The sequence below is a fragment of the Mastigoproctus giganteus genome, chromosome 7, assembly GCF_048544385.1.
Source record: "Mastigoproctus giganteus isolate SK-2022 chromosome 7, ASM4854438v1, whole genome shotgun sequence".
NCBI lineage: Eukaryota > Metazoa > Arthropoda > Arachnida > Uropygi > Thelyphonidae > Mastigoproctus > Mastigoproctus giganteus.
In genome coordinates, this window is record NC_143581.1 from 66090566 (window position 1) to 66234744 (window position 144179).

The 144179-nt window shown below is 37.1% G+C and overlaps 2 protein-coding genes across 5 annotated transcripts in view; one reads left to right on the plus strand and one right to left on the minus strand.

The window, feature by feature from the left end:
- The window catches only part of LOC150082969 (nudC domain-containing protein 3-like), a 97178-nt gene extending 96166 nt beyond the window's left edge, over window positions 1-1012 (plus strand). For all 3 annotated transcript variants that reach the window (XM_090376943.1, XM_090376944.1, XM_090376945.1), the window contains exon 8: window positions 786-1012. In XM_090376943.1, coding sequence (XP_090233069.1) covers window positions 786-908 — 123 coding nt within the window. In that variant the 3' untranslated portion in view covers window positions 909-1012. The remainder of the gene's footprint in view (window positions 1-785) is intronic.
- A 5443-nt stretch (window positions 1013-6455) lies between these two features.
- LOC150082970 (uncharacterized) lies at window positions 6456-98536 on the minus strand. Of its 2 annotated transcripts, XM_090376946.1 has the most exons (6): window positions 97904-98536; window positions 62806-63001; window positions 41346-41419; window positions 25472-25586; window positions 9556-9608; window positions 6456-7156 (listed from the first exon to the last, which is right to left on the minus strand). In XM_090376946.1, the coding sequence occupies exons 1-6, from the start codon at window positions 98124-98126 to the stop codon at window positions 7026-7028; spliced, it is 792 nt and encodes a 263-aa protein (XP_090233072.1). In that variant the 5' UTR covers window positions 98127-98536; the 3' UTR covers window positions 6456-7025. The 2 variants fall into 2 exon arrangements, with proteins under 2 accessions (XP_090233072.1, XP_090233073.1); XM_090376947.1 differs by lacking the exon at window positions 9556-9608 and having other exon boundaries at window positions 6997-7156.
- Between the last annotated feature and the right edge of the window lie 45643 nt (window positions 98537-144179).

Below are 144179 nucleotides of genomic sequence, written 5' to 3' on the forward strand. Positions count from 1 at the left end.
GGCCCGTGTGCAATTTGAGTTTAAGCCCATTGGCTTAAGCTATATTACTGCGTGGTAGTTCACATTAAACAATTCTTTACAACTTTTTGTCGGCATGTCATCATTAGAAACCACCTGTTAACTGATGGAGAAAACAGGTATTCATAGTAGTCTTATCTTTTAACGAAATGATCAGTTAACCTTTTGGCGAGGCCATCTCTTTGAAAGTAGTACAATATCAGGACAGCCCATTACAAAGGCAGGTTTTTTTTGTTTTGTGAAAATTTAAGACAATTGCTTTATCTGTGCAGTTTAAATCTTTCAAGCAGCTTATAAAGAAAGAAATGTTACTCTTTTTTGGGTGGATTCTAAACAATACGAGTGCCAGATTGCTGTCTTAACATTTCTAGATTTTCAGATGTTGATTTTACAGTGTTTGCTGTAGCTCTAATAATTCCACTTATCTGACAGAAAAATATTGGGCTTTTACACTGGTTCCCATGTCTTATCACATTCCACTTAAGTGGGATTCTTTGGGTCAGATTTTATAAGTTGATCATGTAGCAATAGACATAACCAAGAGTTGTGAATGTCAGTTCAGCTTAACTGCTATATAATAGAACGTAAAGCCTTCCTTCTCAAACCATTTATATTTTCCATTGTGATAGTTAATAATTAATATATTTCCTATATCGCAGTAGTGATGTGGGAAATAATAAGACTAAATTTACTGTTTACCCAGTGAATAAGTTAAAAAAAAAAAAAAAAAAAAAAAAAAAGTAAAAGATGAATTTCTTGTTTTATAGAAAATTCATAATATACTGAAAGAAGCATGGAATAAAGAAGGATCACCTTTCAAAGGCCAAGAATTTGATCCTAGCATTGTTAATATTGCTAATCCAGGAGATTTTCCATCATCTCTAAAATGATTTCTGTTTTATAAGGCTGATATAACTGAAGTAGCCTGAATAAACTTAAATATGACTCACTGTAAATTTTATACATAAAATTATACATCGATTTTTACTGTAAATGCCCTCCTTAAATAAAAATAAATTTTTTAGCTGTTTCGTTTAAAAAATACATCTTGTTAGATAATTCTTTTGTAAAGATTTAATAAAATCTCTTAATTATGTATCCAGATATTAGGCCCCTCTTGCTTGAATTTTATATGCTTCATCCTCATGTGTATACAAACTAGAATGTTATTTGTAATACAGTTGATCCAATTGGCACAGTAAAATTTGAGACCTACCAGAATGCAGTTTAACCCTTTGCAATCCATTATCAATTATCCTGTCTCTTCTTCCCTATGCATTCCTGCTTCAAGAAACCAAAAATATTGCTGCTTGAAAGCTGACGTTCACAGCTAAGTGCTGATAATTTTGTGGGACCAGTAATTTGCAGATGTTTTGCCAGTGTTTTGCTTTCTTCAGAAATGAGGCATATGTAAGTGGTTGCATGCTGTAGTCGCCATACCATTTCTAACAAAAAAATGGACTCTATTTAGTATTTAAAATATCATTATTTGTCTAAAAATAATGGCTAATATTGTTTAGGGCCCACAAATTTTTAAACGTATCCCTGTGTGCATTTAAAACTACACAGCAAAACAATTGGTAAAAATATCTGAAAATATGCAAGTTTGGATTTTGGAATCTTTGATATACCAGACCAAATTCACAATTTGTAGCATCATTTACTTTCATCACTGCTACTAGAAACATTATTTGGATCTAAAATAATATCATTATCACTATCCAGAAAAAGTAATCAAATTCTAAATCAGGAAGCCCTCTTACAAAATGTACATGCCTTTCTAAATAATTCACTTCTTAAAAAAAAACAAAAAAAAAACTGACTTTCTGTTGACAGTATGATTTGTAAAAGAATAAGAGACGTTTATCTCAGTATGATACATAGAGCACTTCCATATGATCCTCTCCAGAAATTAAACTGAAAACAATTAAAAAATCGAAAATCTTACAGTAAGAAATAATTAAAAATTAAGTAAAAATTTAATTTAACGAAAAAATTGCAAAATGATTTTCCTTCCTAATTGAATGAAAAAATTGCAAAACGATTTTTCTTCTTTTAATGAAAAAATTGCAAAAAGATTTTCCTTCCTCCTTTTTTCATTAAATTAATTTACTTAATTTTTAATTGCATTAAATTGATTTTTAATTGTGTTCATTTGATTTTTAATTATTTCTTACTGTGATGTAGGATTTTCGATATTTTAATTGTTTTCATTTTACTATCAAAGTTGACAGTATAAATAGCAGTAAGTACTGATTTAGTTTTTCCGATAATTTTTATAAAGGTATCAATAGATGTTAATACAAAAAGTATGCTAGTAGAGCTGGTAAACAGATATGAATGTTGTTGGGCCTCTGCAAACAGACTGCAAGTGGAATTTTATATCACAGTTGGCACTTGATAAATAGAAACTTTACGTTCTTTCTGTTCCTTGCAATGTAAGGAACTTTTGTAATTCTTGGTAATCAAATTTCAAAAGCTTTTTGTTATTTATTTTAATATCATCTGTGCTTCTATTCCATATAGGAGGGTACATCAGATATAACACTTAATCTTGTTTGGTATTTTTCATGTGTATAGTAATAAGTTTTGATCCTTCTCTTGGTTTCTTGTCTTCTGTCAAGGTAATCTAAAATTTTTCATATTCCTAATTCCTAAAATTGTGAATAAACTAATAAAGGTACAAAAATAAAAATAAGCAAAGCAAAAAAGATTTTTGGCCTAATCAAGTTTGCTTATTCACTAGAGGAGCTTTATTCCATATCAAGGAGGTGAGTACCCAGTTTTTAAAGTGTCTCAGACTGAATTTTTGTGTTTGCATTTCACACACAATTTTTTCTCAGCCTTCAGTGAGAATTTTGTAAGAAACAAGTACAGGAACTCTCCAACTTACGAAAGAGTTGCATTCCACGGAATGCCATGTAAGTCAGATTTTACGTAAGTCGGAATTTCCCCCATGATTGTGCAGCACTCGCTGAATTGATTGAATCAAAAAAATGTTCGATGAACATGTAAATGGAATTATTTATTGTATTTAGTCAATTTTTTTATCTCATGTCCAGGAAAAATTACAAAAGCGTGCAATTAAAAAAAATTTAAAAATTATAAAATTACAAAAAAAGAGAGGAGACAGGCATAACCGTCAGTAAGTTTTACCTTTCGAGCATTGTTGCCAGAATCGACATCTTCAGCTGATAAGTATGCCACTATGGAGGTTGAGGGCTGTGGAGATTTAGGAGTTGACCACTCAAGAGTCCTTATGAAAGAACATATTAATGGACGACTGGAAGGTGGCTTTTTCTTTTCATCATAGATTTCTTTGTAGCAAGCAAGCATATCATTCACCCCCTCTGTTAACTTTTAAGAATCATTTGCTGTCCGGATCCATCTCAAACCTCTCCATTGCTGATGCAATTTCACAAAATGCCATTACCATCTCTCTGGTGATGAAGCGTCTCAGCTCCTCATTTAGTTCAGCTGGAGCTTCGTCAGCATTTCCTTCTTTCTCTTCATATGATTAGTCTTTTTCAAATCCTTCAAAGCCTTTTACGTGCTATGGGCATATATTTATTCCATGCATAATTTAAACAACTTTTAGTAATTTCCCAGGCCTTATTAAAAGATGGCATGGTAAGTATTGTAAGATTTCCAAAAGTCTCTTAACATAAAATTTTTCTCATCGTAAACTGCAGACAATATCTGAGCAAATGTGTGTAAATAGTATGCTTTTAAATTTGAAATAACACCCTGATCCATAGGTTGGATGAGTGAAGTAGTGTTTTGTGGTAGAAACGTGATTCTCATATTTGAATTGAAATCATCTATCTAGATGCTTAGGATGTCCAGGAGCATTATCTAATAGAAGCAAAATCTTGAAAGGAATGTCATTGTCTTTACAATATTTTTCAATCTCAGGAATGAAGCAGCATTTAAACCAATCCTCAAATAGAGATATTGTTATCCATGCTCTCTGGTTCGATCAATTTGGAAATACACTGGTTGGGTGGCTTTATTGATGCCCTTAAATGCACAAGGATTTCCTGCTTCATTAGCCCCAAGCAAGAGTGTGGCCCTATCTTTTGACACCTTGAAACCTGGCGTTGTATTTTCCTCTTTGGCAATGTATGTTCGAGCCAACATTTTTTTCCAATTTTTGACAAGCACTCTTGTCAACATTAAAATTTTGCTGCATTGAAAAACTGCCTTTGTCAATTTTTTCCAACACATCACAAAATTTCTCTGCAGCTACAGAATCGGCACTGGCAACTTCACCGCATACTTTAATGTTGTGGAAACCAGTGCGATGCTTGAACCTATTAAACCACCTGTTGCTTGCTACAAACTTGAGTTGGGGTTTACCGTACTTATCCTTAATATCTTTATAAATACTTGTTGCTTTTGTTTGAATGGTCATTAGACTCGGGGGCACTTGCTTCTGAATCTGGTTTTCCATTATTAACAGCTGTTCCACCTTCAATATAGCACCTGAACGCTGTTTTGTGATCACTGTTGATCATTAGTGCGTTGATGACATGTTCTTTTATATGCACACTGTCCTTTAAAATAGCATTCATTGTTGAAACAGCGAGACCTAATTCCCTTGCAATAGATGACAAACTTTGTCTTGCTTCGTACTTCTTAATCATTTTCATCTTCATTTCTAAATCAATTTTGTTTTATTTCCTAGCACTGTGAGCACTTGCACTTTCCTTTGGTCCCTTTCCCTTCATTGTAATACATAAATAAGAATGAAGAGAAGTTTCTGAAAAATTGTTTTTTATATGATTGAATATTTCAGTGAAGGGAACACATTTCATCATAATAGCGTAAATACCCACACAAAATGCAGTTATCGGTATTATCAAAAATACAATAAGATCGAGTTTACTACCTGTTTATAATTAGATGCACTAAGAGAAAAGCCCAATAAACCGGAAAGTGCAATTTTTATTTATTTTTTTTTTTGTGGTCTTGACCTCCAGAAACATGCTTTAGAAAAATACCACAAAGGTTTTCAAAATTAATTCTTATAACGGAAACATATGATAACGATGAAAGGGTAGTGCAATTTCAATTATAAATATGACCTCTTAGAGAGATAAACAGCTTGGTAATATAGTGAAATTTTCAGCTTCCAAGGACTTGGAACAAATTACAAAAAAAAAAAAAAAAACACACACACAAAATGTGTTATTAGGTTCACATTACGATATTTTAACGATACCTCCATTTATCCTATGGGATGCAAAATATGTTTCCATGATTTTTTTTTAAGTTTGCACTGGCCGGTAAAAACTTACGTAAAGTCGAATTTCTGTAAGTCGGGGAGTTCCTGTATTAAGAATTATTTATCACCCTTCAGTGAAAACTATAATGCTGCATTTATGTAAGGAAATAGTGTTTAATTTTTTGGCATGTTTGCACACGCTTAGTGCCTATTGTCTTTGCCACATCTGAATGTAAAAACCTAAATTCCAGTGGATGGTCCTCGCAAGTAACACATTCGTTATAATCACAATATTCCAATGCCAGATGGAAAATACCAGAGTTCAAATACCATCAATGACAAGAAATTTTACACACTTGTTTTTCTTCTTCTTGCTCCTAGCAACTTGAGACCATTATTTACTCCTGTATGTGATATGACAACAGCCTTACTGGGGTTTATCACATTAGGTGTGACTAGACAAGTACCTTGTCATAGTATCTCTCTGTCTGATCACTCCAAATTTCCATAGGAAGGAAGAAACATTGGTTCCCAGGTGTGTGTGTGTGTGTGTGTGTGTGTGTGTTTAACAACTCTCTGGTAAGTCTCTTAGCTTTATTTATATTGGCACAGTATTCACATTATCGTTCCAAAGTTGTAAATAAAACTTTCCTTGTTAATCCTTTATATTCGCTCCCTACCTGTATTACTTCCAAAATACCAAAAACTTGAATTCATACTATTTGTCTGAAATATATTTATTTTTATTATACATTATATTATAAGACTCATTTTACATGTCTACATGCATTGTGCAAATTGCCAGGGTGAGTCCAGTAACTCCTTTGCTTCTGTTTAAACGTTTTAACAATACAATGCAAAGTAAAACGAAGAAGAAACAAACAATATGCATATAAACTGTACACATGTGCACTATATCTGTCTTTCCACTGAGAGAGAGGTGGGGGAGGCAGACAAAACTGAACACATTAATCCTCCCAACATTACTGCCATATATGAGCACATGCAAACATTATTATTTGCAGGTAACACAACAGATCAGTGTGACTACTTATATGTTGTATTACCTCCAACATATCTACTTCCCTAAATTCTAATAAGATACCATTTTGTGTTTACACATAATGTGGGTAAACACAAAAACCCGTATATGTGAAAATTTTAAGAATTATTTTCAAAATCTACAAACAGCTGATATATTAGTGGAGGTACAAATCATGTTGGTCAGTGTCATTTTTAACTGAAAAAGTACAGCCATAAAAGATTTACTGTTTTTTGGGTGCAAAATGTGACTTGCCTTTCTATAGAGCTTTGGTTTCAGATTCGTTTTTGCTTGCTTTGCCAAGTTTTGGAAGGCAGTTAGGAAATAATTTTTATTAGATTACAAGATTGCTGTTACTAAAGATATTTGTTGAAATATATAGTGCCAGAATAAAATAAATCACACAACCACTCATGGGTTTTTATTTATTTTTTGTACCTCAAAATTTTGTAAACTAAATAAGCAGTGGTGATACTCTAAGATTAGATTTTCGAGATGTAAATAGTTATTAAATACAGTTTATTAACAGAACTAATGAAATTATTTACACATTCTAATGGTATTTACAAATGATCATGATCAACTAACACAGTCCAATATCATGATCGCTAATGCAGCACATTTTTTTTGAGTTGCTTGGCCTGCAAGTAACTCCCTTGAGATGTTATTTTAATAAAATTAGTTCAAATTCATGGTGGGAATAGGACTTTTTTTAATTCATGATGACAGTTTCATTAATCAGAGTATGGTACACATTTCTGATAAACTTTGTAACTTGCCCCTTATTTTTCCACCTTTACTTCTGATAATTGTTTCTTCAAGTAACCGTATCTTGGATTTTCCTGCTTTTATTACAGCTGTGTCCCATTCTGCAACAAAGATAAGTAATATGTGAAATTCTTTATTCATATAATACAATGCTGAATTGCCTCATTCAAATTAGAATCTTGGTAAATCATCACGCTGCTTATTTCATCTCTCTCTCTCTCTCTCTCTTTCTCTTTTCCCAAGTTCAGACTGCCCTTTCATTGTTTTACACAGTATAATTGTCTACACAATACTTGGAGGTCCTGCTAGTGATGAATTACCGAAATTATATTGTATTAATTAGCACAAGTGCAGACAGAATAATATAAACACTTGGATAAGAGGGCCCTATGATGTGTAGGAATATAAAAGACCTCCATCTCACTGCCATGAGCTATGCAATTACCCAGACTGATTATAATCACCATGTTGCAGTATTTCTGCCTATCTGGAAACGTTACAACTCACCAAGCCACTACTAAAACTCCTTCCCTTTATACTTACTCTGTTATTTAAGATGATTGATGAAGGTTAACAAATTAACCAAAAGCTTTTATATGTATCTAATTTAATATATGTATGTTTCACAATTAATATTAAACTTGTCATTATTTATTGTCTCTATTTTGCTCTGTGTCTGCAATAATCCACAATAGTAATCTGTTATTTAAATTAATGACCCCTGGTTCTGGAATCATAATTTCACCCTCTCTTCTCAGAGCCTCACCAAGTGCATTTGGGTCTCCTCTCTATATGTGGGATACAGAGCTTGGTAACTAACTCTGTAGTCTGGTATTATGGAGGGCCAGTCTCCATACCTGGACACATTATTCCAAGTGTGGTCTTGAAATTGCCTTAAATGCCCTCCATAATACCAGTCTTTATGGTTGGAGGATGGTTAAAGTGGATGTTCAGGACTGACAAGTGTCAGTTGGTTTTCTAAGAACTGAAGTACAAAGCCAGTTATTGGAAATGTTAATGTCAACATTCAAGAAGGGAAAGGTTCATTACTGTCTGTTTCAGTTACAATTTTCATGTGGCCATGAAACATTTTAGGATCATCCTATCGCTCTGGTTCCATACATAAAAAATGTAGACAAATCCAGCTATATTTAGATTAGAGGATAAGTTTTCACTGAATTCAAATTTTGCCATGTCTACTAGAATGGAGGGGGATTCCTTAAGCTTCAACTTGTATCCTATCATATTTAGATTTTATTTTTTTGCTGGAATTATTTATTTCATCATATTGAATGTGTAGTATGAGGAGCTAGTTTCTGATAAAATACCTTCATGAAAGTATAGTTCATACTAATAAGGTAATTTACTTTTGGGGATTAAGTGTTCTAAACCATTTAACTAAGGAACTTCTGTTCCTTATATAAGAAAAATTGCTTTGAAAACATTCCCAATCCTAGTACACTAAGCTGAAAACATGGTTGAAGCCAGGCCTTTGCTTTCATCACCCAAATCACTTTAATCATATGATATACATGAAACCCTGCAGATATACATGCAGTTCAGCTTCTGTAACCACTAGAAGATTTCAAAATGTGCTTCCTTTTTTTTTTTTTTTTTTGCACCAGTCACGTAAAGCTGAGGCTACCTAACTTATCGAGCTATTGTTTTTGCTTATTTATATCATGATTTATAATTTTAAAAAATCCTTTAGTAACATTGACAAAATTTGAGAACACAACAAAAAACAATTCACTGTTACATTTCTTTTGTGCCCATGATAAATCAGGATGTCCTGTTGTCTCTTATTTACCATTTGCTCTTAACTGTTGACATATTTGGGACATCACACTCATTGTTGAAATCTTGATAAGTTGTGACATGAGAAGATAAAATATTCTGGATTGAGGTGTTTTGTGACCAACAAAAAAAAGCCATTCAAAAATGTTACACTTGGATCAGCCCATCTTAAAGAGAGAAAATCCTACAAACTATCAAACAAACACCCACATCTTGAAACCATTTTTAGGAAAGCAAAGGTAATGGGGGAGGGTATCAGTGCTGAGCAGTATAAAAGTGCTATATTGCTCAGTACTGATCCTTTCTCCTATCCAAATGTGAAAAATAAATAAATAAAATAAAATGAAAGTATATAGAATATCACACTCATGCTGTTAAATGAGAGTCAAATGTATCAGGAGAGCAGTCTGTAACTCACCTAAGGAATAGCCTCACTCTGAAGAGGCTTCTACCAGCTGTGCTCTATTAGGGAAGAGCACTATACAGGCCTACAGTGGATTCTCATTTAACAGCATTTAATAGATTTTTAACAGAACATAACACTTGTGTTTTTGAGTGACTGCTATTTTCTTTTGGAAAGTGATTTAAAATGTGTGTAGCCTTGCACTTTTTGCTTATCCAGACTGTCAATTCTGGACATTCAGGTTGTCAAACTGTTTCTTTGTTACAAACTTCTACATACCCATTAAAGAAAAACACTTACCTTGCAAGTGATGATAATATTTAAAATTTAGCTCTCTGTCCTCTTCTTGTTCCCTAACAAAGTTCAAATAATAGCATTAATGATGTAAATATTAAAATTAAAAGATTCGTAAAGATTTTTCCTTGTCGTCCCTTATATTTGGCAGCCAGCAAATTGCTTTTTAAGTAAGGGCAATTACCTAACTCACAGCAGAAAAAAACATTTGTGTTTGCACAATTCTTAAGCAGTTAGCATTGCCAAAAGAGTAACATATTATTTATTTAGAAGTAGAGATTGCTCTCACAGCGTATTTCAAGATTTAGTATTAATAGTGGCCAATGCTACAAGAAAGCAAGTTGACCCTTTTGGCATCAGCAAAAAAAAAAAAGCACTACCCACCTCATCTGTTTCCTCTTTAATAATTTTCTTTGTGATTCCTGAAATTTATTCCAACAATCAATTATTCTCTGGCTGAAAGCAAATTTTCCTGCATAAATCCTGCAACCATCCTTATTCAGTTTATGTTCGCTTATGTGTGTCTGAGAAAGGGTACAGATGCCATCATCGATTTAAAGCCTTAAAAACTTCAATCAAATTTCATTGCAGGTGGCTGGTTTGCAAGAACTGCAATTTGCAGAAGTGAAATCTTTCATGATAGGAATACCTTTTTTGTATCCTCGACTAAACTTTTTCTTCTTTACACCCATTCCAATAGTTTCACATCCTTCTTAAAATCTGGCTGCCAGACCTGTATGTAGTACTCAAGATGTGGCCTAACCATTGCTTTATACAATGGGATAATCACCTCCTTGTCCCAGCTGGCAAAATTTCTGTATATCATTGAAGGAACCTCATGAACAGCAGCCTGTCTAGAACTTCATGTACCGCTCAGAGAAATTCATGTCATTCAGTGTTCTATTATCGGATGAGAAACAGATTATCATAGCAGTGTCTCTCCTCTTTTAAATAAATGGCAGATTACCCTTGTAAGGATATCCACCAAGGTCATTTTTGTGATCACATGAAGTTCATTCCTATGAGATATCAAAATTAAAAGAAGGGTACAAATACAAATGTGCTGTGCTGTATGCTTAATGACCAAACACAGGAGAAGATCAGGAAGATCTTTTACTTTCAATAACACTGGTTAAAAAGTTTTGGTAACATAAAAGGCAACTAATTTTTTTAATTAATTCTGTTAGTTAATTTCAAAATTTTACTAAAATTTTCGTAAAAATTTTTACTAAAATCTGAAATTTACATTTCGCATATTTGAAAATGGGGAGAATGCAATAACTGATTTTCATAACATAAAAAACTAAGCATAATTTATTGAATATAAGCAAAATAGAGGATAAGACATAATTATGATTGTCAGTTATGAGAATCCAGTATTTCTTGCCAGTTGTCAGTTTTGCACATTTGACACTAGTTGTATATTTGATGAGCTTTGCATTTGCAGAGAAACAACATTTCATGCAGTGTTTACATGAAAATCTCACCATCAGTCTATTACAAGAATGCCAAAATTGATTGCTATCTCTACTTTAGTTATTAGTAGTGGAAAATGATGCAAAGGACATGATCATTGATGCTGCACACTGGATAATAATCATGGGCATCCTTCAGCTCTCTACTCAGTGTGGGGGGAGGATTGAAATCTCTACAAAAAAACGATCCACTCTTAAGAATATTCTCCTTAACCATCTAGCATGCACAGGGCTTAAGAAAATCAACACTATCCAACAGAACTCAAAATCATTTGCACTTTCTGTTTGTCTCCATGGTATGCACCTTTCAAGACAAGCCTGAAGTAACTTTTAAGTCTGACCATGAACCCATCTGCTGTATCATACAGCCACTTGCACCACCCAGGAAAATATGCAAATCATGAGTCCCAAGTTTTTCAACATATCAAAATGTACATATGCTGCACCTGTTATTCCCTGATCAGTTCTAGAGAGTTGCCATCTCCTATTGTTTATTAACCTACTAACTAGATGGCTCAACACAGTTTTATCCATACATCATATAATTGGATAAAAGAGTGGTGGACACCATAAACTAGATAAGAGCAATAAACTAAAACAGAAGCCACACTGTATATGGAAACAGTTCCCATGACTTATGAATTACATCCTCTAGAGCAAGAGAAGAAATGCAACTGCCAGAAATACCACAGGAGGAAAGACTCCTTACAAGGAGACTTCACGTAAAGTCCCCAAAAACCTGTACCCCAACCTCTGCATGAATCATCACAAGATTTGATAAGGATGATAACCAACAATCACAACTCTTCCTGCTTCCAAGTCCAATTAAATCTGACCTCCTATCCACTGTACATATTACCAAGCAGCAACTGATCAAAACCATCAACTCCATCCCTCAGTTCATTACTAGATGCCTCAGTTCTTACCATCATTAATTGTCCTTTCCACCTCAGTGAAATAATTATGGAATTAAACCATTAGCAAAAGAATCCCAACCAACATTATTTAGTCATTTCAGGCCCATCTCAAATTCCTACAACCTTTGAAAAGCATAGAGAAAATGCTCCTTCCACACCGTACTAAACATTTTACCTGATGCACCTCCAAGAATTCTTTATGATGTCCCTGCACAATCCACCATTACAAACCTATTAGCAACAACTTTCAACAACCATGCAGAAGTCACAATAATGTATATCAACTTGGAAGTTGTATTTGGCTCTCAGTTTATCGGTCCCACTTCATCTGTTAGCTGAACGCTTTCAGATAAGGGGGAAAGTGCTACATTTTCTCCCTGCACTGCTTAAAGAATGAACAATAAAGTGGCATGATGGTCACCACCAATATTCAGAAAAGCTCACTGCACGTGTTCCCACCATACACCTTGTCAACAATCCTGACCTAATTAGTTATGCCAATGATCTGAAAACACTGACACAAGTTTCAGCCTCTGACAACTCAGCACAAATCAGAGTATATAATCAGCAGTCTCTAACTACAGTAAACTCTTTAAAATTTAGCACCCTCTCAATCTCGAGGGTGCCAGATTTTAAAATTTTGCTGTTTTCAGAAAGGTATACTTAGTGGTTGAGCAGTTTTAGAGGAGCACGTTTCAATATATATTAAGCACAAACAACAAATTATTTACATCTGGTGCCTCCGTAGCCAGGTGGGAAGGAGCAGTAGTGCGTAACACACGCTTTTTGATTAGACCGGGGTTCAAGCCCGTCACCACCGCATATCCAGGAGCAATATGGCCTTAGTTGCTAATGCTCCTAAAAAAAAAAAAAAAAAAAAAAACCAAATTATTTACATCTATAAAAATTTATCAAGACTATCCTGTATTCATCTGCTTTAAACTGCACAGATAATGCAGTGGTCTTAGTTCGTAACAGAACAAACTTTCCTTTGTAATGAATTGTTCAACAAATAGCTTTTTCTTTGAAAACTCAGAATTTGTATGTCACACGACAGCTCATTGAACAACTTCTTTACAACTGTTTTGTCTGCATTTTTGCTAGAGACCACCTGCTATCTGATGAGAGACCAGTTACAGATTATTATTGCGGTCTCAATTGCAATGATAACTTGTAACAATTGCGAGCCATCTGTTTGAAAGTAGTGCAATACCAGGGCAAATTGTTACAAATGCAAGTTTGTTCTGTGAAATTAAGACCATTCAGTTGGCTGCAAAAATAGATTAAAGGACAATATAATCCTGCAAGCATCTTATAAAGTGAGAAATGTCAACCTTTTTTTGCAGATTTTCTTAAATACAAATGTGATTGTTAATAGGTCAGATTTCTTTCTTAATACATCCACTCCCTGACTTGCATTCCTTGGAACTCTACGTAAGTCGGAATTTCCTTCAAGGCTTATGCAGCACTTGCAACTATGTGCATGCACCGAATTTGATTGAAGCAGAAAAGAAATGTTTGATGAACATGTAAATAGAATTATTTATTCACAATAATTTCAAAAGTGTACAATTACAAAAATTTTACTTTAACGTGGAAACCTACGCGATGCTTAAATCTATTAGGCCACCTGTTGCTTGCCCCGAACTTGGTTTGGAGTTCACCGTACTTATCTTTAATAACTTCATAAATACTTTTTGCTTGAATGGCCATTGGACTCGGGGGCACTTGCTTCTGAATCTGATTTTCCATCCATATTATTAATAGCTTTTCCATCTTCGATATAGCAACTGAACGCTGTTTTGTGATCACTTGATCTTAAAAATGTTGATCCTTTAACATGATCTTTTATACATGTACTGTCCTTTAAAATAGCATTCACTGTTGAAGCAGCACGACTTAATTCCTGTGCGATAGATCACAACCTTTGTCCTGCTTCTTCTAATGATTTTCATCTTCATTTCTAAATCAATTTTGTTTCGTTTCCTAGCACTGCCACCACTTGCACTTTCCATTGGTCGCTTTCCCTTCATTTTAATAAGTAAATAGGAATGAAGAGAAGATTCTGAAATTTTATGTTTTTTATATGATTGAAGATTTCAGTGAAGAGAAAATACATTTCACCATAATAACGTTAAAACCCACACAATTCCAATTATCGGTGTTATAGTGAATGCAGTAAGATAGAGTTTACTATCTGTTAATAATAGATTGCACTAACAGAAAATTTACATATAGGCAAATTTATTTAAGTCGGGGAGTGCCCATATTTCAGTATTGCGAAATTATGATGCTTATTATGCACTGTACCACCCAAAAGAGACTGTTCTGGATTGTATCATTAAATTCTTGCTTAGGAAAGATCTATTCTGCATAAATAAAATACATATATGAAAAAAAGACAGCAGTCTGAATTATACAGGGTGCAAGTAGTGGAGCACATATTACTGAGGTTTTCTTTTAAAATGGTGTCAAATTTTAAAGTATTCCTGATCCTAAAGTGCTGGATTTTAGAGTTTACTTTAGGTCAAGTCAATCATTTACCTACGACTCCTGTATACTGGTTCTTAAAATGGGCTAAGTACAAACACCAGCTCTCTTCTCAACTTCAAACCATATGATTGGCAATCAACCTCACCATACCCTGTCTATCTGTCTTCATCCAGAAACACCAAGTTCTAATTATAGTGAAGCTTCTCATAGGCCTCATTTCTGATCCATCAACCCTGGGACTCTTGTGACTGGAGAATCTCACTTGTCTTCTGCAGAGCTATCCTGACACTCCTTGCATTAAGTAACTGCCTTAATCTCACTGATAGGTTTGTAGCTTGCAAAATGCTTCACGATGTCCAAATTTTGCAATTACTTTGCCAAAAACAAAGCATGTAGAAATAAATTCTGGATCAGATCTACTCTCCTCCAATTCTTCACTGCGTGAGTATTAATCAACAGTCTCGCAAAGCCAAACAATTACCCATCATCCAGGAAACAAAGTTGGTGAGCCCCATGGTTCCACTGGTGCTCTTCAGGTAGTGCCTATAATCAGGAACATGACGCCATTCTATTGTTTAAATTGTTAGCAGTTCAACTGTGTGTTAGTTCTTCTTTCTATAATAATTGTGTAGTATACTAGTGTATAGCAAAATTAATGTAAATTATATTAATGTTAGAAATTTGCTTAAAATAAAATCTCTAGGTCACAATTGTAGTAATCTGATGTTATTTTTGTATATATTTCCTTGATGTTGCAATAAAGATTCTCTTTTTTGCAACATCTCAATAAAGATGTTGCAATAAAGATTCTAAATTTGTGTGTCATCACACACAAATTTAGATGACACACATCCACTGACTCCATTATTTTACCTGGAGCAGAATGGCAACTTTTGATTACCCTTTGTAAATAGGAAAGACAATTTCACATCTATTATCTGTAGGGACCTCCACTGAATCCAAGGATGCTCTCATGATTATTGCCAATACCTCTTTTTCTGCTTCTTTTAATCAAAACGAAAGTTAGGCAACATATCATGCTATGTAAACCTTGCTGAATGGATAAAAGGAGAGAAAAGCATTCCATTATCTGTTCTCGTGATATGGCATGGACCAACCAGGCATAATGAGATTATTTCTGTTGTAAAAAAAATTAGGTTTTTTTCAGGAGCAGCAAAATAAAATAGAATGTTCAAACACTAATTCTGAAATGAAGCCAGTCCAACATAGAAAAAGTGTTTCCATTCAACTGTGCAAACATAATTTTGATCTCGGGAAACGGATGTTTTTTGAAAAATTTTGCTGCTTTTTTTTTACTTAATGTATTAAATTGTGTTCAATAAATATTTTAATAGTCCTAGTCACATTCATTAGCTAATTTTGAAATTTAGCTAGAGACTTTGTAAGTTAAAACTTAATATCTAGAGCTTTTGTAATGGTGATTTGGCAAGAACACTACTAGTTTTATATCGCATACCTAGTAAAGTAGTGCATAGTAGTGGAACTGTAGGGTTTTAATCACGTAGGTTGGCATAATTTTTTTTGCTTCAGCTAAGAAATTTTATTTCTAGTGTATTAACTAGAAGTAAAATTGCACTGCTTCTATCGGAACATGTGGCAGCTTGGTTATAATGTAACACATATTATTGCATTTAGGTATCTATTGGTTTAGGGTAGTATTCTCAAATTAAACTGAATTGAAATAATTCCTCAGACTACGGCAGAAAAGCAAAGGATACAAAGTAGCGGAGTGCTGGGAGGGAAATCGAAGAGGGCAGTTTTGTTACGAATAATGGCCTTATGAAATGTGCTCCTTGTGTGATGTTTACGGACTGTCAGGAACCAGACATGATAGAGCTGGGGGGTTATCTTTGTGTGTGTGTGTGGGTGCACAAAGTGTGAAGAAATTAGGTGCAAACTCAACATCCTAGTGGGCATTTGTGAGAAACTGAAGAACAGTGGATGCTCTCAAAGGAATTACAATGGGGCTATCAAGCTCTCAGATGCTCAACTTAACACTAGACCTTATACACTTGTTTATCAGGCAACAGAGCAGCAATCTCTAAGGCAGAATGCTTTGGTCCCACAGGAGGTAGTTATTGTTAGTGACTACTGTCAGGGAAACAAAATTATATATATTTTTTAAAAAGGATGGGTGGAATAGGACTTGAGTGTCTGCCAGAAATAAAAGTATATGATTCTATACAGCAGATATCTTTCAAGGGCACAAAAGGTGATTGCTGTATACACTGGCATTAATATTAAGAGTAGATCTCAGGACTTAACAAGTACAGAGAAATGTTGGGAAAAAGTCACAAAGGATTAAATTTTGAAAGTGTCTGCAATTCTGCCCAAACACAATAGGAGGGAGTACATGTTGAGAGTCTTGTTAAGCAATACTGGCCTGGAGAGACTGTGCAAGAATCATGGGATATAATTTTCTCAGTAATGGTCTCTGCTTGTTAACAGGAGAGGCTATTTTTATAGGAATGGGATACACTTAAATAGAAGGGGGTGCAAGAATATTTGCCGATGCTCTCAAGGCAGTTTGGGAAACTGATAGCTTGGAGGGGATACACAGATTAATAGATTAACTATAGTCACAGGCAGAAGTGAAAGTGATTCTTGCACTGCTTTTATCAGAATATGCGGCAGCTTGGAAAGCAAGGTGTTGGGGATTTCGAGCCCTGCTCTGAGTCATCACAAATAAGTGAATATGTGAACTATGTTAGGGTAACTAAGAATAAGAACAGGTGCATGTTCTTTTGCTTGTACACTAATACTAGGAGCATAGTAAATAAATTTGGTGGATTTGAACTACTGATTAAGTAATTCCAATATCCATTGTAAGGATATTGGAGACATGGCTCAGATGTAGGGGATGCAGAATTTGAAGATGGGGAGTACAATGTGAACGTACGGTATAGTGTAGCTTGTCAAGCAGCACCAAGTGCCACCCCCAACTCCACAGAGTACAAACTCTGTAAAGGCCAGAGATAGTGGAAATTTTAGTGGGCTGCATTAGTGTTGTGTTGTGTTGTTGTTCCTCAAGCCATTTGCCAGTGGGAAGGAGCTGGGGGGATATGCTTTTAGTTAAGAAGCATATTAAATTAAATATGCACCGGTCAACATGGGTGGTCAGTTTGGTGAGACATAAGCATGGGCAAAACAAACATGAGAATAGGAGAATTATAGGATTAATGACTGTGATGAGTATGAAAAACAGCTATACAGAGTGGGTCAGCAAATCAAAATGTCTTTTATCATGCATAATTTTAACTTTCCAGATACTGACTGGAATTTGTGGGTTGGTCACACATTCTAGCAAGACTTTTGTGGATTTTTTGGATAACTGTTTGATACAGCAGCATGTTAGAGAGGCAACAAGAGGAAGCAATACTCTTGATCTGGTTATCAGCAGTAATTCTTCATGCATTAAGAATCTGTAGGTAAAAGACCCACTGTGTGGCTGTGATTACAGTGGGGGTTTACTTAAAGACATAACTACTAACAAGTGTAAAGGAAAGGGCTTGTGCTTTTACAATGGTTGCTGCCAGCAGGGCAAACACTAGTGTTTGTGGTGCCTGAGGCAAAATCTTGTAATACTGCCTATTTCATATCATATATCTTAACATGCATATATATATGCTGAGTGATGCAGCACCTGTTATTTTAGATGGTGCCTGTGGAAAATGATACTTTCCATGATTTAAAAGAAAGGGAAAGAAAAAAAGAATTCTGCAAAAGAGTATATACAAAATAACAGGGAATGGGCAATACCTCAATGTTTTGGCTGTTTTTCAAGGAAATTAAGAAGCCAAAAAGCAAATCATATCAGAATTATCAGATGCTATCCAGAAGGCTTTTTAGGAACAATACCGAAACAAACCAATATACAATCTTAGTATACCTTCTGAAGTACTTGATGAGCTCTTTTTCTAAGTACAGTACACTAATAACCAATCAAAAAGCTTACACCAACCAGCTCCTAGTTGTGGAAGAACACATCGAATTAGCTTTGAATAATGAATATGAAGATTACTGCCCGGGCCCACATTTTGTCACTGTATTCACTCTGGAAAAACAAAAAGTAATATAGCCTACTGCTTAACGAACTTCTTCAATCTCTCACTTTGGAAAGGAATGTACCCAAAATCACTTGAAGCAAATTAATATTACACCCTCCTTCAAAAAAGGATTAAAAGAATCAGTTTAATATTATAGATCCATCTCACTACAAAGCATCACCAAGATTTCTGATACCATAACAGATTGGCCTATTCATGGCTAAAGAGTGCATGGTTTCTTTGAGGGTAGGTCAGTAATAACCAGTCTAGTTCAATATTGGCAAATTGTGTCAGAAGTCTTTATAAATGACATTGCAAGTTGCACAGCCATGCTATGAGTCCACATGGCACTTTTTACTGACATCACCAAACTGTACACTTCCATCTTATATTCTACAGATCTACTTCAGCATTCTATATACAAGCTACACCAATGAGCAGTTCCAAATGGATATTTATTAATCCAGCCAATACATTTCTTACCCAAACTAAACCATCAATACTGGAGATTGTCTATCAATTTACTTCCAGTTCAAAAGTGTGATCGTGTTAAACAACCCTGGAATAAATCAATGGTCACTTTGACAGGCTTCATTAACAGAAACACATATTTAAGGGGTGCTTCCGTAGGCAGGAGCGGCAGTGTGTAGCACACGCTTCTTGATTAGACCAGGGTTCGAGCCTGTGACCACCGCATATCCCTGGAGCAATATGGCCTTAGTTGCTAATGCTCCTAAAAACCAAACAACAAATTTAAGGATTACAGACATTCAATACTACTATCAAAGTTTGCAGTCATTTCCACTAAAATGGAGATCAATGATATGGAATCCACACATAGAAAACCCATCACAACAGAATAGAACCAGTTTAAAGAAATTTTATAAGGTACAGTGCTTCCAAAAATCCACTATATAAATCTCAAACTGCCTGTTCTAGAAAAATTCATTCAGATCTTAAATTTCTAACAAAAAACCCTCTTATCTGATTGACTCCTTTAGTCTGGTTTCTTTTTTAAACCTCAGTAAATCTTATATATTGTTTAGCTTAACTTATTTATTGTTATTACCATTAGTATTTACTGTTATTGTACAAGCATGTTATGTATGACATTTACAATAATAAAAAAAAAAAGATTTTATTTACTTTTACATATTTTTTCTAATTGCATTCTGCAGTAGGTAATAACAGTGGATTCTGGTTATTTGGGCCACCGGTTAATTGGGGCAGCCATTTATTTGGGGCAAATCTTAAAAAACAGAAACCAATTGAGAAAATAGCCAGGGCTTACTTCGCTTAATTGGGACAAAATGCCGTTTAATCGGGGCAGGAGAGTGCAGCACTGGAGATTACCCTACGATTGTCTCCGACGGTACCACGTGGTTCAGTCAAAATTCTGGAGGTCACAACCATAAAACAATTAGCAGTCACCTCTTTATTGGGCTTTTCTGTTAGTGAAATCTATTATAAACAGTCAGTAAACTCGATCTTACTGAATTTGCAATAATACCGACAGCTGGAATTCTGTGGGTTATTATGGTGAAATGTGTTTACACTTCCATGAAATCTTCAATCATATAAAAAAATTAATTTTCAGATCTTCTCTTCATTCCTATTTTTAAAGCTTTGTAACTCGTTACTCCGTTTTCACTTGCGCATATTGTGTTACTTGCAATTTGTGTGTGCCATGTTCTTTGTTATTGATTGCTTATCTTTTTACTGTCGTAAATTTTAACCCCCACTCAAAAATGTCAGTGAACAGAAATGTCAACTAGTTCGTATGTACATATTAATTATTCCGATTATCATGTATATTCTTCCAATTTTCACGTATCATTTAATTTTTTAATTGGTAAGTTAATAAAGGGTAAATTTGTGCTTAATATATCTTTGCTTTTATAGCCTGTGGATAATATTCCTCCTATTTTCGCTAATTAGAATCGCCGTTTAATAGAATTAAAATTCAATTCGTAAAAGTGATCACAATGACCGGTGCTTACTATAAATCGTATAGTGAACGGTACTTTACAATGGCGAGTTCCTCGTAACGTGATTTGATTGTACAGTGAACTAACTGTAAAGGGGGGGGGGGTTTCATTGTATTTTTAACTATTTACATGAAACTTCAGATAATTGGGGCAGCCGCTTAATCGGGCCAAAATACACCAATTTTTCCCGATGTGTCCCAAATAACCGGAATGGACTGTATTTGCTTTGTTTTCTCCTCAGCTGTCTGTTTTGCTTTAAAAAAATGTTCTGGCTATTGGAAAAGTAATATCATTAAATCAAATAAAATATAAAAATGTCGAATATAAGAGATGCAGACATGCACTTTTTCTTAAATCTGATAATCACAGCCTACTAGTGCCAAAAGGTTGCTGGCTCTTGATTTGTACAATTGCAGATAGTGTATGACCTCAATAGTATTTGCTATGCTTGTTATGAAGGTTATTCAAAATAAAGAAAATAATGAAATTGCTATATTTTCCAGACCATAAGAAGCATAACCCCGCTCCCCCATAGAAAATGTTGCCCAAAGTTGTCCTGCCTTATCTGAAAGTACAGCCAGGCCTCGCATAATGAGAGTTCGATTAACGCATTTTTCAGTTACCGCTATTTGAAAAAATTATACCACTTTTCACTTTACACGATGCAAATTTCCAGTTAACGCGATTTTTTTTTTTTTTTTTTTTTAATGGAGATAATGGTAAAAGAACTAGATGAAATCTTTCGTATCACAGAGAACCTCAAACAAAAGGTTTGAGGTTCTCTGCGTTATTTATTTCGCCAGGGCCCAGAGAAGATTGTTGTCGGCTATTGGAAATTGATTGATGAAAAGAGAAAGTCAACACTGTTCAAATATTTTCATAACAGTCATTTCTTCATTGTGTATTTTATGTCAGAGGTTCCCAAATTTTCTCAGTTCACGGCACCCTTAGTGTCTCAGTAATTTTTTCACGGCGCACCTAGACCAAAAGAAATATCTAATGGTTCCATTTATTAAGTAGTTAGGTCCAAACAACTTAATAAGAAATGTTGAAACTTGAACTACCTCGAGCTAATAGTTTGCGCGGCATCCGACAGATGTCGAGTATCGCTGTTTTTCCCTCGAAAATTTTAAATATTCTGCGGTGCACAGTTTTGAAACCGCTGTTTTATGCAATAAACATTTAATTACATAATTATTTTCATTATCTTTTACATTGTATACAGTTAAAAAGTTATTTAAAAAGGTATTTTTAAAATTATGGACATTCCAGAAGGTCAAGGACCAATTATAATTTTTCCTATTGATTATTATATTTGATTAACGCGTTTCCGTTTTGCACGATGTGTTTGCGGGACGAATTAATCGCATTAATCGAGGCCAGCCTGTATAGTGCATAGATATCTTTATGACTATAGTCATTATGGTCAAAATGTCCAGGTGATCATAAAAAAAACCAAAAAATAACCCAACATTTATTGTGTATCAATAAATGCTGATACACAATAATTCAAAAGCTCATTAAAAAATCATACATAAGAGGCAACAAAAAGGATGGTAGCTGATGGAATTAAACATGGAGTTAGCTTTAATTCCAGGCCTTAGCACACTTCAGATGTGGATACCTCAATTACCAAACCTTTTAAAGTATTTATATGTGAGAACTGGACTAAAGGGATGGGGGCACCAAATCGAGATTTGATACCATCAGGGTGAATGAAATTACTACTGTATTTGTCGGCTTATAAGATGCTGCAGTGTGGAAGATGCACCCTAATTTTGGAAGGTAAATTTAAGAAAAAAAAAAAACTTTTGAAAAAAATTTGTTAATACAATGGAAATTTTAAATTCAATAAAAGCCAATAAAGAAAGGTATAGGATTATTACTCTACTCCAGATTCATTACTAACTTGATCATCATTATCCTCAACATCATCATCCTCTTCAGTGCCATCCATTGCATTACTTATACATTTTTTAAAGGACTTGACCACAATTTTGGTCTTAACATCATACTATGACTTCAGCACCCATTCACACATTTGTGCTATTGATGGGCCTTTCATCCTTCCTGTAAGTGTTGCATCATGGCTCCCCCCTGTCGTCCATTTATTCCATTTCCCCCACATGTTATTGTTGAATGACTTATTGATGCTGACATCTAACGGCTGTAACTAGGAAGTTAAGCCACCTGGAATTACCGCCAATTCTGTGTTCATTTTTGGCCAGTTTGATGTTTTCAGTCTTATGTGCTCTAAACTGATCCTATATTAGTAGTGTATTTTTATGCAGTAGTCCACCAGGACCAAACTTTTACAAACCAATCCTTGATTGGTTTGTAAAAGTTTTTCTTTTAAAAATGAACATAGATGGAAGTTTGGTCCCATCAGCACAACAAGTTAAAACTGCAGTGTAGTGAGTCTTTTCATGTCCAGTGGTTTTAATAGTTTTAGATTTATGCCCTCTCAGATTTACGGTTTTATTGGATGGCACATCAAAAGTTAGCAGAATTTCATCCATATTCCCAATTTGGCTAGTTCGTAGTTGCTTCATTTTCTAGCATTAAGGACAAATTTATGGAAATCTAAGATTTATGCACAAGAACTATTCTAGTTCTTGTGCATAAACTTAATCCATTTCGTTTCATGAAGCAATAACACCAAGATTCAGTTCCTTTAAAGTTGTGTATCCCAATATCAGCTGCTTATTTCCATGCTTCTACTATTATCATTTTAGTACTCATTGCAATACCCACGTTTCTAAGTTCCATTATCCAACTACACAAGTTGTCCAAATTTGGCCATTTAGGTGGAATTTTACAAAGGTTTTGCTTTGTTTTATCAGTTTCTTGTAATAAAACTTCCTGCTTCCTCCATTGACGAATCATCTTCTCAGTAGGTGATGGTCCAAAATTTCTTTCTGCTGCTCTGTTCCCATGTTCTTTGGCATATTGTACTACTTAAATCCAGTAGTATAATTTTGCCTTCTTGATGCGCCTGCCATTGATTAGGGCTTAAATGTATAACTGGAATTCATTTGTTACTCCAACAACAGCCTCGTAATTACTAAAAAGAGTACTAAAGTACTAAATTACTAAATAGTGGTTGACTATCTGTTAACTGCTATACGTTAACTCTCGGTTTTGCACTCTGTTTTGTGCTGTATTGCCACTTTTGGATTCTAAGTCGCAGGGCAATTTTTTAAGGTATTTATAAAGGAAAAAAGTGCATCTTATAAGCTGACAAATACAGTAACTATTTCTCAGTATGCAAATGCCAAAATAGTAATGGAAATTAGTGAAACACAAAACAGTTGTCACGTCTTTTAAGAAATGCGGAATCACTTTTGTTCTCAGTGGTCCCGAAGATGATGCCCTCTTTGAAGAAAGAGGAAGTACAAACCATAACATCTGTAATGACGAGTGTGACAATGTGTTACACAGTAAGAAAACTTTATTTTATATTGCATTTTGTTTAGTAAGCACTTGTGAATTTCTGTTCCAAATATATGCAAAAAAATATTTTTTCCCAAAATTTGCCTTCTAAAACATGGGTGTGCTTTATGAACTGGTGCATTTTATCATATGGAAAATATTGTATATCCTAAAAACTAATAACAAAATGAAATCTGATTCCACTAGTTAAAATATACACTCAGTGATCACTGAATTATGACCACCCCCTCCATAATGGCCTATGCTGCATAGTTTACAGTTTTTTAAAAAAACTCACAATCCTAGGTCAGTGGTAATTTGCATCTGGTTGTGCAAGTCAAAGTGATAAAAGTAGCAGTTATGGGATGTAGTAAAGATATCACAGCGTTTTTAAAGGGCATGACTGTGGGAGCTTGTGTGTTGGGTGCCTCCATATCGGAAACTGCACATCTCTTGTTGGTTGTTCACAGCCCACTGTGGCTCAAGCATACAAAGAATAGTGTTGAGGGTCAAAAAAACCTCCCGCCGACAGAACTGTAGACGTTCGTGGTAGACGAAGGGTGCAGCACTTTGTAAGGCTCAACAACAGGTCACTGTGCCACAGTGGACATCGCAATACAATATGGGGAACAAGAACAATATCCCAAATGATGATGTACTGCACACTCAGATATATGGGGTTCCACAGTGGGTGACGAAAGAGACCTCATCACTTTCAACAACAAATGCTGTGGCATCAACATGCTGTTTGGACGCTGGAGGATTGGAAATGAGTGTGCTGGTCAAATGAGTCCGAATACCTGGTGCAGAACACGGACAGATGCCTTTGTGTGTGTGTGTGTGTGTGTGTGTGTGTGTGTGTGTGTGTGTGTGTGTGTGTGTGTGTGTGTGTGTGTGTGTGTGTGTGTGTGTGTGTGTGGCACAAGCAACACAAATCCATGGATGCAGGGTGCCTATTATTCAGGCAGGTGGTGGTGGGTGCTTAATATGGGACATGTTTTGCTGGCAAGAACTAGAATCCCTAATGCATATGAACCAGTTTTTCACTGGTGAGGTCTACCAGTAGCTCTTAGGCAACCATGTGCACTCTGCCAGGTTGTATTTTTTCTCAGACAGAAATGGTCTTCTAAGATAATAATGAGCCATGTCATTGTGCATCAGCGGTTCAAGGACCAGTGAAGATTTTGATTGGCCTCCAAATTTGCCTGAACTCAATTCAACTTGAACACCTGTGGGATGTTTTGAAATGAGAAATATGGATACAAAACCATCATCTATTCTGACACTGGAAAGCCTTGCAAGCAGCGTGGCTGCAGATCCCTACAAATGTCTTCAGACACCTAGTGGAGTTAGTGCCTAGGCAAACAGTGGCTGTTATCTGTGCAAATGGTAGCCCAACACATTGTGTTGGGCTACCATTTGTAAGTGGTTATAATTCAGTGATCACTGAGTATATGAATAAACTTCAGCCTCAAAAATTAAGGAATTATAAAGCCCAAAAATAATATGTTTTACTTATGATCAGGACCCGTGTATATTGTGCCAATTACCTGAGCTTCTCGTAATGTAGATCTTCAAGCATACAACTTCTTTTGAGCACAATATTCATTATCTGTTCAACAAGATACCGTTCCTTTTCTGCATGATCGGGCATTTGGTCTTCCTCTGCAAATTAGTGATGAATCTTTCAGATTATCAAGTCAAGTCTTATATATAAAAAGAAAGGAAACACTAAGGAAGTTCTTCAGTTAATATGAAAAATAAGTGCATGTAATTCCTTAAAAACAGATATACAATAAAATATCATGCCTTATAAAAGTGATATTTGCTATTGTCTGAAAACATGGAAAACACCACGGAAGGCCCATGGTGTCCTATCGATGATCTATCGAACTTTTGCAAGTAGAGATAGGGACGTGATAATCCCATTATATAAGGCTTATGTTAGACCACACTTGGAATACTGTGTTCAAGTATGGAGACCGCACCTGAAGAAAGACATCGAGCTTCTTGAAAGGGTGCAAAGACGGGTAACTCGCCTGGTGAGATCGGCAAAAGGGCATCCTTATGAAGAAAGACTTCGAATATGTGGGTTGCAGAGTTTGGAAACTAGACACCTTAGAGGAGATTTGATTGAGGTGTTTAAGGCTCTGAGAGGCATCAGTAAAATGAATGAGGACGAAATTTTCAAGATTATAAATGATGCTAGCACTAGGGGACATAAATTCAAGTGCAGGAAGTTTTATTTTAGCCAGCGAGTTATAAATTACTGGAATAAGTTGCCTTCATGGGCGGTAGAGGCCGACAGTTTGGGGAAATTCAAAGGTCATCTGGATAGTACTTTCGGGTAAGGGAAGCGCATAGGATGATAGGTTTAATTTCCTTTTTTTTTTTTTTTTTTTATTAATTATTATTTATTTATTTATTTTTATCATTAATGTTCGGATTTTTTTTTTTTTTTTTTTGGCTGGTGCAGCATAAGCCGTAGGCTTTCTTGCACCATGTGGCCATTACTAATACTAACATATTTCTAGATCTGATTTTACTAGTGCATGTGTGATCACAGGATAATAAATAAATAAAACAAACTTGAATTTTAGTACCATAGCTGTGCTAACAAATGAGAAAGAAGGGGAAAAATGTTAGTAATATTGAATTCATCAGGTTTTAATTTTCCATGTGAAGGAAAATCATATAAAAGAATTAATGAAAAGGGCTGTTCATAATACTGATAAAGGTACATCAGGCTTAATGCCTAAGTTTGCAAATGATATACAGGTCAGCAAGTGGTTAATAACAATAATTAGGGTATGCTACTGGAACTAGATCTGGGAAAATTAGGCAGATGGTGTAAGTAGTGGCAATTGAAGTTGAAAAATAGCAGTAATCCCAGATTAACACACGAACTGCATAGTATCACACTGAAGGTAGAAGGGAAATGCCGTGGGGTAATTGTACAGTCAGACATTAAGTTCTCTGGGCAATGCAAACAAGCTGCTAGAACAGTTTGCAGGGGTTTGTCAATAATATTAAGAAATTTTGCCAGCTGGGATAAGAGGTAATTATGCTGCTGTCAGGCCACATCATGAATAATGCAAGCAGGTATGGAAGCTTCATTTTAAGAAGGATAGCTGCAGGACAGATGTACAGAAGCAAACTTTTGCACATTTGTCCTACAGCCATCCTTGCTAAAAATAACCATCCCTCATCACTAGAGTTCACAATACCGGTCAAAATCTTAATACAGGAACTCCCCGACTTAAGCAAATTCGTCTTTACATAAGTTTTTGCCAGCCGGTGCAAACTTTAAAACATCGTGGAAACATATTTTGCATCCCGTAGGAATAAATAGAGGTATCGTAAAAATATAATGTAAACCCAGTAATACATTGTTTTTTTTTAGTAATTCGTTCCACAACCTTGGAAGTTGAAATTTTTGCTATATAACTAAGCTATTTATTTCTCCAAAAGGTCATTTTTATAATGAAATTGCGTTACACTTTCATCATTATCATATGTTCCATTATAAGAATCAATTTTGAACACCTTTGTGATATTTTTCTAAAACACATTTCTGGAGGTCACTACCATAAAACAATTTGCACTATCTGGTTTATTGGGCTTTTCTGTTAGTGCAATCTATTATAAACGGGTAGTAAACTCGATCTTATTGTATTTGCAATAATTACTAGAATTGTCTGGGTTTTTACATTATTGTGTTCCTCCTTCACTGAAATCTTCAATCATATAAAAAACAAATTTTCAGAATCTTCTCTTCATTCCTATTTACTTATTACAATGATGAAGGGAAAGTGACCAACAGAAAGTGCAAGTGCTGGCAGTGCTAGGAAACGATTCGAAACAAAATTGATTTAGAAATGAAGATGATTAATTAAGAAGTACAAAGCAGGACAGAGTTTGTCATCTATTGCATGGAATTAGGTCTCGCTGCTTCAACAGTGAATACTATTTTAAAGGACAGTGCACATATAAAAGAACATGTTCAAGGATCAACGTATTTCACACCGGGGCCAGTCCACCCCAACAGTGATCACAAAACAGCGTTCAGGTGCTGTATCGAAGATGGAAAAGCTATTAATAATATGGATGGAAAATCATATTCAGAAGTGAGTGCCCGAGTGCAATGGCCATTCAAGCAAAAGCAAGAAGTATTTATGAAGATATTAAGGATAAGTACAGCAAACCCCAAGCCAAGTTTGTGGCAAGCAACAGGTGGTTTAATAGGTTCAAGCATCGTGCTGGTTTCCAAAACATTAAAGTATGTGGTGAAGATGCCAGTGCCTATTCTGCAGCACAGAAATTTAGTGATATGTTGGAAAAAATCCCTTTTAAATTTCCACAGCCCTCAACTTCCACAGCAGTGTGTTTATCTGCTGGAGAGTTAATTCTGGCAATGATGCTTGAAAGGTAAAACTTGCTGATGTTATGCCTGTCTCCTCTCTTTTTGTAATTTTTCCTGTGCATGAGATAAAAAAAATTAAATAATTCTATTTACATGAATTTGCCAAATGTTTCTTTTTTGCTTCTGTCAAATGCTCATAGCAGTGCTCATAGTTGTGAGTGCAGAATTCCAACATATGTAGCATTCCACAGAATTCAAACCTTATGTAATTTGGGGAGTTCCTGTACTGGTATTTCAGCATTTTTAATTTATGATACCAGTATTCCAAAAGAAAAAAAAAAAAAAAAAAAAAAAAACCCATATTTCTCAATAAATTTTGATGACAATTAGGTGCAATAAAGTAAGAAACAAAAACCAAGTAATTACTTGAATTAATGTTTTAAATCAAACTTTTATTACAATAATAAATATTCTAACAAAAAATTATTAAACATACAATTAATCTAAACCCAAAAAAATATACATAGTGAAACTGCAAATTTGGTTATCTAAGCATCCATCCACGCTAGCTGTCTGAATAAAGTGAGCTCTTAAGAAACATAAGCAATCAATGTTATTGTTTAAACTGGATCTAATTTTGATACAATTAGCAGCAAAAAATGTCCTTTCGGATTCTGTGCTGGTTGGTGCTATTGTACTGAGATAATCATAGACAAGTTGCAGTTTATCCCCCCCCATTCCCTCATCTTCAAAAAATGTTATTTTCTTTTTGACTTTTTATGGCACTATATCCGTATTAATGAAAGAAAGGGATTGGTGTTTAAGATTGGTGAGGAAACCAAATCTAAGATGTGGGGTTATTTATTCATATTTATTTCCCTGTACCTTAGTATTGCAATCAGTGACCATTGTTATGATTTTCATACAGCAGCTCCCTCAAGCGCTAAGGCCCACAAGCTACCTGACTGCGTTAAAAAAAAAAATCAGAATTTGCAGGAGCTGAGGGATTTTGTCTCATGAGCAATGACACAAATATAAAACTACTTATAAGTATATACATAATTGGTATTCACTTACATCTAATCTATTCATTTTTCTCATTTAATCTGTTAATACATTATATCATTTCCATAAAATTTCTCTCAATTAACAAAATAACTCTCTCTCTCTCTCTCTCTTTCTCTCTCTCTCTCTCTCTCTCTCTCTCTCTCTCTCTCTCTCTCTACCTACAGCTGCAAACACTAAACTAATTTAATCTTAATCACTTCTTCATAATTCTCTTAATTAGCAATATCAGTTCTCTTCACAACAGCAATCCATAAGCTGACTTAATACTAATAGTTCCATATCTCTCTCTTAATTTAGCAATATCAATTTTTGTTACAACTTCAACCAATAAACCAACTCAATACTAAACATTTTTGTAAATTTCTTGTAATGTCAACTTCATCCTTACTTTAAAATAATTACAGTTTTATCTAAGCACCCTTTTCAACATAACACAGTTCAGAGGACTTACTTTCCTTCTCTTTCATGGTGGGATTCCTTCCACAGAGTGTAGTGAAGTATTTCTTCTTAGTTGAATTCTGCCGTATAGCTCTTCCAGTACTGTCTTATTTTGGGATTTCGGGAACAGTTCTCTGTTAATACTGAAAGAAATTACCACAGCAGTAGTAATTACCAGGGCACTATCTGGCTGGCTTGTTACTCAGCTTCCGGATTAAATTCTAGCACAGGAACATGCCCGGCAGAACTCTTCACTATATAACGGGACACTCCCAGAACTACCACTGCAAGTCTACAACCCCAACCCACTCTTTTGGCGTGAGAACCTTATTTATTTCCTTTACGTATCTCTGCCTATCTAATTTAAACCTGACCCAATCACGGTGTTATTCTTTAAACTCACACTCTTCTTCCTTTGGTGGGAAAAGCAGAATGTTTTTTGTTGAGAGAATCGTTGTGTGGGAAAAACATTCTGTTTTTTCCCACAAGACGAAACTCTTTCATCTTTTACCTCTATATCACCTGCTGACAATACATGATTTGAACTGCTCCATACCTGATGCCCTTTCCCAAAATGCACTAAGTGTCACATCCTCAAGTAGCAGTGTAATAGAGGGATTAAACTATTGTTCAGAAGATTTTAATATTAGCTCTTCCTCACCATCGTTCACCATATTCCTTAATTGCACTACCAGGCCTACTGCCACTGATGGAAATATTTCCGTAATGATGTTTTCATTATTCCTTAAGTGCTTTACTTCCACACATACTATACTTACTAAGAGAAATATATTTGTAAATTTTGTCTTAGTTTCATGACATTTTCAGGTTTCTGTTATATTTGTATTGTGTATAACAATCCCTCTGTTACACATTCTGTAATATTAATGATTTATTGTTGTCAATTTTATAACCTTTATGGGAATAAATCATAAACAATTATTTTTTAAATTAGTACCGAAAAACCAGTATTTTTTGTATCAATGCCGGTATTTCAAATCCTGAAAAAAAAGTGACCAGTATTCGGGATCGCAGAAATCTTGGTATTGTAAGCCCTACTCATCACCTGTCTATCTTCTTTTAATAAATTTGTCTAATTCTTCCTTAAATTTTTTCAAGCACATACTTCGAAATGCCAGATGAAAGGTAGTCGATTGTTGGAACAACTTTTCATCTGGCATTTGGAAGTGGGTATTTTGAATAAATTTAAAGAATTAGACAAATTTATTGAGAGGAGATAGACAGGTGATGAGGAATGTTTTTTTTTTTTTGTTTTTTTTTTTGCAGATGTTACATAAGCTTTCTTCTTTGCATCATTTGCCAATACTAGCTGGATTCAGATCTTGGCTCTAGCTACAAATATAATCCCTACCTAAAGAATTGCCAGAAAGGGTAATACTGGTCCTTGGGAGGATTTTAAGAATAAACTTCAATTTCATAACCCTAAAGTCCTGCTAACCCCACAGACACAATACCATAAATTTGGAGCAGTGTTTGGTATTAGGCATAGTATTTGGCATACAATGCAGAAAAGTCAGACTTTTTTTGTTGCAATAGCAACATGGGTGGGGTTAGAAGTAGAACGTAGATGTTCCTTCTAACATAAGGTACCAGTAAAGATACCTTTGCATTTCTAGCTATTAGTCAACTATCCACAGAAGCAACTAACAACTAAAATGATTAAGACTACCAGCCAAAAGAAAACTTCTTGCAGTCTTATACCTCATCGACCTTAATTTGTATTTATGGCACCTATTTCTAAGCTTCAACATTCATTTGTAAATGGCTTCCTCATTCATTTTACTATTTCCTTACAGACTTCAGTCAGGTTAGTTCCCTTTCAAGGTAGCTAGTTACTAATCTCACTGCACATCCATGACCCATTTTCAAGAAGCTGTTCTTGTAGATGTGTCCTCCATATCTAGACAGTTTCACAGCTCTTATAGAGTAGAATTCTGCAAATATTTAAAAAATTAACAGGACACCCTACACCCTCCCTGCACATTGCAGTTACTTCATGTCTGCCAAAATTGTAATTATATTCCTCCTCCTCCTGTACTGTTTTAATTCAGCTCCTCCTAGTGTACAAGTTACTTTGAGGACTGTCATACCCAAAGAGCAAATTCTTAAATTTCAATGCAAAAAAACAAGCTGCCACTCTCCCAATATTCACATTATATATCTGAAAAATTTTAGCATTAGTATTAAGCCAGACAGTGCAAAGAGGTCACAAGCTTTTACTGCATCAGCCAAAAAATAAAAATAATTATAATAATAAAGCACATAAATATAGTAAAAAAGAAAATAAACAACCTGTGTTTCCCTATTCATATAGGTAACTGGCTGACTCTTTTCCTGAGTAAAAGAAAACTTACTACAATCCAGTCTAAACCCTTTTCTTGTAATTTATTTCTGTCTCTGTCCCTCATTTCTGAAATTGTTAATAACAGAGCAAATTTTACCATCCCTTCTCAGTGCCTTATAAACCTCAACAGGGCCCCTCTGAAGTGCCTAGTTGGCAAACTTTGTAGTCCACATATTTAGTCTTTCTTCATAGGTGCCCTTTTTCAGATCTCTCCAAGTAGACTACTTTTAATGTTACCCCAATCTGAAGAGTAATCGTTAATCATAACTCTGCCTTGCCATGCAGACCCTCCAGTTCACCATAGAATCTTACCCATAATCCCAACATGTTTTGGCTTATACAATAAATTCTCATGAGGGACTAAGTCAAATGCTTTAGCCTCCGTAGCCATGGTCAGGAGCGGGAGTGCAGTAGCATACATTCTTTGAGTAGACAGGGGTTCAAGCCCCTAACTAAATACGGTTGATCTGCCAACCTGCACCGGACCAGTGTGGCAGATTATGGTCCATTTCCTGCAACATGAATCGCTGAGGAAGCTTCCATACTGCAGTGGATTGATAATGACTGCAGTTTACCTTTATTTGCTAAAATTCAGATAAACACAATTTCCTACATGCAGCTGATGAATGTGCCAAAATAGCTAACTAAGTTAGCTAAACACGACTTTCCCTTCCCATGTCTGTGCATCCTTTAGACTTCTACATTTATCTAAATGACCCTACTGCACTCTTGATCATTGACTTCTGATTTTCCCTGAAGTCAGCCTAATAGTCTTCACTCTTAATAGAACTTCACTCTTAATGACCCCAATCCAACTCCAATGAGGCTCTCATAATTAAATTTTATGATTCAGGCTCAAAAGTTTTATTCGATATCACTAATTTCATACAACTCATTATTACAAGCACAGCTGCTTTTCACTTTTTTTTTTTTGTCTATAAGGATTGATGTGCGAAATACCTGTTCAATTCATCAGCAACATTGGTTAGGTTATCTAAGGCTTCTCCATCCATTAGCTGGGGGGGGGGGGGAAGTGAAGGGGCTATTTTCCTACAAATCACAGCCTAACTAAATAGTAATAGTAATAATAGTATAGCAATAATATTCACCATATAGTGCAAGGAAGCCACAGGATTTTTAAACACTGGCAAAAAAAAAATAATAATAAAAAAATAACCAAGTAGATAAAACAAATTATATGATTCCCTCCTCACACAGGTAAGTATCCAGTAGACCTTTGAATTTATTCAAACTGTCACCCTTAACAACCTGCAAGGGTGACTTGTGCCAGGTATCAATGACTCACTGGCCAAAAGAAAACTTCCTACAATCTAATTTAAACCTCAAGCCTTGTAATTTGAATTTATGATCCCCTAGTTCTAGAATTGTTTTTAGTAATTTCCGCCCAGACCTTATTAATGTTTAAGATTCCATGGTAAATATTGTAAAATTTCCAAAAGTCTCAATGTAAAATTTTTCTCATTGTGTACTGCAGACAATGTCTGAGCAAATGTTGTGTATAAATAGTATGCTTTTAAATTCGAACTTACACTCTGATCCATAGGTTGGATGAGTGAAGTCGTGTTTGGCGGTAGAAATATGACTCACGTTCAAATTGAAATCATCTAATTGCGTAGGATGTCCAGGGGCATTATCTAATTGAAGCAAAATCTTGAAAAGAACCTTGTTGTCTTTACAATATTTTTCAACCTTGGGAATGAAGCAGCATTTAAACCGATCCTCAAAGAGAGATATTGTTATCCATGCTCTCTGGTTCAATCAATTTGGAAATGCACGGGTTGGGTAGCTTTATTGATGCCCTTAAATGCACGAGGATTTCCAGAATGGTACACAAGCAGTGGTATTAATCTGTAATCTCCCACTGCATTAGCCCCAAGCAAGAGCTTGGCCCTATCTTTTAAAGCCTTGAAACCTGGCATTATCTTTTCATCTTTGGCAATGTATGGTCTATCTGGCATTTTTTTTCAAATACAGAGCAGTCTCATTAACGTTAAAAATTTGCTGCATTGAATAGCCGCCTTCATGAATAATTTTTTCCAACACATCACAAAATTTCTCTGCAGTTGCAGAATCGGCACTAGTGACTTCACTGGATACTTTAACATTGTGGAAACCAGTGCGATGCTTGAACCTATTAAACCACCTGTTGCTTGCCATGAACTTGGGTTGGGGTTTGCTGTACTTATCCTTAATATCTTTATAAACACTTGTTTCTTTTGCTTGAATAGTCATTAGACTCAGGGGCACTTGCTTCTGAATTTGATTTTCCATCCATATTATTAGCAGCTGTTCGATCTTTGATATAGCACCTGAATGCTGTTTTGTGATCACTGTTGATCTTTAGGGCACTCATTCTTTGACATATTCTTTTATATGCGTAATGTCCTTTAAAATAGTATTCACTGTCGAAGCAGCGAGACCCAATTCCCTTGCAATAGATGACAAACTTCGTCCTGCTTCGTACTTCTTAATCATTTTCATCTTCATTTCTAAATCAAATTTGATTCGTTTCCTAGCACTGTGAGCACTTACACTTTCCTTTGGTCCCTTTCCTTTCATCATTGTAATAAGTAAACAGGAATGAAGAGAAGTTTCTGAAAATTTGTTTTTTATATGATTGAAGATTTCAGTGAAGTGAACACATTTCACCATAATACTGTAACGTAAAAACCCACAGAATTCAAGTTATCGGGATTATTGCAAATGCAATAAGATAGTGTACTACCCATTTATAATAGATTGCGCTAACAGAAAAGTCCAATAAACCAGAAACGTGCTTTAGAAAAATATCACAAAGGTGTTCAAAATTGATTCTTATAATGGGAACATATGATAATGATGAAAGGGTAGTGCAATTTCCATTATAAATATGACCTTTTAGAGAGATAAATAATTAGTAATATAGAAAATTTTCAACTTCCAAGACTTGGAACGATTTACAAACAAACAAAAAAAAAAAAAAAAAAACGTTTCCATATTTTTTTTTCAGTTTGCACCGGCCAACAAAAACTAAAGTAAAGCCGAATTTCCATAAGTCAGGGAGTTCCTGTACTGGGAAAAAGATGCAAGTTAGGAATGAATTTGAAAGCATCTGCAATTGTTAACATGAGGATCTGTTTTCACAGGGATTGGATACACTTAAATAGAAGGTGTGCAAGAATATTTGCTAATGCTATCAAGGCATTGATAAGTGGGTTCAAAAACTGTTGGCTGGGGGTGGGGATTTACAGACTAACAGATTAATGGAGGCAGAGGCAAAAGTAATTCTTGCATTACTTCTATTGGAATGAGCAATGCAGCAGGCTGCCACGGCAGGTCATGGGGTTTTGTCAATGATATATAGGAATTTTGCTAGCAGGGAAAAGGAGGTGATTATCCCTCTGTATACGGCAATGGTCAGGCCATGCCTTCAGTACTGCGTCTAGGTCTGGAGGCCTCATTTTAGGAAGGATGTAGATTTGCTTGAGCGTGTACAGAGAAGGGCAACAAGATTGGTGAGGGGAATGAAGGGATCCTCTTACCAAGAGAGGCTTAAGTTCTGCGAATTGCAGTGGCTGGAGACTAGGAACCTGCGCAGTGATCTGATTGAGGTGTATAAGGCCTTTGAATGGGTTGAGCACGCTGAATTCTGATGGGATTCTTCCACTTGTTCAGATTACGAACCTAAGGGGACATAAATTCAAATTGAGGAAAGACAGATGTAGAATAGATGTGCGGATATTTGCCTTTAGCCGGCGGGTGGTTAATTGCTGCAACGAACTTCCATCTGTCACGGAAGTTGATAGGTTAAATAAATCTTAGAAGGAACTGGACAAACATTTAGAGGGAATTGTGTAAATTTTATTTTATTATTATTATTTTTTATTTTTATTTTTTTGGCTGATGCTGCATAAGTTCATACACTTGCTTTCTTGCATCACATGCCACTACTACTACTACTACATGCAGCAGCCTGGAAAGCAAGAAGTCAGGGATTTAACAGCCCTACTCTGTGTCATCATGGAACAAGTAAATACATGGACTGTGTTAGGGTAACTAAGAGTAGTGGTAGCAAATGATGCAAGAAAGCAAGCTTGTATACCATCAGCCAAAAAAAAAAAAAAAAAAAAACCCTACATACTTCACACATCCACACTTTCCAAGAATTTGTGTAGTTCTTCCTTCAAATTATTCAATCCATCAACTTCCACAACAGAGAGAAGTCTGTTCCAACAATCCTGCAACCAACCTTCCTGAACTTAAATTTATGCTCCCTCATGTGTGTGTAATCTCAGCAGTAAGGAGAATGCCATTCATGTTCAGCTTACCCAACCATTCAAGGCCTTAAACACCTCAAACAGATCACCCCACAGGTGCCTAGTCTCCAGATGCTGCAATTTGCAGAACTGAAGCCTTTCTAAGTAACAGCATCCTTTTGTTCCCTTCAGCATTCTAGTTGCCCTTTTCTGCACCTATTACAGCAGGTCTACATCCTTCCTAAAGTAAGGCCTCCAGACCTGTATACAATACTCAAGATGCAGCCTAACCATGGCTTTGTACAAAGGGATAATGCCCTCCTTATCTCTGCTAGCAAAGTTTTTGTATATCATTGACAAAACCCCATGAGCTGTCCTGGCAGGATGTCTACATTGTTCAGAGAACTTCATGTCTGACTGCACAATTATCCCCAGGTCTTTCATTCTATACTATTCTGAATGTAGTATCACACAGTTGATAAGTTACTCTGGGGTTGCTGCTACCTATGCGCAGTACTTTGCATTTTCAATGCTAAACTTCAACAGCCATTTCCAACCCATTGAGGCAGTTTTCCTAGATTTTGTTGCAGTAGTTCCCCCGATTACTTTTGTTAACTACCTTGCCAACCAATGTATCCTCTGCAAAGTTAGATATTAAGCCTGATATACCTTTGTCAGTATCATTAATAAATATTAAAAACAACAATGGGCCCAGCACTGAACCCTGGGACCCTCCACTAATAACAGTCCACAAAAGAACAGTGCCCATTGATAACCAGTCTGTCTTCTTCCACTTAACTATCCCTTTATCTATAGCAGTAACTTGCCCTTAATGCCACATTGCTCCAGTTTACATAGCTGTCTTTTATGTGCAACAGTATCAAAAGTCTTCCTAAAATCCAAGTACATGATATCAAAATTATTTTTTGCATCCAGTTCCTTAGTCTCTGCATCATACTAACCTATCAGATTGGTAGATAACACTGCCCCTTAAGAAATCCATGCTGTGACTGCAGTATAATTGCATTCCTGTTCAGATGGTCCTGCATGACCTTTTTAACCTGTTACCCCATATTACTTATATTAATGGTAGAAGGAAGGGATTGAATCACATTGGACCACTTGATGTCAGTGGGTTCACTGTTGATGACCCTTTATTTTAGATATTTTGCATCTACAATCACACACATGAGGAATTCTTTAAGTGAGGGGATGCCAGAAGTTTATCAAACTCTAATGGAGAGCTAAACGATTTTGTGATAACTGAAAGGAAAGGGGAAGAGAAATTGTTGCTAAACATAAGAAAAGGCACCTGGGGTGGATGGACTCTTTCTACTTATATTAAGGAAGGTAGCAAAGGAGGTAAGCAAACCCTTGGCCATAATTATGAGAACATTCTTTGATTCAGGGGAGGCCCTATGGACTGGAGATGTGAAAATGTATATCCAGTTCATAAAGGGGATCAAAAGGTGATATGAGTAATTAGAGACCTGTCGGCTTAACATCTGTTCCAGTGAAAATAATGAAGTCACTGGTTAAAGAAGTAATGCAGAACCATCTGTACAGGAATGCAGTTATACCAAGGGGCAGTCTTGTCTGGTCAATCTGATAGGTTACTATGATGCAGTGACAATGGAACTGGATGCAAAAAATAATTTTGATATCATCTACTTGGATTTCAGGAAAGCTTTTGATACTATTACACATAAGACTGCTGTATAAACTGGAGCAATATCACATTAAGGGCAAGTTACTGCTATGGATAAACGGATCGTTAAGTGGTGGTTATCAGTGGAGCTCCCCAGGATTCAGTGCTGGGCACATTGTTGTTTTCAATATTTATTAATGATACTGATGAAAAATATATCAGGCTTAATTTCAAAGTCTGCAGATAATACAAAGGTTGGCAGTGTGGTTAACAACAGTAATGTTGCAACTGCAACAACAGCAAAAATTAGGTTCATGGGCTGAGAAATTGGCTGATGCTATGTAAGCTTGCTTTCTTGCATCATATGCCTCTACTAATGCTAAATCGTAGTTGATGTTTAACATTGTCAAATGCAAGGTACTGCATATGGGTAGCAGTAATCTCAGAGTAACTTATGAACAGTGTTGAATCCAGGAGGTGGGGTGAGTTTCACCCTGAGTGGAATAAAATTCTTTCCCCCCTGGAAAAAAATAGTAATAATTTTTATTTTAATATTCATTCAAAGACAGACTGAAATTGTCTTCTTACTGCACTCTTCAGCGGCCATATTAGTTTTCCCAATGTTATAATAATAAAACAAAAATTCAATAAATTTATGTCAAATAAACACAACACCAAAAATCACATCAACTAAGTGTAGTACTTGTTAAGTGGTTGGTACATGGCAAAAATAAAATTCAAAAGACAAATTTTTCATAATAATTAAATGGGTAATACTTCTGGCTGTGCAAATTGTAACTAAAAAGCCACTATTTCAAGTGTCAGCATTTTTGTTTTGTGGTTTTCAGGTTTCCTTTATTTTCACACAAACCATCTCTTGATAGTATTTGACACAAACAGTCTACTTGTGACTAATTCTTTGTTTGTATATCACAAACAAGACAGATTGGATCTTGCTATTGTAATTAGAAAGTGTCCCACAGCTTTTGGGAAAAGGGCTAAACAATGTCTGGGCAGAAAGGGGAGTCTACTGCAGCCACTATTTCAATCGTCAGCAGTTTTGAAAGATCTACTTGTGGCTAATTCTTCCTTTGTATACCGCAAACATGACAGTTTGGTCGCAGCCTATAAACAATGTATTTTATAATCTTTTTATTATATATGCATCTGCACTGTAATATTGCAAGGTTGCATGAAGATAAGGTTAGAGGTCCTGAATAAGTTATTGGAAAAATTAACAAATTAAGTGATTGATATATATATATATATATATACAAAGAAGAATAAGATTATTATACTACTAGCATATTTGATTATAATTTGTATGATTTTTTTGTGAATTTTAATCAGTGATTTTCATATTATTAAACTGTGAGTATTGTCAGTAATGTGGTTTTTGTGAAAATTGACTATTAGTATTAAATAATAAATATTTTTCCTTTTGTTTCCCATTTTGTTTTCTCATATTCCCTTACTATAACATTCATAAATATACAGATTTATTTGTAACATATACATATGTTGTAAATAATAAAAAATATACATATACAGTCCATTCCGGTTATTTGGGACATATCAGGACTAGTGCATTTTGACCCAATTAAGCGGCTGCCCCAATTATCCGAAGTTTCACTTAAATAGCTAAAAATACAATGTACCCCCCCCTTTTTTTACAATTGGTTCACTGTACAATCAAATCACGTTACGACGAACTCAACATTGTACAGTACCAATCACTATACGATGTGCAGTAAGTGCTGGTCATTGTGATCACGTTTGTGAATTGAATTTTAATTCTATTAAACAGCGATTCTAATTAGCAAAAATAGGAGGAATATTATCCACAGGCTATAAAAGAAAAGATATATTAAGCACAAATTTACCCTTTATTACCTTACCGATTAAAAAATTAAATGATACGTGAAAATCAGAAGAATATACGTGATAATCGGAATAATTAATACGTACTATAATATGTACATACGAACTAGTTGACATTTCTGTTCACTGACGTGGCAATTTGTAAAATTTAAAACAGTAAAAAGATAAGCAATCAATAAAGAACATGGCACACACAAATTGCAAATGAGAATGGAGTAACGAGTTACAAAGCTTTAAAAATAGGAATGAAGCGAAGATCTGAAAATTAAATTTTTTTATATGATTGAAGGTTTCATGGAAGTGTAAACACATTTCACCATAATAACCCAGAGAATTCAAGCTGTCGGTATTATCACAAATTCAGTAAGATAGAGTTTACTGTCCGTTTCACTAACAGAAAAGCCCAATAAACAAGTGACTGCTAATTGTTTTTATTGTTTTATGGTTGTGACCTCCAGAATTTCAACTGAACCACGTGGTACCGTCGGAGACGATCGTAGGGTAATCTCCAGTGCTGCGGTCTCCTGCCTCTATTAAACGGCATGCTGTCCCAATTAAGCGAAGTAAACCCTGGCTATTTTCTTGATTGGTTTCTGTTTTTTAAGATTTGCCCCAAATAAACGGCTACCCCGATTAACCGGTGGCCCAAATAACCGGAATCCACTGTATATTACATGTACACCTGAAATTTACATTCTCCCCCCCCCCCCAGTGCAACCACTCTGGATTCAACACTGCTTATGAACTGTGTGGAACTACACTCAGTAGTCGAAAATGACTTTGGGGGTAATTGTGCAGATGTGCTACTAGGACAGCTTGTGTGGTTTTGTCAGTGATATACAGAAACTTTTCTAGCAGGGATAAGGAAGTGATTATCTCTTTGTACAAGGCCATGGTGTTAGGCCACATCTAGAGTATTATGTACAGGTCTGCAGGCCACACTTTAAGGAAGCATGTAGATCTGCTGGAATGAGTGCAGAGAAGGGCAACCAAATTGGTGAAGGGAACAAAAGGGTGCTGTTACGTAGAAAGGATTCAGTTCTGAAAATTGCGGCATCGGGAGACTGGGCACTTTTGGGTTTATCTGATTGGGGTGTTTAAGGCCTTGAATGGATTGAGTAAACTGAATGTGAATGGCATTTCTTGCTGAGACTACACACGAGGGACATAAATTTAAGTTGAGGAAGGATGGTTGCAGGACTGATGGGCTTCCATTTGCTGTTGTGGAAGTGGATGGTTTGAATAATTTCAGGGAAGAACTAGACAAATTCTTGGGGGGGTTAGGGTGTGTGTGTGTGTGTGAGTGATGCTATGTAAGTTTGCCTTCTTGCATCACTTGCCACTACTATGGCATCAGAACTGAATTATTTAAAAAATAAATAAAATGAAGTAAAAACACACTTACCTGGAATTTGTGAAAGATGATCAACCTCGTTTCTTAATCTCACACATTCTTCTTGAAGTAAAGCCTCTTCGAGCCTGTTTAGAGGGGGGAAAAGCCAAGGTTTTTCTTATGCCTGTCTAAACTTACTTTTATTCAAATGTTCATTTATTACCAGTATATTTTAGAATATCTAAAAAGTACAGTTTTAGAACATCCAAAGACTGACATATTTAAGAATCCACCCACCCCTCACAAAACAAAATTTGTTTCTACAAGCAGCACATCTGAATGATGAACTGGTTTTCCTAATATGATTACATTTAAGTTAAATATAATATAACTTAAACATTTTCATCTGACAACTTGCTTTTCCACTTCCAGCAGAAAATGGAAAAGTAAGCGGCAGGCAATGATGCCATATGTAACTAGCATAGCGGCAGTCACTGATGCCAATTCGTAACTACTTAAGTAGTTGGCTATGTACAGAAATTATGCTATTGCACTAACTTGTACGTAAGTTAACTTCTTTTGTAACCTGAGGCTCTAGCCCTAAATTACCTTATACCACAGGCATCTCTCATATTGTGGAGTTATACTTCGCAACTGGGTTGTCATCATTGCAACGCCGGGGTACCTGCCCACCAACCGATGAGGTGCCAATAAGCTCCGAAACGGTGCCGTATGGGTGGTGGTATCCATCGAGAATAAGTAACAATAATCTTCTCCTATGGTGAAGCGTTACTTATCCGAGGTAGTGCAATATCATGGTAACTCATGATGGTATTCACAATATGAGATACTTAAATCAGTAGTTTTCAACATTTTTTTTTTAATAACGGCACCCTAAGTAATTTGTAACCCCTACTCAATTTGCTGCCTGTTAGAACCGATTCTCTCTCTCTCTCTCTCTCTCTCTTTCTCTCTCTCTCTCTCTCTCTCTGTATATATATATATATATAGACAAATGTTTATATTCAGTGTATATGGAAGGGATGTTGACCTGTCAATTGTAATTACCATGGAAAAATTGAGGCCTGTAAGGTGAAGGAGATAACCTGAAATAAATTGATTAACATAAAAATAGAAATAATAATGAAGATAACAATGTTACCTAAAGTAGTGGGTCCTAGAGCTTTAACTACTTCTTCATAGAGTCGGCAGCCAAAACCATAGGAGCCACCACAATAAGCAGGGTCTCTGTTTCTGTTATGATGTATACGTGCGAAATGTATAAATCACAGCTGACCCAACAGAGACCAAAAAGAAAAGGGTAAAATTTAAAAAAAAAAAAAAAAAATTACTTCAACTTACTGTGTGTTTGGAATGGAATCTGTGAAATAGTTGCCTGTGGTGTTTACAAAGTAACATTGGAGAACCAAGGATAAAGCCGATAGATCACTGTCCAGAATGTTTATATAAGTTGAAGCAACCACGTGTGAGGGGGAGGAAGTGGAGTCATCAAAGTGAAATGTGCCATGTTATGGGGAAGTAGGTAAATAAAAAAATGAGGCAAAGTGCCAGCAGAGGGAGATTATTAATAACTGATAAAGTAGTGTAGAAAGACACTAAACTTTGTATTAGAATTAAAAAAGGGAGCGATAGCAGAGGAATAGCATCTCGATATTGCTTTCGGCCAGCCTAATTGCACACAAGAAATAAAATGTACTAATTGAGGAAAGCAGAAAGCAATTTGAAGAAGAGTAAAATAGTTGTGCTCAGGTTATCCGGGGTTGCTGAACCCGTACCATAGTTGGGCCCTGGACAGATGTCTGAACAAATGCCTCATATGTTTAAGTCGGTATTGTCATTGGTATTGTAAAAAAAAAAAATGGGACATAACAGAACAATACCCCCATGTATTGCCAATCCGTGAGCACAAGCTTTCTACACCGTGAGACACGACAGAGGCTAGGGGGTATATGACTATACATTATGTACAAGCCTGAAAGTAATATGTAATCAAACAGTGAATATGTTGTTTATATCAAAGTTGCAGTTTATAAGTTTTTTGAATTTTATAATAATTACAGCTTTTTTGAAATAATGATAGAGGAATGCTGTAGGGAAATTATTGCACTGCAATTTATCATGGAGTGTTTAATGTTGTAAGCAAAGAGACTATCGCTACTGCATATTGTCGCAATTCTGATGCATTGAGAGAGTAATTAAGGAACTTTTTTACTCTTTTCTTTTTGGTCTCTGTCGGGTCGGCTGTGATTTATACATTTCGCATATATACATCTTAACAGAAACAGAGACCCCCGCTTATTGTGGTGGCTCCTACGGTTTTGGCTACCGACCCTATGAAGAAGAAGTTAAAGCTCTAGGACCCACTACTTTAGGTAACATTGTTATCTTCATTATTATTTCTATTTTTATGTTAATCAATTTATTTCAGGTTATCTCCTTCACCTTACAGTCCTCCTCAATTTTTCCATGATAATTACAACTGACAGGTCAACATCCCTCCCATATACACTGAATATAAACATTTGCCTATATTTCATTATGGCTGCCAGGTTTCTCTACTGTAACTAGTAGTACCCGGATCCATAACACAGTTTAATAATTTTGATTTAATACTTCGTTTGCTTACTTTGTCATTCAGTAACTTAATTATTTTTATCAATATTTTTTAGATATATATATATATATATATATTGAAAGTTCATTCAATGCCTTCATTAATGCATTCACTTTCAAAGTAGTGGAAATACTCACATATATATATATATTATTAAAAAAAATGTGTTATATGGTAGTTATTATAATAATATAACTATAAACAAAATCACAATTCATAATACAAATTAAAAATAATAATAATAAGTGTAAGTAACTTAAACCCAAATTACGTGGCACCCCTGGAATGCTGCGACACCCTGGTTGAAAACCACTGACTTAAAATGATGCCAATTCGTAGCTAATTAAGTAGTTGGCTAACATACAGAAATACTAACTTGTACATAACTATGTTTTAATTCCGCAAAATGCAGGGTTTTATATTTGGAAATAAAAAGTACAAAATAACTTACACACTTTGAGGGGTTGAATTAAAAATGGTAGAGGAAGGAAGAATGGAGATTATGATGAAGGCAGACATGAAGTTCTCTGTGCAGTGCAGACAAGTGAGGTGGCAACGAGAAGGAGAAGCCCAAAGTGTCCTCAACGATTTATGGAACAGCTGGAAATATATACAGTGGATTCCAATTATTTGGGCCACCGGTTAATCGGGGCAGCCGTTTATTTGGGACAAATCTTAAAAAACAGAAACCAATAGAGAAAATAGCCAGGGTTTACTTCGCTTAATTGGGACAAAATGCCGTTTAATCGGGGCAGGAGACCGCAGTACTGGAGTACAGTACAGGACCGCATTACCCTACAATTGACTCTGACGGTACCACGTGGTTCGGTCGAAATTATGGAGGTCACAACCATAAAACAATTAGCAGTCACCTGTTTATTGGGCTTTTCTGTTAGTGAAATCTATCATAAACGGACAGTAAACTCGATCTTACTGAATTTGCGATAATACCGACAGCTGGAATTCTCTGGGTTATTATGGTAAAATGTGTTTATACTTCCATGAAATCTTCAATCATATAAAAAAATCAATTTTCAGATCTTCTCTTCATTCCTATTTTTAAAGCTTTATAACTCGTTACTCGGTTCTTACTTGTGCGTATTGTGTTACTTGCAATTTGTGTGTGCCGTGTTCTTTGTTATTGATTGCTTATCTTTTTACTGTTTTAAATTTTAACCCCCCACCCACAAATGTCAGTGAACAGAAATGTCAACTAGTTCGTATGTACACATTGCAGTACGTATTAATTATTCCGATTATAACGTATATTCTTCCGATTTTCACGTATCATTTAATTTTTTAATTGGTAAGGTAATAAAGGGTAAATCTGTGTTTAATATATCTTTGCTTTTATAGCCTGTGGATAATATTCCTTCTATTTTCACTAATTAGAATCGCTGTTTAATAGAATTAAAATTCAATTCACAAACGTGATCACAATGACCGGCACTTACTGCACATTGTATAATGAACGGTACTTTACTATGGTGAGTTCGTCGTGATTTTATTGTACAGTGAACTAATTGTAAGGGGGGGGGTACATTGTATTTTTTAACTATTTACGTGAAACTTCGGATAATTGGGGCAGCCGCTTAATAGGGCCAAAATGCACTAGTCCCGATGTGTCCCAAATAATCGGAATGGACTGTATTATATATTTACAGCTGCACGATTTATGAAAAATATGGTAAAAGATTTTTGAACAAACTGTATGATTACTACTTATCCCAGCATATATGAGAGTACACAAGGGGCTTTAATATCCTAGATCTGGTTCTCACTAAGGAACCAAGTGTATTAAAAACTTTATAGTGACTATAATATCAGAAAAAGGACTGTAATTAAAGAAACGTGCTGTGGTGAAAGGCTGTATGGTGTTAGGTAAAAATATGCTATGGGACATGTTCAAGGGATTTATCCTTAAAGCAACAAATGTATTCATACCAGTGGTCACATTTCATAAATGTAAGATGCCAAAATGGATGACAGGTAAGGATAAGAGTTCTATTCAGAAAAAGAAGCAAGCATGGGCAATTGGACAATCACATGATTCTTATTTGTATGAGCATTATAAAAGGATATTTAACCAAAAAACAAGTGAAATTGATTGGTAGAAAGCACTAGTAAAGAGAGCTAAGAATGGGGATAAGTTCTCGTATGTGAATACAAAAAAAAAGAGTTTACTCCAATAGGTCTTTTAATTAGATTGCAGTTGAAGGTCCATAGAAAGTCCAACAGAAATGGCAGGTGAGTTTAAGAGACACTTCTCAATGATAATTACAGTCGAAAGGAAGTTAAAGTATTAAAATAAGTGATATAAAGATTTCTTACAAGCATTTGTTAGAAAATGCTACTAAGATTAAAGTAGGGCAGATCTCCAGATGAAGATGGTATATACGCAGTGGCCCAATTGGAAAACAAGAACGATGTTGTGAGAAGAGTACTGGTGCTATCATCTACTAGAAGCAAACATGAAATGAAAGAAAGATTGTTCCTTGAGAGAGCTGAACTGCGCATTTCTCCTGTGTCGTGGAGGAACAATAGAACAAACACGCTGATGTTTGTGTTTGACTGGGCAAAAGTGCCACAGAAACATTTCAAATGATGAAGCAAGTGTATGGAGAGAGAGAACTGTCTTTCTCATACATGAGTGTTCAAGAGACAAACATTTTGCCCGTGGAAGAGATTCACCGGAAAATGACAAACATCCGAGCCCAGAAAAAAATGATTCGAATGCCAGAGTTGATTGCAAAGGTGCAGGAAATCATTACCAATGACTGATGAGCAACATTATGAATGATTTCAGAAGATATGTGCTTTAATAAGGAAATCATTCGACAAATAATAACCCAGGATTTGAAGACAACTAAGGTCTGTGCGTGGTTTGTTCCACATTCATTAACAGACAGTTGACAACAGGCACAAGCGGAACACTGCAGAGAACTCATTGAGGCTCTGAAACCAAACTCAACTTCCTAAATTCAATCTTTATGGGTGACGAGTTGTGGTGTTCTCAATAGAACCCTGCAACAAAATGCAGAGTGGAAATCGGCAAACTCTCCCAAAGCCAAAAAGTACATCAAGAAAGGTCAAAAAATCAAAACAATGCTCATCACTTTCTATGATAGCAAGGGAAATGCATACAAACAGTTTGTGCACAGTTGCCAAACTCTTACTGCTGCCTACTATCAGGATTGTTTGACACATTTGTTGAAGTGAATCTGTCATGTGTGGAGCAGATGGCAGTTTGTTCCTCTTGCACAACAAGGCACCAAGCCACAAGGCTCTCATTGTTTTGGAGTTTTTGGCTAGCAAAAAAGTCTGCATACTGTCATTTTCACCATATTCACCAGACTTAGCACCGTGCGACTTCTTTTTGTTCTCAAAGCTCAAGGTACCACTGAAAGGCTGTTATTTTCATGACATCGACACCATTCAAAGAGCTGTGACAAGAACATTGAACAATATACCAGCCTTCCACCAGTCATTCTAGTTGTTTTGTGTTTGTTGCATGCAGTGTGTGTGAATGTGGGAAGAAGTTACTATGAATAAACCAAGGTTAGCTTACTTGTACATGGAATCACTATTTTTTCTAGCATTAATCTCATTTTTCCCATTATCACACTGTGTATTCAGCTGTAATTAAAAGGATGCATGTGAGTGGATCAAACAGTTGGAAATGTTAATGAGGGAACCCCTAAACTCTCGGAAGATTCCTTGGACCTAGAAATTCTAATGTTTTCCCAATCCACAAAGGTGGCAGCAAATTAGGGGGTAGATAACTATAGGACAGTGAGTTTGACTTCTATGGCAGGAAGACTGGAATCTATGGTGAAGGATATTATTCAGGACCATCTCAACAAGAATGATAGTCTAAATAAATCCCAGTATGGGTTTGTTATTGGGAAGTCATGGTTGACCATTCTGGTAAATTACTATAATATAGTCCTTAAGCATTTGGATGTAAGTAACAATTTTGACATTATATGTCTAGGCTTTAGTAAAGTTTTTGATGCTGCCCTTGTGCAAGGCTGCTATATAAACTGGAAGAAGTTGGAGTTACTGCTAAGATCCTACTGTGGATTTCAAGCTGGCTAAAAGATAGGAAGCAGAAGGTTGTCATAAATGGTCTGGTCTTTGGGGAGGACCAGCATAATAAATTAGGAGGGGAACAACACTATCAGTGTTGGGTCCCCTCCTATTTCTACTTTTGGATAAATGATATTGACAAGGGTATCCAAGGTAAGCTGTCAAAAAAGTTACTAATAATTTGAAGGTGGTTAACAATTGAGCCAGACCATGTTGCTTCAAAAAGACTTGGATCAATTGCATATATGGTCTGAAAAATGTCAACTGAAATTTAATTCTTCTAAATTTTGTAAGGCTATGCATTTGGGCAACATCCTGGAATTGTGTATTACTAGGTGGCAGATGACTCTCATCAGCCATTGAGATACCACCACTTTACTTATTGGAGGCTTGAAGTGGTGGAAAACATTTTAGTCTCCAGAGCTAAGTTCCGGGCAACCCTTCCCCATCTCTTCCATCATGCAGCATGACTGATGACTTTTGAGGTTATGATGGACATCATGACGAGATCCAATTTTCCTTACATTTTGAGGGGTACAGCTCTAAAATGGTGTTCGCAGGCCGGCCGCTAGTTAGTACACCGGACCGAACCTATTGTTAACTCTCTAGGAAGCTTCCGGATCAGCTAGTGTATAATCTTGCTACCTCTACTCTGCCAGATAGTGACTGCAGGGAGTCTGAGTAGTTTGTATGCGGGGGGCATTATCGAGGCCACTTTATGTCAAGCAACTGGGTATATTCTTACCATGCGTAAGCCATATCCAAAAATTTCATTACTTCATACAGCATGTCCACCCCCACTTGAGGACGAGAGTTGCCGGTGCGGACGTGCCTTTCTGCCGCTCTTGGAACAGAGAAGTTTTTTCTGATTTATTTTCTGCTTTATTAGTTTAAATTGACATATTAACTTATTTTCTAGAGTAGTTTTATATTCCTAGTTACGGTACTTAAGTTTAAAGTAACTTAGATAGAGATTTTGTAGGTATTACTTAGTATCGGAAAGGGTATCAAATCCACGTGTTTACCGTTCGTAAATAGCCGCCATTGTTACGGGAAAATTAATCAGTAAAATCTATTAATCTTGTCGAACTTCATTGGCAATTAAATTGTACTTTTAACTATACATATAACCACTTGGGTTACGTAACATAAATAATTAGTAAAAATAAATAATTAATACATAACTTGATACGGAAGTTATATAAAGGGATTCCGTAGATAACACTCGTTACTGAAACATAAATATTTCGTAGATAACTCGTTACTGAAACATAAATATTTGTAGATTTCGTAGATAACACTCGTTACTGAAACAAATATTTCGTAGATAACACTCGTTACTGAAACATAAATATAGCGTTATAACTGTGTTGACATACAAGTTTAGGATTTAATTTTATACTGAAATTGAAATTTTATTGAAAGTAAATCGAAATCATGACTCAAACCAGAGCAGCAAAGCAAAAGGCTCATGCTAATGGGAGTGCTGTGGCTCAGGGGAGAACTGAGAGGGGCAGTTGCCCTCTGAATCACAGCCTTTTAAGATGCACTATTTGCTTGATGTTTGCGGAGCAGTCAGGTATGGGACATGATACTGCCATGGGGGATGTCTTTGTATGTGTGCGATGCAAGGAGTGTAAGGAAATCAGGCGACAACTCAGCGTTGTTATGGGCCTATACGAGAGCTTGAAGGACAGGGTGGATGCCCTCGAAGGATTACAAGTGAGGGGCCCATCAAGCTCTCACCTGCCCACACCAATGCCAGAGCTTGCACTTGGTCATCGCGCAACACAGCGGCAACCCCCAAGGCAGAATGCGCTGGTCCCAAAGGAACTAGTAGTTGTTGGTGACTCTATTGTCAGGGAAACGGGAAACATGCTTTGTAAAAAGGATAGGTGGAACAGGACCAGGTATGTCTGCCAGGGGCAAAGATTGATGACGTTGTAGAGCGGATATCATCTTTTAAGGGCCAAAAGGTGATATAGTTGTACACGTTGGAACTAATGATATTAAGAGTAGGAGACCGGCGGAATTACTTAACAAGTACAGGTCACTGATGAAAAAAAGCCATGAATTAGGGTTGAATTTGAAAGTGTCTGCAATTCTGCCCAGACACGATAGGAGGGAGTATATGATGAGAGCCCTGTCAAGATTGTGCAGGGCTCAAGGGGTAGAATTTTTTTCAGCCTGGTCTGTACTTGTTAACAGGAGAGACTGCTTCTACAGGGATGGGATACACTTAAATAGAAAGGGTGCAAGAATGTTTGCTGATGCTATCGAGGCAGTGTTAGGTGGGCCGGAAAACTGCTAGATTGGGGGGATACAAGGACTAATAGATTAACAGTAGCCACTGGCAGAGATGAAAGTGATTCTTGCACTGCTTCTATTGGAATGAGCAGCAGCCTGGAAAATAAGATGCAGGATATTACAGAGACTGCTGGGAATCATGGGGGTACAAGTAAACACGTGGGTTGTGTTAGGGTGGCTAAGAGGAAGAGCAGGTGCATGTATACTTGCGTGTACACCAATGCTAGGAGTTTAGTAAATAAATTTGATGAATTTGAGTTATTGCTCAAAACATCAAAGGCAGATATTGTTGGGATTTCAGAGACATGGTGTCACATAGATATAAGGAATGCAGAACTGGAATTTGGGGAGTACAATGTCTACAGAAAGTATAAACAGGATAGGAAGGGAGGAGGGGTTATGCTATTAGTTAAGAAACACATAAAATCCAAGGAAGTGAAGCCAGTCGACATCGCTGGACAGTGCAGTGTCGAGTCAGTTTGATGTGAAATAAGCATTGGGAGATCAAAATTGAGAGTAGGAGTGTGCTATAGGCCTAATGAATCTGATGAGTATGATATGAAACTGTACAGAGAAATAGAGTGGGGCAGTAAATCAGAGAGTCTTATAATGGGGGATTTTAATTTCCCAGATATTGACTGGAATTTGGGGGCTGGTCACTCACACACTAGCAAGGCTTTTGTGGATTTATTGGATGATTGTTTTCTACATCAGCATGTTTGGGAGGCAACTACAGGGAGTAATACTCTTGATTTGATTATCAGTAGTGATTCTTCATGCATTTAAGAATCTGCAGATAAATGAACCACTAGGTGGCAGTGATCACAGTGTTCTGAAGTGGGAGTTACTCAAAGAGGTAACTACCATTGGGGGTAAAGGGAAGGGGTATTGCTTTCGTAAAGGTGACTACGATGGACTGAGACAGTATTTAAATTCTATACAGTGGGATCAACTGATGATGTTACCAACAGCAAATTCAAAATGGGAAGCATTCAAAGAACTTATCTTGCAAGCTACTACGCTTTACATACCAACTAAGAAATATTGTTCAAGGTTTAGGCCTAAATAGATGTCAGATGAACTAATGAGGCATATGGCAGAGAAGAAAAATGCATGGGATACATACAAATTAACACGTGACACAGACGCCTATGATAGATACAAGTTGATCTGTAACCAAGTTACAAAGGAGGTTAGGCAGGCGATGGCAGATTACGAGAGATCCTTGGCAAGGGATGCAAAGAAAAACAGCAAAGAGTTCTTTACTTATGTAAACTCTAGAAGGAAGGGGATGAATCAGATTGGTCCACTTGATATCGATGGGTCAACTGTTGATGACCCTGCTCACGTAGCTAACAAACTAAATGAATATTTTGCATCGACATTCACACATGAGGAGTTATTCAGCGAGGGGAATGCCAGAGGTGTATTCAACTCTAGCAGTAAGCTAGAGAATCTTGTAATAATTGAGAGTAAAGTGGAGGAGAAATTGTTGAAGATAAACACAAGAAAGGCACCTGGGGTGGATGGGATCTATCCAGTTATATTAAAGGAGGCAGCAAAGGAAGTAAGCAAACCCTTAGCCATAATTATGAGAGCTTCCTTGGACTCAGGGGAGGTACACATGGACTGGAGATGTGCAAATGTGACCCCAATTCACAAGAGAGGATCAAAGGCTGACACAAGTAATTATAGACCTGTGAGTTTAACTTCTGTTTCCAGAAAATTAATGGAGGCACTGGTTAAAGAAGCACTGCACGATCATCTAGACAAGACTTCAGTTATAGCTCAGATACAGCATGGTTTTGTTAAGGGGAAGTCTTGCCTGACCAATTTGATTGGATACTATGATGCAGTCACAAAAGAACTGGATGCAGGGAATAACTTTGATATTATATACTTGGATCTTAGAAAGGCTTTTGATACTGTTGCAAATGGAAGACTGCTGCACAAATTGGAGCAGTGTGGCATTGGAGGCAAATTGCTGCTATGGATAAAGGGGTGGTTGAGGGGGAGAAGACAGAGAGTGGTAATCAATGGACACTGCTCATCGTGGACTAACGTTATTAGTGGAGTCCCTCAGGGTTCAGTATTGGGTCCTTTATTGTTCTCTGTATTTATAAATGATATTGATGATGGTATATCAAGCTTAATGTCCAAGTTTGCAGACGATACGAAGGTTGGCAGGGTTGTCAAGGACACTACTGACACTATGCTGCTGCAACAGGATCTGGAAAGGTTGAGCAGATGGGCTGAGAGGTGAGAGGTGGCAAACGAAGTTTAACATTGACAAATGTAAAGTACTACATATGGGGAACAGCAACCCCAGAGCAACGTATCAACTCTGTGGTACTACACTGACAGTGGTAGAGAATGAAAGGGACCTGTGGGGTGGTTGTGCAGGCAGATATGAAGTTCTCTGTACAGTGCAGACGGGCTGCAAGAGTAGCTCATGGTGTATTGTCAATGATATATAGGAATTTTTCTAGCAGGGATAAGGAGGTGAGTATTCCCTTGGAAAAGGCAATGGTCAGGCCACACCTAGAGTACTGTATACAGGCCTGGAGGCCTCATTTCAAGAAGGATGTAGAGCTGCTGGAACGAGTACAGAGAAGAGCAACAAGATTAGTGAATGGAACAAAGGGGTGCTCTTACGAAGAAAGGCTTAAGTTTTGCGAATTACAGTGTCTGGAGACTAGGCACCAGCGAGGTGATCTGATAGAGGTGTACAAAGCCTTGAATGGTTTGAGCATGCTCAATGCTGATGGGATTCTTCCTCTTGCCCAGAATAATCACCTGAGAGGGCATAAGTTCAAATTGAGGAAAGACAGATGTAGGATAGTTGTGCGGAAATTTGCCTTTAGCCAGCGGGTGGTTGGTAGGTGGAACAGACTTCCATCACTTGTCGTGGAAGTTGATAGCCTAAATAAGTTTAAGGCTCAGCTGGACAGGTATTTCGAACGAACAGAGGAGTGAAGTGGAAGTGGTTATTTTTTATTTATTTTTTTACTTTATTTTTTTTTGGCTGATGCTGCATAAGCTTGCTTTCTTGCATCAAATGCCTCTACTAATGCTAATACACCATGAATTGTCAAACTAATAGAGAGTAAGCTTATCAGCGAAAATATCTAAACCTACCAAACACTTCCTAGTTCACTTCACAAATATACGTGGTCTCAGTTCTAATCTCGACGATGTCCATTTACACCTGCAGTCTGCCAAACAAACCCCATGTACTTCTTCTCACAGAATCTCAGTTATCGGTTGATTATTCACTGTATGATTCCTTTTGCCTCAAAGGTGGTACTTATGCATATGTCTGTTAAGATATTCCCGGTCAGAGACTTAGTAATTTGGAATCTCCTCTTTTCGATCTTCTCTGCTTTAAAATCTCTCTACCTCATTCTGTCAAATTCATCCATTGTCTCTACAGTTATCCCAACTCCACTAATTACTTTGAGCTCTTTGACTTCCTCTTTTTGCAACTTGACTTTCTCCAGTCCAATTTTCCTTCATGATTCTAATGTTCACAACTCCAGCTGGTTTCCATTTTCTAGTCACACCGACCCAGATGGACGAGATGCTGAGGCTTTTGCAATTACTAATCAAATTGCACAGATTGTTCATTTACCTACAAGAATACTGGACAATCCTAACCATACAGCCAACACACTTTCTCACGAACAACCCCTCTGAGTACACAGTCGAAAGAGTGGTCCTTTAGTCACCTCAGATAACAACTTGGTGATTGTCTCTTCTCCAATGGAGCCTTTATCTCATGGCTATTCCCAACCTTGTGTTGTTTGGCATTACAAGAATGCAAAATGGGATCACCTGCGAGATTTCTTTTCCTTAGTCTGATTACTGTTTCAAAACTCCTGATGTCAATTTGCTCAGATTGTGTCAGTGAAATTATTCTTGTAGGAATGGAATCCCTTATTCCATACTCCACTTTAAAATCTCATCCTTTATTTAACCTTGGTTTTCCAATAAATGTGCTAGCTAAGGCTGTTCAAGAGAAGAATGTTGCATATCGTAATTGGCTTGTTTCCAATTCTTCAGTTTCATTTTCTGCCTACACCAAAGCTCGCAACAACTGTAAAGCATTTATTAATCAGTCCTAACTTGATTTTGAATGGGCTAAGAGTAGAAAACTTGCTTCTTGCCCTATTGGTAGCCGAGCATTCTGGTCTCTTGCCAGATTGTTAGGGTCCCATCCGAGGTTATTTAGTCCAGTCAGTTTGGATGTGCATTTGTGATTTTATTTTGGTCCTTCTGATATGAAGTCGGATCCCTGCGGGTTTGATTTGTTCTGGTGGTCCTTAGTGGTGTCAAACTGTTTTTCAGATTACAGGCAGCTTTGATGGGTACTTGCATTCTCTTCATTGAAGGCCTCTTCACTGAAAAGGCCCTGAGCAAATTTTGTTAGCGCTTTGTAGCTGTCTTCTTCCAGGATGACGTGTTCCTGGTTTTGCAGTGTGAATCGAATTTCAGTGATGAGCCAGCAGCGTAGATCTTTCCTGAAGCTTTCGGAGACTGCTGTCTTCGAAACAGTGTTTAAGAAGGAGACAGCAGTCTCCAAAAGCTTCAGGTTTTATCACTTTTAATCCAGTTTATTTTAGATAATTTTATTGCTTCGGTATATTTTTAACGTTTTATCGTAGTTTATTTTATCGTAATTTATTGTAATATTTTAGTCTTCCGATAGTGTATCACATTATTTTATTATATTTATAGTAAAAATTTTTTATTCCTTGGCTGGTGTTTTTCTTTAATTATTGCAGTATACACTACGTATTTCTGGCCCTTTTACAGTGGTAGTGTTCTTCACAGAGATACGAGGCAGAGATGAACTGACATTCTAGGTGCCGCACATTACAAAAACATGTCACAAAAATAACATAAGTCAACTCGCCAACCCAATAGAAATCCAGTGGACTTGATATTTTAACAGAAATATTCAAAATACGCCACTAAATTTTAACATTTTGAAAAGCACTGAAAAAACGTGCGTCTGGCCAGTACTTGGTCAGCGAAACTGCTCACTACTAGGGGGTGCGGGACGAAAAGTTGAGTGTAACGATATCATTCGATAGTTGAGGGAATAAAGATTCGTCAGTGACCTTCAGATAGCATGCCGCACCACACGCGTGGCAGTGGGGGATCCGCCGTGCTTCGGAAACTTTCCCCCAGTATAACTTGACACTCGGTCGTGGTACAATGCTCGTTTTAGTGTCAATCAACAGCTCTCGTCAATATCTATCGGTTTAATGTGAAATAATTAAATTTAAATACAATGTTGGTGAAGACAGTGTGGATTGAAGTTGAAAAATTTTAGAAATTTCACAATGTCCGCCTATACTCGCCGGAAAGCAAGCCAGAAATATGTCGAATACATATAACGGAAAAGAGCAACTTGTTAGCTTTCCAATAATACCCCAATATCTGGGTCGGAACGAATAAGGAAATATCAGGAGCAAAAAAAAACATGGAAGCGGCGCAGCACGTGGCTGACAGCAGCGCACAAACCCATGGATGTAAATGACGTAAGTGACTATGCCACAGCTTCGGAAGTTGGATTGGACGAGATGGATGTGGATTTCGGAAGATCGGTGACAATGGAAGACCATCGGAGGTCAGCGAGTGAGCGTTTCGAGAGCACGTTTGTGAACAATCCATTTGGTCATAAATGCGATGTGTGTGACAGACTATGGTTTCTGCAAAGTCAAGACCTGAAGCCAGTGAAGTCAAAACGCATGCTACTGCTCCATAACACGTTCCCAGGCGAAGTAGTTCCAGATTTCAAGTTGTGCAGTGCTTGAAGAAAATCACTAAACAGCAATAAGATTCCAAACTTGTTGTGATCGAACAGTTTCAAGAATTTCACCAAAGCCCAGCGGACTGCCACCGTTAGACCCGATCAGTGCACTGCTGATTTCACCACGTCGATAACACTTGTATTGATCTGACTTTCGCCAGAAACTTGGATGTATCTTGTCTACCATTTGTATCTTATTTCTCTTATCACAGACCTATGATAAATAAAACTGTAATCGATTATTAAACTTGTTTTCATTTATTTACACTTCCCAACACATATATAATCCGCTGTCGTAGTGTGTTCCAGTAAAATTCCTCCGGCCATACTCCAACACAGTCATGCCCGATTTTTCTTATGAAAACCCAAACACGAGAGATATTATAACCTATAGTACTTAGTACTGTGCTTGAGTTGGAGATTGAGAAGACGAAAGAAGATATTTGTTGACATTATACTTGAACTTTTGTAGACTGTAATTTCCAGGAAATACATATGAAGGAAGGTTGTTCCAGAAAATGGCAGTTGAATGAATAAACGAGGAAGATGAAAGTTGGTTCTGTGAGTTTGAAGTTGGACAGAAAATGGATGTTGGCTTGTTTTGAAAGAGAGAGGGAATTATAAAAGCCAATTCAGAAGAACAGTGCCTGTGGAAGTATCTGTAGAAAAGGCATGCAGCAGAAACAGAATGTCTACGAGACAGTGAGTGGAGACACTCTGTTAGAGAGAAGTCATTAATTAACCTAACTGCCCTCTTCTGAATGGAATCTAGAAGCCTGATAGGTTTTAGAGGCACCGCCCAAGATGTGGGAACAATATTCCATGGTAGGGCAGATTTGCGATTGGTACAGAGTGAACTGCTGTTCGGAAGAAAAGTAACGCTGAGAGCGAAAGAGAAAACCAAGTTTTTTAGATGCAGAGGAAGCAATATTTGTAATGTGCTTGTGCCGAGAGAGATTAGAAGTCAGGGTAATCCCCAAAAAAGATATCATTTTGCTTAGAAATTGGAGTGTCACCAAACATAAGCATAGAAGCAGAAGAATCCTTTTTGTGGGATATAAGACAAGACTAAGTTTTAGAAGAATTGAAATCAACTAAGTTGCATTTGCCCCAATGGAAAATTACCTGGAGATCGGCATTTACGGAATTGGTAGCGGATATTCGAGAAGTTGAAGTTGATTGAGCAGGGCAAGGTTTCTCATAATGGAAAGTGGAATGCAACTTGCAATCATCGGCAAAACTATGGATGGGATTTCCAGTCAATAGAAGAAGGTCATTATTATACAAGAGGAAAAGAGTGGGGACACCAGCATTAGTGGAAAAGTTAGAAGACAGAGAGCCATCTACCATCACCCTCAGTGAGCGATCAGAGATAAAACTGGATAACCAATAGCAAAAAACAGTTGGCAAACCATACGATGGAAGCTTGTTTAGGAGACCTTTATACCAAACACGATCGGCATAAAGTACCTAGTTTCTTAAACTACCTAGAAACACAGTTTCTAGGTAGTTTAAGAGTTGGCGGTTAATTGATTTCACCATTACTTCAGAAAAAGTAGAAGTAATTGCAATGGGATGATAATTTGGTGGGAGGGATTTGTCACCCTTTTTAGGAACTGGCTGGATTTGAGCAAATTTCCAAGCGAAAGGAAAAACACCTTTGGAATAAGAAAGTGAAAAAAGGCGGCAACAAACAGGAGTAAGTTCAAGAGCACAGGTTTTCAGAACAAGTGGAGAAATACCATCATGGAGCTTTCCTAGCATCAAGATTCATCAAAATCCTTGTTACATCCTTTTAACGGAAGACCACAGGAGGTATTCATTGGAGCGTGTTGGGAATGGTGAGAAGTGTTTTACCAAGATCATTGATACAGGAGTTGGAAGGAAAAGGGGATGCTAGCAGGTCAGATTTATCCATGGCTGAAGTGACAACAGAAACACCTGGTTTTGACAGAGGTGGGAACAGAGAAGGGCAAAAGTTGCGGCCAACAGCTTTGGCAAGAGACCAGAATGCTTGGCTACAATTAGAGCAAGAAGCAAGTTTTCTACTGTTAGCATCGTGAATCTAGTTTGGACTGATTAATAACTGCTTTACAATTGTTGCGAGCTTTGGTGTAGGCAGAAAATGAATCTGAAGATTTGGAAACAAGCCAATTACGATATGCAACGTTCTTCTCTTGAACAACCTTAGCACATTTATTGGAAAACCAAGGTTTAGATAAAGGACGAGATTTTATAGTGGAGTGTGGAATAAAGGATTCCATTCCTACGAGAATAATTTCACTACACAATCTGAGCAAACGTTGACATCAGAAGTTTTGAAACAGTAATCCGACCAAGGAAAAGAAAAGAAATCTTGCAGTTCATCCCATTTTGCATTCTTGTAATGCCAAACAATACGAGGTTGGGAATAGTCATGAGATAAAGGCTCCATTGGAGAAGAGACAATCACCAAGTTGTGAACCAAGGTGCCTAAAGGACCTCTCACTTCGACTGTGTACTTAGAAGGGTTGTTTGTGAGAAAAGGATCAAGCGTGTTGGCTGCAGGGTTAGGACTGTCCGGTATTCTTGTAGGTAAATGTAGTGGTAGATGACTTTCATCGACCGGTGAAATACCACCACTTTGCTTATTGGAGGCTTGAAGTGGTGAAACCCATGTTTAGTCTCTAGAGCAAAGTTTCCGGTATCCCCCTCCCCCCATATTTCTCCTTCAACCCATGCACGGTACTAAGTACTATAGGTTTTGATACCTTTCGTGTTTGGGGTTTTCATAAAAAAAAAAAAAAAAAAAATGAACAATCTGTGCAAGGTCATTAGTAATTGCAAAAGCCTCAGCATCTCGACCAGCTAGGTAGGTGTGACTAGAAAACGGAAAATTACCTCACTGTTAGGAAAGTTGGACTGGAGAAGGTCAAGTTGCAAAGAGAGGAAGTCAAAGAGCTCCAAGTGATTAGTGGAGTTGGGAGAATGGTAGAGACAACAGATGAATTTGACACAATGAGGTAGAGAGATTTTAAACCAGTGAAGATCGCAACAAGAAGATTCCAAATTACCAAGTCTCTGACAGGGAATATCTTAATGGACATATGCACAAGTACCACCTTTCAGGCGAAGGGAATCATACAGCGAATAATTTGGGCAACTGAGATGAGCAGTGTTCGAAGCAACCGATAACTGAGATTCTGTCTGAAAAAGTACATGGGGGTTTGGCAGACTGCAAGTGGAAATGGTTGAGATTAGAATTGAGACCACATATATTTGTGAAATGAATAGGAAGTGTTTGGGAGGTTTAGATCTTTTCGTAAATAAGCTTACTCTATTAGTTTGACAATTCATGGTGTATTCAATAGTAAGAAAAAGTGGATGGGACATGCTGTATGAAGTAATGAAATTTTTGGATATGGTGTACACATGGTAAGAATATACCCAGATCCTTGACATAATGTGGCCTCGACAATGCCCCCCCCCCTGCATACACATTACTCGGACTCCCTCCAGTCACTATCTGGCAGTGTAGAGGTAGCTGATCAGGAAGCCTCCTAAAGAGTTACCAATAGGTTCGGTCTGGTGTAGTAACTAGCGGCCGCCCTGGAATACCGTTTTAGAGCTGTACCCTCGAAATGTAAGGAAGATTGGATCTTGCCATGATGTTCATCATAACCTCAAAAGTCATCAGTCATACTGCATGATGGAAGAGATGGGGAAGGGTCGATCAGTACTTAGCTCTGTAGACTAAACATGGGTTCTACCACTTGAAGCCTCCAATAAGCAAAGTGGTGGTATTTCACCGGTTGAGGAGAGTCATTTACCACCTAGTATTGCCTGGTAACACAGAGGGGTGGCATTCCTCCATGTGGTGTGGGTGTCACACCTCGATCCATGCACAGTGGGTGACCACCTGGGTGGTCACCCACAGTGTGCATGTGCATGGAGGTTATACCCAGGGTTACTAACAATCCCACCATCGTGAAGGTGCAAGCAAAGGATTTGACTGTCACAGACTGTCCGGACTTCGCCAAAATTGGGTCCACTTGACTTGAATGTCACCCAAATATCAGTTCCATCAGTGTTTTGGACTTCCAGGTTGCAAGTACAGCTTGTCTGGAATATTTGAGAGAATGTCTGTGACAACCTCAAGGACCCATTTGGTGCTGGGCCCATTGCTGTTTTTCAATGTTTGTTAATGATATTGATAAAGGCATATCAAGCTTAATGTCAAGGTTTGCAGATGTTGTCAGGTCGGTTAATGTACTCAGAGAATTCCATTGTATCAACTAAAAAAATTAGGCAGATAGACTAAGAAATGGCAACCGAAGTTAAATATTGACAAATGCATGATGCTGCATAATAGATAGTCCCAGGAATCCCATATCAACTGTGTGGTACCACTCAGGTTAGTGGAAAATGAAAAAGACCTGGGGCAAGTCTTTATGCAGTCAGATATGATGTTCTCTGAGCAATGCAAATGGGCTTCTAGGCCAGCTCATGGGGTTTTGTCAGTGATATTCAGAAATTTTGCCAGCTGAGATAAGGAGGTGATTATTCTGTTGTATAAGGTGATGGTTAGACTACATTTGATTACTGTATACAGGTCTGGAAAACTCATTTTAGAAAGTATGTGAATCTGTTGGAGTGAGTGCAGAGGAAAGCAGCAAGTTTAGTGAACGGAGAAGAAAAAGGTACTCTTAGCAAGAAAGGCTTCAGTTCTGCAAACTGCAGCATCTGAAAACTAGGCACCTGCAAGGAAATTGATTGAGGTGTTTAAGGCTTTGAATAGATTAAGTTCAATATTAATGGCAACCATACTCTTCCTGAGATAAAAGACATTAAGGGGACATACACACAATAAGGGAACTTGAGGAAGGATGGTTGCAGGATAGGTGTGAAATTTGCTTTCATCCAAAGGGTAGTTTATTGTTGGAAAAAACATTCATCTGGTATTGTGGAAGTGGCTGGTTTGAATAAACTTAAGGATGAATTAGACAAACTATTGGTGGGGATAGAAGGGTTTTCTTTTTTTTTTTTTTTTTATTATTGGCTGATGCTTCCTTGTATCATTTCCCCATTACTAATACTAACTTATAGTAATTTAGACATTAAACTTGATATGCCTTCTTCAAGGGCCCAGTATTGAACCCTGATGTTCTCCACTAATAACATTAGTCCATGAAAAGCAGTGGCCATTAATTACATAGGGATGGTTGAGTTGTCTCCTACAACTCAACCATCCCTTTATCCATAGCAGTAATTGTCTCTAATTCCACACTGCTATAATTTGTACAGCAATCATTCATGTACAACTGTATCAAAGCTTTACGGAATCAAAGTAAGAAATGTCAAAATTAATTTTTGTATCTGATTGCTTGGAAACTACCTCATAGTGGATTTATAAAAGGGAAATTATATTTGGCCAGATTGTCCAAATAAGATCTCCCTTTAATAAATTTAAGCTGTGATTACCATATAACTGCATTACTGTCAGGATGATACTGCATTACTTCTTTAACCACTGACTCCATTATTTTCCCTGGCACAGAAGTCAAGCTTACAAATCTTCATTACTCACTCTTTCTTTTGATCCCCCTTAGGTAATAGGAGACATAAGCACATCTCCAATTTGTAGGAACATCCCCAAATTCATGGATGCTCTAATAGTTGTGGCTAAGGGTTTGCTTATCCAAGCCTACACTGAGGTATTTTTGCACTTGTGTGCAAAATAAATTTTGGTGCTGCTTTCTTTTTTGTGAAATTTGAAACTAACCAATTTAAAATGTTCCAAACTCCTGAGTAATTAAATAAATGCTTAACTAAGTGAACACACATTACATTACAATTTAAATTATTCATTTTTAAAACAAACAGTTATTACATAAAAATGTACTTGAATATACAGGGTGTGTGAAAGTGTGCCAGGACCCATCTTGCTCAATATTAGGCTATTTGTTGTCTAGACCATTTTTGTAATGGAATCACAACATTGGTTCTGTGATGTTTGCTCTTCAGTATGTGCATTTAGCTATGAATGACGGGCTATGAGTGTGGGTGGGCCACATCTCATACTACAGCCATTATAATTGTTTATATTTTTGTTTCAAATAAAATCAGTGGAAATTTGATTTTAAGATGATTTTTTTTTTTTTTTTTTTGTAGTTCTGTCAAGACAGAGGGCCATGCACATCCTCTCTGTATGCACCATACTTGCAGTATTCAAATTCTTCATTCCCTATATCAGAGTGGCACCATGTTTCAATTTTTTTCTGTAATGTCTGCATTTAATGTCTTAACCAATACTTAATCAAATTTATTTATTTTTTATTTATACAGTACTCTACATGTATTTTTGATTTCTGTATTGGATACCAATATTTCACTGAAAAAAAAAAAATCTCCTTTCTGACTGCCCCTGCCCACTACTGTTTGCCCCTCCTCTGACTAGAGCTTTAGGAACTTATCTTACCCTTAATCTGGACCTGTTTGCTCTGTAAGGCCTGTCATTTTCATTGATGTAATTTGTGTTATTCTGAAATATTGTTTGTCTTCACATAAACAGTATTACAGAGACAGAGAATGTAAGCCCCTCTTGATAAGGGTTTGCAGGGCGTACCAGAGTCGGGCATAGGAATCAAGAACAGCTACTTTGTATACATTGAATCAAAACTAATAAACTGAAACTTATTACTTACATATATAGTAGTTCGCTTTGACGTCGCAAAATTCTATTCTTCTGGAACTGCAATTCTAGTAATTCCTTTTGCACATATCTGACACACAGACGGAGTCTGGGAGGGAGAGTCTGAGGAGCAGCAGCTCCAGGAAATAAAGCTTGTTTCACATGTTCAATATGTTCCACATAGCGAAGATTTTCATCACTCTCATGAACTACATAAAAAATGGACAAGTTAGCAGGCTGCAAGAAGCAATAAAGTAATCTTAATTTTAGGAGATAAATCCTTGTAAGGAGAAACTACTGGAAAATCAAGAGATCTGCTAGTAAAATTTTCATGAAGTATCATTTCTAACTTTAAAAATTTATAAGGAGAACATATGAAATATGCAAATCAGATTGTGACAAGCAAACAAAAAAAAAAAAAAAAAAAAAAAAAATGTTTATGTACCATATTTGCTAGACAGTAAAATGCACTCAGCCTTAAGATGAGCTCAGATTTTAACGGAAGAATTTTGGAAAAATTATTTTATTGCGTATCTCTGAAATACAAATTTACGACTAAAGGTTTTTTTTTTTTTAAAAGAGGGCCAAAATGTCTTTCAGCTAACCTATTTTCATTTTCTTTGGCATAATTTTCAACCAACAGTTTGAAGTCAACAGTGTATGAAAACCTCTTCTGCCTTTTACCTATTTAAACCAGACTACAAATTCTTAATAAATTAAAACAACCATGCACAAAACACAGAAACATAAACTACTCTCATTCCCCCCACTGGTGACTCATTGATTTAAAGAATCTGTGACCATATCACAGATAAGGTCAATAAAATTAGCGTATTAGTATTAGCAAATAATGCAATAAAGCAAGCTTATACAGCATCAGCCAAAAAAAAAAAAAAAATAGGTTCAACTATCTATGAGTTATCGACCAAGTTAAAAAAACAGGTCGTTGAGTATAACAACTAGCAAGTCCAGCAAGGTGACCAAAGCAGTGTCTAACTTCCGTGTATAGATAAGTAGGTAAACATGGAGGTGATCACCACTGCATTGTTGACAGACAAAGAGAAACCGAAGGCTAAAACAGAGGAGCTTGATTTGAGGGCCGCATTATTTGATGATCTGGTAAGGGAAAAGGAAACCTTTTCCTCTTTTACAGTCAGAGAATAAAAATTCTTATGCTGACAAAGTGAGAATGTATAGTGATTCAGTTGTTAATGATGTGGATCAGACAAAATGAGACTTGAGACCTTCAAGCTGTGGTGCTGGCGCAGGATAGAAAAAATTAAATGGACTAAAAAAGTGTCAAATGTGGAAGTATTAAGACATGTCTAAGAACAAAGGAAAATTCTAGGTAGAATAAGATCAACTGGACTCAAATGGGTGGGCTACATGATTAGCATTAGCATTAGTAGAGGCATTTGATGCAAGAAAGCAAGCTTATGCAGCATCAGCCAAAAAAAAAAATAAATACATAAAAAATTTTAAAAAAATTAAAAAAAAAAGAATCCACTTCCACTTTACCCCTCTGTTTGTTCAAAATACCTGTCCAGCTGAGCCTCAAACTTATTTAGGCTATCAACTTCCAAGACAAGGGATAGAAGTCTGTTCCACCAACCAACCACCCGCTGGCTAAAGGCAAATTTCCGCACGTCTATCCTACATCTGTCTTTCCTCAATTTGAATTTATGCCCTCTCAGGTGATTATTCTGAGCGAGAGGAAGAATCCCATCAGCATTGAGCATGCTCAAACCATTCAAAGCTTTATACACCTCTATCAGATCACCTCGCTGGTGCCTAGTCTCCAGACACTGTAATTTGCAAAACTTAAGCCTTTCTTCGTACGAGCACCCCTTTGTTCCATTCACTAATCTTGTTGCCCTTCTCTGTACTCGTTCCAGCAGCTCTACATCCTTCTTGAAATGAGGCCTCCAGACCTGTATACAGTACTCTAGGTGTGGCCTGACCATTGCCTTTTCCAAGGGAATAATCACCTCCTTATCCCTGCTAGAAAAATTCCTATATATCATTGACAATACACCATGAGCTACTCTTGCAGCCCGTCTGCACTGCTCAGAGAACTTCATATCTGCCTGCACAACCACCCCCAGGTCCCTTTCATTCTCTACCACTGTCAGTGTAGTACCACAGAGTTGATACGTTGCTCTGGGGTTGCTGTTTCCATGTGTAGTACTTTACATTTGTCAATGTTAAACTTCATTTGCCACTTCTCAGCCCATCTGCTCAACCTTTCCAGATCCTGTTGCAGCAGCATAATGTCAGTAGTGTCCTTGACAACCCTGCCTACCTTTGTATCGTCTGCAAACTTTGACATTAAGCTTGATATACAGAGAGAGAGAGAGAGATAATCTTTAATGCCCTTCACGGCCAAAAAGCCAGGGGTTTACATTTTTACAGAATCCCGAAACGTCCGGGAAAATAGAACAATTAATTTACAAAAACAGGTAATTTTACAAAAGAAAACATATTTTTATACAAAGGAGAGAACTCCTTACGAGAGTTAGGTCTGATTGAGCTGGCTTAACATCGAGATAAGAGCACCAGCTCAATCAGACGGGAACAGATGCAAGGTACACATATCATTGCTGATTAGTCCTAGTAGACGTAATTTTTTTCCTGTAAGTCCGGTCAACAGCGAATTTGTTCAGGTCGGCGTCAAGTGCCTGGGTTTGCTTGAACATCTGCTGAGGGAGGAACCTGTCCGAGAGATGGAGTCTCGCTGAATGTGAGTAGAGCTCGGGATTGGCCCTAAGGGCAGCAGGGGGAATCCTCCAGCCACAGGTATCCCAGAATGAAGGTGTTGCGATTATGCCTGTTATCATCTTGACTGTTGCTAGGAGGCGTTGGTCGTCGATTAAGGTGGGAAGCCGTGGAATCCCGAGAGAGTTGGCAAGCTGCGTGGTATGAATCAGAGCTGGAAGGTTGTGCTTCCTGTTGGCCCACTTTAGGAGCCAGAATTCTGTGGCAAAGAGTGGTTTCTTTATTGATGGTGCCGCTGACGCCCAAATTTCAGCAGCATAGAGTAAAGGTGGATACCATCATCAATATCATTTATGAATACAGAAAACAATAATGGACCCAACACTGAGCCCTGAGGGACTCCACTAATAACATTAGTCCACGACGAGCAGTGTCCATTGATTACCACTCTCTGTCTTCTCCCCCTCAGCCACCCCTTTATCCACAGCAGCAATTTGCCTCCAATGTCACACTGCTCCAATTTGTGCACAGTCTTCCATGTGCAACAGTGTCAAAAGCCTTTTCTAAGATCCAAGTATATAATATCAAAGTTACTCCCTGCATCCAGTTCCTTTGTGACTGCAGCATAGTATCCAATCAAATTGGTCAGGCAAGACTTCCCCTTAACAAAACCATGCTGTGTCCGAGCTATAACTGAAGTCTTGTCTAAATGATCCTGCAGTGCTTCTTTAACTAGTGCCTCCATTAATTTTCCTGGAACAGAAGTTAAACTCACAGGTCTATAATTACTTGTGTCAGCCTTTGATCCTCCTTTGTGAATTGGGGTCACATTTGCACATCTACAGTCTGTGGGTACCTCCCCTGAGTCCAAGGAAGCTCTCATAATTATGGCTAAGGGTTTGCTTACTTCCTCTGCTGTCTCCTTTAATATAACTGGATAGATCCCATCCACCCCAGGTGCCTTTCTTGTGTTTATCTTCAACAATTTCTCCTCCACTTTACTCTCAGTTATTACAAGATTCTCTAGCTTACTGCTAGAGTTGAATACACCTCTGGCTTTCCCCTCGCTAAATAACTCCTCATGTGTGAATGTTGATGCAAAATATTCATTTAGTTTGTTAGCTACCTGAGCAGGATCATCAACACTTGACCCATCGATATCAAGTGGTCCAATCTGATTCATTCCCTTCCTTCTAGAGTTTACATAAGTAAAGAACTCTTTGCTGTTTTTCTTTGCATCCCTTGCCAAAGATTTCTCGTAATCTGCCTTCTCCTGCCTAACCTCCTTTGTAACTTGGTTACAGATCAACTTGTATCTATCATAGGCTTCTGTGTCATGTGTTAATTTGTATGTATCCCATGCATGTTTCTTCTCTGCCATATGCCTCATCAGTTCATCTGACATCCATTTAGGCCTAAACCTTGAACAATATTTCTTGGTTGGTATGTAAAGCCTAGTAGCTTCCAAGATAAGTTCTTTGAATGCTTCCCATTTTGCATTTGCTGTTGGTAACATCATCAGTTGGTCCCACTGTATAGAATTTAAATACTGTCTCAGTCCATCGTAGTCGCCTTTACGAAAGCAATAACCCTTCCCTTTACCCCTAATGGTAGTTACCTCTTTGAGTAAATCCCACTTCAGCACACTGTGATCACTGTCACCTAGTGGTTCATTTATCTGCAGATTCTTAATGCATGAAGAATCACTGCTGATAATCAAATCAAGAGTATTCCTCCCTCTAGTTGCCTCCTGAACATGCTGATGTAGAAAACAATCATCCAATAAATCCACAAAAGCCTTGCTAGAGTGTGAGTGACCAACCCCCAAATTCCAGTCAATATCTGGGAAATTAAAATCTCCCATTATAAGACTCTCTGATTTACTGGCCCACTCTATTTCCCTGTACAGTTTCTTATTATTCTCATCAGATTCATTAGGCCTATAGCACACTCCTACTCTCAATTTTGATCTCCCAATGCTTATGTCACACCAAACTGACTCGACACTGCTTCCAATAGAAGCAGTGCAAGAATCTCTTTCACCTCTGCCAGTGGCTACTGTTAATCTATTCGTCTTTGTCTCCCCCCAAGCTAGCAGTTTTCCGAACCACCTAACACTGCCTCGATAGCATGACAGTGGACATCACTGTCCAGCGATGTCCACTGGCTTCACTTCCTTGGATTTTATGTATTTCTTAACTAATAGCATAACCCCTCCTCCCTTCCTATCCAGTCTATCCTTTCTGTAGACGTTGTACTCCCCAAATTCCAGTTCTGCATTCCTTATATCTGTGTGACACCACATCTCTGATATCCCAACAATATCTGCCTTTGATGTTTTGAGCAATACCTCAAATTCATTTACTAAACTCCTAGCATTGGTGTACCCGCAAGTATACATGCACCTATTTCTATTCTTAGCTACCCTAACACAACCCATGTGTTTACTTGTACCGCAATGACTCCCAGCAGTCTCTGAAATATCCTGCATCTTGTTTTTCAGGCGTCTGCTCATTCCAATAGAAGCAGTGCAAGAATCTCTTTCACCTCTGCCAGTGGCTACTGTTAATCTATTCGTCTTTGTCTCCCCCTCAAGCTAGCAGTTTTCCGAACCACCTAACACTGCCTCGATAGCATGAGCAAATATTCTTGCACCCTTTCTATTTAAGTGTATCCCATCCCTGTAGAAGTAATCTCTCCTGTTAACAAGTACAGTCCAGGCTGAAAAAAATTCTACCCCTTGAGCCTTGCACAATCTTTCCAGGGCCAAATTGATCGACAAGGCTCTCATCATATACTCCCTCCTATCGTGTCTGGGCAGAATTGCAGACACTTTCAAATTCAGCCCAGTGATTCGACATGGTGGTTTGCTTCTGGATGCCATGGAGGGAAGACCAAAAAATACCTTCATCAGGACATTGCTGGATGAAGCTGGACTTCAAAATTTTGAGGAACTAAAACAAATGGCACAGGAGAGACAAAGGTGAAGACAGCTCATCAGAGGAACAGACCAATCACAAGACTGAATTACCGATGATGATTAATCACAGAGAAAGAAAGGGTAATCTTTATGTGGTACCCCGTCCTATAGATCTTTGCTACAAGCAGTGATAGACAAGTGTAACTCCCACTTATTGCCCTGACAGTCTGCTAATTACCAGTGGCAAAGATGCAAAGAATGTTGCCAAGATGGAATACTGGTTACTCTGACATGCTGCTAATTACCAGTGGTTTGCATTAGAGTGAATGCTGTCTTTCCACCGACTAAAACTGGCAGATTTGCATAAGAGTACAGAAACACGAGGTACCATATTCTAGATGCCAAGAATGTCGCAAAGATCCATTGAACACTGGCTGCTTATTATTGGTGGTTTGTGTTATAGTGATTGATGTCTTGGTGCTGGTTTAAAATCAGGAACAGAGTCCCCCCCCCCGCATAGTTTTAAAATCGGTTAATAAATTAAAATTAGCACCAAAGGGGGTCTAAAAAAAAAAACTGTTTTCCTGATTTTAAACCAGTACCAAGAAAGGGAACCATTTCCAAATTTTAAACCAGCACTTTGGGGGACCAAAGGGGGAAAAAAAATGGTAAATTATGCATCCCGCAGTGCTGGTTAAAATCTGAAAAGTTTTCCACCCCCTTGGGGTTGGTTTAAAAACAGAAAACAAGTTTCAACCCCCCCATCCCCCCCGTCACTGGTTTTAAATCGTTTTCCAGTTTAAAAACAGCGCTTAGGGCTCTTCCCAATTTAACACTGGTAGCAAGATGGCACTGAATCTAATGCAAACCACCATTAATTAGCATGCTGTCAGTGCAACCAGTATGCCATGGATCTTGACAATATTCTTTGCATCTTTAAAAAAATGGGACCTGTGTTTCCATATACTCTAATGCAAACCTGCCGGCTTTAGTGGGTGGAAAGACTGCATTTACTCAAACGAAAACCACGTAATTAGTAGAATGTCTGAGCAACCAGAATCTTATGGATCTTAGCAACATCCTTGGCATCTGTAGAATATGGTAACCTGTGATTCAGTATACGCTGTAATGCAAACCTGTTGGTGGGAGGAGCTACACTCACAATCAAAGTATTAGGCCACATCTCCGCACAAATCTACGGAGGGGATAACATCTTGTAAACCTTAAGTGAAAGAAAAAATATTTTTTTTAATCATTTAAATTATGAAAAATCGAAAGTGCCTGAAATGTAACACACTGCTTACATTACCTAGCTTGTTCCACTTATCCACACCATTTCATTTAAAATACAAAAGCAAATGTAAATATATAACCTTTTACACTACAGTTGCCCTTAGCACATGAAGCGAAATACAATATGGGTTAATCTTTACAAAATGGTAACCACTACGTGGATCTTGGCGGAGGCATGGCCTAATATTACAGGTGTTATAACTTCTCCCACAGATTTGCATCAGATTGATGCCTGCTGGACCATAGGCATAATTAAGAGTGAATATGCAAATTAGTCCTAATTAACAGTGCAAAATTAATTCTTGAAAATTACCGGTGCTAATGGCATCTTTCTTAGTACTTTTGTTTTCAGTCTATAAAATTATGAAAATTGGTGTGTGGTGTTAATTTATGCAAATTAGTTAGTTAGTGCCAATCATTGGCCATCAATCTACATTGTGGTTACCACATTCTAAACATGCAAAGAATGTTGCAAAGATCCATGGGATACTGGCTTCAACAGGTTGCATAGAGAATACAAAAACAGTGGTTACCACAATCTAAAGATGCCACTAAGATATGCTGGATACTGCTTGCTCTGACTGGCTACAAAGTAGCAGTGGTTTGCATTAGAGCAAATTCCATCTGTCAATTTACTAAAGCTGGCAGGTTGCTGTAACTGTATACAGAAACATGGGTTACCACATTCTAAATACGAGAAGAAAGACTGCCTATAGCCGGCAGATAATGCTAAAAAACAAAACAGAATGAATAGACTTACCCATTGCCACCAGCCTGCAGACTTAATCACTTTCTGTTGGTTGGTAAAGAGTAATGACCCCTCACAAAAATTCAGTGGTTATGTCTTGCTTTTGATTGCACTCCATGAACCATATTACTGAAACACTGGTAACCACATTCTAAAGATATAAAGAATGGCTGACTAAAGCTAGCAAGCTATGCTAAAAAATGGAATCGATACATGTTGGGTAATAGTGGCATAGTGTTTGGTTTGTGGGCACCTCCGGTGGTTTCCCACAGCTGCACCATATACTCTGTGCAGTAAAACAGTACACTATGAAAGCCAGAAGTGTCAGTAGTGTGTTGGGTTGTGTTGTCATCTGACAACACAACATGGAGCCCCTGATGGGACTCCACGTTGCCCACCACTAATCTCTGGGAGGTAGCCAGGTAGTCCCAAAATCTCTGGCTGGTCTCTGCCAGGGTCACCTGAGCCTCCTGACAGAGGCCACAAACAAAAAAAAAAAAAAAAGAGAAAGAGAGTAGGAAAGTGAGGATACAGTTGAGGGGAGATAGGATGATGAGTAAGTGGTATTACCACTTTCAAAAATTCTTTGTTGATGTCCTTACATTCTTTGTGACTCAGTCTACTCATTGGCTGGCTTAGTCCTCTTACATTAAAATAGGAAGAGGCTATTTACAACCTCTTCCCATTTTAATGTGTTTGTTTGGCTCCTGATTAATGCTCACTTGCTTTTGAATGGGTTTGACTGGCTACCAATTCCTGCTCTTTTCAATGCTGATCTATTGTTTGACTCAGGAAATGCAAAGTGGTCAGTTGCATTTTTGTTACAGTGAAAGAAGCATGCCATGAACCTTCAGGAGAGATTGACTGCAAGATTTTTGTCTTTGTGATGGAATGGTGTATGAGTTTGGGTTTAATATCTTCCTAGCACAAGTGCCCTGAGTGTGGAAATATGATGTGATTGACTGAGCAAAAGAATATTAGATGGCTATGAATGAAGCTTAAAATGAGAGATCTGAATCCTCATGTGAAAAGGTCTACTGCGAAAGGAGTCTTGACTCTCAGAAAGCAAGTTAGGAATGACTACAGTGCTTCTTCTGGCCTATTAATGGATTCAGAAGATGCAGTGCAAATTTGTGTTGCATGAATTGGGTGTCAGTCCCAAGAGCGTGACTGACTAGAACCTTTGTCGAGAGGTGTGTGAGAGAAAGTTGTATGCTTGGTGGTGTGGTAGAGATTGATGAGAGCAAGTTTGGTAAAAGGAAGTATAATAGGGATAAGCGAGAGAATGGGAAATGGGTGTTTGGTGGTTTTGAGTGTGGTCTGCATGGCGTTTTTTTCAAGATCATTGAAAACAGAAGTAAAGAAGTCCTAGAATTAAGACTTTGTCCAGCACTACTACATCATCAGACTGCTGAAAGTCTTATGACTTTGTAGGGGATGAAGTTTTTTGGTATATCACTTGAACCATTCGCTTCATTTCAGCGATTGTGAAACAGGCGAGAACACCAACAGCATAGATGGTTCATGGAGTGCTATGAAAATACAAGTGCTGCGCTAGCCTGCACAACGGCACTTTGACTCTTATCTTGATGAATCTGTCTGGCGGAGAAGTCATAAACAGTGCCAAATTCCATAACCATGGAATTTCTGAAAGGGATCATTACTGTTTACCAAGAAAAAAGGAAATGATTAAGCCTGCAGGCCTGTGGCATCAGGCAAGTGTATTCATTCTATTTTTTAACATTACCTGCTGGCTATAAGCAGTCTTTCTTCTCATCTTTAGAATGATGTTACTTTAGAATGTTATTTTGCAGCCAGTCAAAACATGCAGTATCCCACTGACCTTAGTGGCATCTTTAGATTGTGGTAACCATTGTTTCTGTATATGCTATGCAGCCCATAAGTATACTGTAACGGTAACCTGCCGACTTTAGTTAGTCAACAGACTGCATTTGCTCTAACGCAAACCAGTTAATTTAAAGTTGGTGAGAGCAAGCAGTATCCCATGGATCTTAGCAGCATCTTTAGATTGTGGTAACCAGTGTTTCTGTATGCTTTATGCAGCCCTTTGGAGCAACTAGTATCCCATGGATCTTTGCAACATTCTTTGAATGTAGACTGATAGCTAACACAAACTACCGGTAGTTTGCATTAATTCATTTGCATAATTTTACAGGCTGAAAGTGGAAACCACTAAGAAAGACATTAGAACAAGTAATTGGCAAGAATTAATTTTGCACCATTAATTAGGAATACCTTATATATTGTCTTAATTAAGCCTGTTGTCCAGCAGGCTCACTAAGGTGCAAACCTGTGGGAGGAACTACAACTATGGTATCAGGCCATGCCTGCCCAAAATCCATGGAGTGGTTACCATATTGTAAAGAGTAACCATAATACATTATACAAGCTTGCTTCTTTGCACCATTTTTTAATGTATTAAAACTTGAAAGAATCTGTCCCATTCTCTAAAAATATTGGTGAAATGTATAAACAGCGTATGTGTCACTCCTGCGGCTTTCACCTATAAGGTAAAATCACATACAAAATGTAGTTGAAAAAGCCAACGTGGGAAGCATCTTATACAATGGATGATGTATCTAGATGTAGAGAAGTATTAACGCATTAAGATTAATGAATTAGTGATTAAAGTAACCGAGTAACTGAAAGGTTAAGAAATGTTTCTTTCAGACATGACCTAAATTAACTGTAGGCCAATTAATTTAAGGAAATTAATTGTGTACAGTTCGTTAGGTTAATCTTACTATTGATTATATGTACTGTACATATATACTGGTGAATGATAAAGAAGTAATCACATAAATTGCAATCGCTATAAATTTTTTACAAAATAAGAACTAGAATAATTGCAGTTATATACTGGATTTTTCTTATACACACCAATATTATATTGATACGAGAAATTGCGGAGCCAACTATTTAGATATATGTATTTATTTAGAAAACGAGAGACAAATATACTGCAGCTCACCTGGCCACCTTTCTATCTTGACCGATGTTTCGAGAAAGGTGAAGGGAATGAAACAAACGGGCAAAAAAAATGTCACTAAACATAAGATTGTAGCATAAATCTCTAAGCCTTTTATAAAATATTAATAATTTGGCATTCCATCCGGAGCTTTAATTAATGCTTTGTACTTGTCTGGCACTGGGTGTAACAGATTGATGTAACTGTTGTTTGGTTTGTGTACCACACACGAGTTGATGGTATTTCGTAGTGTTATCTTGTTTGATGTCTTCTAACCAATAGCCTACCTGCAGTTTTCTGGATTTGAGTCCAGGCTATTTCCTGATCGTGATAAGTATCAAATATGGGGATCTTTATGAAATACTTCACATAAAGAATAAAACATTACAGTATTTGGTACAGATTAATTTCCAGGATGAATCTTCCCCCTTGCCATATCTCCTGTGATGTGGCAAGTCGTGCTGGAATATATAGTTGTCTGTTTCCCCTGAAATTGGCCTCTGATAATAACCACAAGTCATTTACGAGGTACTTTCTTCATGCCTGTTATGCACCCCTAAACTATCTGGCTCAATGGAAACTTCACCATTGATCCAATGCAGTCAGGGTAACATGTTTCACTGGCTTTGCGTCGGACATAGTCAGGGGAAGACTAGCCATAAGACTTACTGGGAAACCCCAGCGGGATGGAGACTGGTGTAATTTTCAATACAGGCAACCCCTGTATAACACGGTTTTGCTCTAACATGATTGATAAATTGCGGAAATCCTCACACAGCACAGTACTTATATAACACGGTTAGAAAATCTCAGCAAACCTCGCATAACAGAGTATTTTTGAACTTATGTTAGAGGTAATTTTTCAACATTTCTACTCTTTTTGAATCCCTGCTAGTCAAAAAAAATTATTGAGAAATCCCTGTATTTTATTTTGTTGGGAAATCCCTGTGTTATGTTCTGTGCTATTGAACTTGTGGAAAAATCTAGATTTCAAAGTTTTATTACTATTGGATAGCAAGCCAGGCCATCCAAAAGATATAAGTCATCCAAACGTTAAAGTTGTTTCTAACACCACAGTTGTACTAGGTTAATACAGCTTCTTTTGTTCAGCCATTATATCCACCTTTAAAACTCATTACATCACAAAATCGTTACAATGGATTTTGGAAAATATTGATTTTGAATCTATTGAAGTAATGGAGGCATGGAAACATTTCTCAATTGTGGACTGTTTCAGAATCATAGCTTCATTGCTCAAAGAAGTAAAACCATCAACGTCAAATGCATGTGGAAAAATGTATGGCCAGAGTCAGCTCAATCAGGAAATATGGTTGAACTGGCAGAAAACGGAATTGGTGCGATAGTAGAACTTACTACATCGGTAGGAGGGGAAAGTTTTGATGATATGACTACTGAAGCCCTCGTGGGTAGTACATTTGGTAGAGTTGCCCTCCTTTCCGCACTGGGTGGAAAAGATCTGAGTTCGAATCCAGTCGATGCTGGTGGGGGGGGGGAGATTTTGTGTCTTTTTCATAACGTGGCTGGGTTAGTCAGGCTCAGGTGAGGGTAGCATGGTTCTTTCATGCGGAAACTCGGGTTTTTCATCCAGCAAAACAGAAAATCGACCTCAGGACAACATGCAATTTATAGACGTAAGCAGAGCAATATGGCCTTAGTCACTGATGCTCCTAAAAGAAATTTAAAAAAAGATATTACTGAAGACATTCAAGAATTACTGGTAGAAAAAAAGGCTGGCAAAGTGGATTTGGTGGAAATAGCATTGGAGGCAAATCAAATCAATTCAGAGGATGATAGCACAGATGAAAGTTCTAAACTTCCAAATTTTACACTAAAAAGCATACGGGAAGGCATAAAGTTACCCGAGCAATTAGAATCTTGAGTGAAAGAAGCCAAAAGTTCAAAAAGGGGGCTTCAAAAATGATTAGTTCCATACGATGAAGTTCACAAAGATTTATCAAGCAAAAGCTAACAAAAATTAGTAAACCAGTTTACTGATTTTTTAAAGAGAGCAGAAGATACACAAAATCTAGAATGGCGTCTTTTTGTTAACGAAATGGCGTATTTTTGTTAGCTCTTGGAACGTAACCCCCCCCCCCTTTTGTACTTTTTCTTAGTCCCGTATAACACGGTTTCACAGAATACGACATTTTAGAGGAACCTAACTACCGTGTTATACGAGGGTTACCTGTATTACACTCTGACCGTCGATACATTCTATTTGTTTTCCCCGGTAAGAATTTTTGGCCCAGTCCGCCTCTGAACGTAGTAGTTCCCATCCGATCCATGAATGACGAATTTAGACTCCTTAGAAGTCACACATTTTCCCTGCTGAATTGGGCAATCAGCATTTTACCTCTTGGATTTGGTCACTTGGGCTCCTGATGAACTTTTCCGTTCTTCGGGCGCACACGTTAGTAATGACACGTGCATACTGTTGATTACTAAAAATAAAGTATTTTATTAACAGTTGTTCATTTTGTAAAATTTTCCATTTCGGTCCTTGAATATATCGGAGTAAGGTGATATTTTCCTAAGTTACAGAGTAATTAGTAGTGTTGTGTTATACACGTGGCCATCACCCAATGAAAAGAGAAAACTTATTAATATTTAACAGCCCTCTCGTTATTTCTAATTTCCGAACGAAAACCCTGAAAATATTTGTAGTAAATCTGAAATACTGTTTGTCTCGCGTTCTTATTAGATGTTGTTTATTTATTGATTTAATTCATTTTTTTTTTTCGTATATGACTTTCATATTGATAAATCTGATATCAACAAGAACCCAAACAAATGATGACCGAATTCTTTATCAGATAACATGCCAGAGTTAGTTCATGTTTACTCAAAGTGTCATCTTATAACGTATGATTTAATGTGGCTTAAACCTATTTTAACATAATCCTTGAATGTTTCCAAAATTTCGATTCTATATAAGCATGTGTCACCAACTAAAATATAGTTGCAAGTGAACCAGCCTTCAAAAGTTTAAAAAAATTCTAACTCTGATAGAATGTTATTTTAAAATAATAACACTAAACAAGTAACAAATAAGATCATTGGATAAGGTGATCTTATTTACTGATACTGAATAATGAGAGAAATCATATGAAAATCAAAATGATACATTCTTATTAACTGTACATCAGTTTTACTTGTTCATAATCTCTGTCTTACGTGTAATATTGATTCCGAGGTTGTCATGAAATTTTCGCCCTCTGTTTGGCATTTAAATTTGCACAAGTTTACATTAGTGACAATGAACTTATATTGTGATTTAAATGCTGCTTTTAAGAGTGATCCAAGTCGTGGAATTTGAACTGGACCTTTCAGCTCTGAGTACAATAACCAAATAAGAGATGATGCGTGATAGATGTAAGCAACCAAGTAGCGTATTTGTCATATGAACGAGTTTTATTTTTGAGCATCATGTAGTAGTCATTGATAAAAGCAGTGGAATGGAATGATGTCATGACGCAGTTATCTGTAAATGTAAGCTGAAGCTGCGTTATTACTTGTAGTATCATGATATCACTTAATTAATAATCGAAGAGTTCTGAAAAATGATGGCAGAAATATAGCAGATATTCAAGTTCAACTAAATGCAGTCTCTGGATCAAATTGATAGTGGTGTGGCTGCACTTGGGCCTGCCCAAATGCAGTCGCGCTTGCCCAAATTAGACGATGAACTGTAATTCAAGGATAAGTGTGCACAAGGAAAAATACCGTTTCATTACGAATAGCTGTAAAAGAAATGTTTCATTCTTTTTACATTTTGAAAATATTTGATAATGCTTTAATTATTAAAACAAACATGTACGAAGTATAACACATAGAACATTACATTGTATGGATTGTAAAGTAAAAATAACTTATTAAATGACAGTGCCACCTTTAGAAATACAGACCTAATAATTGAACACTATATACAGTATAGTATATAGTATAGTAAATATAAATTTTCATGAAAATCCGCCCACTGGAGTCGAATTGTTACATGTGGAATGATACGTAAAAATAACGGATGCATACCCAGTATATATACATATATATATATATATATATATATATATATATATACACACACACTGTACACACAAACGCACTTAAAAACCTAATTAATAGAACGAATTAGAGAAAGCCTTGTTTGGAACATTGAAAGTAAAGAATACAAGGTAATAAGCACCAAAATATTTTCCAAGAAATTGGCAATAACTTCACATTCACATTAAAGTAAAGTGAAGACAAATGGAACAATACGAGGTGAAGTCAATAAATACTGTATTTTCCCTGATCTAGAAGTGCTTCAGTTAGGTATTTGAAACTTGGCTGATCTCGTCTGAAGAACACTAGAAGAAAATCAAGGGCAAAAGAAAGCAAAACGAAAAATGGTTACTCACAAGAGCCTAACGTTTGCTTTGAAGCTTGAGGACGGCGCAACAACAAATACTAAAACAAATGGAAGAATTTTATTCAAATCTTTAAAAAGGACAACAACTGGATCCAACACCAAATGATGCGGAAGCTGCACCAGAAATCTTTATAGGAGTAAAAGATGCTATAAAATGGAAAAATGGCATCGCAACAGGACCGATAAAGCCACTATTCAAATGTTGCAAGCTGGAGCCCAACCGGAGCTCTGGTAGAGCTCTAGCCAGACTATTTTCAAAATGCCTTTTACTTAACAAAGTACCTGCACAGCATGGAAAAATGCAGAAGCCATTCTACTGCACAAAAAGGTGACAAGGCAGACCAATAAGTCTATTACTAGTTGTTTACAAGGTTTTCACAAAGATACTTTCAAGAAGAATAAGCACAATCCTTGATGCGACACAACCCAAAGAACAAGGTTTCAGAAGCGGCTTCAGTGCAATGGATCATCTAAACAGTGTGGCAAGTTACAGAGCAGCACAATGAATACAGCTTTCCATTATGTACAGGCTTCGTCGACTATAAAAAAAAAACATTCGACTCAATCACAAAACAAGCAATAATCAACTAAGGTGCAGACAGAGCTTACGTTAATATTTGATTGATATTCATATCAATATGTTAATACGGGTTGACAAATGATAAAGCTGAGAACAACATAGAAAAACTCGTCCGACGAGGAGACAATCTCCCCCAAAACTATTTTCTACCTGTTTAGAAGACATTTTTCGCAAACTAAAATTGGTATAATAAAGGACTCAAGATAAATGGAGATTACCTGAATCACTTAGGATTTGCAGATGATATCGTTCTCTTTGCCAATAATGCGAAAAATTTGCAACACAGCACTGAAGAACAGCAGCATTAACGCAAGAAGTTCGGTTTAAGATGAATAAGACGTACTTCTAAAACTGGTTGACCTCGTTTTAGAAGTACGCCGATTACATCTGGATTAAACCGAGGACGGAGGACGACTTTCTAACCAAGAAACCACAAGTTATGTTCAGCAAATTTACCAGACCAAAGAAAATCATGGCCGATGGACAAGAACTAGAAGAAGTGGAAAAGTATGTTTACCTTAGTCAAGAAATTAACAGATGAAAACATCATGATGGAAATCGTAAACGTGCCTCCCCCCCCAGCTTTTTTTATGTATTAGTATCCGATCTGACTTCATAAAGTGATAACATTATCCGTGATCACAGTAAGCAGCGTGTACTGAATTTTATTTCATATAGCACTTTTTTTTCATATAATAATGGCAAATTCGGAGACGTGTTTCTTTCAATTTTAACTCGTTTTACAGCCATACAATCCATTAAATCGAATCGAGGTTTCGCTGTAATTTATTCTTCAACAATACAGCAGCCAAATAAAGGCTCTCCATGAAAGCTAATTTCTTACACAAAATATAACTATGAACGCGCGATCCTAAGTTCCTATTGCATTTTTCCTGTCAAAATCATTAACTCCATCTCCTCTGCTCGTTACAACAGACTGCTGAATTAAAAACCAGACAGCCAGAGAAGTAGGCATCTGACAATGGACAAAGTCTTGGATCTGTCTTGAAGTTAAGGTTCTTTTCACTAAAATGCAGCTGCCATATAAACGGGTAAGGGGAGCATTTGTAGGAACTAGGATTCAAGCCCACTCACAGATTATCTGCAACAGGCTCACTACTAATGAAACCAATAAAGACACAAAACTTAGCCCTTGTGGGATAGGTCTTGCAAAAGATATCGCTGAAATAAATACCTCGCCTGATCTAAGATGAAGTAGAATACAACGCCCCCTCCTCCACTACCCTTACCTAATTCTATCTCAAACAGGCCATAAGATCTCACCAAATAAGGCTTCTGCGGAGCGAAACGGGAGTAATATAACTCAAGAATCTGAGTATATAAATTCATAATATTTGTAACAATTAAAGAATAGTTTCTCTGAAAACATTTAAATATCAACATTTCGCGTGCCACCCTGTAATAATAAAAATGTACATATAGCAATGCCTAAAAGATACCGGGGTCTATCTCGCTTGTTTTTAGGTTTGGACATTTAGATTTTACGATTTCTAATCTGCTTGGGGAAAGTTGTTCCTTGTCCTGGTTTAGTCTAAAAACGTCATCGGTGCACATCTCAAACGAACGTAAACCGATTTTTATTTGAATCAAAACCACTAGTATGTTATGCTCACTCTAGCTTTGTAAAACAACCTGCTGTCAAGGGCAGTTTGTGTCGAGTGTATCCTCCCGCTACAAGAGTAATGTTTTTATTTTATTTTATATACGGTTTAAGTTGCTGATGCGATTTAAACCACATCGCTCCATATTAAGTTATTTTATTTATTTTTAGCCAAGTGAAAAACTGGTTGACCTCGTTTTAGAAGTACGCCGATTACATCTGGATTAAACCGAGAACGGAGGACGACTTTCTAACTGATGGGGAAAAAAACAAACAAACAAACAAAAAAAACAGTTCAATAGAAAAAATTTAATTTAAAGGATATATTTAGTCCAGACTTAACATAAAATGCAAAAATTAACCCAAACGTCCAGATCGAATGAAAAATAGTGTCATGTTAGGGCCACCGGTGGGATAGCCACACCTCCAGTACTTGGGATGGCAAGTTATCGTCGTTTAAACTATTAATATTAGGGTCACCCAGAGAGTCACTTCAACTACCCATGTGTATTGTGTCCGTAAATTATGCGTGTTCTCATGTCGATTTGCCTGCTTTCCTAAACGAAAACCCCCAGTTTTTCCGGGGGAACCTTGATATCTACGCCTGAAACCGACTAACTTAGCTACGGAGTGAAAAAAGCTCATAAAAGTTCCTCGCGTCATCGACAGGATTCGAACCCGGGCCTTTTCCACCCAGTGGGGGAGGGAAGACGGTGACGTTACCACTGTGCCACCCGCCATCGTCGTTTAGATGATTCTTTGAGATGGCACGTTGACTTAATGCGTCAAGCAGTGTCGTCTCGGCACTATGGAAGCAGTTCAAAACCATTAAAAAAAATAAGTTGGAATCCTGGCAAAATTTCGTAAAAACTGCTGGTAATGAGGGTTTGATTTTACAAAATCTGCAGAAACAAAATAAATCCAGGAGATATCTTTAATACAATTATATCAAATACTGCAGACTAAATTGGAACAATACTGTCAATAAAATACTAGACAGACTCTTCCCGCAGGATGATCCAACTCTCCCTGTGCAGGCTGAAATCAGAAATTTAAATGATCATATTTCATCCCCACTTCAATGGTTTTTTTTTTTTTTTTTTTGGTAGTTGTTGGCGCATCGGCTTCTGTGGCCATAATGCACCTCCCAAGGTTTTTGCAGTACTTTGATCCAAGCCCGAGGCGGGATTCGAACCCGCGACCTTTGGGTTGCTAGGCAGGCACTTTACCCGCCCGGCTAGCCCGGTCGGCACTTCAATGTTGCCTTTCTCATTGGAAGAATTAAAATTGCAGTTAATTCAATGAAAAAAGGTCAAATGTCCTGGACTAGATCTTCTGGAATTAACATTTCTATGGACTATGACAAAATCACACGTTTTTCCTCTTTAATAAATGCTTAGAATTTAGTACCTTTCCTGTTATCTGGAAGTCAGCTTTGCTGAAAATTTTACCAAAACCAGGAAAACCTCAGCATGATCCAAAATCGTACAGGCCAATTGCCTTGTTTTCAAGCTTAGGGAAACTACTTGAACACTTAATCAGCCTCAGAATTAATTCTCTGCTTGCGGAGGCCAATTTACATTCATCCCTTCAATATGGCTTTACACTAGGCCGTGGCTGTGAAGGATGCACTGTTTCAAATGAAAAAGCTCATAGATGAATCCACATTTAAATATATTCTAATTTTATTTATAGACTTCGAAGGTGCTTTCGATACACTATGGTGGGAGAGTTCTTACAATTGCAAATTGCCCTCAGTTATAACTTCTCATAAAGGACTATTTTAGTAATCGCTCTGTCTTGATACAAACTAAACATCAATCTGTATCCAGGCATATTACTCGATGCTCTCCCGAGGGGTCTATTCTAGGCATATTACTCGATGCTCTCCCCAGGGGTCTATTCTTGGGCCTCTAGTACGGAACTTAGTCCTAAATGATTGGCTCCTCAATGATGACTGACAAAAAAAAAAAAAAAAAAAAGTACAATAGCTTACGCCGATGACTTATCCATTCTTGTCCACGGAAATTCCAGATGGGAACCTAGAAACTTCTGCAAACAATATTCTCTCCAGACTATCTGACTGGGTCACTCAAAACAAGCTAACAATTTCAGTGACAAAAACAAAAATGATGATCTTTAAGGGAAGACTAAATTATGCTCCAGTGATAAAATATCAAGGAAATTCGCTTCCTTTAGTGTCTACATACAAACATCTTGGTGTTCTCTTAGATGACCATTTAGCCTTCCCTTCACACTTAACAGCATCTCTCTAAAAAGATTAACTTTACATCAATGCTCTTCAGAAACGAATGGAGACTAAAATACAATACTCTCTGTATCTTGTATCATAATGTCTTTATCCCAATTTCTATCATATCCCTCCAGTATATGGTTTCAAAGGGCCAGCCTTCTTACTCTTAAATCCCAACTGGAAACTATACAAAGGTGTTTTCTCTTGGCATTGCTATGAACATGCCGTGCAGTCTCCACATCGGCGCTACACGCTATCGCAGGCACTTTACCTGCTGACCATGTTATTTATAAAGGTCTCTGCTATTATTAGGAAAGGGATACTTATTACCTTCCTAAATATTACTGTCGATCCAACTGCTGACCCAAAGAAAGAAAAAGAGAAATGCTGGAATCTTCTCACAAACTGTTAGCAATCCGGCTGGTTCTTGTCTACTAAAGGTATTGTTACTAAGTCGTTTATAGCTGACATTTCATTTATCTGTTCCAACATTGTATAGAAATGGTTGTTCCCCAGTCTCTGCACATCATACTTAATAACAGGTCATGGATCATTGAATGCGAAGCTCCTACAGTTTAATCTTACCTCTACAGATTCTTGCTTATGCGGTGGCACCGAGACTGGCAACACGTGATTTTTTCTGCCCAATCTACTAAGACCTTCGGCAACAAATCTCAACTACATCTCGTCATTTTACTTCTGGAAATGAACACGATTTAACTACAAATAAGAAACTTTTGAAATCTTCAAAGAATTTGCAAAAGAAATCCTTAACAGATGGTGGCAGCTAACCGGCTTATTGTCAGGATATCAGCCCTGTAACTCAATTTCGATTTCTTTATCTGGTTACTTGGCTCGAACAGAACTTATTGCAATTTTTTTTTTTTTTTTTTTTTTTTTGTCTTGTGCTCTCTCTCCTTTTTCTTCTTCTGCTGACTTGTCTCCTGGATAAAACGGAATGTGTGTGTGTGCGCGCGCGCGCTGATGGCGGCATGGAGTTCTTTGAATGATTCCAAACTCACTTTGGACATTCAGTGCGTGACTGTCGATGTTAGCCACGGTACATGAGCAGTTGTGGCCTACTTCCCCGTGGTGTAGACGAACACTGGGCAGGCTTTCCAGGTGATAGCCTTCCCGGTGACAAAATGGCCAGAAACAACTAAACAACACACTGCACAAACGTACCACTACACACAGTTATGGTCTTTTACAGAATTCTATATCCATCACAGGGTACCAAGGCAGAGTTGAACTGACATTCAGGTGCCGTCCTACATAAGATACTATACAGGGTGTTTCAGTTAAACGTTTCAGAACTTCTAAGAGGGGTAGGATACATCCTGACAACTCGAAATCATATAGCAATGTGGGGTCGGAAATGCTTTCCTGAAGCGGTGTTGTACACAGAAGCACCATAAAGAAAAGAGACCGTAAGTGAGAAATCGTTTTAATAATACATGAAAAGAAGCAAAAGGTACATGGATTAAAGTAAGTGTTCGAAGTTTCTTCCACGGGCTACAATGCACGCCTCACATCTCCGACGCATGGACATCCGAACATTCTGGAATACTCCAGGCGAATTTCGAATTTTTTCGGCAGCTACTGCGATTCTTGCAACCAGCTCCTCAGCATTGTCAACAGGGGTGTCATAAACTAGCGATTTCATATGACCCCAGAAATAAAAATCAAGACATGATAGGTCGGGTGACCGAGCAGGCCAACGCACGGGACCACCACGTCCGATCCACTGTTGACCAAATGTGACATCCAGGTAGTTATGAACATCTCCGCTATAATGGGCAGGGGCTCCATCGTGTTGGAACCACATTGTCTGTTGCGTCGATGCAGAAATCTGTTCATCTCTCAAAAGTTGTGGCAATACTTGCTGCAGAAAGATCAAGTAGATAGGTCCGGTTAGACGACACGGTAACAGGTAAGGTCCGATGAGGTGATCTCCCATAATACCGGCCCATACATTGACCGAAAATCGAATGTGCTGCACGACGTCGTATTGCATGCGGGTTCTCGAACGCCCAGATATGGTCGTTATGCGTGTTGAAAATTCCTTCCCTTGTGAAGGATGCCTCATCGGAAAACAACACTTCAGCAGGAAAAAGGGGATTTGTAGCACAAATCCCCTTTTGCTTCTTTTCATGTATTATTAAAACGATTTCTCACTTACGGTCTCTTTTCTTTATGGTGCTTCTGTGCACAACACCGCTTCAGGAAAGCATTTCCGACCCCACATTGCTATAAGATTTCGAGTTGTCAGGATGTACCCTACCCCTCTTAGAAGTTCTGAAACGTTTAACTGAAACACCCTGTATATGTCTATGGAAGCAGCTTCAGGAGACAGGAACCATTGCAAGAAGAGCTGGCCAAAGTCGCCCGAGGGCTACTCCAATCAGAACAGACAGCTATCTGGCTCTAAGCAAGACAGAACTCTACGAGATTTCCTGTCATCAACTGTCTCTTGAAGTTGCTGTAGCCACAGATTAAAGAAAAATATTTCCATCCGGACTGTGTTAAAATGGCTCAATTCAAGTGAGGAAGGGCTCAATTCAAGTGAGACTATGCACGGAAGCCAGTGGTTTGTATACCATGAACCCCACTACTAGAGTTTGGGCTGCTTTGGTGGTGGCAGATCCCAGGATTACGGTCACTAGGATTGATAGCCTCTGCACTACTCATTCTGTTTGAGTATTTGAACGGTCCATTTGGACAGATTTACTTGGTTTCCATGTACGCAGTGTAACCACTTTTTCTTACCTTTTAGAATAGAACCTTTTCTTAACTATATTGAAAACCTCTTAATCAAACTGTCTGGCAAAAGTGCTTATTATGATGGATGCTAACGCTTCGTGCACTTTTTGGAATAGTCCGGTGACGGATCCAAATGGAGAACTATTGGAAGAATTACTTAGAACTAACAATCTAACGTTGTGGAACTCTCATGGTCATCCACCCACTTTTGTTTCATCACAGGGCCAGTCGTTTATCGATATTACAATTTCAAACTCAACGTTTGGGCAATGTGTTAATAACTCGATGGTCCACACTTCGTGGGCTTCCAGTGACCATGATGCCATAACTTTTGACATTGCTACCAATTATGACTCGCGTTCCTTGAGATGTTCTTTTGATTTCCGTCTTTATAAAAGACTGGAATACTTTTGACAAAAGGAGGCAGACTGTAATACTTGTGACACTAAATTACGTGAATACACTTCTCCAGACGACATTGTAAATATAGGGCGATTAACTGCCAGTGCGCAGGAGGTGGAAGTACAAAAACTTATAAGCAAAGTTTGTGATGCTTCATTACAAAAGAAAAATCGTAAGGAAAATTGTTCCCTGGTGGACCCACATCTCTCAGAAAAAATGTAAAGACAGCTCGCAGAAATTATCAACGTGCTAAAAGAGGTAACTGATCTCGGGTAGAGATTGAACGTCTCGAGGAACTGTATAAAACGGCAAGGAGAGCATACTTTAATAGTACCTACAGGGAAAAGCGTTCAGCTTGGGACAAAGTTTAAAGATGACCCCTGGGGTTTACCCTATAAATTGGTCTGTGAGAAAATACATCCAGGCGAAACTTTTTCGTCTATTGTAACTCCGGATAATGTCGGATAGTGATCCGATTCTATCAATGCTCTGCTTGATGGAATTGTTCATCAAGATGTTACAGTCCCTGAAAGTAATGAAAGACTATAATGAGACATGAACATTTAACCTATGTTGGCAACAGTTCTGAGGATCCTTTCTCACAAACTGAAATTGAGAATGCAATAAACACAATGATAGATGGAAAATGTCCCGGAGTTGACCTACCTGAAGTTGCGGTGTTGAAAAGGGTTTGGAAGGTCTGTCCTAACCTCATAATAAATTTACTACTTGTTTTAATGAGGGGGTGTTTCCAAAACCTTGGAAACTAGCAAATCTGAAACTGCTATTAAAGAATTCTGGCAAGCCGCTAAATGTACCTACTTCATATAGGCCTATCGCCTTTCTGCCGATTCTCGGTAAGGTTATGGAGAAATAAATTGTAATAAGGTTTCAAAATTATTTTTTAGCTAAGGAATTAAATGCAAAAACGCAATTTGGTTTTACAAAAGGAATGTCCACAATAGATGCAATTAAAAAGATCATGGATTCAGTTTCTCCTTCACAGTCTAAATATTTCCTCGGCCTCTTCGTGGACTTCAAAGGGGCCTTTGACACTGTTTGGTGGCAAAGTGTCCTGGCGAGGTTCCGGGAGGCCGGGGTCTCCGTTCCTATTTACCGGCTTGTTTCAAGTTACTTGTGACAGATTTGTTTCTGTTACTTCAGGTTATTGTTCTGTGACCAGACCTATCACCGGGGGCTGCCCTCAGGGATCCGTTCTCGGCCCTGTTTGCTGGAACGTGGTCCTTGATGGGCTCTGTGTGGACCGGGATAAAGTTCTAAAAATTGCTTACGCCGATGAGCTTATGTTAATTTTTGGAGAATCAAGGCCGGAATTAGAAAACAGAGCTAATGATATTGGATTACTTAAATTATTGGTGTTTAACACGTAAATTAAAATTTTCAATCCCTAAAACTAATTAAATGTGTTAAAAAGCTACTTAAATTTATATCGACCCCCCCCAAATATTAAGCTTAATGGTGAAGCAATTAAAATTACTCGTACTTATAAATATTTAGGAATTATGTTGGATGACCGCTTTAATTATGTTAATCATGCTAAATATGTATTATATAAGATCAAGGTGTTGACAGGTAAAATTTTGAGAATCACCAAAAATGTCTGGGGCCTTAAGCCTGCTACTCTCAAGTTGTATTATACGTACTTGTTTATTTTTACCAATAACTTGCTATGCTGCTGGTGCCTGGGGCTCCAGAGTTAATCATTGTTCAGTTAGAAAGTACCTTTTGCAGGCGCAGCGCTTTTTTATTTTGGCTGTATCTAGGGCCTGCAGAACGGTTTCGACCCTGGCTCTACAGGTTCTCTGTAGTAGGATACCAGTACAATATGAGGTAATTTTTCAATACCTGCAGTATCATCGTAAGAAACATCTACCGGCTGGTGTGGGGAATTACTTTCTGAATCTCGATTTTCCGGGAAAATGTGATATTGCTAGGCTTCGGGGTGAATTTTTAAGGGATTGACAACAAGACTGGAGTGAATCAGAGTTAGGTAGAATTACAAAACAAATTCATTCCTCATGTCTCGGAATATAATAAACAGATGAACTGGTTCAATGCTGGTCTTAATGTTACATTTCTGTTAACAGGACACGGGAACCTTAACAGCAAGTTATTCTTTTTTGGTTTGGTCAACTCTCCTCTCTGTCATTGCGGTGCTCCTGAGACCGTGGAGCATCTGTTATTTGACCGTAAGATATATTTGGATATTAGAAGTGGGCTACAAATCCTAACTGGGATTTTTGATTCGTTCAATTGGACTCTGTTCTTGGAGAACAAGGATAATTTTATGGCTTTATCTGAATATGCAGATAAACTGTTTAACAGAAGAAAATCTATAATGAATAGAGATATGCCTTGAAGTGACTAACACGATTGTTGTGCATTACTTTATTAGTATGTATCTGGAGTCTAAGATTAATAGTAAACAATGATTAGATATGAGCTGGTTGTTTCATGAATGGAACATTGTACATAGTTGTAAATAATCTTTGGGCCAAAATTAAGGGTCCATGTTTCTGTCCAGATTAATGATTCTGGAATTTAAAAAAAAAAAAAACTTGGAAAGATTATGAAATGTATTTATTAAAGAGTATGAAATGTATTTTTGTTGTATTGCAAAACGTTAAACTTTAGTCGTAGTAATATTAGGACTGAATCAGACAGATGATTGGTTTTATTGTTTTTGAAAGTGATATGTTATTGAACTTGGATTGCACTGCTGATACTTAGTTATTCTATATGAGACTTCGTTTGTACATGGTTAGATTTCTCTTCCAAGTGTGCGACTTTGGCTCAGTTCTCTGGAACAAACCAATCAAGTTCTTGGACAAACCAATCATGAGTTCTTTGGGAACTCATGATTGGTTTGTCCAAGCTGTAGATATGGCAATTGTAGATGAGACAAGATCCTTAGGTCTCTGTATCTAGCTTAGTGCGAGTAATAGATGTTTTTTTTTTTTTTTTGTTGTTTTCTCGAGTTGATTGTAAGGACCAAACTTAGGATAAGGTTTGATTTATTTGTGTTTATTGTTGTTTTGTTGGGCAGTATGTGAGACTTGACGATTTAAGCATAGTGTATGACTTCCTTTCTTAATAGGCTTCTCTTCCTTTCTTAAATAATTAGTTACTTATTTATACACAATTTTTTCACCTACATTAATTTTATCTGGTAACTACAAGTTATCTGAGCCTCTGACTGCGTTAACAAAATTCCAGACAATTTATTTATTCAGCTAGAAAATTTAGTGAGACAATTGACAATACACATGAAAAATTTAGCATGTTTAATTATAGAAACTGACTTAAATACATACAAAATTTATCACAAGAAAACTTTTCCATATTACAAATGTTGCCCCACTGGGATAGACAATTTCAACAAGTCCGTTCTATATCTCATTCTAAATTGAATTATATATAGTTCTTTACGACATTCCAATTTGATTATCCAGCTACCTCCTAGGCTAGTCAAAATTATCACAGTTTGGATTTCAGAATGCCTTTCTCCCTTTTTTTGGATTATTTCCTTGACTAGGAATAATAATACGAAACAGTACTTACAATAACTTTCATTTCTCCGAGTTTTTGAACCAGCTCCTTGATCTTCCGGCACTTTCTTTAATAGCTTCCACATCTGATTCCTTGTTATTATTATCCAAGATTCTCCATGACTAAACTCACTTTAATGTGGCCTATTCATACTAAACGGCCCACTTACTATAAATTTATCTACTCTCTTTGAACTACTAGTTACATAATCCCAACCACGACTGCTCACTGCTTCCCAACTTGCTAACTCCGCTTACTTGCCACCGAACCAGTCCTTATATATTCGAACTTTACCTAAATTTCCCTGAATTTTGACCTGACCTCCCCTCAGTAAGTCGAATGTTCACCGTACTTCTGAGAAATATGGTCTCGCCCTTAGATATTTTCCTAATGACTATTCCTTATCCCATTACAACTATTCATTGCGTGTATAACTGTTGTTCACTGAAATTTTCTAATTATACAGAATGTTCCCATGTTAATTTCGCCCATATACTTTATTATTATTATCTTAATTTTAATTTATTTATTTATATAAAAAAAAAAAAATATATATATATATATATATATATATATATATTTTTTTTTTTTTTTTTTTTTTTTTAAATAAGCTTAAGCTTACAATAGAAAGGATACATGCTGTATGTTTAAGTTCCCTTTTAGGTGTACGTGTATTGGTTAACCTACTTGATAAGGTTAACAACAGTGTATCCTCTAAAATGGATGCAGTTTACATGCTAAAGCTGATTTCTTCATTATTGCTTCGTTGTAGAATATTAGAGTTTTCTTTTCTGTATTATTATGAGTGTTCTAATTTCTTCTCATAAGTGCAGGAGTGAATGCACCCTTCCTACAAGGGTTAAATTAAATTAATCTCCAAAAGTGATTGTAGTTTTGATAACCAAATTTGGTATTTATTTATTGCTGTAAATAGTGATTTGTCTATTCTTCTCTAGTTGAAAGAAATGTTAAATTGTTGGCTTTGTAAATAATGTGTATATTAGTTCTACTTTCGATCTGGTTGTGTGGACTTACCGATTTGCGTGTTTTGTCCACTAGTGTCTTATATTCTTTAATCTCTTGCTTTCTTCCTCTTCTTGCTTTCCCTCTCTTTCCCATCCATTCCCTTACCTCCCACTTCTCACGCTATGTTCCTTCCTTTTCATTTTCCTTATTGTTGGTCTTTGCTTGTTGGTGGTCCCTGGCACGCCTCCACGTAGCGTGGGATGGGAGTCAGAGGGCAGCGGACCAGGTTTTTGCTGTCCCTTGGTTCCAAGCGCCAGCACTCAACATAACACACAAACTTTACACACCGATACTTATTCACACTTGCTCGCTTTGGCATATTTGATTTTCAGATGCTACTGCGGCACATATGGAAAAGCTGGAAGACCGCCTCAAAAAATAAGAATACCTTAAATACCATTATCCCCAAATCACCGCAGAGCTCGTAGAAATTGGTACCATGAACATGTGACTTGGAGCCCTGACAAATAGGGCACAGTTTTGTTCTTTTATGAATTCCGTTTTAACCTACAAACAGATTCTATACATTATTTCGTCTGAAGATAACGAGGAATGCGGTGCTATCCCTTCAACTGAAGATATCCAACGACTACCGTGGCCAGCACAATCACCAGACTTAAATCCGATCGAACATGCGTGGGACGCCCTTGCACGCCGAGAGCCAACTCCTTGGTCACTTGGTGAGCTAAGGTCTACGCTGTTGGAAGAATGGGATTTTTTGCCACAGCATGGTTCACCGCTGTCAGGTGTTTAGCCGTTGGAGGTGATCATACGCCGTACTGATGTCATATGATCATATTTTCGAGCATCTTTTATCGACTTCTGTAATGTGACCTTTTTCATAATTCTTATACAACCCCTATAAACGTATCTTATATCTGTCAGAAATTTCTCGCTGTCTACTCATTTAATCGGTATTTAATGTACACCACCATACTAAATTTTGTCCCGCTTTATCGCAAGCTGGACAAGTTACACCACGTTTTATACGTGTTCTGTTAATTTTGTCGAGCAGTTTTTTTTTTTTTTTTTTTTTGTAGTTGTTGGCGCATCGGCTTCTGTGGCCATATTGCACCTCCCAAGGTTTTTGCAGTAATTTGATCCAAGCCCGAGGCGGGAATCGAACCCGCGACCTTTGGGATGCCGGGCCGGTACTTTACCCACTCGGCTAGCCCGGTCGGCTATGTCGAGCAGTGTATTAGAACTTATAGTGCTTAGTACCGTGCAAAAGGTTGAAGTTTGAAAAGAAAGAAGATACTTGCGACATTAGACTTTAATTTCTGTAGATTGTAATTTCCGGAAAATACATGTGAAAGAAGGATATTCCAGAGAATAGGAGAAATAAATGAGAATTAGAAAAAGTTGGTCCTATGAATTTGGAGTTGGACGATGACTAATTGCAGCACATGTTTCGACTGGTTTGGAAGAGAGTAGGGAAATTACATATGATAATTTAGAAGTACAGTGCCCACGGAAATATCTATAGAAATAGTCATGAACAGAAATTGACATCTATGAGATAAGGACTGCAGGGACTTTAAGATCTCTCTCTCTCTCTATTGCACCCAAAAACTTGTGATGTTCTTGGGCTTTATTCAAAATAGAATCCAAGTTTTGAGTGCACCACACCTTAACGTGAGAACAATATTCCATTGTATGGGGGATATACAAATCCTAAATCCCCCATACAATGGAATAGCTGTTTAGAAAAGTACGACAAAAGCGAAAAATAAACCCCAGTTTTTTGATGCAGAGGAAGCAATACAATAAAACTTCAATTTTGGGGACCTCGGGTTAACGGACGGGGGGGGGGGAACTCACTGGAAACAGCATTCCACCATATGATCACGGTAAATTACCTTCTAATAATTATATTATTGTTATGTAATATGTATGGATCAATAAAGTCAAAGTAAATAATGTGTTTTTATTGTTTCAGCGTTTTTAATACATAGAGTACCTATACAGAGTAACTGTTTTAATTTTCAATTATGTGAGGTACAAATGGTTTCGAAAAATAGCTTCCGATTTAACGGGCATTCACAATGACGAACCCCCTCCCTTTTCCTTATTAGACATTAAAGAAGGTTTCCTATTTATTTTACAAGGTAGTCCTAGTAATCTCCAATAGCGAGCGATATGTGATTCTGTCTACAAATCTGTGTGTCATCGAATATGACATGACGATGTAGGCAGTGGATATATGTTGTATGAAGACCCTACCTCCTAAACGTTAGTTCAACTCCGCCCCAACTGCACTGGGTGATGGCAGTCATCTACCAACTACTACTACCAGTTGAGAAAGAGGGTCGTTATTCCTCAGTGTGATGTGAATGTCACATCTCGACCTCTGCTTACATTAGTTTAAACCTGACTGATCACCTCCAGTATATTAGGTGCAATGTTTCTGACCTTGCACATGGGAGTATACCCAAGGTTACTAATAATCCCACCAAGGTGAAGGTGCAAGCAGCAGATATGCTACCGAACAACCAGACTTTGCCGAAATTCGGTCCATTTGACTCACAAACGGGACCTGAATATAAGCTCCCTCACCGTTTTAAACTCTGAGGTAGCAGCCGTGGTTATCAAAATACAAACATAAATGCTGCATTAGTGTTCATTAGAAACGCATTTTGTATGGCACTCAGCCATTGGGCGTGGAAAATATTAACGACACAGAGCGCGGAAATTTGAAAACAAAAATAAAATCAAATACATTTGTGAAAAGCTTGTTCAACACTTGAAAATATTAAGCACCGGTTTTCACATTCGGGCAATACGATTAATTATGAATGTGCTCGAAATCGGCGGTGATACTGATATTTTGGTAAATAATTGAAACGCGTTCAGCTTAATGCTATAAAAAAAAAAAAAAAAAAAAAATTATCAAACAAAACAGCATTCTGGTACAAGTCGATCACAAACTATCCTAGTCCTGTAAGAATTTCCAATAAGATCCACTGAAGGAGTGACATATCTGACACTATAAATTCTGCCCCAGCTACAAGACTCTGGAACGCCTTTCTATGCTATTTAATAGCAATCATACAAAACCGACCATGCCCCCCCCCCCCCGCTCTCATTGACTCTTAAGGGTTGGCCTGGTGACGGATCAGACCTGGCGGTACTATAGTTTTGCTACTGCGTTTGTACCAAATTAAAACTGCAAAATTATCAGACATTCGTAAAACTTTCGGTGTATTTATATCAACAGTTTATTTAGAGCAGGGACGATGAGATGACCTAAATATTAATCCAAGTAATAAACAAGACGTAATGACCGAATTTTCCTTCCACCTCTTTCTCAATAACATCAAACATGAAAATCATCACGCGAATCGTATTTTGTTTAATTCAGAGATTTCAAAAGGAACTCTTCATCTATTCAAAGAGAAATAAGGGAGCACTGTTTCGCAACGAGTAGGGAGGAGTTGAGATAATAATGAACTCCCATCCCCAAACCAGACTTGGGCGATCCAAAGTCTAATTAAGGATAAAGTTACGGTAATTAATTTTCTCACAATTTAAAACACATTCTGTGAAAGTAGCAAAAGAGCTTTTAATCAAACCTATGTACGTTTTGTATACCCCAGGGGCTCACATCTGGTGAGTATGGGCTTGGCACACCCAGGATCCTAAGCTGGATATCATCATTCTTCTCTTTCTCGCTTTCTTGGTGATTCCCCTCTCTCACTCTCTCTCTCTGGGAAGCCATGATCGCAATTATAAATTGGCGTGTGTGTGTGTGTGTGTGTGTGTGTGTCATGTGCGCGCGCGAGCCAAAATTTAAACAAGCAGTTCTTAAAAAATACATTTTAATTAACCGTATATAAACATATACTCGTAACCCCAGGGGCTCACATCTGGTGAGTATGGGCTTGGCACACCCAGGGTCCTGAGGTGGATATCATCATTCTTCTCTTTCTTGGTGATTCCCTTCTACTCTCTCTCTCTCTCTCTCTCTCTCTCTCTCTCTCTCAGGGTAACTCGGGATTTTTTTTTTTTTTTTTGGCTGGTGCAGCATAAGCCTCGGCTTCCTTGCACCATATAGCTAATAATAATAATAATAATAATAATAATAATAATAATAATAATAATAAGTTAGTGCAAATGCATCATATCTATATACACAGTAAATTAACCAAGGTTATTAGAGGCATCGTTTCATTTCATCTCATACTTTTTTTAAATTTAATTTACTACGTATAGACATGATGCATTTGCACTAACTTATGTGTCTGTATATTTTCCTGCAGTCTGAGGCCTTTGCCCTTTATTAAGTATAAACACTTTTTATTAAGTATAGCCCATGGTCCTAATTGCAACTATCGCAATACTAACGCAAAGTTCTGTTCACATGATTTTTACATTTTATTTTTAATTTGCACAACTCCGTTGTAATAAAATTGTAAAGATTTTTTTGTAATTCTGTTCTGAAACTAAAAAAAAAAAATAGTAATAAAATGAATAAATAAATAAATAATATAAATATATAATAATATAAATAAATAAAATAAAATAATTAAAAAAAAGACAAGAAGCCAATTAGTATACCGCTAAATTCCGCATTTAACGCAGCAAACTTTCATTTATGCCAATATTGTCGGTTGAAGTCTTGACACCTTAAGTGCGTTAGCATACGAATATATGCGTAAGTGCCTCTTGTCTTTACTGTGTCCGTTCGTCCGACCGCATGTAAAGACTTGACTCCTAGTGGATGGATTTTTATAAAATTTTATATTTGGCTATCTTAGAAAGATTTGTTGGGCCATCCCAAATTTCATTAAAATCGGACCGATAGAAATCCGGCAATTATTTCCTTCTTTTTCTTTTTTTACATTTGATATTCGTATATCGTATATTATAGGTGAGGCACTGGATATTATGTTTGTGTTGCTGTGTGCTGACTAGATTGAATGAACTGACAATATGACGAATGCGCAAAAACGAAATGATCGGTTCGTACATACAAGTCGTTGCTTTTTGCTATTTTGTTTTTTTTTCTTTTATCATGAGTTATTCCTATTTGCTAACGCGCCTGAAATGTAACGCACTGCGTACCTGAACCAACTTGCGTTTAAAATTATTAGTGCACTGTCAATTCCCCGTGAAATTAAGAGGAAATAGAAAACAAAAGCGGATTGTGAGGACTCATCCGTTAATATTGACTCCATATAAAAGTATTAATGTGAGAAACAACAAGATTTTGATTTTTGCAACCATAGTAGCAATTAAACATCGCAGCCAAACAAAAGCTCTCCAAGGTAAACGAGTCTGACCCTATATCGAGTATAGAAACTGTCCATTCCGTTTTTGAAGGATACAGTGTATTATTCTGTGATATTAATTTCAGTAAAGTTCAGTTGGTTGTCTGGAATTTGCACCGCAGAACAAAAATCATTAGGTGTTGGTATATTTATAAAATAAATACAATTACTTGTACACGAAGGGAAGAGAATCTTATATACAATCCCCACCATGGTTAAAATGGCATGATAGGGGATTGCATTATTCACATGCAATGCTCCTGTTACTAACCTCCTGTTACTAATCCACGGGTGAGTAAAAGAAGCACAACAGAGAGCAAGTCATTGAAAGCATTTATAGGTGTAAAAATATAGACGGTATAAGTAAATTAATTAAAGAAAGGCACAAAGTATCAATTACACAATCACATTATTTTGAGCAGGTATGATCACAGCGTCCAATTACAATTCTGGATGGGGTCGGTCACATGTAAATAGTCCACGGTGATCAACAAAAGCATCAGCGACCTTCCAGGCAGGCTAGATGTATTTGTCTTCATCATCTGTGAGGATCAAAGATACCCACTGTCCATTTTCTCTTCAGATGCGAGTCCCAAAGAACTTGATATGGTTAATAGCTGTCAAGCTATTAACCATATCAAGGTTAATAGCTGTCATGGCGAATAGCTGTCAAGAGTGTTCTTTATCTGTTATGGAATCAAGCTGCTTCCAACTGTATGCCGAATTTGTCGCAAAGAAGAGAGGGCCACAGTGATTTGCTTGGCGCAATCTAAGTGCACAGGTCCCAGATATTTGGTTCGGACACGATATCTACGAGCATTTTGGTTGTGAAGACAAGCTATGCCTGTTTATTATGTCTGCAAGTTTCAATTATCCGACTGTTGCCCGATAAAAGACACTCTGGTCTTTTATCGGGCAACATATATATATTGTTCTCACCCCTAAATAGACTAATTTGGCCTATAAAATTCTTCCGTGTCGATTGGAATCGAATCCAGACTTTTCCCCACAGACACGGAAAAGCAGCGATCATACCAAATGTAGGCATTGGCTTACAGAAAAATTGAATTTTGTGCTAATATAAAGGCAACATAATATAAATTTACTTGTGACTGAATGAACTGAAGTTGAATTTAAATTCAAGAAAAAGAATGCTTTTCAGGTTATTTAAAAATGCCGACTCCTGGAATAAAAATGTAGGTCAATAAGAATGTACATTTACTAAGTGGCCAATAATTATGGACAGTGCTACTTGGGATTTACAGGTTAACAATGCTGCTACTCTTATGAATACTTAGCCCTCAACAAGCTTTAAAAAAATTCATCAGGAGAAGCCTAAGAAAAACCTTACCTCGTATCCGCTTTCATCGCATAGAAGACATGTTTCATGGATCCACATCAGGCGAAATCTCTTGGACCCAGGAGTCACTTATGCCACACTGAACTACAGTACAGTCGTGCAGTAAATAGTTATGGATAACTTAAACGCTTAGAGTAAGCGCATAAATGTTAAAAGTTAGACAATCTTGTGTATTATGATCTTGTTTTTTTTAAAAGGTGTATAAACAACTGCACAATATGAAATACTGTATTTTAACTGTACTACAGAAAGTAACCTGCGCCCCACTAGCTGGATGACTGTAAAGAGAATTTCGAAATAAACTGATGGAGGATAATAATAATTAATAACATAATTGAGTAAATCCATTTTGATTATTTCTCAACTTTTCACTCAGAAATATTCGATTAGTTAAAGTTGTTAAATTTCCTTTTGCATTTCACTATCACAGGTTTTACAAGGATTCAGGGCTGTAAACAACCTCATGAAAGGTCCTGAACTTTAATCAGACCGTAAAAGCCAGCATATTTTTGTATCTGAAAGGAACAAATTGTGATTTTTTGGTGACTTATTTTCAGCAACACACACACACACACACACACACACACACACACACACACACACACACACACACACACACACACACACACACACACACACACACACACACACACAATGTTGTCTGCTTTTGGTATAATGCAATGATGATGTTCAACCCACTCAATGAAGGGGTTTAAAATAAAGCTGATACATTCCAGAATTGTAAGATATCCACGCTTGAATCAGTTTTTTTTAATGTACTGTATACTGTATTATGGCTTTGGATCTGAGGTTGATGAATTGAGAAAAACAAATTTTTATATTTTGTTCTTTGCTAATAAAAAAAAGCTTTTTATCAAAATGCAATGTTAATTGTTACATTAGATATAACTATTATATTACAAAATGTTTTTCCTTTTTTTTTCTAATATTTATCATATTATTTCTGTAGCACCCCTAATTTTAAGGTCATCTACAGGCTGGTTAATATATCCCACACGATTTAATCTTGTTTATTAATTTTAGCTAAAATGCCTTTCTCTATTTCTGCAACAAAGGTGGAAATAATAAAGAAATATAAGACTTATTTATTTAAAGATAAATTATACCAGTCTCTTACATAACGTACATACTAAACCTATTAACAACTTACCTTCAGTGTTAGGCCAAGAAGACATTTCCATCACTTCTTGGTAACCATCAACGCTGGACTGGAATCCAAAAGAAAGAGTGCTAGACGCTACGGACGGACTGTTTTCATCCACACAACTTTCAGTAGGCATAATGTGGCAGCTAATCTGATCTAGGTTCTCACTAGACTGGAAATCGGAATTGGATATCATTGTAAGAATTCTAAGATCGGGAGTAAGGACCATATGGAGATCAGCTGACGTTCAAGTTATATACTCATATATTTATCCAGTGACCTCAATTACTTAGTAGCATCAATACTGAAATTTGACCAGCAATTTTGAGGGGAAGAGATTTTTTTTTTTTTTTTTACTGTTGCGAAATACTGACACCATTTAATAAAAGAATGACTTTATGGAATATGCCGGTCCAGCCAGCTTGTTAGTGACGTTACTGTTTAAAGCGTTGAAGGTACACACGCTTAATGTGTACAGTAACACCGGTACGTATTAATATTATTTCTCTGCCTCCATGGTTCAAAAAACATTTGTTTGTGGCCAAGAAAGACGGAGGTTGCCGCACCCACAATTCACAATGAAGAGTATACCGTCATATCCAGCAAGGTGAGAGGAGCTGTGCTAAAATCACGCACTGAGTCAGCCCGATGACGTAACGCAGACACACATGTACGCCTGATAGCTATAAACTGAAAGACAGGAGGATAATGGGATATTTGGGGCTGTCTGGTGACGTCAGGTGTCACTGTTGCCAGGGGCAACATGTACTGTCATTTACTCGGATGGCTTTGAGATAAGTTAGCAGACAAACAGAAACGGATGTTTGAAGCGCTGGTGTTATCACTCTGCTTTGCTTTTTGAAAGAAGCAAAATTAGCATCCGTACAGATATGTAAACGATTAAACATTTGCCTTACATAGAAACTTTGTGAGGAAATATTCTGTTTAACTGTTCAAGAAGATAAGCAACAGAACAAGTATCTTCGACAGCAAAATGCATTAACTGCACACAACCGTATCACTACACCTAGGGGAAAGTACTATAAATATATATATAAATAAACTGGAACACTGGCTCTTTTAATTAAAATGATTTTTCTACTTAAATATTTTACTTTAAGGGATACTTCATTATTTTAGCAATGGCACCCAAAACTTACATGTTCCAAAATTTTAAATCATGTCTCGCGACTGAAATGATACCAGCATCCATTTCTCGTGTAGCATATCGCCGTAGGTTTACAACCTAATATCAAAAGCATATAATCGGACAGGGTGGGAAACTTAAAATATATGCAATGGCACTCTAGTGACTCTGAAGGGAAGGGGGGATATAAAAGCTCTTAAAACTAAAAATAGAAAAAATATAATAAAGTATATTACTTTAAAGTGCATTGTTTTTTCCGGCCATTATAATCTAATAGTAATCGAATAGTTTGGAAAGTGGAAAAATACAATTAGAAGGTTGAAATACGATGTGTGAAAAAGTAAGTACTTTTTATTTGAGAAACCTAGGTTCTAACACAGTGCCTTTAGCAGGGCTCTGTGAAAAGAAAGAGTTAAGTGAAGGTATAGATATTTTTTAAATAAAACAAAACCAAAAAAAAATCTAAACAAACTACACTAATAATGGTTTATTTTTTCTCGTCCATTTAGATTTACATATGCTTATTATATTGATATTATTTTTATTTTAAAAAAATTCAGGTTTCATACTTTTTAACCCACACCATATGTACATGTTATTTTACCATGCTTTCTCTTGACTTCGCCCTCTTTCTTATTCCAGGGCTCTACTAAAAAACAGGTGTTACTAACCTGGTTTTTCACTTTCTAAGCTATGAGATTAGTCGAGAGCGAGGGAAGTACTATTTTTCATACTTCATTTCGCATATTTTTAGCTTTAATAGCCTTTACATCCTCCTTCCATTGCAAATCCTGGCTTTCCAACAGATTGTAACAGATGTAGCTCTTTCCAATGAAGTTTGGACTTTGTCTGAAATTTAATTATATGTATATACAGTGTATTTGTTTTTAATGTAATTTGGTTATTTTCAGTTTGTTCATATCAATCTTTTTTGGTCCTGGCAGGATTTTTTCCCTCCCTGTACTTGGGCAAACAGAAGAGGGAGTATGTAAGAGTACTGCTAAATTATGTGTAACTGACATTGGTTGGCTGGGACAGCTTTAACTAATAAATATCAAATCCCCTTTGAGTCACTTACTGGAGTACCACTTACAAATCATGGCTTTTAAGAGGAATTTGGAAAGCGAAAATGATTTCCATGATGAATGGGAATCGTTGATTCCCACCGATGACTGTTTGTTTTTGTGGCGCAAAAGCTGCTTCGGCTATATTACGCCTGTTCCAGTTTTGTTATTTCAGTAATGTTAATACTGATGTTTGAATATTAGATGCGATTGGTAACGTTTATTAGACTGAGGTATGTAAAGAGTTCCTTTACATGAGTTTTCTCCCATAATGAGTTCAAGGCTTAATTGTTCATTTGCATGCGATCTGAAAGCCGACTGGCGGACAATTTGGTAACGTGGACATTCTATGATGACGTGCTTTACTGTTAGTATGGTTAGACGCTGAGGGCATTGTGGAAGATCATCTTTCATTAAGAAACATTTAAACCAGACATAGGATATTCTCAAGGCGATATATATATATATATAATTTACAAATTATGTCATAGAAGGGATCGGAGAGGCAGGTACGCTGTGACAATAATGTACAGTAAACCCTCGCTAATCCGGATTTATTGGGTGGAAGGAGAGGTCATCCGGATTAAGCGAAAATCCCGATTAGTGAAGCTAAAGATAACCAAGAACAAATACGTGGAACACAAATAAATGGAAAATTTAATAAATAAAATATAGGTAGTGCTGGTGAAATAAATAAAAACATATCACTGTAGAGCTTTTATTTAAAAACTATAAAAAGACTACATTTATCCATCGATAGAGGGATAAATGTATTGTCTTTTTATACAATTATCAGGTGCGCCAGCGTCGCACGCCAACGCCATTTGATCATTGCTGTGAAAACCACTTAAATACAGCTTCTTTCAGCAACCCTTTTTTTGGCTTTTTTTTAATGTCTGTTTATTTGAAACACTGCTTTTATCACCTCCCACATCAAATTTTAAAGCAAATGTCTTTATAGATTCCTTTTGTTTTTATAATATCTGACACAGTCTGTTGGCCAATACCAAATTCTTCAGCATTTTTTTTTTTTTTTTTCCAGGAACACCATTTTCAAGTTGTTCTATCACTGAGCTTGTTAATGAGAGTTAAAGTAACGTGTTTTCTTTTTGTTAAACTTTTAAATGCTTTAGAACCAATAATTATATGAAATATGTTAACTTATGTACATATATACGTATAAAGAAGTACGCAAATTAAGCGATATAAGCAATAACATCCGTCCGACTCAGGAGTAAACAACGATATTGAACAACACGCAAGACAATGCAATGTATGCTCTCTCTCTCTCTCTCTCTCTCTCTCTGCATAGTCAGAGTGACTTATCTGCCTTCCTAAATCCCATGTGTCTTTCAAAGTACTCAACTTTAAACAGAATTTTTCATATTTCGATCCGGATTATCAAACATCTGGATTAACTGTAACCGGATTAGCAAGTGTTTACTGAGTTTCGCTACTTTTCACTCGTTTGTAGAAGTATGGGTTCGATTCCCGTCTATGATTGGAGGAACTTCGGAAGTCTTCTTCAATCGAAGTAGCTCATTTTAAAAAGGATGTGGATCTCTTGGAACGAATGCAGAGAAAAGCAAGCAAATTAGTCAAGGATAAAAAAGGGTTACACTCTACGAAAGACCAGGTTCTGCAAACTGCAGTGTTTGGAAACTAGGTATTTTCGAGGAGAGCTGACTGAAGTGTTTCAGGCTTTAAACAGATCGAGTAAACCAAATGCTGGTTTCATTTTTACTCTTTCGCGAGCAACACACACACAAACTAAAAAGGATAGTTGGGAATATATTGCGAAAATTTGCTTTCAGCCAGAGTAACTAATTGTTGGAACAAATTTCCATTTTGTTTTGCGGAAGTCTGCATACGTTTAAAGGGTCAGACAAATTATTAAGGGGCCATCTACAAATAATGCAGCGCCTCCGTAGCCAGGTGGGAAGGAGCAGCAGTGCGTAGCACACGCTTCTTGATTAGACCGGGGTTCGAGCCCGTCACCACCAAATACGGAGGATGCGGAAAGGTCAGGGAATGACCACCGCATATTCCCGGAGCAATATGGCCTTAGTTGCTAATGCTCCTAAAAAACCAAATAATGCACAGATGCAATGGGGTGATTTTTTTTTTTTTTTTTTTTTTTTTTTTGCTAACGCGGTAAAAGCTTGTTTCTGTGCATCATTTGCCACTAATAATACTAATGGAGGGTGTGGTTAGCCAATCTCAAGCGGAAGGAAGGTACCCCCTAAGTTATTGGACGTTTTTTAACCCGCACAACATGCAAATCAGCTCGTGAGCACAAAATGGCGCAATGTGGCCTAAGAGCTGATGCTGGAACTCAAACAGAGGGAGAGCCAAAATTTCATGGTTCTTTACGAGGTAGGTAAGGGCGGATTTTCTCGAATGTTACAGACTTTCTTTTTTCATTAAAAAAAAAAAAAAAATATGGAACTTAATCTGAAGTAGTCTGTACTCAAGAAAATTGAAAGCTAGTCAATCTCATCAGTTCTGCCAGGTTCTATTGTCGGTGAAACAGATGAGAGTTAAGCCTTCATGCAGTTTTGTGAATCTAGGCATTATATACAAAATTAATACTTATTTATTTTAATTAGATAAGGTATTCCACATGACTACTGGTTGACGCGTCCCAACTTTTGTATCATATTGTTTGTTAATCTGACATTCAAATAAGTTGGGACGAGTCGACCAATGCATTCAGAAATTACACCGTCCGCTAGTAGATGAAGTTCGCAGAATGTTGATGACACAGAATCTGGTGGACTAAGTTTTCGATTGCAAGTGGTGAATGGATCCACAATTCTGTATCGAAAACGAAGATTTATTTTCTCAGTGCATGAAACTGTCAATCGATTGTTGAGGAAAATCTCACAATGCTGATTTAACGAAATTGACTGGATTACATGAAAACGAGACTGGTATTATCTAAATTGAAGTTCTAATATTGTTTTATTATTAAAAAAAAAGTGGCATCACATAAGCCAAATCAATGTGGAACAGGAATACTGACACTAATCTTACAAAATGTCAACTCACTTCCATGCGTTTATTCAGTTTTTCGCAGACTATTCTGGCAGTTTTCCAGAGCAATCAACGAAGAAAGTCAGAGTTTCCTAGTGTTTTGTTATTTTTCATAGGAATATGCAGCTCTTTATAACTTCAAGTTAGTGGCTTACCGAGTATCCCCTAAAATCGGCATTGCAGAGGACTCCGTATTGCGGACTCTGTGGGAGTGGGTAAATGGTTTCCTAACTATCACAGAAAATAAAACAAAAAAATCAGACAACATGGGTTTGTTAGGGAGAAATGTTGTTTGACAAATTTGATTAGATAATACAATGTGGTCACAGGGGAACTGGATGCAAAAAATAATTCTGATATCATACACTTGGATTTCACGAAAGCTTTTGATACTGTTGTACATAAAAGACTGTACCAATTGGATTCAGTGTGACGTTAAGGGCAAGTTGCTGCTATGAATAAAGGGCTGGTTGAGTGGGAGAAGACAGACAGTGATAATCAATGGACTAATGTTATTAGTGGAGTTCCCAAGGGTTCTATGTTGGGCCCATTGTTGTTTTCTATATTTATAATGATATTGATGAAGGCATATCAGACTTAATATACAAGTTTACAGATGATACAAAGGTTGGCAAAGTGGTTAACGACAGTAATGACGGAATGCTACTGCAACAGGATCTAGAAAAGTTATGCAGATGGGTTAAGAAATGGCAATTGAAATTTAACACTGGAAAATGCAAAGTACTGCATATGGGTAGCAGTAACTCCAGAGTAACGTACCTACTGTGTGGTACTCCAGTCAGGGTAGTAGAAAATGAAAAAAAAAAAAAAAAAAACCTTGGGAAAATTGTGCAAACAGGCTACCAGGAGAGCTCATGGGGTTTTTTCAACGATATACAGGAATTTTAGCAATGATAAGGAGATGATTATCCTATTGTATAAGACAGGCCACAGAGTACTGCATAGGAAGGATGTAGAGCTGTTGAAAAGAGTACAGAGAAGGGCAGCGAGACTGGTGAGGGGAACAAAGGGGTGCTCTTACCAAGGAAGGCTTCAGGTCTGCAAACTGCAACATCTGGAGTCTAGGCATCTGCGAGGTGATTTGATTGAGGCGCTTGAGGCTTTGAATGGATATTCAGCAAGCTCAATGCTGTCAGGATTGTTCCTCTTGCTCAGACTATGCACATGAGTGGGTAAAAATTCAAAATGAAGAATGATGGTTGCAGAATAGATGTGTGGAAGTTTGCCTTTATTAGCGGGTGTTGATTGCTGGAACAAACTTCCATCTTTGTGGTGGAAGTTGACAGCTTAAATAAGTTCAAGGAAGAACTAGGAAAACTATTGGAGGTGGATAGGTGAAATGGGAAGGGGGTTTTCTTGCTGATGCTATATGTGCTTGCTTTCTTGCATCGTTTTCCACTATTAATATTAATCTTACAAAATGTCATCTAATTCTGATGAAATATAAATTATTAACGAGTTCCGCTTAAGGATATATATATATATATATATATATATATTTTTTTTTTTTTTTTTTTTTTTTAAGGATAAGTGGATGGGAGAAACTCGTACACTTTTACAGCCCTCGACTTGCCACTGCTTCTGCTACAGCTGTTTTCTTTTCTGACTACTTTTCCCATATGAGTGCTTAAGTCTTGACACAGTACTATGAATAAAAGGCATAGATGGATTAATGGGGGTGACCCCACATCCTCACTACTATGTCCGAGTATAATTGGTCAGTCAGATGAATAAAAGCCACTGTAGAAGAGATAAATGTTTAGAGCAACTAATCTTGATTAAAGAAGGTATCACTGTTCAATATCCAAAAATTCAATCTGGAAATAAGACACTATCTATTGATAAAGATATAAACTAGCAAAAGCTGTGACCTTGTCTTATATCAGGTAACAGTACATCATCCCTTCCGCGTCTGTCTATCTCTGGTATGTAAGTAGCACTGAAGTGAAAACTGAAATACTATCATATGTTGCTGAAATCTTTCCGCCTCAGCTTCATGCTCCAGCAATCTTGGAACTTGAACAAAATTACCAACATATGGCAGTTACTGCCAAACAGCTTAGCTATTTTTATATTTCATAAATAAAAATAAAACAAATATCAGTTCATTAGTCAGTAAATTGGATACAATATTACAAACCAAACTTGTACGACACACAGGCCAGAAGGGTTTACACTGAGGACTAAACGTTATATAAATAAAGAATAAGTGCAAATTAAATACAGAAGACAGATAAAGAATACATAACAGTCATGACATCATACAGTTTCCAAAATCAATGTATGAAATATAACAAGCCTCATACAATAAATAAATAAATAATAATAATACAATATAGATAATAATTCTAAGGTACACTTCTAAATACCGCAAAGTGAAACATAGCAATCAACAACATTGTAAGAATTAAAAAGAATTAAGTAATGTTAATATTAACATGATGTTATATTTTTAACACATTTTAAAGTAAAAAACAACTGTAATCAGTTGACGAACGTTTGGCGACAGTATCAAGATGTCATATTTTTTAAATCCACTCAAAATGCATGCAAACACACTTTTTTTTTAAATTTCTTTCGTCCATCAAACGACAAAATAAAAAAAAAAGAAAAGAAGAGGAATATTTATGATGAAACGTGATGCAAGAGGCTATCAAAATTGAAGTAATGCGTCCCATTAAGATCGGCATACACGCATAAAAATATGGACTTTCACTGAAGAGTGTTACGCTGCGGTAAGTTGTAAGTAATCTAGAGTATGGCATACCTAAAAATATTTCTAACAGACAAGTATAACAAGTCAACCATATTAATTTTGTTAAACGACGATACGCAAGCCGGTCTCAGTGAAATTGATTAATAGTTCTCTTAAATCAAAGCATCAATCCTTACAAATAGCAAAATTATTTGCTGAATGTTCTCAGTCAGCCTTTGCAGTTCCTTTAGACATAACTAATTACACTCACTTAATTAAAGCATAATGACATTATGTTATGTTATTTAAGTATTGATTATTTCGATTTACAATCTGCAATAAAATACCTTTAAAACAATTACGCCGGACAACCAGAGAAAACTCCACAGATTTTCTGCAATCCAGTTTATCCAGTCCCTCCTTGAATTTATTTAAGCTATCAACTTCCACAACGACAGATGGAAGTTTGTTCCAGCAATTAACCACCCACTGGCTAAAGGCAAATTTCCGCACATCTATTCTACAACTGTCTTTCCTCAACTTTAATTTATGTCCCCTCTGGTTCGTAATCTGAGAAAGTGGAAGAATCCCATCAGAATTCAGTCCACTCAAGGCCTTATACACCTCAATCAGTTCACCTCGCAGGTGCCTAATCTCCAGCTGCTGCAATTTGCAGAACTTAAGCCTTTCTTGGTAAGAGGACCCCTTCGTTCCCCACACTAATCTTGTTGCCCATCTCTGTACACGCTCAAACAATTCTACATCGTTCCTAAAACGAGGCCTCCAGACCTGTAAGCAGTACTCAAGATGTGGCTTGACCATTGCCTTATACAAACGGGTAATCACCTCCTTTTCCTATAGCAAAATTCATGTATAAGTGTATATTATTGTCAATACCCCATGACCTGCTCTGGCAGCCTATCTGCATTGCTCAAAAAACTTCATATCTGATTGCACAATTACTCCCAGGTCGTTTTCATTTTCTCCTACCCTAAGTGTAGTACGTTTCTCTGGGGGTTACTTCTACCCATATACAGTACTTTGCATTTGTCAATATTAAACTTCAGTTGCCACTTCTCAGCCCATCTGCCCAAATTTTCTAGATCCTATTGCAGTAGTACACTGTCATTAACAACCCTGCCAACCTTTATATCATTTGCAAACTTCGACATTAAGCCTGATATACCTTCATCAATATCATTGATAAATATACTAACAGTGAGCCCAGCACCGAATTTTATATTTCGGTCTAAAAAGATTTGTCGTCTAGCTGTTTCAGATTTCCTTAAAGTCAGATAAATAACCCCCCCCCCCCGAGTTCGAGTTCTCTCATAAATTGAAGTATGTTTTAGATGTTTTGGCATTGTTAAATAAGATAAAGCCGGATCGACATTAAGTTTTCAGCATATTTTCTGTCAATCTCTGGGAAGGTTTCAGAAACAAGTCCAATTTAATTGTTCCCCTGGCAACCACTAACACCACAGAAATGTACATTAGTATTATTATTAAAAATGCCATGATGCAATGAAGCGAACTTATTCGGTAACAGCTGCCGAAAGAAGAAGAAGAAGAAAAAGTATTATTCCCACAGTCAAAAAGTGCCTATCCAACTGTTCCTTTAATTTTGGCAAACTCTCCGCCCCAGTCATCTTTGCAGATAATTTATTCCACCCTTCCACAACGCGCCGCCCAAAGGTAAACTTCATAACCCCTGACCAAGACTGTCAGTAATGAGCAAAACAGGAACAAGAATAAAAAAAAAAAAAAATAATAATAATAAATGGAGCCTCTCGAAAACTACAACCCCGTTGGAGTTTCACATACGATATCGATACGGCCAAGATTGTGAATTGTACTGGAAATATTTCCAGATAATTGGAAACAAATTCCATATAATTATGTGGAAATTGTTTCCGGATCTGGAAATTGTTTCCAACAAAGCTCACCTCTTCATGGTTGCAGGTTGTTTAGGATCTATTTGCGAAATGGGTTGTTCCAACAGAATTAGATACAGATCTGGTTCCAGGAACATGAGTGAATTTAGTCTACTGTGGTGGCCTCCCCAATTCAGTCCAACTGAACAACTCTGAAATGAGGTGGAACAAGTTCTTCGGAGGAGAAATCCGCAACCATCCAATTTGCAACATTTGTGGGAAGCAATTTGGTCTACATCGACCAGAATCCTCGTGGCGCTCTTTCGACACTCGTTAAGTCCGTGCCATGACGAATTTATGGGGCTAATTCTGAAGGCGAAAGGGGAACCTACTCGTTATTAGGTGAACTAATAAAGTTGGTCACATATCGTATTTGCTTATAACTATCATATGACGCTGTATCACGCGATAACTGTCCATGCTATTTTCTTTTGCTCAATGAAGGTTTTCAGCTCTCTTAAACTGTATATTTTGGCATCTTTGTTTTGCGGTATTTCTCAGGTGGAATGAATGTGTTTTGTGTTCTCCACGATAAATCCTTTAAACACTTTCCATAATTCATTAGTAACAAACTAGTATACAGTAATAAATCCAGTTAATGTGAACTCAAGAAATTAGCATTAGTAGAGGCAAATGATGCAAGAAAGCAACCTTATACAGCATCAGCCAAAAAAAAAAAAAAAACTTCCCATTTTACCAATCCATTCGCTCCAAATGCTTGTCCGGCTCAGCCTTAAATTTATTTAAGCTATCAACTCCAGGGGCTCACATCTGGAGAGTATGATCTTGGCACACCCAGGGTCCTGAGCTGGATATCATCATTCTTCTCTTTCTTGGTGATCCCCCTTCTACTTTTGATTCTCTCTCTCTCTCTCTCAGGTAACTCGGGAATTTTTTTTTTTTTGCTGGTGTAGCATAAGCCTCTGGCTTCCTTGCACCATGTTTAGTAAAATAATAACTTCCTCAACAAGAGATGGAAGTCCGTTCTAACAATCAACTACCCGTTGGCTAAAGGCAAATTTACGCACAATCTATTCTACAACTGTCTTTCCTCAGTTTGAATCTATGCCCTCAGGCTCTTAATCTGAGCAAGAGGAAGAATCCCATCAACATTGAGCCTGCTCAACCCATTCAAGGCCTTATACACCTCAATCAGATCACCTCGCAGGTGCCTAGTCTCTAAACGCTGCAATTTGCAGAACTTAGGCCTTTGTTCCCCTCACCAGTCTTGTTGTCCTTCTCTGTACTCGTTCTAGCAACTCTACATCCTTCCTAAAATGAGGCTTCCACAGTTTATCATGGTCTCTCTCTATCTATCTCTCCCCCCCTCCTCGGTTATTGCTCTGGCTTTATCCTCTGATCTTAGGTTCCGATTTTCGACCATTACTCGAGAACAAAAAAGTTGGATGAGCCAAATTTTGTGCGTATGCTTCATTAGTCCATAGGATGCTTTGAAAAACAATTGCGATTCAACAGCCTCCCTGTATACAGTATACGGAGGGTTGATTCAGCCTTTTGATAACGATTTTGACAGTCCTTTAAAACTAGGAATTTCCATGCCGCCGCCACCGGTTGTGTTCAATTTGTTTTCCCTGCTCATGGACTATTGCACGTTATCGCAATTTCCATTGAAGTAAAGCGCGCTGCAAAACTGCCAAGTCGATCTTGTCCCATTCCTGCTGGCAGACTTTCCACAAACCTTCAACAGTTCTGGAGCGGCGGTTTCTGAGAGCTCTTTTCAAAAGTCCGAATACGCAAAAATCCATGGGTGTGGTGTCAGGTGATTTAACAGGTATATCTTCAAACGGGATCGAACGAATACCTGTCGCTGTTTCCATTCTCCGCAAAAAAAGCGTGGAACGTGACGTGTGGCTGGGAACGCTGAAAAGGTCTGGGTGCACCACCTGGTGCCCAGACCTTTTCAGCGTACAATTTCACGTTCAAACAACGGCTGTAGAACTTCATTCTGGTAATACACTGAGTTGACTTCCACGTTTTTAGCGATTCTACGCAACTCAAATTTGCCGTTATAACAAAAACCGGCTACAACCATAAAATCTTAGCCAAAACTTTCCTTGCTCTGACGCGACCATGCTGGAAAAGCCTTGTCAGCCTGCGGACGGTAATAAATTTCCCGAATTTTGTTGCAATCGAAGAAGTATACCCACGCTTCGTCCAATGTTGCTACGAATTTCCACCTTTCAGCTGCCAGATAGTTTTCGTAGAGTTTTCGAGCCTTCCTCCTAGGTGGTGTACGCGGGCCTTGTGCTTCTTCTCCAGTTGCAAATTTTCGTTGATTATGCGAGAAACGGTTGACTGGGAGGTTCCCACACGTGACGCTATAGCTCTTTGAGTTTTTGGATTTTCACCGACAACGAGCGACTGCACTTTTCGTACTACCTCCCTCATTCGACTTGAAGCAGGTTGCAGTTTTTCTTCGGTGTTTTCTGCTCACTTGCAATTTTCCTTTGCCATTCAAAACCTTATGAATACCAAACTTCAATACACTAAAATTTTACGACTTGCACCTATCAATAATTTTCGCATAACTGTACTCTTTTTCGGAAAGCGCGGTTATGTAACCTTTCCAACCATGGGTCCAATTTCTGAGGCATGTCGACATTAAACCAACTTCTACAACTGATGCACCTGTTCATAAGGTTTGGGACTGCGCCTGCGCGAAAAAAATTTACATTGCTGCCGTACGTCACAAGCAGGAAGACAGACAGTGATAATCAATGGACTAATGCTATTAGTGGAGTTCCCAAGGATTCTATGTTGGGCCCATTGCTGTTTTCTATATTTATAATGATACTGATGAAGGCATATCAGACTTAATATACAAGTTTACAGATGATACAAAGGTTGGCAAAGCGGTTAACGACAGTAATGACGGTATGCTACTGCAACAGGATCTAGAAAAGTTTGCAGATGGATTAAGAAATAATAAGATGGATTAATCATAATAACGATTTTGACATTAATGTCAAAATCGTTATCAAAAGGCTGAATCAACCCTAGGTATATAGGGAGACCTATATACAGTATATATCGCTGGATATATTTCCGTACAATATATTTCGTTGGATTTTAAATGAAAATTTTACGAAATGGAACACTCGTCAGGATAAGAACAAAAAGCAGTCTTTATGTATCATGACATTATTAACGGGTACAAAGAACTGGAACGGAGTTCTGGCATCCATTTCTTTAATCCCGAGTTCAATCAAATTTCTCAATTTTCAGCGGTTGCCTTTTTACAAACAGGAAGTGAACGAAGGATATTTGTTCACCTGCTGCAATATGTCTATCATTTCATATTCAAGTGCTCTATTCTAAACGAAAGGGAAGATTCACTCAAACTAAATCTTCCTTTTATCAAAAAATTGTGGTGGTTGAACAAAATGATTTCTTTTTAACGACTCTGCAGTGACGCATTTTAATGCTCCTAAACAATCTGTAAAATGAAGCCAAACTAAATGCATTGAATTTTATATCTTCTAATGAATTCTTAGATCCAGAAATATAAATAACTTTCTAAAAAGCGGTCTAAAAATACTACAATTGTCTCCATTATACAACCATAAGGGGGCTTGTATCTACACTTCAAATTCCCCCTTGCTCCGAGGTCTCTGAAAAATTAGTGGTAGTCCAAGACTTTATGATGACAGAAGATGCGGAAGAGAATTAAAGGAAAATTTATAGTTTCAGAAGTCTCCATTAGACAGGACCGACGTTAACAGTGGGTAACTGGACGAACACCAGTGGTGTCTCGGTATATCAGTTATTATACCAATATAACTTATATAAATGTAATTTCTTTCATTCACTGCACATACCTCATGATGAAACATTCAATCAACATTTTGTAATATTTCACTTATTTCCTCCTGAACCTTTTAATAAAAATTGAAATGCAACACATATTTCAAATTGATAAAAGAAACAAATAGCAATATGTACCGCAGATCGTCCTCAGAGTATGCGATCAACATTAATGTACTTTACTTCATTTCCCCTTCGATTTTAAAACGATTGAAATAACAAGTATTTGTCCTTTCTGCTCCAATTAATATAATAAGTAAATAGTAATAATTCATATATTTAATAAACTGATAACAAAAAAAGCAACTCAAAAAAACAAGTTTCATATGCGCAGACCGAGAACTTTTCTGCCCATTTGCCATATTGCTCTATTGAGCACACTACAAACGAAATACTGTATATCCAGTCCTTAAGCTCCAATACAGAGTATGCGCATAGCCTGTGTGATATGTATGGGGGGGGGGGGAATAATAAATAAATAATTGCCGGAGAGTTCTATTGGTTCTATTAGTGAAATTTGGGATAGTTTTGGACAAATATTTCTGAAAGAGCTAAATATCAAATTTAATGAAATTCCATCCACTAGAAATCTAGTTGTTAAATGCAGGCTGGCGGGTGGATTGACAGACATGATAATAAATAATAATAAGTTAACAGCTCCCAAGTGTAACTTAAAGCCATATAAGTGTACTATATCTGTATAAGTGAGTGACCGGCCGAATCGCATGTTGTGCGATCTGAAAAACCCGAAATAACTCGCTAGGAAAACTCTACTCCCTCCTCTTGAGATCGCCTAACTACAGGCTCGAAATACTTCTCCAAACAAATAACAAGTGGCGAAATCACTGTAGTCAAGGAAGATATGATGCTTCACACATATGCGAATGTGCCTAAAAAAACTGTTAAATATCTATTAAGCAAATTTTAATGTAATTCTTTATGACTCGCCAAATCTTTCTAAAAGACCAAAATGGAGCATAAAATTCAAATTGTTAAATGCGGATAAACACGATGCAGATAACGAGTGCTTAAAAAGTACTTGAACTAGAATGAAACTGCAAATAAGCCAAGATGAAAAATTATTACGGAATGCCACATCAGTAATAAAAATTGATGAAGGACCTTGTTAAACGGATTTCAAAAATTCTGCAAATTGAAAAATCGACCTACGCGAGCTTCGGATGTTTAAATTACGGCATTTCTTCTATGCAGTCTGTCCGAAACAAGGGACGTTATCGGTTTGTTCTTCATATCTCGATATTACCCAAAAATGTACTTCTGTTGTTATCATTAAATGTTCGGTTTTTTTCCATATTTCATACGAAAGTTCATTTAGCGACATTTGATTTTGGACTTTAGACAAAGATAGAGGGGGAAGAGGCACGCGCAAGCAAAAGCCCCAACCCTTATCCTTTACAGTAGCTGACTAGTTTTTGGCACTATCTTCCTTTAGAAAACGATTACTTAAACGGGGCCCCATGTCAATAAAACTGTGGACACTGATAAAATAACTGTGACGGCATCTCTCATAATACAATTCAATCCCTTACAATATATATGGATCCAGTATACAATATAAAATGGACCCAGAATCTTTGCATTAAAGAAAAATTCATTAAAGATATATTTGTTAATGAATTAAAGGAAAAAAAGATTACAACATGGCCATGAAATTCATAAAGGATGGATTTTGTGGCTATCTTTTTTTGAGAATAGAATGACGGAATACCATTCCACAAACTTACTTTTTCTTTTCTTTTTTTTTTAAACTACTGGAAAATGTTTTCAAAAATGTTAGTATGGTCGCTGCAGGTAACAAGTTCGAAAACATTCGCAATTAATCACAGAGTCTAAATATTAGTGCCAATGAAAACTGGTGAATAATGATGCTCGCACGCGTTGGATACAAAAAAAAGGAGACTGGTAAACAAAATTCGTAAACGAAACATGACTGGTAATATCGCTAAAAAAAAAAAAAAAAATTAGTGTTGCCTGACATTTCGAGACAAGCAAAGAAATATTCGTAGTAAACCCTCTATTTTACGGTCACAAAAGGGGGGGGGGGATTGACACCCGAGTGTATCTGAGTGTGCTCGTAGGATACAGAAACTGTAAACTCGAATCACGGTAAATCGCAAGCAAGCGTCTCAATCCTTATGGATACGCTCACTATTATATCGTTAAAAGCTCGTGTGTGTCCTGTTTCACTATTATAAACTTACTTGGTGTCTTATCATGGCCCTTGGGACGCCTCTGTAGCCAGGTGGGAAAGAGCAGCAGTGCGTACATACGCTTCTTGATTTAGACCGGGGTTCGAGCCCGTCACCACAAAATACGGAGGATACGGAAAGGTCAAGGGAATGACCACCGCATATTCCCGGAGCAATGTGGCCTTAGTTGCTAATGCTCCTTAAAAAAACAAAAAAACAAATAACAAATCATGGCCCTTAAGCAAACTGTTAAAACAAAAAAAAAATAAAAATAATTAAAATGAAGGCATATGCATCTAAGGGTTGCGCAAAAATCAGATCTGTTAGAGAAGTTGGAGTCTGGTGTTTCTGTTTCCTGGTCTGTGAGGATATGGCGTGAAAAAAAAAACAAAAAACTTTTTTGACTGTGAAGTGAAAATATTTCGACTTCCGCTTCTTATCTCCGTCTCTGAATAAAGTTTACTCAGGTCGCGGTAAATTGTCACGTAACTATGTAGAAACTAGTAAAGTCAAGATAAATAAAAGTTTGATTTTTGTTGTTAACTTTATTTCAGTGTTTCTGACATATACATACACAGAATAACCTGTTTAAATTTTCAATCATGTGGGGTACAAATGGTCGCGAAAAACACTTTCCATTTAACAGATTTAGATAATAAGACAGATACTGTATAAGACGCACACCGCCCTCCTTCCCATATCAAGAAGAACTCTTTATTACATACAGAACGCACATTGCTGTATACAACTCCCTTCACGGCTACATGCCAGGGGTTTACATAAAAGAAATCACACAACATAATAAATGCACAATCTGCAAGGTGCAGGGGATTCCAGAGACTGCTGGGAGTCATTGCGGAAAAAGTAAATACATGGGCTGTGTTAGGGTAGCTAAGAACAGATGCATGTATAGTTGCGTGTACACCAATGCTAGGAATTTGGTAAATAAATTTAATGAATTTCAGGTGTTGGTCAAAACATCAAAGGCAGATATTGTTGGAATAACAGAGACGTGGAGTCACAAAGATATAAGGAAATGCAGAAATGGAATTTGGGAAGTACGATGTGTACAGGAATGATAGACAGGACAGCAAGGGAGGAGGGGTTATGCTATTAGTTAAGAAACACATAAAATCCAAGGAAGTGAAGCCATTCGACATAGCTGGACAGTGCAGTGTCGAGTCAGTTTGGTGTGACATAAGCACTGGAAAAGCAAAATTGAGAGTAAGAGTGTGTGTTATAGGCCTAATGACTCTGAGGAGTATAATAAACAACTGTACAGAGAAATAGAGTGAGCCAGTAAATCAGAGTGTCTTATAATAGGAGATTTTAATTTCCCAGATATTGACTGAAATTTGTGAATTGGTCACTCACACACTAGAAAGGCTTTTGTGGATTTATTGGATAATTGTTTTCTACAGTCGCATGTTGGGGAGGCAACTAGAGGAAGTAATACTCTTGATCTGATTATCAGTAGTGATTCTTCATGCATTAAGAATCTGCAGATAAAGGAACCACTAGGTTGCAGTGATCACATGTGCTGAAGTGGGATTTACTCAAAGAGGTAACTACCATCAGGGGTAAAGGGAAGGGTTTCTGCTTTCGTAAAGGCAACTACGGTGGTCTGAGACAGTATTTAAATTCTATAGATGATGTTACCAACAGCAAATTCAAAATGGGAAGCATTCAAATAATTAATTTTGGAAGCTACTGGGCTTTTCATACCAACTAAGAAATATTGTTCAAGGTTTAGGCCTAAATGGATGTCAGACGAACTAATGAGACGGAAGCCTATGACAGATATAAGCTAGTCTGAAAACCAAGTCACAAAGGAGGTTAGACAGGCAAAGGCAGATTACGAGAAATCTTTGGCAAAGGATGCAAAGAAAAATAGCAAAGAATTCTTTACTTATGTAAACTGTAGAAGGAAGGGGATGAAACAGATTGATCCACTTGATATCGATGATTCAACTGTTGATAATCCTGCTCAGGTAGCTACCAAACTAACTGTGTATTTTGCATTTACATTCCCACATGAGGAGTTATTCAGAGAGGAGAATGCCAGAGGTGAATTAAACTCTAGCAGTGAGCTAGATGATTTTGTAATAACTGAGAGCAAACTGGAGGAGAAACTGTTAATGATAAACATAAGAAAGGCACCTGGGGTGAATGGGATCTATCCAGTTATATTAAAGGAGGCAGCAAAGGAAGTAAGCAAACCCTTAGCCATAATTATGAGAGCTTCCTTGGACTCAGGAGAAGTACCCATGGACTGGAGATGTGCAAATGAGGCCCCAATTCACAAAGGGGAATCAAAGGGCGACACAAGTAATTACAGACCTGTGAGTTTAACTTCTGTTCCAGAAGTTAACTAGTGTCTCAATGGAGGCACTAGTTAAAGAAGCACTGCAGGATCATCTAGACAAGACTTGAGTTATAACTCGGACACAGCATGGGTTTGTTAAGAGGAATTCTTGTCTGACCAATTTGATTGGATACTATGATGTGGTAACAAAGGAACTGGATGCAAAGAATAATCCTGATATCATAAATTTGGATCTTAGAAAGGCTTTTGATACTGTTGCATATGGAAGACTGCTGCACAAATTGGAGCAGTGTGGCATTGGACGAAAATTGCTGCTATATATAAAGGGATGGTTGAGTGGGAGAAGACAGAGACTGGTAATCAATGGACAATGCTCTTGGTGGTCTAATGTTATTAGTGGAGTCTCCCGGGGTTCAGTGTTCGGTCCATTGTTGTTTTCTGTATGTATTAATGATATTGATGATGGTATATCAGGCTTAATGTCGAATTTTGCAGACGATACGAAGGTCGGCAGGGTTGTTAATGACACTAATGACAGTACGCTGCTGCAACAGGATCTAGAAAAGTTGAGTAGATGGGTTGAGAGGTGAAAACGTAAGTTTAACATTGACAAATGTAAAGTACTGCATATGGGAAGCAGTAACCCCAGAGTAATGTATCTACTGTGTGGTACTACACCGACAATGGTCGAGAATTAAAAGGACCTGTCGATAAATGTGCAGGCAGATATGAAGTTTTCTGAGCAGTGCAGACGGTCTGCAAGAGTAGCTTATGGTGTCTTGTCAATAATATACAGGAATTTTTCTAGTAGGGATAAGGAGGTGATTATTCCCTTGTATAAGACAATGGTCAGGCCACATTTTGAGTACTGCGTACAGGTCTCAAGGCCTCATTTTAAGAAGGATCTAGAACTGCTGGACGAGTACAAAGGGTAACAAGATTAGTGAATGGAACAAAGGGTTGCTCTTATGAAGAAAGAGCTTAAGTTTTGCAAATTACAGTGTCTGGAGACTAGGCACCTGCGAGGTGATCTGATTGAGGTGTATAAAACCTTGAATGGTTTGATCATGCTCAATGCAAATGGGATTCTTCCTTTTGTTCAGAATAAGCACCTGAGATGACATAAATTCAAATTGAGGAAAAACAATTGTAGGACAGATGTACGGAAGTTTGCCTTTAGCCAGCGGGTGGTTGGTTGCTGGAACAAACTTCCATCTGTTTGTAGAAGTTGATAGCTTAAGTAGATTCAAGGCAGAAGTAGACAAACATTTGGAGTGAATGGATGGGTGAAAAGAGAACGTTTTCATTTTTGGCTGATGCTATATAAGCTAGCTTTCTTGCATCATATGCCTTTACTAATGCTAATAAGCTTGATATGTGGCTTCATCAATATCGTTAAAAAATAATGTAAACAGTAGGGTGGGTCAGCGTTAAACCTTGGAACACCACTAATAACATTAGTCCAAGAAGAGCAGTGCCATTGATAGCCATTCTGTCTTCTTCCCTGTAACTCATTTATCCCTTTATCCATGGCAGTAACATGTCCCTAAAGCCAAGCTACTCCAATCTGTACAGAAGTCTTTTATGTGCAATAGTATCAATAATTGGTTTGTTGACCAATAAACTCAAATTCATTTATTTATATAAGAAGAAGCTATCGAATAATTTGTAACAGTAACATTCATTTCGAATTTCCTTTAAAAATTGTTGTTTTATTTCTAATTCATTTATTATTAGTTTTTTGTCTTTTCTGCAGAATGCAACATAAATCTGGAGGATGTGAAACGGATCCAGAGACGGAACAAATGCCCCACGAGACCCCAGTGCAAATATATTTTTTTTAACACGGCCCTCACTTCATTTGATTTTAACTGTTTATCAGCTGATTAATGAAGTATTTTCAGTAATATAATTTTAAAAAAACCTAATAAATAAATTCATAAAAATTATAAATTTAATTCCGTGTTTGTGCATTCCTATTAGCAAGGTCAATAAGTAAGCGCAAACACGGAATTAAACTCGGCTTTCGACAGACTAGTCACTAGTCGAAAGCCGAGTTTACCAGAGACTTCAAATTATGAGCCAAGAATTGTAATTTCAAGGTTATGGAAACATCAGAAACGTTTCGAAGGCAGAATAAAGATATGCCAAGAATTAATCATTGTAAGATCTGGAATATCAGGACTATCTGGAATAAATAATGTGACAATTATATGACAATTAATCGCTTTAGAGTTCCATGAATAAGAGGCCCTAAATACTTTTCTTGACATCTCAAATTTTTAAAGCTGTAACTCAATTTCTGGCCATTTGTGTATTTATATCTATAATTACATGCCATACGATACATTTTTTAATTATGAACTGGGATAAATAAAATATCTGAAAGTCAGGACGATTTAAAAAAAAAGAAAGAAAACTTTCATGGGAAATTAAAATCTACCCAAGTTAAAAAAAAAAAAAACTCACCTAAGTATGTTTGGTTGACATTTTTACTTTGGTAATACCTTACACCTTTCCTACTTCAGTAAATGCGAGAATTTTACTAAGCTCTAATATTTACTTAAGCTTTGGCACAGATCTTGGTACAAAAGTTCGGTCAGATGGGAATTAGCATTAGCCATATACTGCGAGGAAACAAACAGGCTTTTGCTGCACCAGCCAAAAAAAAAAAAAAAAAACCACCTACAAAAAGTAGATAAGAAAATAGACAAATTATTCCCTTCCTCCCTCACTCCGGTAACTATCCAGTTGACCTTTGAATTTCTTCAAACTGTCAGCCCTCAACTACAAGCAGCGGAAACTTGTTCCAACAATCAGCAACTAGCTGCTAAAAGAAAAACTTCCTACAACCGAGTCTAAATATCTTCCACTGTAATTTGAATTTATGGTCTCCCTGAAGTATTCCGTGAAGAACTCGGGAATTCTTTATAACAGTGAAAATTTCGCCTTCACTCATTTTACTAATCCCTCTCAGAGATTTATAAACCTTAATCAGGTCTCCTCTAAAGTGCCTGGTTGCCAAGCTCAATAGCTCACGTAATCGAAGTCTTTCCTTGTACAGTCGCCCTTTTGCCGATCTTACCATGCAAGTTGCCCGTCTTTGAGCCCTTTCAAGAAGCTCAATGTCTTTTTTCAGATGAAGTCTCCATACTTGTACACAGTATTCTAAATGCGATCTTACGATTTCCTTATACAGTGATCTCCATATCTCTACAGGTTATTGATCGATAGGACACCTTGCGCTTTCCTGGTCGCCTCTTTTACACTGCTCAGAGAACTTCATATCCGCCTATATTATAACTTCCAGATATTTTTCTTCCTCTACTGTCTTTAATTCAACACACCATGTGTATAAGTTATTTTGAAGCTGCTATTCCGAAGTGAACAGTATACAAGTGTAAGACCTTACATTATGCAGCACTAAAACGCAGCTGTCACTTTTCTGACCATTCTTGAAGCCTGTCCATGTCATCGATGTCGTTTATAAAAATCAAAAATAGTGGCCCATGAACCGATCTTTGGGGGACCCAAAGATCGGTTCATGGGCCACTATTCGGTTCATCGGTTCACCTCTGACGTTACACTAACTGAAGCATATCCATTAATCACGACCCTATGTCCTCTTCCCTGCAGCCACTCTGTGATTCACCTTAGAATCTTACCAGTAATCCCAACATGTTTCAGCTGATGTAGTAAACTATCATGAGGGACTGAGTCAAATGCCTTGCTAAAATCCAAATAAACTATGTCGAACTTTCTCCCTACATCCAAGCTCATTAAGTAGCTGTGTCAAAATAGTTTACCAGGTTAGTTAAACATGATTTTCCCTTAACAAAACCATGTTGTGTGTCCTTCAGAATAATATTTCTATCTTAATATCTCTAGATTGCACTCTTAATCATTGCCTGTAAGATTTTCCCTACCACTAAAGACAAACTAACGGGTCGGTAGTTACTGACTTCACTCTTAGAACCGACTTGATGTATTGGAGATACGTTGGCACTTCTCCAATCTAAAGGAATCAATCCTTTTGTTTTGGAAGGAGTTCAAAGATACCTTCATAATTAACCTCAATGGTTCAATATACCCTCTGGCCGCCTTCCTTAAAATTATTGGGTATTTTCAACCAACCTGGGCGCTTTACTTGCGTTTAAACTCAGAAGTTTTTCTAATAAACAGTCATATGTAATTTTTAAATCGCTAAATATCTCAGCCGCACTCGCACAGCCTCTCCTCACCACGAAGGGTCCTTCACCACTAAGGATTCCGTGAAGTTTCATCAGTAAAAATTCCTATTACTTAAGTGAAATATAGACTATAAAATATTTAAGGGCAAAGGCTTCATGCTACGAGGCAGAATGACTAACATATAAGTTAGTGCAAAAGCATCATTTTAACGTAGCCATCTACCAAAGTAGTTAAATTAATTAATTAAATTGGCATCGGTTGGTTATATTTCATAATTTGAATGCCATCACAACGAGTTACCATGTATTGTACTACCTCGAATAAGTAACACTTCACCAGTGGAGAAGACTACTGTTACTTATTCTCAGCGGATACCACCACCCAGACGGCATCGTTTCAAAGCTTGTTGGCTTCTCCTACAGGTACCCTGGAGTTGCAATAGTGACAACCCAGTTATGAAGTATAATTTCACAATATTTAAGTATTCATATATATATATATATATCATACTTATCTTAAATATTTATCACACTTCACAATATGATAAATATTTAAGGGCCTTTGCCCTTAAATATGTTTTAACTGTAAAACAATTAATAGATATTTATTGAAAGTATTAATAATTTATTTATATCTATAACTGTAGGCAGAGAACTTCCAGTTGAACTCTCAGTGCAAGTTAGTTTTATATGGGTGCAATTTAAAGAGTTGTGTTTTCCGATTTATTTTTTGTGGGCACTTAAATCTAACAGACTGCAATAGTAAATTATTGTCTAGTTCATCGTTATAATTGTTTTAATTCATTCATTCTTCCAATCAGCGCACGGAAACATACATAATATCCAGTGCTTCAGATACAATGTGATATGTGACAAGTGCTTGGGATAGACTATGTGATATGAATGCAAAAAAAAAAAATAAATAAATAATAAAATAAACAAATAATAATAATAAATAAATAATAATCACTGCCAGATTTCTATTGGTCCGGGTTTGATAAAATTTAGGAGGGCGCAACAAATCTATCTAAAAGAGCCAAATACAAAAATTTTATGACAATGCACCTCTAAGAGCAGAGTTATTATATGCGTACGGGTAGACATGGTTAAGACAGTAAGCGCTTTAACATAAACTAAAGCACCTAAAAAAAAAAAAAAAAAAAAACTCAGTAAAATATAATTTTATATCTTTACTAAAATTATTCGTAAAATATGTACTGAACACTTAATTTTCAGTTATATGAAAATTAAGTTTTCATATAACCGTTATCCCAATACAGATAAAAATTAAAAAATTTTTATCTGTATTGGGACATTTGTTTAACTATGCAAGGAAACGATAAATAATTTTGTAATTCTGTAGTTCAAAAGTACAAAAATAAAAACACGCATTCCGATGATATCATATCTAAAGAAAAGTCAACTGACAAGATGAGGTCACTGCAATTGAAGAAATTTATCCGCCATAAAGAATGTGAATAAATGTACTTAATTATTTTTTATGGGAGAAATAACTTATTTGCTCTCAGCTGATTCATACGCTGAAAATTTGGGATTGGTAAAGTTTGCAATTATTTCAAATTACTTATTTACAATTCAATAAAGAAAACCTATCACACCTTGCACTGTGATAAGTGTTTCAGTACATGCAGAGTATATACAGTTCGAACATTTTTAAAAAATTATAATCCAGTAGATTACAGAGTGGGGAAAAACATTTGTCGATAGTCATTGAGCTTCAAACATTATACATATCCGCAAACTATAAAGATATCTCTGATGAAAAATAAAGAAACCTCCATTTTACGCTGAAATTTTTGGGACACTATGGTTCAAACTTTGAACGTGGCGCAATGACTAAATGCTGTATTACCTTCTTAGTTATTCGTAAATTAATTTATGCTTAATTTCCGTATTAATAGTTTTAATTAGTAAATCAGCCTCCTGTAAATTTAATTATACTTTTACAAGCGCCCGCTTACAGGCGTTGTTGTACCTTTCCTTTTTTTTTTTTTTTTTTTCTTTTCCTAATGAGAATTATAAACATCATGCTATTAGTATTATATTATAAAACGTGTAGCATATATATTTCGATAAAAAATTTAAAAATAAATAAATAAATTTTTGCTTTAAAATCCAATAACCGGAGGTGAATCACTGTACTTTTTTTTGGCCACCAAATATACGATCGCCACAATCATACATAGGCTGCGCAAAATTTCATGAGAGGTAATAGCTCGATCTCGTAAGGTACGTATTTGTGTCTGCGTATGTTACAAAATTCTCTAATACAATTCTCATAACAAGAATATCTAATACAATTCTTATAACACGATTCTCTAATACAATTCTCATAACAAGAATATCTAATACAATTCTTATAACAAGATTTTCTAATACAATTCTTATAACAAGATTTTCTAATACAATTCTTATAACAAGATTCTCTAATACAATTCTTATAACACGATTCTCTTAATACAATTCTTATAACACGATTCTCTAATACAATTCTTATAACAAGATTCTCTAATACAATTCTTATAACACGATTCTCTAATACAATTCTTATAACAAGATTCTCTAATACAATTCTTAATCGGCTTTACAAATGAAGCAAATTAACTACGAAACGGAAACTTAATTTCAAATCCAAAAAAAAAAAAAAAAAAAAATCATCTAACTCAATAATTGAATTAAAAGTCGCCAGATGGCAGCACCAAACGTAACCACAAATGATATGATTAAAAAATAATTAGATAGACACTTGAATGCGAATTTCGTAAAGTTCGGATTTTCTTGTTTAGAAAACAAGAAAATCTGAACTAATTAGATACTGAAAATCTGAACTATATAGATACAATTTAGAAAACTATATCCAGATAGTTCAAGAAAAAGGAAAGTTTTAAATATAATATTCAACGTAAACATATTCAGTGAATTCAGTTGAAATGAGCACAACTGTACAGCTCATATAAAAATATTTTCAGTATGAGACCCTCAGTTTCTACTGCTCCCTGTAAACGAAAGCCAAAGTTTTCAGCTATTGTTAGTTTCTTTGATGGCGAGTTCGTTTTTTTTTTGTTCTTCTTTGCATTGTGTATGAACTGCTAGAGTAGACATGGTCTTAGGAAACTAATAAATATGACTGGGGATTGGTGTGGGGAGGAGGTAATAATTCTCCACCAAGATTATTCCGAAAGTAAGTTCTTGCATTAATATGCAAGAACTTGCTTCTCCAAAACACACATTGTTCTGCTAACAGAAAACATACTGTAATCATCTCCCCGCCAAAAATCAGATCAGCTTGGTATTTCTATGCTATTATCCCCCCCCCCCCGCCCAAAAAAAAAAATAAAAAAAAATAATAAAAAAAAAAAAATAAAATATATATATATATATATATATATATATAAAAGATGAATCAGCCGTTGGAAAGTATTGCAAGGATTAAAGTAAAATGAATACAGTCGGTACTTGGACTTACAATATCGGTCAAAATCTTATCTTAATACCGGTATTTCAGTATTTTTTATTTATGAAACTGGGATACCGGTATTCCAAAAACAAATATTTTTCTCAATAAATTTTGATGACAATTAGGTGCAATAAAGTAAGGAAAAAACAAGTACAGTGTACTGTAATTACTTGAATTCATGTTTTAAATAAACTTTTATTGCAATAATAAATATTCTGAAAAAAATTATTAAAAATATAATTATTCTAATAACAAAAATATATATATATTGATACTGCAAAGTTTAGTTATGTTTACGCATCCATACCAACTGTCCGAATAAAGTGAGCTCTTAAGAAACATAAGCATATGGGCTTGGCACACCCAGGGTCCTGAGCTGGATATCATCATTCTTCTGTTTCTTAGTGATTCCCTTCTACTTTTGACTCTCACTCTCTCTCTCTCTCTCTCTCTCTCTCTCTCTCTCTCTCTCTCTCTCAGGGTAACTCGGGATTTTTTTTTTTTTTTTTCAAGCTTCCTTGCACCATGTAACTAATAATAATAATAAATAATATAGTATAATCGTTTAAACTGGATCTAATTTTGGTACAATATTTGATTAGCGGCAGAAAACGTCCTTTCGGATTCTATGCTGGATGATGCTATTATATAGAGATAGTCATAGACGATCCCATTCTGTATATTCTAGGCTTTGAACTTGTTTAGAAGTAATATTTAAAAAGCATTTCATTAATTTCCCACTAAAGTTTATCTTTTAAAATCTCATTAGAGTCGGACAATTTCTTATTTTGGAAAGAATTTGCGGAACACTGATGTTCTGTCCCGTGTCGGTCTTCCAAGGTTGAATTCTGTTCATCATTTTCTGAAGGAGAAGGACTTTTTTATTAAGATAAGTATACTTTTCACTATAGTATCTTTACTGAGTCTGGCAGAGAGCAAAGAGTCGAGATAAGGAATAAAGAAGGGAGCAAATAGTGCAGTTAAGGAATTTTTCACATGTATAAATGCAAAGAAGAGAAGGACAAATCAGATCGGACCCATATGTAATTTCATGGGATAGTATTAGATACCCCCAACTGATGTTGCAGATGAACTCAGCAGTTACTTTGCATCGATATTTACAAAAGAAAAACCCTCTATGTCGATGGGAACATGTGGGAGTGAAGTGGAAAAATATGTAATTAATGATATTGAAAATTCACATGATTATTTAATAAAAAACTTTCGCGCCTACAGGCGAGTATGGCTCCTGGGTTGATGGCATATACCGTTTAATAATTTTAAGGGAGGCGGCAAGTGAGTGCATTATACCACTAAGGCTAATTATGAGAGCATCACTGCACTCAAGAGATATTCCATTGGATTGGAAAAGTGCCAATGTATCGGCAATACATAAGGGCGGTTCTAAGAGTATAGTGAGAAATTACAGACGTCAGTCTAACTTCAGTAGTAGGGAAAATCATGGAAGCAATGATCAAGGGTGGAATTCAGGGTCATTTAGATAGAAATGGAATTCTGAAGGATACGCAGCATGGTTTTGTAAAGGGACGATTGCGTTTAACTAATCTGCTTAGCTATTTTGACAGGATCACTCGTGAGCAAGATTTAGGGAATAATTTCGACATTGTTTATTTAGATTTCAGCAAAGCATTTGACTCAGTCCCAGATGAGCGGTTATTTTATAAGTTGGAACAGGTTCGAATCACAGGGAAAATCCTTAGATGGATAGCAGGGTGGCTTGAGAGCACCAGGCAGAGGGTTGTGATAAATGGTTATTCCTCAGATTGAGTTAATGTAAGAAGTGGGGTTCCCCAAGGATCATTATTGGGACCACTGTTGTTTTTGATTATCTTAAATGACATCCATGAAGGGATGGAGGGCGTGATGTCTAAACTTGCAGGTGATGTAAAGATCAGTAGAGTAGTTAATGATCACCGCCAAGCAGGGCTTCTTCAGAGTGAGCTAGATAGACTTCAGGATAGTCAGAAAAGTGGCAGCTATGCTTCAATTCAACAAAATGCAAGGTCTTACACCTCGGGAACAGCAACCCCAAAATAACTTTTACACTTGGTGGAGTTGAACTAAAGTCAGCACTGGAGGAAAGGGACTTGGGAGTTACGATACGGTCAGACATGAAGTTCTCCGAGAATTGTGAACAGGTTGAATGAGGCTGACAAAATTTTCACGGTTATAAATGATTCTAGAACTACGGGCCATAAATTGAAGTTACGGAGGGAATAAATTTAGACTGGATTGCAGGAAGTTTTATTTTAGCCAGCGAGTTAGAAATTACTGGAATAAGTTACCTACATGAGTGGTTGGGAAAATTCAAAGGTCAGCTGGATGGAAGGAGGGAAATGCATAGGTTGTCTACTTCCTTTTATTTTATTATTTATTTTATTTCATTTTGTTTTTAAATTTTACTCTTTATTTTTTCCTGGTGCAACATAAGCCTTAGGCTTCCTTGCACCATATGGCCATTACTAATAGTAAATAATCTGCTACTGTATTGTGTCCCGCTTTGCAAATACCGAAGAACCTGTAATAAATTTGTACGCTTCTGTGAAGTACGGGGTTTCAATGCCATATACAATTCTCTAGCTGTTTCAGAATTTTGATTGCCAAGAGTTTTCATCAAAATTTTATGGCAGCATCTGCAGTTAAAAGATTTGCTCCTTTGCGGCATAGTGCATCTACCGCTAACTTTCTAGGTGTTAATGTAGATATAGCCGCAGATAATAAATTAAATTCATCCTCACAGAAATAAATACTTGAATCTAAATAAATTAAAGCTTTCTGCATACAATAACTTAACTCAAAAAGACGTTCAAGCATGGACAATAAACTGTTCCAATGAGTCCTGGAATCTAATTGCATGATAAATTATTTGCCAAATTCTGCTGCAGTATACTTTTCTATATATTTATCATTTTTGGTTGGTGGTTATAAAATCATAAAATCACATAAAGGTGATTTTATAACCTTTATGTGATTAAAACATAAACAATTATTTTTTATAATAGTACAGAAAAACCGATATTTTTGTATCAATAATTGAATATTTTTGTATCAAATATTTGAATGCCGGAAAAAAAAAAATGACCAGGATCCCGGGATCTCGGTATTGTAAGCCCTAATCGGTACGGTAAACTGAGGTCTTTTTACTGCATCATACAGGCACGTAACGTTTCTGGAAGGTGATTTAACAATAGACGGTTATCGAAATTTTCGTGAAGAATGATCTACCAGAATTTCTTAACCTTTCACAAAAAGGATGGTGCCGTAGTAAAGAAGCTGTCTCTTGCAACAGTGGAGAACTTGGCTCTTTGTTTATAGAGACAGCGTCAGAATTTATATGCATCCCATGTATGTGGGATGCATATAAATTATCACGTGATACAGAAGCCTTTGGGAGATATAAACTAGTCTCCAATAAAGTCAGAAAGGATGATAGGCAGGCCAAGTCAGATTACGAGAAGTCTCTGGCAAATAATGCTAAGAAAAGCAGCAAAGACTTCTTTACTTATATTAACAGTAGAAGAGGAAGTTGAATCAAGAGTTGAATCTAATTGGTCCACTTGATATAGATGGTTTAACTGTTGATTATCCTGCTCAGGTAGCTGAAAGGCTGAATAGGTATTTCGCATCTATATTCACATATGAGGAATTCTTTAGTTTGATAAACTTGCCAGAAGTTTATCAAACTAACAGGGAGTTAAACGATTTTGTGATAACTGAAAGGAAAGTGGAAGAGAAATTGCTGAAGTTAAACATAAAAAAATGCATTTGGAATGGATGGGATCAATCCAATTATATTAAGGGAGGCAGCAAAGGAGGTAAGCAAACCTTAGCCATAATTATGCGAACACCTTTGGATTCAGGGGAACTCCCGGCGGACTGGAGATATACGAATGTATCCTCAATTTACAAAAGGGGAATTGAAGGGTTACATGAGTAATTACAGACCTGTTAGCATAACTTCTGTTCAAGGGAAAATAATGGAGTCAGTGTTTAAGGAAATGAAACAGGACCGATACAGGAGTGCAGTTATGCTTCAGTAACAGCATGGATTGGTTAAGGGGAGATCTTGTCTGACCACTTTTGATTGTATACTACGATGCAGTGACAAAGGGAAAAAAAAAATTATGATATCAAAAACAGTACTCGGATTTCAGATTAGCTTTTGATACTGTTGCATATAAAAGACTGCTGTATAAATTGGAGCAGTGTGGCATTAACGGAAAGTTACTGTGATGGATAAAGGAGCCAGAGAAGACAGACAGTGGCTATCAATGGACACTGCTGTTCGTGGACTAATGTTATCAGTGAAGTCCCACAAGGTTCTGTGCTGGGCCCTATTGCTGTTTTCTGTATTCATCAATGATGTTGATGAAGATATATCAGGCTTAATGGTCAAGTCTGCAGATGATACAAGGGTTGATAGGATTGTTAATGACAGTAATGACAGTATGCTGCTTCAACGAGATCCAGAAAAATTAGACAAATAGGCTGAGAAATGGCAATTGAAGTTTAACATTGAGAAATGCAAGGTACTGCATATGGATAGCAGTAATTCCAGAGTAACGTATCAATTGTGTGGTACTACGCCCAGAGCAGTGGAGGATGAAAACGAGTGCGGTCTGATATGAAATTCTCTGAGCAGTGCAGACAGGTTGCCATGTCGACTCATGGGATTTTGTCAATGACATACAGGAATTTTTCTAGCAAGATTACGGCAGTGATTATTCGTTGTATAAGGAAATGATCAGTCCACATCTTGAGTACTGCATACAAGTCTGGAAGCCTCATTTTAAGAAGGAAGCAGAGCTGCTGGAACTGAATGGAGAAGGGCAACGAGATTGGAGAGGGGGAAAAAGAAGCGGTGCTCTTACCAAGAAATCTTCAGTTCTGCAAATTGCAGTTTCTGGAGACTAGGCACCTGTGAGGTGATCTGACTGATGTTATTAAGGTTTTGAATGGAATGAGCAAGCTCAACGCTGGTGGGATGCTTCCTCTTACTCAAGCGACGGACATGAAGGGCACAAATTGAAACTGAGGAAGGACGGTTGCAGAATTGATGTACAGAAGTTTATCTTTAGTCATTTGTAATGCAATTGGTTGATTGCTGGAACAAACTTCCATATGTTGTTGTGAAAGTTGATAGTTTAAATAAATTCAAGGAAGAACTAGACAAACTATTGGAGGGAATGAATAGACAATATGCTAATTTTTTTTTTTTTTTTTTTTTGGTTACTGTTGTCGTTTTGGTTTTTTTAGGAGTATTAGCAACTAAGGTCATATTGCTCCGAGATATGCGGTGGTCATTCCCTGACCTTTCCGCATCCTCCGTATTTTTGGTTACTGCTGTATACGCTAGCTTTCTTGCGTCACTTGCCACTACTAATACTAATATTGAAAATGAACGTTCATAACAACAACAAAAAAAAACACCTTTACAAAATCCTTTCTTATTTTGGTTATGTATCTATGCAGTACCGCCTGCTTGTTATATCAATAAATATATTTAAAACAGTTGCGTTTTTCCTGTGAGCCTTATATTAAATTCAGCAGCGCAATCTATGAAATTAAATTTGTAGGAAGGCATGCACCCAGAAACTGAAAGTCTATATCACGTAGGGTAGAGTGTAGCGAGTTTGCGAGAGTGGGACCGTTGTTTAACTTAACTTTTGCTTTGGAGGTGGGGGGGGGGGGCAGAGAGCGATCTTTAAAATTTGGGAACAGTATTTCATGACAAGGTGGTTTGAAATTTTTAAACAACGAAAGTTCGTCAAAGAAACCAGTTTTTTGGATAACTGAAGAGAAATATACTGTTAAGTACATATCCCAAACAGGCTAATTCAAATGAATAACTCTATTATTTATTGGAAATCTGACTACTATTAAAGTTGAGCGAAGGCGAAGCAGATTTATTTATCTTATTATTATTTACAGTACGTATTTATTTTTACTTATTGCTAGCGATGATCAGCATCGAGTTTAAGGATTGTTAAACTAAGTTCTTTCATCGCATCCACACTAGAAATTCACTTGTTGAATTAATATTTTGATTAATCTCATTTAGTTAATCTTATATACGGATAGAGTGGTAATTTTATGAAAGAGTAGCCAGCTCTCATACCAACTTAATTATCATTTGTAAATGATTTTTAAATATTTCTACAGATTATTTCTGTCTTCATTTAACTTTCTGTTCTGGCTTTATTACTAAAATCCAGTTAAATAACATTACCATCAGTATTTCGAAATCAGAAGCACGGTTAAATGCTATCAGATTACAGATTTATTCACAGATTCCATGTCCTCTGTACTAAATTCTCTTTTTAGCTTAGTAATCCTGGGTATAACCTCCATGCACAAGCACACGGTGGGTGACCACGCAGGTGTGAACCAACGTAAGCAGGGGTCGAGGTGTGGCGACCACACCACATGGAGGAATGCCACCGCTCTGTGTTACCAGGCAGTACTAGGTGGTAGACGACTCTCATCAACCGGTGCAATACCACCACTTTGCTTATTGGAGGTTTGAAGTGGTGGAACCCATGTTTAGTGTCCAGAGCTAAGTTCAGATCAATCCTTCCCCATCTCTTCCATCATGCAGTATGATTGATGACTCTTGAGGTTACGATGAACATCGTGGCAAGATCCAATCTTCCTTACATTTCGTGGGTACAGCTCTAAAACGGTGTCGCAGGCCGGCCGCCAGTTAGGACACCGGACCGAACCTATTGGTAACTCTCTAGGGGGGGGCTTCCGGATCAGCTAGTGTATAATTTTGCTACCTCTACTCTGCCAGATAGTGACTGGAGGGAGTCCGAGTAGTGTGTATGCGGGTGCAATGTCGAGGTCACGTTATGTCAAGAATCTGGGTATATTCTTACCACGTGTACGCCATATCCAAAAATTTCATTACTTCAGACAGCATGTCCCCCCCCCCCCACTTTTTCTTACTATTGAATACACCATGAATTGTCAAACTAATAGAGTAAGCTTATCTGCGAAAAGATCTAAACCTCCCAAACACTTCCTAATTCATTTCACAAATATACGTGGTCTGAATTCTAATCTCAACGATGTCCATTTCCACTTGCAGTCTGCCAAACCCCATATACATTTTCTCACAGAATCTCAGTTATCGGTTGATTCAACTACTGCTCATCTCAGTTGCCCAAATTATTCGCTGTATAATTCCTTTCGCCTCAAAGGTGGTATTTGTGCATATGTCCGTTCCGATATTCCCTGTCAGAGACTTGGTAAATTGGAATCTCCTCTTTTCGATCTTCTCTGGCTTAAAATCTCTCTACCTCATTCTGTCAAATTCATCTGTTGTCTCTACCGTTCTACCAACTCCACTAATCACTTGGAGCTCTTTGACTTCCTCTCTTTGCAACTTGACTTTCTCCAATCCAACTTTCCTAACAGTGAAGTAATTTTCCTTGGTGATTTTAATGTTCACAACTCCAGCTGGAGTTGTGAACATTTCCGTTTTCTAGTCACACCGACCCACTGGTCGAGATTCTGAGGCTTTTGCAATTACTAATGACCTTGCACACATTGTTCATTTACCTACAAGAATACCGGACAATCCTAACCATGCAGCCAACACGCTTGATATTTTTCTCACACAAACCCTTCTAAGTATACGGTCGAAGTGAGAGGTTCTTTAGGCACCTCAGATCACAACTTGGTGATTGTCTCTTTTCCAATGGAGCCTTTATCTCACGGCTATTCCCAACCTCGTATTGTTTGGCATTACAAGAATGCAAAATGGGATGACCTGCGAGATTTCTTTTCTTCTTTTCCTTCGTCGGATTACTGTTTCAAAACGTCTGATGTCAAAGTTTGCTCAGATCGTGTCAGTGAAATTATTCTTGCATGAATGGAATCCTTTATCCCACACTCCGCTTTAAAATCTCGTCCTTTAACTAAACCTTGGTTTTCCAATAAATGTGCTAAGGCTGTTCAACAGAAGAACGTTGCATATCGTACTTGGCTTATTTCCAATTCTTCAGTTTCATTTTCTGCCTACACCAAAGCTCTCAACTATTGTAAAGCAGTTATTAATCAGTCCAAACTAGAGTTTGAATAGGCTAAGAGTAGAAAACTTGCTTCTCGCCCTAATGGTAGCCGAGCATTCTGGTCTCTTGCCAAAGCTATTGGCCGCAACTTTTGCCCATCTCTGCTCCCACCTCTGTCAAAACCAGATGGTTCTGTTGTCACTTCAGCCAAGGAAAAAGCTGACCTATTAGCATCCCATTTTTCTTCCAACTCCTGTATTAATGATCTTGGTAAAACACCTCCCACCATTCCCAATACGCTCCATTCAATGCCTAATGTGGTCTTCCGTCAAAAGGATTTTGACGAATCTTGATGTTAAGAAAGCTCCACGTCCCGATGGTATTTCTCCACTTGTTCTCAAAACCTGTGCTCCTGAACTTACTCCTGTTCTTTGCCGCCTTTTTTTCACTTTCTTATTCCAAAGGTGATTTTTCTTCTGCTTGGAAATTTGCTCATATCCAACCAGTTCCTAAACAAGATGACAAATCCCTCCCATCCAATTATCGTCCCATTGCAATTACTTCTACACTTTCTAAAGTAATGGAGAAATCAATTAATCGCCAACTCTTAAACTACCTAGAAACCTTTCGTCTGATCAACAATCGCCAGTATGCATTCCGTCAGTGTCGATTCACTAGTGATATTCTGGCTTATGTTACCCATTTATGGACTAATTCAATGGAAAAGTTCGGTGAAACGCAAGCAGTTGCTCTTAACATCTCAAAGGATTTCGATCGTGTTTGGCATAATGGTCTTCTAAACAAGCTTCCATCTTATGGTTTGCCAACTGTTTTTTTTGTAATTGGTTATCTAGTTTTGTCTCTGATCGCTCACTGAGAGTGATGGTAGATGGCTCTCTGTCTTCTCCACTAATGCCGGTTCCCCCCAAGGTTCAATTCTTTCCCCCACTCTTTTCCTCTTGTATATTAAAGACCTTCTGCCATTGACTGGGAATCCTAGACATAGTTTTGCCGATGACAGCACATTGCATACCACTTTCCATTTTGAGAATGCCTTACTCAATCAGCTTCAACTTCTCAAATATCCGCTACCAATTCCTTAAAAGTCGATCTCCAGGTAATTCTCCAGTGGGACAAAAACAACTTAGTTGATTTCAATCCTTCTAAAACTCAGTCTTTTTTTGTCTTATATCTCGCAAAAAGGATTCTTCTGCTCCTATGCTTATCTTTTGGTGACACTCCGATTTCTAGGCAAAATGATATATCTCTTTTGGGGATTACCCTGACTTCTAATCTCTCTTGGCACAAGCACATTACAAAAATCGCTTCCTCTGCATCTAAAAACTTGGTTTTCTCTTTTGCTCTCGGCGTTACTTTTCTTCCAAACAGCTGCTCACTCTGTACATATCGCAAATCCGCCCTACCATGGAATATTGTTCCCACATCTGGGGTGGTGTCACCCAAAACCTCTCTCAGGCTTCTAGATTCCATTCAGAAGAGGGCAGTTAGGTTAATTAATGATTCATCTCTAACAGAGTCTCTCCACTCGCTGTCTCATAGACGTACTGTTTCTGCTGCAAGCCTCTTCTACAGATATTTCCATGGGCACTGTTCTTCTGAATTGGCTTCTATAATTCCCGCTCTCTCTTTCAAAACAGTCCGAACACGTGGCGCCACCAGCCAACATCCATTTACTGTCCAACTTCAAACTCACAGAACCAACTTTTCATCTTCCCGTTTTCTGGAACAACCTTCCTTCATACGTATTTCCTGAAAATTACTTGAACTTTTGTAGACTGTGCCTCAAGAAGGCATAGTCTACAGAAGTTCAAGTCCAGTGTCAACAAATATCTTCTTCTCAACCTCCAACCCAATCACGCTACTAAGTACTATAGCTTCTAATACCTCTCGTGTTTGGGGTTTACATAAAAAAAAAAAAAAAAAAATCAGCTGATCCAGCAACCTCGTGTCTTCACTTGCCTTGATTCCTTATATGGACTGCAAACTCATTATACACTGGTGTGTCAAATTTCAGGACCAGTCAGGTTTTCACCTGTAGCTTCTCATAGGAGTGGCCTGGATAGGGAAAATCATACCAAAGGAACCTCGTGAGGTACAGACGTGATGAAGGAAACAACACCAACACAACAACGGAAACAAAACGGTACTTTATTAAAAAATCGCAACATAGCACTGGATGCCATGATACAGATGCATCACTGCCAAAATGAAACAAAGGGAAGAGGTGGTCCTCAGTAGTTGATATGGCCATCCCTAATGTCGATGCAGGCTTGCACCGCCTATCCATACTTAGAACAATGTTGTTGATAAGTTTTTGCGGTAACATCGTCCATTCCTCTGTCAGCGCCATTTTCAGCTGGTGAACATTTTCTTGTGGGTGTGGACGTGCCGCTAGGCGTCTCCCCAGAGCGTCTCATATGTGTTCGATGGGATTTAGATCGAGGGAAGGAGAAAGGGGCAGGCCAATCCATACGTACAATGTCCTCATTTTCTAAAAGCATATCAACAGCTGCAGTACGATGGGGTGTGGCGTTAACATCCATAAACACGAACTCGGGGCCAATGGCACCTCGGAACAGACGCACGTGAGGATGGCTAACCTCAGTATAGTAGCTTGCACCGGTTACGGTACCGCCTTCCAGTATCTGGAGTTGTGTACGTCCATCCAAGATAACGCCTCCCCAGACGAGAACACCTCGACCGCCATATCGATCCCTTTCAGTGATGTTTGCGGAGTGATACCGTGTTCCAACCTCTCTCCAGATTAGCTGACGTCAAGAATCGCTGCTGAGACTGAATCTACTCTCATCAGTAAAGAGTACCTTAAGTAAAGATTTTTACTTAAGGCATGTATTGACCAACGGGCATCAGTATAGCAGCAACAAACTCATAATAAGCTCTTCCAATAAAGAAAATGCCACAATGCTGGAAATCTAGTTCGAGATTAAACAGACGAGAAGAGATTATCCTTGCAAGGACACGCATCGGGCATACCAATCTCACCCACCTTCACTTATTGACAGGTGAGGAACCTCCTCACTGCCGTTATTATCGCGCCCTACTAACAGTGAAAGTTATCCTCCTTGACTGTCCTCACAATCATGCTGCTCGATTGACAAATTTTAAACCCGCTTTAACCCAAAATAATTCATTAAAGATGAACCATATTCTCAGGGATGATGCAAATCTGTCCGACCTATTTAATTTTCTAAAACAAATTCATTTATACGAACTTATCTGACACATGACCGAGGGGAAAAAAAAAAAAAGATTTCATTTGCAGAATTACCGTGACAGGCACAATCTTGGTTTAGTTGCCCTTGTGCCAATAAACCTCCATTCAAACCAACCATAACACCGGCGCACATTGACAAAAGATTTCGATGCACCACGTACTCCCCAAGCGACCATCCAAAGAATAAAAATAAGTTAAGATTGTATTTCCAGTTTATCTTCAATAACTGGCGATAATGTCCACAATTCTTCACCACCTTTCGGAATTAAGGAATATTTCCGAGTATGCTCTCTTTGGTTCTTAACTATCTAATACTGACAATACTCGTTTACCGCAAGAAGTGCCCTCTATCCTTAGGCTTCGCAATGAGGAAATTTAAAAACTGTCAGGTGCCATCATAATCTTTATTTACAACCTTTCTTCCAGATGCCATGGGTGACAGGAAGACATCCACCAATGGATTCTTTGTCCTTACTTCTTAAGGCAACAAGTTATTAATCACCGCTTATCAATATAAACAGTGTAATGACTCCTGTGAATGAATTTATGCATAGTTGTGAAGCGTGCAATTTCGATCTGACCTGGCACTAAATATACAAAAAAAAAAAAAAAAAAAAATCATACATGATATGCATTTTAAGATTGAGTGGCGCCAAGTACTTGATATTTAAACTGGAAGTCCTTCCTTAGATGATATTGTAGAAGTTCTGTTCAGAAACAATTAAGTAGAAAGCGATAAGGGGTAGGATAAGTTACGTTTTCAACTTTCTAAAGCTTGTCTAAATGAATTTTTTTTTTTTTTTACCTGTTTCCTGATATAATGCTTTTTTCCATATCAGATTGAATTTGTTCCGTTTACGAAGACTAAAATTAGATGAACAAAATCTCTTAAAATTCTCAAGAAAAAAAATCAGAAATTGCTTAAAGATACCAAAAATGAGAGAATTTCTATGGGTAAAAAAAGAAAACAAAAATCATTCAAATCGAAAGCTATCTGAAAGTTAGCAAACGGTTGATCAGAGTATTTAAAAAACAGCCCACTAGGGATTTGATTGCGTAATAAGCATAAAACATCTTCTGAGTCGCCACCGCAGCAGCAGCAGTTCTCAAACTTTTTTCAGTTAAATTTAATTTTTTTTATCAAGTGTAGAACAGAAGTGGACATTACTGGGGATGGGGAAATAACTAGCCCAGTTGGTTCCTAATAACAAGCATAGAGGGCTCATAACACTATTCCTCCCTCGCCTATGTCAGAAAACTAATTTTATTTTGTGACAAATCATTGCAACCTACAATTTAAAAATCATTATAAATGCGTGTATTCTATGACCGGGTTCCCTATTTTGAGGGATTAAAAACTCGACTGCCAGAGGGAAGAAAAATACATCTCAGTCACAAACAAATAAATTCCGCCATCGTTTATTATTATTAAGAAAAATAGAAATTATTGCAGTCACCGACGGGATTAAATCACTCCAGCCTCGGTGGCACTTAAAGGAAAAGAAAGTACAACAATGAATGAATACTGAGACAGAGAATGATTTATATCTAGTTTAAAGTATACTGTGACAGTAAAGTGGCTTCGGTACTTCTCACTCATTTGGAAAGGTTTGCGTTCTATTCTCACATATGACTGAAAAAAATTGAAGTCCTTTTTAACTGATGTTGTGGCAGAGGGAGTAAGGTTTCCCACCGTGAGTTATTTTGCAGCCCACACAATATGCAAATCAGCCGGTGAAGACACACACTTATACAGACATAACATAGAACGGCGCAATATAGTCGTTGATGCGCCTAAAACCCTACAACAAATTGAGTTCAAGACAACAGCGCCTTCAAACGGTTAGGTGTGTTGAGCGCCAAAGCAACTACGGCTCTGAGGCGTCAGATACTGTGCCTGTAACTGCGTTTATTCTTCGGTTGGCTCGATATTTTGCTGGATGAAATATCTGAGTTTCCACGAGGGGAGGTGGGGTAAAACATACAATCCTTGCCTGAGACCGATTAATTCTGTCACATTGGTAGGAAGAAAAAAAAAAAAAAAAATCTTTCAAAATCTGCACAACAAAATATCGATTATACATGACAACTTAGTTGCATCCTTAGTCATACTGCTTCTTTTGATACTTTAATTCATTAACTTCTCACTCATTAATGTCCTGTCTTTTATACGATTTTTGAAAATATATTTTATACAGACATTTTATAAAATATTTTATATTTTATTGAGCAAAAATTATTGAAATTATTATTTCAATAATTTTTGCTCAATAACGAACATTCATCAGCTTCAGAAAACAGATCAATCATTTTAATCATCAAGAGTAGATCTAGCTGCTTTTCACGATTAAGCGATGCAAACTCTCAAAACAAGTTTGGCAATCTTGCTTCACAGGGTCGACGTGCATCGAATGATAATCCCCCTAGAAATCCCCACCCTCAGAGCGTAACGTTCTTACGAATTTAATAACGTAATTTTCCTCGGCCCTTGCCCTCGTTTAAGGCCATACAACAGTTAGAATTCTTTCTCCTATGAACTCCCACCAAGAATGCACCGCTGGAACACGTAAGACATACACGATGCAATATGCACCATTTGCCCTTTCTATTACGTCATCAGGTCGCAGGACGTCAGTATACGTGCGACGCTTGGTGCGCAAAATGCAATGCGTGACATCGAAAATCCTGACAACAGTTCTGCCATCAGAAAACGTAATCCTAGCTAACATCAAATAGCATGATTAACCTCCCAACCCTTAGTAAAAATTTATTTTGCGTAGGTGGAAGGAACAAACTCAGCTAGTTATTTCCCCATCCCCAGTAATGTCCACGCCTGTTCGACACGATAAAAAAATTAAATTTAACTGGAAAAAAAAGAAGAAAATCGAAAATTCGCATTCATCTATCGGGGGAAACCCTCACAACTTGACTGTAGCGCTATGTAACCAAAAAAATCTCATCTGCAACAATGCACCAAAATAACCTTCCAAACCCCGATGATGACTTCTTAGCCACTCCATGTCTCATTGCAATTTATCTACTTTGTTTTTACAAGATGCATAATTTGCAAAAAAAAAAAAGTTCACTTTCCTGCATCATTCTGCCATTCTAATACTAATTATTAAATGAATTTTATTCACATGACAATCCATTAATTTGCAAATGGCATATATGATCCAGCTGCAGGAGGAAGAAACCGATACAGCACTATATATTTTAAGTTCCAGTAATAATTAAAGTACACCATCCATTCCGATGGGGCGTATTCAACAGACGAAAAACACTCATCTAAAATAGAAATTTAGCAATAAAAACCGAACACTGCGAATAGCAGCCCATCTGTAATACTGTACTTTATTACGTCATCAGGTCGCAGGTTGGATTACAGTCTAAATAATAACATATGCAGTAATGTGAAATAGTTATACCTCAATATTTAGGCAAGCTTACGAATACATAATACTTATAATAAGTCCAAGACGTTGCAAGATACAGTAGACTGTCGAAATAACGGCACACTGAGGTCGGATGTGTACATACAGCGCAGATGTCTTGCAGTGTTAAAAAAACAAGAAAACGGTAAGTCACGTGATTACTGTAGTTGTTGACGCTCGCCATTTTCAAAGTGAGTTCTGTACTGATATCGCGGATTATACCGCTGTTTTACATTTATTTTAAATTAAAAACCCCTCGTTATGGCTCCTAAAGTTAATAAACCTCATACAGAGAAGAAAAGAACAACAACATTAAAGCTTAGTGACAAACAATACAAAGGGTACTAGGAAAGTTTTGCAATACAGCTTTGTTTATTTAATTTTTTCAAAGTAATTTCCTCTACATTCAATACACCTCTCCATCCTCCGAAACCAATCTTTAAACCAGTTCTGCCAAGTTTCACTAGGGAGTAAAGCACACTCGTTGTCCCAAGCCCGTAGAAGGTCCTCATCACTGGAAAACCGCCTCCCTTTTAGCTTCATTTTCACATGCGGGAACAGTGCAAAGTCGCAGGGAGCAAGGTCTGGACTGTAGGGAGGGTGCTCGAGAAGTTTCAGTCCTGTCTTGGTCAAATATTCGGTGCAGGCTTTGGCGCGGTGAGCTGGAGCATTTTCGTGATGGAGGTACCAGGTGTCCATTCTTGATTTTGGCCGCAGGTTCTTCATAGATCCAATGACTTTAGGCAGGCATTGTTCAGTATACCACTTACCTGTGACTGTCTTCTGCGTGTCCAAAACGACACGTTCCACAATTCCACTCGATTTGAAAAATACAGCTATCATTTTCTTCTTTACAGATCGGGATTTTCTGACAATTACGGGTGTGTCGTCATCATCAAAGACCCAAACTTTGTTTTGAGCCTTGGTCGGCAGATCGTAATAGTACAGCCAAGTCTCGTCACCTGTCACGATGTTGTTCACATACCGAGATTGTCCCTTATCAAACTTTTTTAACATCTCCCGGCACCAAGTCACACGTCGTGTCATCTGCTCTTCAGTCAGTTGATGCGGCACCCAGAGAGAACAAAGTTTCTTCACGTGCAAATGATCTTGCAGAATCGAACGAATTGCTGGTGCATTTAGGCCCAAAGTATCCTCTATCTGTTGGTAGGTCACTCGCCTGTTTTCGTCAAGCATTTTCCTCACAGCAGTAACGTTTTCCTCCGTAACTGACGTTCGTGGCCTTCCCGGCCTCTCAGAATCCTCCAGAGTGAAATTTCCCCTTTGGAATTCTCTATACCACCTGAATATCGTTGTACGATGTGGACAATCATCTAGTGCAAGAGTCATTTCTTCTAAGCACTGGTCTATGGTTAAACCACGCACGAAATTATACCGCAAAACTGTCCTTATCTCATTTCGTGACCACGATGCCATCGCAAGCACTTTACACTCTCACTACTAATGAATAACTGAGCCCATCGACTTGGCGCGGCGGCTACTATGCACGTATGAACATGTCTCAACATGCAGCAACAAGCAGCTTCCTGTGATTCATTGTTGCGTCATATTGCAAAACTTTCCTAGTACCCTTTGTATAAACCATTACATTAGGATCACCCGGAATGTTAATTCATATACCCATGTGTATTGTATCTGTAAATTGCGTGTGTTCTCTGTTCGATCTGCCTGTTTTGCGGGACGAAAAACCCCAGTTTCTGGGGAAAAAGTCTTGCTACCTACGCCTGAGACCCACTAATTCAGCCAGGAAGTTAAAAAAAGTTCCTCGCGTCAACGACCCCGTGCATTTTCCAGCCGGTATGGGGAAGATGGTGACGATACCACTGTGCTACCGCGCAGACTAAACTTGATATAATAAAGAAAACAGAACGGGGCGTATTTCTGTATCGAAAAAGTCTGTACGGCACCACTATACTCTACAAACACTGAATCGATTTTTCTCTCTTTCTTGATCACCGTGTATCCGTCTGAAGATGGGCTGTCATCGTTTCTTGTTCTCTTTCTTCCTTTTTATGTCCCTCCTCTCTTATGCTTACCCAAGCCACTGCATGAAGGCTGAATAAGTTCTATTCCATAACTGATACATTAACAGTACTTATGTTAGGTATATAAAATATCTGATTTCAAATTCAAGAAATAACACGCCAGTTTGACACATACATCAAACGTCTACGCAAGCATCTGTACGAATGGTTGATATTCTACATTATGCATTAATGAACTATTAATATTTTTACAAAGTTTTGTTCTTGAAGCGAGTGTAAATTGTGTCTTAAAAAAATACTTTTTTAATACACAATGCTGTGGCCAATGGTAAAAGTAAAATCGTTTTCTTAATTTTTAATAACTTTTATTCTTTAAAATTTCCACCCAAAACTGCAAGATGCCGCAAAATGTTTAAAAGAAATGAGGGGGGAGGGATAGTCAATAGCATGTAAAAACTTCAAAAAAAGCACAAAATAAAATATAAACTGCATAAAATAAACATGAGGATATTTGAAATAAGCTGCTAGTCTTCACAATATCCTATAACAATAATATAAAAACAGTAGAGAATCTTTATTTTTTAAGAGGTGAGTCACTTTAAAAGAGGCCTTGTTGTTTTAGAATAATAAACATGGAGGATAAAATAAGCAGGAGCTTTTGACAAGACGTTCCAAGTTCAACACAAGTCAACCTTAAGAAATCAATGCTATAACAAAAAAAAACAAGCTAAGTATGCAGAGCGTTGTTACATTTCGGGCGTATTAGCATATGAAAATAATGTACATTATTTGTAACAAAAAACGAGTAAAAAGCAACAACTTTTATGCATGAACTGAAAACATTTTGTTTCTGCACATTCGCCATATTGCTCATGCATTTCTCAAATCAGTGCGCAGAAACAAAAAATACCCAATGCTTCAGAAACAGTATACTGTATAAGGATAGCTTATGTAATATGTATGGGAGAAAAAAATAATAATAATAATTCCTGAATTTCTCTGAATTTTAATGAAATTTGGGAAAGCTCGACATATCGTTCAAAAAGAGCTAATCATAAAATTTCATGAAACTCCATCCGGATTTCTGTTTGTTCTGATTTAATCAAATTCGACAAATCTTTCTAAAAGAACCAAAAGCAAGATTTTATGAAAATCCACCACCCATCCATTAGGAGTTTAGTTATAATACGCGGGCGGGCGGACGGACAGACATGTTAAAGATAATAGGGACGTTACGCCTAAAAAAACAGTGGTAAAATGGAGCAGTACAGGCGCATGACAAGAAGATCGCAAGGGAATGTGCTTCCTTATCAAGATACTAGAATGCATCTCAGAAAATTCGATTATTAGATACGTATTTAAATATTGATACTGATTCAAAGTCCATCAGTCAGCAACGACAACCAACCATAGTCGTACATCCAAATTATCTACTCTTATCAGGATTATTTACGGAGAATTATGTTTGGTATTTTCATTTCGGTCAGTTCGAAATTAAAACACCTGTAGATGGGATAAATTACTGGCTAAGTGTAATTTATCATTTCTACTGAGACCATATCAACTCCTTCCAAATAAAAAAAAAATAAGTTACTGGTCTGAATTCATAAGAGATGCTGGGATTATACAATGATATTTTCCACTATCTACCCTTGTGTCATCATAAAGCATGTGCACTGTGTGCAAAAGCAGGTTTGTCGACAAATGCATGAAGTATTTTCCGGTCACCTGCTGTTTGAGATATGTCGTGACGAAGCAGTCAGCTCTTCAAACACATGCAGATGGAGAGAAGTCGAAGGATGTAATTTACAAGGTCATCGTCTGTTGAGGATACAAAGATAAAACAAATAGGAAGCGGAAGACACTTACTTCATGGGGACTTATAAACTGTTGTCCTCTTTATTAGGGAATCTTGTTTGAAAACAGCAAAGGAGAGTGGCAGAGCAGATGCTTTTCGCGGCACACGATCGGAAAATATATGCAAGATAGTGGCGGAAGAGGAGGAGACTGAAAGATAAAGAAAAATAACAGAAAAATTGACAAAATAATTAAATAGCTAAAAGTTTATATAAAGGACTGGATTAAATAGACAAGGCGCATTGCTTTAAATAAATAGCATGAGAAAATGAAATAGATAAATGGTAGTAAAAATGAGAAAATTCAGCCTTACAAGACAAAATGAGAGATGTAAACTACTAGATTTTTCTGTATTTCCAAAAATTATACACAAAAACTAACATAACCTTCCCAACTACAATTTATTTGTGTGAATAAAAAATTCAAGGACGAACTAGACGAGATTTGCGTATTGTTATAACTTATTTTTTTGTAAACTGCTTAATTATTCCTCAACTACATGTGTTAAAAATTCTTTATTATTAACATGGAATTTCAAATTAATAAAATCATATTAGGGTTTTGTTTTTGTTTTTTTGCTTAAAAGTTTCATTTTAGAATAATTGAAAGAGCGGAAAGACGTTGTCTTTAGGGAGCGTTACGGTCAAAAGTCTGTTTATTTCCGTAGTAAGTATTTCAAGAGCAGACCTCTGAAAAAAAGTTTTTTTGTTTACCATTCCTGCGAACACACGTTTCTTGTTGTTATAAATTGAATTAAAGCATTGTAAGCACGTTTAGTAAGAATGGGGTATGCTTCTCCACCGGTATACCAAAAATTTTGTAACTTCATTGATAAATTCGGAGTTTAGTCATTGCGGAGATCAATTAGCTCGTCTTTCACTAGGCAGCTGTCGCTGATTTTTTCTAACTCAATATGAAGAGAGTTTCATATCAAAATTTCATTCATTTGCCTAGTAGAAATTATCTATTCAACTGTTTCTTTCAAATTTTTCAGATTCATATAATGCTTTCACGAACTTTCAGTTCTAGTTGATATACTGGATCTGAAGTGATTTTATCAAGAAATTATTTGCAAAGTTACCGGACTCGACCCTGCTTCCCCAAAGAGACAATTTTTCTTGAAATGGTTTGATCTTTTTTTCAGCATTCGACAAAATGATGTCTGTATCTGGCAGTGAAATATTAACTGAATTAAGAATTCCAAGAATATCAGAAAAGTATGTTAGAGAAATCACAAAGTACGGATCTTTGGAATATGAAAGTGGATTCTTTTCCACATAAAAATATTTCAGTTAAATTTCTAATTTCAAAAACCCATGCTAAAACATTTCCTCTGAATAGTCATCGTACTTCTGTATGAAGCAGCAGTACGGTGTGAACTTGTGTCTTCGATGTTAAAGATGCAATTGCTGGTAATTAAATTTGGGTCCATTTTTTTTTTTTTTTCATTTTTTTCTTTTTAATAGAACTGTGAAACCTGATTTTTTTCCCAACATAGCAGGAGCACCATCAGTGCAAACTGCTTCTACTAGTTCCCATTTGAACCAAAAATATCACTCATTATATCTACGGTGTCCATTGCCTTTGCTGTTTCTTTCAAGTGTTTACAAGAAAGAAATCCCTCTTTAATTTCATTCTGCCGATATCGATCAAAAACAAGATCAATTGCAGAGTAGGAAACATCAATTGAGTCATCCAATTTTTGCGGGTCTTTTCTTTTTTTTTTTTTTCTCCACTGTATTGAATCGGATTATCAGTTATATTATT

Excerpts from the sequence above, each read along its gene's own strand:
- LOC150082970 (XM_090376946.1), bottom strand. The coding sequence starts at position 98,126 with ATGGTCCTTACTCCCGATCTTAGAATTCTTACAATGATATCCAATTCC. Across the intron at positions 63,002-97,903 it reads TTCTTGGCCTAACACTGAAG|TTCATGAGAGTGATGAAAAT; the intron begins GTAAGTTGTTAA and ends TTTTTTATGTAG. Across the intron at positions 25,587-41,345 it reads TCATCTTTCACAAATTCCAG|AGGAAGACCAAATGCCCGAT; the intron begins GTAAGTGTGTTT and ends ACTAATTTGCAG.